Source organism: Rhipicephalus microplus, chromosome 3, assembly GCF_043290135.1.
Source record: "Rhipicephalus microplus isolate Deutch F79 chromosome 3, USDA_Rmic, whole genome shotgun sequence".
NCBI lineage: Eukaryota > Metazoa > Arthropoda > Arachnida > Ixodida > Ixodidae > Rhipicephalus > Rhipicephalus microplus.
In genome coordinates this window covers 137917955-138060842 of record NC_134702.1, presented here as the reverse complement: position 1 = coordinate 138060842, position 142888 = coordinate 137917955, and the positions used below count along the sequence as shown (strand labels likewise).

Below are 142888 nucleotides of genomic sequence, written 5' to 3'. Positions count from 1 at the left end.
CGGGTACCAAGGTGGATGTCCGCAGAAATAGCAGGAAATCTACGGAGGCGATGTGGAGTGCGTCCGTCACCATCGAGCGCTCGCAGCGCCCTCCCTCACAGTGCGCTGACCATGCAACGTTTGAACGAAAAGGCGAGTGTTTCCAACGCTTTGCTAAGACGAGATGGTAGTGGCACCTACACGTCGCCTTGCGTTCTACACCTTATCACCTCTCAGACGGGCGCGCACACCCGTCTCAGAGCCACGCGCTTCGTTTTCCAAGAAAACTGGCAGATGGCGCTCATGTCTCACGCGTGACGTGACTTGATGCGCTCATTCGCCTCCGCTGCACGCTCGAGGCACTCTAACACAGCGCATCCAGAATACCATTCACCAATTTTCTTGCGCGGAACATCAAATAAAATTTTGGTCACTCTCTCCACACGCAAGACTATCGTCTTTCGACGACATTTGCATATTAACATGCAGATACGGGGCCATTTTTTTTTTCGCGTTGCATATTCAGACGTCTTTTTGTTAGCAGCCATGATGGGCTGATCTGCTGGTACATGAATGGGTTGGCGCGAAAAACTGACAGAGGAACTGAAAACCAGTTATGGTAATTGTAATTATTAGTCGAGCAAGTGATGCGTGCAAGTATTGCGACGTTCTTGCATCACATCACATCAGTCAGTACACTTTACCCGCGCAGAGAAACACGTGTAGTGAAAGCTAGAATTAAGGAGACGGCGTGCCTATAGCACCTGGACCACACAAAATGATCACATGGAAATTAAATGTCTATTTCACGTTCATACTTCTCACTCGCTCGAGCGGCGCGTTCCTGCGTGTTTTCAATGCGCAGCATTTCTCAGCGAACTTCGGCGACTTTGAGATCTATCTATCTATCTATCTATCTATCTATCTATCTATCTATCTATCTATCTATCTATCTATCTATCTATCTATCTATCTATCTATCTATCTATCTATCTATCTATCTATCTATCTATCTTGTCGCCTACACGTTTAGCTCTCCTGGCCGTTTCGATAATGGCATCGATACCTAACTTGGTATGGCATAACACCCCTGTATTAAGAACGTATTTGACTAGTCATACCATGAAAATCATGACATGTATGTCATGAATGTCATGGTTAACATTTCATGGTCCTGCAGCTCTTGCGGTGGTTTCGTTCACATGGCATGTTGCAAAACTAGTATGGTATGGCATGATTGCATGGCAAACACAAGCGACAGACCCTAACATGAAAATCATGACATGCGTGTCATGTAACAACATGACTACATGCCACGCTGATGATGCGCTCTCGGCCGTCTCGCTAGTGTCACATGTGCCAAATTCGGTATTACGGTACGTGCATGGATGACGAAGGTATGTGACTGGTGCAAACATGATAATCATAAGATGCGTGTCATGTGAGAACATGACTACATGCCACAGTCAAGGTGCCAATGAATTTCGACGTGACCCGGTCCGCATGCGTGCCGGCGTTCATTTCGTCGCGTCACGCCGGCGTTGCGACGCCAGGTGCCGGTCCTGCCATATACTCGCAGGCGCGTGCTGCGTTGCTTTGACGCTTGCGCGTTTCAGAGCGCCCGGCGTCCCTCCGTCTCGAGGAGGCAGACGCAGTGCTGTCTGGGTAACGCATTGGTGCCAAATGCAGCATGTCGTATTTCGTGCCAGTTGCCGTCGGGCCACGACGACGGACGCTGGTCACGCCAGTCGCGCTTGGCGTCAGACTATAGTGTGCTCGCGTTTTGCAAACGTAGCGTCGCTGTGCCCAGCGTGCGCGCACGTCAACGTTACGCAGGTGTATCTTGGGCCCTTCAAGATGCACTCGGGACCGTTTCGCTAGCTCCACATATACCAAATTTGGTGTTAGGTGACGTGAATGAATGACGTAGGTATATGACTGGTGCAAACATGATAATCATGACACGCGTGTCATGTAAGAACATGACAACATATCCCGCTAATGGCGTGTTCCCGGCCGTTTCTCTAGCTCCACATATACTAAATTTGGCATCACGTGACGTGAATAGATGGTAAAAGCAAACGACACATCCAAACATGATAATCATGACACGGATGTTGTGTACGGCATAATTTAATTCCGCCTCTTAACGTTGTGGTGATTTTAAAGTGGCATATCAACCTTCCTCATTCGCGCTTCGCATATCATCGATTCTCACTGTACGTAGGATCTGCCAATTTTTTTCTCGCCCAGAAAACGAAGCATCTAAACTAATTTGCGGCAACGTGGTCTACCGGTTACGTCGGCCGTTCTGTTATCACTTAAGGCCGCTCTGCGCAGGGACACTCGGACAGGAATATTTTCAAAGCTGTCAAAAAGCTTATGTGCGATTTAAATAGATTTGGTAGTTGCATAAAGCGCTAATGATTCCTTGTTCTGTCTTCCTAGTCAAAGATCTTCGGTCATTGAGAGGTTACGCAAAATTGGACAGGCTAAAATGAGAATTTTTCATAATTATCATTACATTCAAAACTATATATGTAAGTTATTTTAGCTCTTAGAAAATAATAATAATCAATTCACTCTTCATGATCCGCTCGACTCTCGGCCGACCATCCTGAGTGTGTTGGTGCAAAAATTCCAAGGATCATTATCATCATCATCATTACTGTATTCTGAAGAAGGCACATTTGCAAGCTGGTATCTGGCGCTCGCGTGCCGTGCTACCGGCCAATCTTGCTGGCGGCCAGAGAAAATGGGGTGGACGTCGCGAAGGCCCGGACGACATTTAAGTCATCGATTCTTGGCCGATCCCCCTGAGTGGGTACGAGCCATGTCTGTGGATTCATCATCATCATCATCATCATCAATCTTGTCTCCAAGATGACACCAGTCAACCATCGTAAGGCGCCGTGATGCCAAGGTCTGCAAGAACGCGGGGCAAGACCCGCTATAGATCGCCCAAGGGTTGTCGTGATCGGTCCACCAGCACTGACGCCGAGTTACCATCGACAGCGCGTCCTGCCTCTGTTCTTCGAACGCCCAGCGAACGAGAATTGTCGAGCGCCATGAGCTTGCCGAGCACCAACCGAGCAATCGCAGCACCGGCGCAGAGGCCTGCGGACGGCGCGAGCCGGGTGCCCATGTTGCCCTCTCAGTCTAACGCCAACAGTGCTGCTCCGTCGCGATCAACGTCCGACGCAGCGAGACCCACCGGTGCCTTCCTGCTCGCAGGGTTTGTGGACAAAAATAACTGGGACGCCATACAAGAGAATACGTACGTCGTCTTGGGCCACGGACCGTACCAGCGCCGAGTTCTGATGTGTGGGATTCTTGCCTTGGCTGTGCTGCTTTTCCAGTACCTTGCGTACAGACTTACCGGAAGGAAGATTGGTCACTGGTGCAAGGCCCCCGACCAGTTGGCCTCTGTACCAGCCGACATCTGGAAGAACCTCTCCCTACCCGTTGAAGCTGACGGCAGCTACAGTAACTGTACAATGTACGACCCGCCTGAACCGGTGAGAGTTAGTATGCACCCCTCGAATCAAAGAATGTCTTACATCTGTATCGAATCGGTAACGAGGTCCACTGGTGTTTCTCGCGCTGTTATGTTCTTTTTGAGAAAGCTGCATTCACAGCTGAGAAATGTTTGATGGCTTTTAGACCGGGCCTGATCGGCTTTAGACGAAGCAGTCACGGACCTTGCGGCGTATTGCGTGCTCCCATTGCGCTACACTTCTGTTCATGTCGGCAATTTTAGTTAGTGAAGGGTTGTTTTGTGAATAACGCTGGCGACGACTCTGCTGCTGAGATTTTCTGTGCCAACTCTCCATGATGTACTAAACTTTTATAGCACCTGCTGAGGCTGATATAATTATTAATTGATATGATTGAGGTCCATATCGGTCTAAGGGGCCAGAGACGTGACACAGAAAGTGTTCAAGAGCGTTTACTGAGTCCATGTGACTAAATTACGAAAATGAAAAGGATTCCGGCTGACCCCTCGCAGTGGCATCGATTTTGTTCCAAAAGGCCAGCGACTATACTCAAGGGCGACTTTCTGTGGCAATGAAAGGAAGACTACGTAACTAAAGTGGGCGTGTGCCACTGCTGAAGAACATATATTCCCACAAATGCGTCTGTGTTATCGGCGTGGAAACCTTGAAAAAAAAAATAACGTTACTTAATTTATTTTCGACGAGATGCTGTTTATAAGTAGATGCTGCACGAGCCAAGAAGATACTAATATATTTTTTGTTTTATGAAGTGTCATTCCGCGTTCTTGCACGTCTGAGAACGTCACACGTTTTAGGTGCATATCACGGTCAAAATGGCGTATTCGCCTATAGGTGAGCGGTCATCACTCCTCAGTTAATTTAGACGACTCACCGAAGAAGAGTGTGACAAATTTCACTCACAAATTGCTGTATAAACAGACGTGGCAAATTATATGCAGTGGAATTAGTCGACCACGGCTGTCATTCGAAACGCGAGCCGAAGCGGACCACTTCGCGGAGGAGTACAGGAGCAGTAGCTCCGCCCCCGTAGGTTTCCCTTCATTGCCTCAAAAAGCTGTCCCCGAGTATAGTTGCGTATGCGACGCTATGATCCACACTTTGCGAAGTGAATCGACCCGACATCATTGCGTAACTTGAGTAATTTGAGTGGTTCTGTGCAAATTTATAACATATGCAGTCACATGCATTTATAACAAATCTCAGGGAGAAAAACGTCATATTCTGGATTTGAAAAGGAACAATATCAAAAGCAAAAGATATGTATAAGAATGAGTTGTGACATAGCGATAGGTGATATGAGTTATGACAGAATCTGGCGTATGCAGGTAAGCCAAGAAGAAAACAGGACCACCATTAATTGCCACGAGTGGAGCTACGACATCGCGAACAAGGCAGACAGCATCGTGAGTCGTTTCAACCTAGTTTGCGACCGAGAGTACCTCTACAACTTATCTGAAATAGTGCCTCTCTTTGGTTCGGGCCTCGTATCGCCGGCACTCGGCTTGGTGGCAGACCACGTGGGAAGAAGGCCGGTAATGCTTGCATGTGCGTTCACACAGCTATTCGCCACCGTCGCAAACACTTTCTCGGAGACGTACCCGCTCTTCTTGTTCACGCGATTCCTGATATTTGCAGCGACCGACGTCACCTTCATCGCCACGTTTACCTTGCTCCACGAGGTCACAGGAAACGCGCATCGCTCGACGTTCACGCTCATCGACATTGCCGTGCCACACATTTTTGTCCCACCTCTTCTGCACGTGATCTCCATTGTCAAGCCGCGATGGATGCTCGCTAACGCACTCACCATCGTAACCACAGGCCTGCTGGCGTCCTGGTGCTGGCTAGTGGAGGAATCTCCCACTTGGCTTGTCGCCACACGCTATTTGCGCCGGGCCGAGGTCACGGTACTGCTGGCGGCCAGAGAAAATGGGGTGGACGTCGCGAAGGCCCGGACGACATTTAAGGCCATCGAGGGGCAGTTGCGTAGACTGGACACGTGCGTCATGGCGGATCCGATGGAGGCCATCATTGAGACGATGAAACTGCGTCGTAGGGCGGCATCTGTTCTGCTGGCCAGGTTCGTTATGTACGCGACCTACATCAGCCTCATCATGAATGACGTGACCACAGGTATTCGCTGGGAGGCGGCATACGTCCTTTCCTCGGTTGTCTGCTATGCCTCGGCGCTCGATTGCATGCGCAGCTGCGGGATCCGAAAGACTCTCTCCGGCGTAATGGTCATGGTGAGCACGTTCGCCGTTTTCGAAGCTATGGTGATGTCCCGCGGTGAGAAGGTTCTGACGCTCTACGTGCACGCCGGGCTGAAAGTGTTCGTCTCCACTGGTTCTGGCGTGACGCTTTGTTACACGGCGGAGACCTTTCCGACGGTCGTGCGGAATGCCGGCATCTGCCTATCACACTTCGCTGGAGGAATGGGGTGCATCTTGGGTGCCGTCATCATAGGTCTTAGCGGACTGCACGTCTTCTACTTACTGTCCGCCTTCATGGTGCTGCTCAGCGCCGCGGCAATCCAATGGCTTCCGGAAGTGGTCATAGAGAAAGCGCAGTTGTCTGGCGTAGCCACCGTGCGTGAACGAAAAGCGGCGCTTGTCGCGTCACTGGAGCCCCATGGTGTAAGGTCAGCCGGTAAATACCAGTAGAGCAGAGCCCTCCAAGTTGACGCACTAAACTCATGCGGACCCAGGGCGAAAAAGTGCGGAGCTTGTTCAATTGTGCCATCTGTTTCAGTTATTAATTTTACTCGATTTAGAGACATAATGTAACCCGTGTGGTTGTGTTATCAATGTATACAAAAGACAGCAATATGTGTCATACAGCATCTATTGATTTCAAATACCCTCAAGAGAGTAAGAGCAAAATCACAAGGGCCAAGCAATCAAGGAAGGTACCATGTGCGCAAGAACGACCGATGCTGAGTAAAGTTAGTTTTATGAATTTTTTCCCTACACGCCCAGGGAACGCAATATTCGAAGGTAAACGAAGTGTTTCTTACGTACCATATACGTCCCATTAGCCAACCTTTTCATGAGCTTCCACATGTGTCTAATGCCATAAGCATGTCGCATGTGTACAGGGCTAAAAAAAGAAGATATCGCACAATAACACATTATTGCTTTAACGACGATAGTCTTTCTAAAATTTTTGGTCTGTCTATCTGTACATTTGTCTGTTTGTCCGCCCTTAACGATGCCTCAAACGGCACTAAACGGCCGACCCCATCCGCAGCGCCCACCAATATTGCTCAAGCTTCAGCGTTCATAGTTGTGAGATTGTCAATCAAAAAGCAACTATTGTGCATATATGAGGCGCCATAAGAACACGTCAATGTTTTGTATGTCTCCCTTTATACTAGAAGAGGCACACACAAGTAACTCTACGGACTGTAGCGTTTATCACGCTGAGCTGACAGTGCAACGCGATGCTGAAAAAGGTGTTTCCAACGCTTTGCTACGACGACACAGTGGTGGAACCTACCCGTCGCTTTGCGTTCTGCACTTCATCACCTCCGAGACAAGTGCGCATCTTTCTCCGCGGGCGCGCACGCCTTCGTTTTCGAAGATAACTGCCAGATGGCACTCGTGTATACGCGCCTCAATGCGCTAGTTCGCCTTCGCTAGACGCTCGAGGCGCAGCGCCTCCAGAATACCCTTCACCGATTTTATTGCGCAGAACATCAAATAAACGATTTGTTCACTCTTTCCAGACGCAAGAATATCGTCTTTCGACGACATTTGCAGTTTAACATGCTGATTCGGGGCCAATTTTTTTTCCATGTTTTATATGAAACACAATTTCTTTGGAGTCATCGCACATCAAGTGCGCATGCACCTACAATTCTGTATTTGCTGGCACTTGCGATTAATCTTACCAAACGAGATTTGCCATATCTTATGTCGTGCCGTAGCTCAGAATTATTTCCCTACGCCCTCCTTCATGGTGATAAGCTCGTTACAGTGCTTTTGGCTGCTGACTTGAAGGTCGGCTTCCACCTCAGCCGTGTTGGTGGCATTTTTATGGAGGCGAACTGCCAGAATCCCGGTTGCTGTGCAATATCATTGCGCATTCAAGAACACGAGTTGACTGGCATGCACAGTCTCTGGCATGCACAGTCTCTCACAATGTAAAATGTGCAATAACAGCGGAGCTGCGGTTGTCGTATGTTTCCCTTGCGATTTTCTGGGAAGAACTCTCGTCGCTGAATTTACGGCGTCGGCGTCGTTGATTATGAGCGAGAAATCGTCTTGTCGGTGACCGAAAAATTGAAAGATGCAAATGCAATAGTAAACATTTCTGGGTCCGAGGGAGAATCAAACCTAGACCGTTTGGATGAAAAGTAGGTGCTCTGCCACACAGCCATGCGTCTGCTTGGGAATTAATGCAGAGAAAATAACTTTTGCTTGGAAGTGCAGTGCAAATAACTTTTATGCTTTGTAAACGCACGCGTCCTGTATATGGGCTTCACGATACAACATGTAATCTCGCAGTAAAAGTGCAGGGTGCAAGCGTACATTGCCGCCGGGCGCCGAAACATGCGATTATCATAACGACATCGTGGTTTAAAGCAAGCCACTGATTACAAAAGGCGCACACGTTACTGCGCGTATTACCATTAGACCACGGGTAGAAAGGAAGTTCGAAAACAATTCATGCGCATAATAGACTTTAAGCGAGCTTGCTCGAACGTCTGGCAACAGTGAACCGGGTGTCCTGAGTCACCATCATGGCTAGGTGAAAAGTTTGCGGCGTTCTCGTGGTTTTCAAAGCGAAAACAGACACTCTTGTTCAATGTCTTCACGCTGAAGTTCGTGTTTAGGTGTTCTAATTCAGCCACTTGTGATGGTCGTGCTACGAAAAAAATGGCAGATCACACGTACTTACAGTGAGAATCGATTATATGAGAAGCACGAATGAGGAAGGTTGATATGTCACTTTAAAATCAGCACAAAGTTATGAGGTGGACGTAAGTTATGCCGTACATGACTTCCATGTCATGATTATCATGTTTGGACGTGTCGTTTACCTTCGTCGTGCGTTCGCGTCACGTAATACTAAACTTGGTATATGCGAAGCTAGCCAAACGGCCTCGAGCATATCACGATCGCGGCATGTTCTCACGTGACATGCATGTCGTGATTTTCCCGCTAGGGTCTGTCACTTATCTTTACCATGCAGTCACGTCATACCACACCAGTTTTGTAATATTGTTGCGCACATGCATGAAGACAACGAGGCGTATACGATGAACGCACTTGCCCATCGGCCACGGCTTTGAACACCTCAAATTGCTTTTGTCCAGAAACAACTAGTTATGATAAATGTAAAAATTCGAGATGTGATTGCGGCGCAGGTTACAAATCAAACTCTTAAGTTAGAATTCGATGAGAGTTTTCCCTCTAAGCCCAAATTACAATCCTATGGGGTCTTAAATAGCCGATGGCAGGATTATCTTGCACACACAGAAACGAATAATATTATAGCCACAGATGCTTCAGTAATGGATGAAAAGACAGGTGTAGGTATATACTCCCATTCGCTTGACTAGTCTTTTTCGTTAAGATTACCGGATTTCAACGCAGTTTTTGAAGCTGAACAGTTGGCAAGAGTTCTAGCGCTGCGAAAGCTACCTTTTAATGCCGATAACGCAATCATAATTCCAGATTCCCTGTCAGTATGTACGTCGATTACGGCGTCAACAAAATTGATGACCTTAAAGACGCTCCTTATGTTAGTCCCTTTTCAGCTGCAGCTACTGAAATTAGTAAGGGTACCTGGTCATTGCGGCTTAGAAGTAAATGAAATCACCGACTCTCTAGCACCAGCAGCATTGGAAGGGCCAGTACTATCAGTCCTTCCCGAAGTGGCCACTATAACTGTGACAAGATACAGAAATCTTGCGCTTAGTGCAGACGCTATGGAAGCAATATTGTCAACAGCAGAATTTACTCACTTAAGATTTCCATGGAAAACTCATTGGTGTCCTACAAGACAGTTGGAAACCATAATAACCAGATTTCAATGTCATGTCCCCCCGTTAAATTTCTATTCACATAGGGCTGGTCTGGCGATATCTCCACTATGCAACTTTCGTTCAGAATTGGAAACAATATAGCACTATATTTTATCATGTCGCCGATACAAATTGCTCAGGAAAACACTCTTAGTCCTCCCATTCGCTAACCTGGGGCTGAATGTCACTATAGAAAATATACTTTCCTTCGGTGCTTACGATCTGGGCTTCAGCCACGAGAACGTTTTCCACGCAGTTTGCAAGTACCCCAATGAAAGTAAAAGAATTCAGCTTTTAATTGCGTGATTATTATTCGTGCAAAAATTCCAACATAAACAAGAGCATTGTTTAACCATGCTGATTCCTATTCAAGGTAATGAATAATTGTCTTATCTGAACGAAAGACAAACAACTATTGCACTCCTTTCATTCTGCCTAGGGTGTCTTTTCTTTTTTCTTTCTTTTTTCCGGTGGGTGGTTTCGATATTGAAAAAAAAATCTTGCTGAATTAAGTAATCGATTCTTGGCTGATCCTCCTGAGTGGGTACGAGCCATGGCTGTGGAATCATCATCATCATCATCGAACACACTTGTCACCCAGAGTTAGAAAGAAAGAAGAGGATCAGGAGGATCTCTAACCAGTCGGCCGCTTCTGAGCTGCCCCTCAGGACCTAATAAACGGCCCCTTTCAACCTCTACCGGTCTCTTTCAAACGCAACAAGATGTAATGTGAACGAAACCATCGTATACGAGCAGCAACACCATGACATGTAAATCTTAACATTCATGACATACATGCCATAATAGTCATGTTATGGCTAGTTAGCTATGCTCGTCATACAGTCATGTTATGCCATGCTAATTTTGGTATAGATGCCATTATCGAAACAGCCAGGAGAGCTAAATGTCGTTCCTATTGGAGGCGGTGAAAGTTGCCGAAGTTAGCTAAGGAATGCTTTGCATTGAAAATGGCGCAACCGCAACTCTTTCCAACTGTCGGCCACGTAACATGAAAAAAAAAAAAAGAAAACGGTGGAAAGTTTTGAAGGCGCAACGGGGCTTTGTTGCCAGTTCACGAAGTCATCCAACTTTGCTGTCGACTCGTATACTCCTCACCATCGTTGGTAGCTACGAACAACACTGATTTGAGGTACTATAAGCATCAAATGAAACGTGATGAGCAGTATAGCTTAGCCGAAGCAGCGGTATAGAGCGCGCTCTCCAGTCATCACCCCTGACGAGCATGTACATCTATATTTGCACGCGCTCGTCAGTGGGGATGTCTGGAGAGCGCGCACTATATATACCGCTACTCAGGCGTATGTTGTCAAACTATATGTTTACAGCACTGCGCACTCGCCTGCCTGTTCGTGGCGTCCAGGACTGGATGGCGTGTAGGACGTATATGTCATAGCTAATGTTTGCCGCTGTTCGCCTTTCATTTGACGATGATAGTACCCAAGCATCCTGGCACTCCGACTCTGAGTGACGTGAGCATTAGCTGCCTCAAGCTGTAGCGTCGGTCGAGTGAGGAGTTGTGTTTAAACACGTTCAGGATGCGATGAAGAAATCGAACGAAAACGTATCGGGAGTACACGAGACGTCGCCATTCATTTGTGTGGCTATTGAACTCTGATACTCCCATTTACACATGTTCTTTTGCCAATGAAATGGACTGACGAACGAGCGTGAAGTGCTCGATGGTATATTGCCGTACTCGGCGCTTTGCGCTGCGGCATGTATATATAACGCACAATCCAGTCGACCAGTGAGAACGTAATTTTGCTCACGACTTACATGTTATGAGTTATTGTTGATGCAGTGTAAGACCGGCGAAAGTAACATCACAAATAGCGGTGCTAAGTCGATAACAACGACAGACAAGAATAACGCAGACGAAGTCTCTTCACTAGTTGTCCTGAAGTATAACATCGTTGTGCTAATGATTTCACTCACTTTATGCGCAGAAGTGCACTCGGTAGGCGTAACATCGTACACTTTAGTGTTTTGCGAGTTTTTTGTTATTCCTCATTAAAGCCATCAAATGCCATCAAAATTATTCATTATACAGTGCTTCGTGGGAAGGCATTATGTTTTTCATTATAAGGGGCAACTAAAAAGTAGACCTTGTTCGGGGTTACAGAACATGGTAATAAATTGTCTTGCATGGGATTAAAGCGACGAGAAGATAAGCGGCACCCCGTCGTGCCAATCGCACTCTTGGTGGGTATACCAAAACGCATATTAAACAAAAGTGTGCACAAACGCGTATTCGGCACAAGGTGCACCTGCTACAACGGCAGAGGCCTTTCCGACGGTCGTGCGGAATACCGGCATCTGCCTTGCACATTCCGCCAGCAGAATGGGGTGCATCTTGCGTGCCGTCATCTTAGGTCTTAGCGGACAGCACATCTTTTTCTGTCCACCTTCATGGCGCTGCTTAACGCCGTGGCAATGCAATGACTTCCGGAAGAGAATGCGCAGTTGCCTGGTGTATAGTTATCACGCGTGAAAAGCTGAGCTTCTTGCGTCGCTGAAGGCCCACGGTGTTCAAGTCATGCGGTAAACAGTGCAGAATAACTCCGTGAAAACACTCCAAATTGGCGCACCCCTGCCATATATTCACAAACTGCGAAAAATTGCGGAGCTCGTCCAATTGCACCACCTGTTTTTAATTCGTTTGCTACAGCTAGAAATATACGTTATTCGGTTGGTTGTGCTATCAATATACGTAAAAAAGAACAATGGGTGTCGTTCAGCCTCTATTGATTTCCAGGTATACTCTGTGGCTGAGAGAGACCAACTCTGGGTAAAAATAGTTTTATGGAATATTTTCTTTGGGTGATCCTCCAGGGAACGCTTGTGGGGGCAATATATAGAGGTAAACAGTGTCGCTGACGTGCCATACATTTTCAGAGGCTTCCACATGCGTAACAAATGCCGTAAGCATGTCGCATGCGTATGCAGGGATTAAGAACAGAACTAACAGTGTCGCCGTTCGTTAGAGAAAATCAAGGTTAAACTTTTAGTTTTAAGTTCGGCGCCGAAATCACCTCACGTGACGTCACGAATTTCGAAATGCATTTTTTTCCTGCTTTCGTGAAATTTCGTCAATGAATTATTCTGAAACTTTGTTAACTCTATGGGCCTGGCAGATGACAAAGTACCCCCTTGTTACCGACTCGAAACTACGCAAGACCGTCGAAATCGCAGCTGTTGACAAAACATACGTACGCGACGTGAAAATCTTTGCAATGTCGTGGTGTTTGGTGTGGAAATTTCGATGTGGCGTCTCCGCCACATTTTCTTTTCGTGCGTTTTCTCTGGGATGCTTCGGTGCGAACGGGTGCATGCACGTCGAGGCACATGAGTTTTTCATCTAGAGTTACTGTATACGCTCCTTAAAGGTAGCATATACAGTAAGTCTAGTTCTCTCGCTCACCAAGCGTCATCTCGCGGTAAGATTGGTGTTTACCTGATACAGAGGTTGCGGGTTCGATACCACCCGTGCCGGTCGCATTTCGATGGAGGCGAAATGCTAGAGGGTGCTGCGCAATACCTTTGCGCAATATCATTGCATTTGTTCTTAATTCTCATGGCGCGGCTTCACGGCATGCTCAGTCTCTCATGTAAAATCTGCAAAAAAAGAGTTGTGGACCCTACTCGCGCTCGAGCATGCTTGTCCGTTTCAGTGTTGGGCTATCGCTTATCCCACTACTATACCACGACCTAGAGTTTCTATATATGCTCCTTACAAGAGCAGATGTGCGCGTAAGTCCGTAATATTCCCGGCTAGGCGAAGCCGCGCTGTGATAGGCAACGCAGTGTGTCGCCGGTCGCAAGTCGACGCGCCTGGCGTGTCAACGACCCGCGGTGAAAAAAAAAAAGCACCCGATTTCGGGACTGTGCCACGGGAGTACAAAAGCTTTTCGTAGAGACGAAGCTCGATCCTGATGTGGGTCGTGCATCCGCGATGTATGTAGTCGTAGTAGTACCAAGGACTAAACCTCTCGTTTAGTCCTTCTCGTTTAGTTGATATGATGAATATAGGATGAAAAGATGCGAGGTGGCGGTACTTGGAGTGTTCACTAGATGAATGAACGCTTGGACAGACGCATGGACGGACAGACAGACAGATGCACGGACAGATGCATGACCGCACAGACGGACGGATGGATGGACACTTGGAAAGAAGCATGGGTGAACGGATGGACGGATGCACGAACGGACGGACGCACGGAAGGACGCACGAAGCGGCCGTCAAGCGCCGAAAGCGGTCGCAAGCCGAAGATGGCGGCGCCGACGCGTGCTTCCAGAGCGAGTTCTTCGATCGATCATTCGGCCGCAGCAGCAAGGTGTGTCCCGTCTTAATATGATGACAGAGGACTGGCACGGAAGATTCACGGATTTTTCCGATCTTATTCTCAGAGCACTCTCTTCAATAATCATTCTCTTTGTGGATATGGCGTCATTTTTTCCGTGTAGATGGGTGCTATATGAGCGACGCCAAGGCATGGAGTAAGGTCGCCAACTGGGAATGTGTAAGAACCTACTTTTCTCTTCCCTTCTCTCTTAGAACCACTCCAGTGTATATAAGGAGTTGACAGACTTGCATTTAGAAACGTGCCGAATGGGACGGGTGCTTAGAAAGGATGCCTTGAAGAAACTAATCGTGGATGTGACGGTCAATGATGCATTACTGCAACGCTGTGAGAAGACAGTGATATATATAAAAGCGTATTTTTAAGGCATACAAAGTATACGTGACCGTGCCGCTGTGGATAGCATGCCCGGCATCTGTTGTCGCGCGCCTAGAGATCATGGGTTCGACTGCCGTTCACGGAGCTTTTCAGATGCGAAGCTGCTTATGACGGAGACATGTCCTTTGTCGCACCGTAGCTGTCGTTTACGATGACGATAATGCTGATGACGATGAAGAACAAGCGCGTTCCAGACCACACACTCTCTTTCTGCCATCGAGACACCTGCAAGATACCTGCTATACGCCATGACAATGAAGCTCATGATGATGAAGAACGAGCGCGTTCCAGATCAGTCATTTTCTTTTTGCTATCATGGCACAGCTCATGCGGGGTGCCTGCTATATGCCATGACGATGACGCTCGTGATGATGAAGAACAAGCGCGTTCCAGATCAGTTATTTTCTTTCTGCTATCACGGCACAGCCCATGTGGCGTGCCTGCTATATGCCATCACGATGACGCTCATGATGATGAAGAACAAGCGCGTTCCAGATCAGTCATTTTTTTGCCATCATGGCACAGCACAAGCAGGACTCACTGTACGCCATGACGATGACGATGAAGATGATGACGGTCATGGACAACGACTGGCTTACGCAGTATGCTACAGAACAGATTTATTCAAGTATTCGTTTTTGGTTCGGAGCATCGATGACTGGAATCAATTACCTCAATACATAATCGAACATTGCGATTTACAAAGGTTCGAAAAGGCTTTGTCAGAATATTTGTAACGAAATTGCTTGTTCCTTGTTGGTTGAATATGTTCAATGTACTATATCAATATGTTCAATATGTACTATATCACTTCAAATCTTTTTTCTCTTTTTGGTGACGTCTACGAGATGTATTCGAACATGTTTCTTTCTATCCGTGACTTACGCGGGATGTGTTCTCATATAGTTTTTGCGTTTTTGTTTTGTTATTTCTATATAGTCTGCGTCTTGAGCGTACAGTGTGAAACTTGTTTCCACATATGTTCTTTGTACATGCCAGATATGTAACCCCAACTCCTGTCTTGGCCCTTGGGCTGACAGTATAAATAAATAATAAAAAATATGACTTCTCGATATGCTCTATGATCCATTTCGTGCGACTGGAAACAACAAAAAACCACCTGGAGAACGTGCACAGCACTGGTCTTTGCCAACTTCATGCTAGATCCGATACTGCAAAGCAGTAATAATAAAAGCAAAACGAAATTCACAACTCAGCAAACCACTTATGACCAATAAACACTGCATGTAGCTGTAGACTACTTTGCACTCATTTACATGCTTGAATGGGCAATGTCACGGGTCATTCCAGTGACGGAAATGTGTCACTGAAGTATTGGGGGACCGCGGAATGCAACATTTATCAGTTTAAAAAAAGACGGTGATGTGCGTCGTACAGCCGCTATTATTTCAATATATTCTGTGGACGAGAGGAACCAACGCTGAGTAAAATTAGTTCTATGCGAATTTAGTTCCCACGCTATTCTTAAGGTAACGCCATTGGAAGCAATCTAGAGAGGTAAACATTTTGTTGCTGATGTTCCGGTGTCACCCCGTTCGCTAACCTCTTCAGTGGCTTCCGCATGCGACGAGTGTGGTAAGGCTGTTCGAGGATAACGCATGCGTATGCATGGCTTAAAAAAAAACACGAAAACTCTCGCGTTGTGTGTGTGTGTGTGTGTGTGTGTGTGTGTGTGTGTTTTTAAGCGAAGCTGTTCAGCAAATCGTTCCCTGCAAGAATACCACAGAATGCTATCATCATCTTAGCGAAGTGAATGGTACCATCATATCTACGAAGTGAATGATGATGAGAGTCGAAGCTCCGGAGATAAATCTGGTAATACGCGAGTCCTCCGTACATTTTGCCCACTCGGTCACAGAAAGACGTGACACAAGCACGGTGATGGTGGGATACAGTTTATACACATAGATATAGAGAAAGGTTTGGTTGCTACGCAATGTTACCCAATCTTACACATGGTACGCAATGTTTTATTATTCTATCATATATTGGTGATGGCCGCTTCTTTAAGAGCTTTTTTTTTTTCTCGGAGCTCGAGGGGGCGGGGGGGTCTCTCGTTTTGTTATAGTCATATAGGACTTTAGGCTGAGGGCAACATTTCCTTTGTTTATAACGGCTGTGTCATTCATAAAGTAGAAAGCCAATGGATCTTGAATTAGATGTAGTATAAAGTTCGAGAAGGCAATGTCGATACAAGTTCCCCGGATAGTGGTGGGATATTTGTAGTCATATGAAATGCACCGGCGAACGTAACGGTACACTGTGTTGAGCTAGCTAGTCGCCGTTCATGACGGGCACGTTGAAGTGTTGGCGGGAACGAATGGGCTGTGTTTGCCTTCACAGTGCAGCATCGTAGTGCCCGTTTCGATTCGCTTTCGCGGGCCCTCCACTCCGGGTCGCCTTGTCGACGAGACCATGCTGTTTAGGCTTAGCGTGCCCTCAGCCGCTTTGCGAGCCCTCCGCTCCACCACCGCCTTGTCTTCTTCGTATTCGTTGCTTGTTGTTGTTGTTATTGTTGTTGTTGTTGTTGTGTCGCGGCGCACTGAGTGATGACCGTCGAAACACGGCATAACCACGCAGCGAATGATGATGCGTAGACAAAGCAGTGGGATCTTCATCGTCATCAACGCCATCACAGTGGCGTAAAGTGCGCATCAAGTGTTTGGCTCTGGCGAACGCCAGTGCCACCTCCGAATAAGCCTGGACCTTGAGGAGCTTCGCCTCTAAAGTGTCCCTCGTCTACACGCCAGTTTTATGGCCAACTCATTGTAGTGTGAATGAGCCAAGAACTAAGGCACAAACAAGCAATCAGTCAGTGATTGAGTCAACAAGAACAGCCATATGAAGAGCGTTGTCATCTCCACGCTGCAGTCAACAAGAGACAAGAATCAAGAATTGCTTCTATGCCGTGGATATCCGACTAGGAACGACATTGGCGAATGCTATATACCTCATCGTCTAATGTACGTGTCTGCAGCGTAGAGCTGGTAATGTTGTCATCGCTTCTGAGAAATTGCTTTGTTCTAACCAGCGAGTTATCCATCTGTATTTGTCACTGTGCGAAGTAAGAAAATACCGACCTGGTTTTGTGAACTCTAGTCGCTGGCACGGTCTTTCAACAACAACCGGCGTTTTTTGTGATTTCGAGGAGCATTTCCATGCAGGGACCATTATCTCCATGCTTGTAATGTGGCGAGAGCATCCCGTTGACAGTTTATACGACTATCACCACAGCGCGCTGCATTTCCCAGCAGAGCCAAGCGTTTAATACTGGAAACCATCGAGTACCGCATGGAGGACGTTGTTAACTATCGTTTTCCGCAGTGCCCCTGTACAATATATCACACCCGTACCGGGCTGGGTTTTGACAGTGAAACCACACACTGCCACCGCATGAGTGTTGCGCATGCCACAAAAAGCCTCAAATCAAAGGACACAAACATGAAATACGAAGAGTCGCAACGCCATTATAAGACAGAAGATATTGTCGAGCTTATACATATACTGAATAAGTGGAGACTCGCATGGTCTATTAACCATACAAACGGCAAATGTTAAATTTGGGCTGGTGCAAATAGTGGCCAGGCAGTTATTTTTGTTTCCGTAATGGTAATGGCAAGCTAAATGTGCCAGGGGACAAGCGATTATTAGTTAGAGAGTTACTCAAGCGATCATAACAAAAGACTTCATTTATTGAAATACCCTATCGAACCCTGCCGTTGGAGAGGTTCAACAACTGCATTAATGCGTTTGACGAGGCATGGACAATAGCCATATTTTCACGTCAGAAACATCAGCTCTCAAATATAAGTTATATTCCAATCAGTCCTAAGAAAATCAAAGCATCAGTAGCCCTAATCGTGAAGACATCGCAACAAAGAAACATATAGTGATAAAAAAGAATTGATAGTTAACAATAGTGCAAAAAATCACAGCATATCCACGGGGTGAATGATGATGAGTGGGCGAAGCTACGGAGGGAATCATCGTTAAACCGTGAGTCTTCCATGTAATTCGTCGTGTCGATCATCATTTAATGACGTGAGAAATGCTGTGAGTGTATGCCGTGCCGCTTGGGCCTCCCGCTCTCGTATACGGCAGGACCTTGGTAGCGCTGTCGCGCAGCTGCACGGCGCGCCAACAGCGAACGAATTTTATTACAACGCTCCTCCTAGCGTACGTCGCCGCACTCATTCGAACGATTGCCTTCCACTAATGACACATGCCATGTGTTACATCGTTTCTATTAAAACATCTCACATCTTTCATTATCAACGACAGGTACCGCCATCTAATTTTATGACATCTCGCATTTATTCATCAACTACAAGTACTTTCATCTATTTTTATAACATAGATGGATGGATGGATTGATGGGGCTGTACCCTTTAGATCGGGCGGCAGCTAACGCCACTTAGCCGTAATACTTAGTGAACCAACAACTATATTTATCCTTTTTCCCCTTTAAGTAGTGAAGTTGAGGGCTGGTACTTTGCAGTGAAGGGTTTAATTTTCACTCGTGCCTTGACTTTAGCCACCAATCAGGTAGCCTCCTTGTAGTTAATTCTACCCGCTTAAAGTCTATTGGAAGATCTCGCATCAACTACCGCCATCAAGTGAACACTGCAAGAACTAAACTAGAGGCAACTACAATTACAACTACAACTACAACTGCATACCTCAGAGGATGTAGTTGTCCTAAAAACATGGGACACAAAAAATGATGAGAACACAAGAACGGGCACCGGACTCGCAACACATTTTTATTGACGTCGATTCACACATTTATACACGCACATGGTCACTAAAACCACGTGTTACATACAACACGCAAGGTTTTGCCATGGATTCCTATTCAAATAAGATATTTCTTTTTGTTGCAAGGTGATAGATGAAATGCTGATACACGAGTTAGTGTTAGCAGTGTGCAAATCCTCTACTATCTCTCGAGTTGATCAATACCCCGGGCGATGATGCTAGCTTTATCGAATTGAGGGACGCACCCACACTCTCCTGCAATGTGCACCTGTGTGGCAGGGCGTCCGTGCGACAGTTGGCATCGTGTTTGGTCTATCTCAGATTGACATGCCTACCGGTTTGTCCTATGTATATTGCGTCACAAGAAAAAGGAAATTTATCCACAACCCCCATGGCGCAGTCAACAGCTTTGGAACGGCGGCTGGCGCCACATCCTGCACTTTGCTTCTCATTTCTTTCTTTTACTTTTTTTGTTTACGCACGCACATCTTTGTTGCAGCTTTTTAGGCACTGGAAAAACTATGCTCACATCAAACCAGTTCCCCACGTTTTTCAATCCATGCGATGCCCGGCCGCGGTGGTCTAGTGGCTAAGGTACTCGGCTGCTGATCCGCAGGTCGCGGGATAAAATCCCGGCTGCGGCGGCTGCATTTCCGATGGAGGCGGAGATGTAGGCCCGTGTGCTCAGATTAGGGTGCACGTTAAAGAACCCAGGGTGGCCGAAATTTCCGGAGCCCTCCACTACGGCGTCTCTCATAATCATATGTGGTTTTGGGACGTTAAACCCCACGTATCAATCAATCAAGCAATCAATCCATGCGACATCTTATGCACATGCATATGGTACTACAGCTATTTTCTTGTTATTTTACAGGTTATTGTTTATTTATTCTCCGTTGTTAACTATGAACCCACACCTACTCGCCCAAATTTCAGTGCTACTGCAAAAATAGTTCATTCTGCATTTTTCTTGATGACCTACGAGATTTCGCGGACTAAGACCTTTCATTCCACGGCACCACAGTTATAGCATGTAATGACAATGTAATCGCCATGTCGCAAAACTGGACAGAAAACACGCAGTCGGTAAACTCAAGGAAATTAAGGAGCATTTTATGTTTAATATAGAGTTGGCTGTCAATACGTAATCGGGTATCTCGTTCTGCTTTCCCTATGCCTATGGCTACGACTCCCAGAGGTCAGCGACGCTACTAGTGCCGCTTTTCGTTCTTGGACGCTTAGCGAGCTAAACGATCCCACCCGTTGCGGTCTTTCGACGTAAACTTCGGGAAGCCATTGTATCGCTGCGACGCTTAGCAGAACCATGAAGGCCGACAGGGCATAAAACACATGACTGGCATGTTGTTCGGTAAGGAGTATGACGGCAATGGCTACGACGTCGCCTAAACCACCGGTGAGATGCGCTAGGCTGATGCCGACGTTCCGTACAGCCGTCGGAAAGGTCTCTGCCGTATAGCAAAACGTGACGGCCGTTGCGCCGGACAAGGCCACTTTCAAACCTTCGTGCACAAACCGCCTCAACGTATGTTGGCCGGCGACGATCACCAGCGTTTCCAGAACGCAGAAGGCACTCAGTATGGCCAGAAGAGTGGACAAAGTCTCCTTGACGCCGTATCTCCGTATGCAAACGCCGATGGAGGCCACGTAAGCCCCGAAAGCGAAGACATGTGCCACCTCCCAGGCAATCCCAGTGGTCACGTCACTAATGGTGATGCCAATGAAGGTGGCGTCTAAAGCGAACCTCGCCAGGAGGGCGGACACTGCGCGACGTCGCGTCTTAACAGCCTCCAATACACGCTCTATTGGAGCCGCGTTTGGGGGATCCTCGTCCAACTTGTACAGCTGCTCCTTGACGACCGTAAATGTCGTCCGGGCCTTTGCTACATCAACGCCGTTTTCTTTGGCTGCCAGCAGCAACACTCTCTCGGCCCTAGCGATGTGTCGAGTGGCGATGAGCCAGGTGGGCGACTCCTCCTGCAGGTAGCACCAAACCACCAGCATGACACCACTGATTACGGGGAGCGCCTGGGCCAGCATCCAGCGCGGTTCCAGAAGAGAAAGCGCGTGCATCAGCGGAGGGACTACGGTGAGTGGTACTGCAGTGTCCAGGATAGTGAACGTCGAGCGACGCTCATTTCCTGTCACCTCGTGTATCAGGATGAATGTGTTAAGGAAGGTGACATCAGCCGCCACGAAGAGCAAGATCCGTGTGGAGACGAAGAACGTGTACGTCTGTGAGAAGCTGCATGCGACGGTGGCCAAGAGTTGGACGAACGCGCACATCAGCATCACCGGCTTCCTGCCAGCACGGTCCGATGCCAAGCCAAGCAGGGGCGCTACGAGAGCGGAACCGATGATGGGTGCGAGCGAGGACAGGTCGTACAGGTACTTCCGGTCGCAAACGAGGTCGAAACGACTCACGATGCTGTCTGCCTTGTTCGCGATGTCGTAGCCCCACTCGTGGCAGGGAACAGCGGTCCTGTTTTCTTCTTCACCTACCTGCATATAGAATGTGCCAGAAATGATATCGGAGGACGCTCAAGAGTGGAATTAAGGTGGTAGCGTTATCGTGCTCTTCACCTCTGTAGCGAAGTGCTGGTTGAGTATCTGTAACGCTGCCACGCAGAAAACTTGGGTTCGATTTGAACTCAAAGCGTCGGTTCACAGTGAAATTCCTTATGAGATCGCAGCAGTATATTATGCTATATAGCTAGTCGTCCGCATTCGCTATCGGCGGCATTCGTAACCAATAACGCGAGAAAGGAGAAAAAAATCATGCCATATCCACGGAGTACATGACGATGAGTGGGGCGAAACGTCCGCCAGTCTTTTCGTCTGTCCGTACGTCCGTGCATCTGTCCGTGCGTTCATCCGTGCATCCGTTCATCTGTCCATGCGTCCATCTGTCCGCGCGTCCGTCTCTGCGTTCGTCCTTGCGTTCGTTTATGCGTCCATCCATACATCCCTGCGTTCATCCATCCGTCCATGCATCTGTCTGTCTGTTTGTCAGTCCGTCCGTGCACCTGTCCATCGGTTCGTACATCTAGCTAACACTTTAACTATACCGCCAACTCGCACCTTTTCAACATATATTCATCATATAGTAGTACTTCAATTCAGCGGGCATTCCAAAGACTAAATGCGAGGTTGCACGGCCGGACTAGCACGCGTGCACTCTCTTATAGCCTGCGCTTCGTGTCTATAGTTTCCATCTTTCTACGCGGCTAGTTCATGGCCCTGCGACCCAACCTCACTAAATCTTGCTGAAATCAAGGAGTTTGCGCCCAGCGAGTTTAATTAATGTGTGGCAACTTTTTCTGGTCAGATAGTGCTCAAAGTGCGTCTTTTTGTTACTATTTTTTTGTAGGCATCAAATTCAAGGCTATTTTTATTGAATATTAAGTCACCGATACCCATCTTTGAAGGTTAGTTTATCAGAAACTACATTTTTATTTACGATTGACGTGCGCGGGTTTGCTCCTCAATTGAAGAGAGTGCGCGCGTGCAGCTCCTCTAGTCCGGCCGTGGAGGTGGCTACCTACTACTACTACGACGACGATGACTACTACTATACTATTACATACATCGCAAACACACTATACACGGCTTATGGAGCTTCGCCCCTAAAACGTCGAGAATCGGTCGAGATTTGATCCCAGGCCTTCTGCGTGGCAGTCTAATGCTGCACTACAATGCTCGAAACTTGTGATCTAAACTGCTACTGAAAAAACACTCTATGCAGGCATTTCGGGCAAGTATCCACGCTGGAAAACGTGATATAGCGTGATGATGATGATGACGACGAAAACATTTTAATATTCGAAGCGAACGGGGAGTGTCCATATTCCAGGACACCTATGGCAACCTCTGAGACAGCCAGGCCCCACTGAACGAGCTCCCCGCAGACCTCGGGGGCTCCGCCACGAAGGGTGTTTATCCACGGACAGAAGAGAAGCATTACAACCAAGCGTCGCAGAATGCGAATCACGCAACGATGGCGCAGCTTGAAGCTGCACGTATACTCAGTACAAAGGGCTCAGCCAAAATTCATCGTCACCAACCACAACATAAAAGCGTACATAAATGCCTTAAAGATCTCTAGCAGCTCGGTCACTTGTCCACACAGTGACGAATGATGGCACAGCAGGTGATTCCTTGCTTCGCGAAATTCATATTTTATGGCGTAGTGGGCGCTTTCTAAGTACACTTGTACCAGTTGCCCCCGGAACTATTTATGATGACTCCAGAAAAGCCGCTTTTCCAGTCAGTACTTTCGTTGAGTTGAATATAATTGAGCTGATCAAGAGCTGAAGTTAGAATATGCTGAAGGAACCATGTCAATTTATTTTATCATCATATTTTATTTTATGCCAGTTTATTTTGTCGCCAAGGCACCCATGGCTGGAGTCAATATTAGTGGCCACGGTACTAATCATTCCAGAGTACTTAGTGCCCTGTTTAACCGCCTGGAAAGGCATTCAATTAATACGTACGTCTAAAAATGTATTATTAGTAAGCATTTCTGGTAGTTTTCTCGCATGCGTACACTTTTACACTCAGCGAAAAACAAGCAAAAGAAGGTGCCGCTGAGACACACAACACCCAACTTTGTCGACAGGCTGAGCCTTGACGCCGAATTTGATTGTAACCAATGGAACGCAGGTGCGCGTTCATGCATGCGCTAACTTCGACCATTTCGTATACCATTAGTTATATAAAAAGCGGCCGCAGCCAGAGCTCCGAAAGATTCCGAGTTTCCCCGAACTAGAACCATCCTGTATAGCGTTCCAGCCATTTAGAAGGGCGTATGTTATTAGTGAAATGATCAACTTCCCCTCATGTGCGCCAGTCTAAATTGAGGATTCAAGGTCTGATTTCGTTACGATTTTGTTTCAATTTCGTTCGTAATAAATTTATGAAATCAATAGTATGTGGAGTTTTGAGCCCTGAGCTTCCGTCGTATAACATACAGTTCACAATCACGTAACTTTAATTCCAAGCGCGTTCTAATATTAGTAGCCTTATTGCAGATAGATCATTGACAATACGCGAATCTGAGATAAAGCAGGAAAGGAGTGCATGAGTGCTTCGTCTGCTAACTTCTTAGACAATAAATTCCGTATCTCCTAAATTGATGTTTCATATGGGCATGTTAATAAGCTCGTTTGCGCATGTACCGCCTCTTATCCTTTCAGTTTGTTGCTTCTTCTCCTCGCTCACCCTGTTGAGAGTTCCGGTCATCTCAACAATGAACTGGTTGGAAGCGTGCGCTTCGTCTCACCTCATTTTTCTTTTTCCTGGAACGTTTTACCGTGGTCCTTTAATAGACCATGGTTTTACGCAGGAAAAAAAAAGGGAGGGGGGAGGGTTCCTTTAAAAATGCATTCCGAAGTAGCTAATCCAGCCCTGGCACGCTGTCGCAGTAGACGACTTTAGTTGAAGTTCGAGCGCATCACCAATTTGAGAAACACAACCGCTTACCGGCACAGGCGGGTCATACATTGTGCATCTGCTGTAGCTGCCGTCAGCCTCGACGGGTACGGAAAGGTTTTTCCAGGCGGCGGCCGACAGAAACGACAAGTGCTCCGGGGCCCTGCACCAGTGATCGACCTGCCTGCCGATGAGTCTGTACGCGAGATAGTGGAAAAATGCCACTGTCACGGAGAGCATTCCACACGTCAGAACCCGGCGCTGGTACGGCCCGTGGCCCAGGACGACGTATGTATTGGCTTGAACTGCGTCCCAGGTGTCTATTGCGACGAACCCTGGCAGTAGCTCTGCACAGGAAGGGCTCACCGCACCGGAAGATGCCCGCGATGTATTGTTGTGATGGGCGTTGGACTTCAAAGCGCACATGGAGGCCTGCGTTTTCGCGTCCACTGGCGCCTTTGGTTGAGCAGCAGCCCCTTGAGGCTCCTGAAGCCCGCTTGTGGGTGTCGTTCGTTCCAGCGGGGAGACATCCTTCTGCGGTTGAGGAGTTGGTCCTTCAGATGCCTGGCTGACTGGCTTCGTGGAATTCCGGCACGCTGCCTTTCTACGGCTCTTGCTGCTGCTACTGCTGCCGGTGCGCATGGGTTCACTAGCTGTCGATCTAGGCTTAGCTGATCCATTGCGAGTGTGAGCTTTAGTGCGGATGGAGCTGGAGCCACACTTTGATTTCTCGGACGTAGGCATCACGGCGTCCAGTGTCCGTCGCGACGTTTGTCTCCTTCTACTTGGTCCGTTTGGAAGATGACGGATGTGTGCTTCCAAGGACGTCCCAGCAAAGGAAAATCGCTGCTGCAAGCAAGGCTGTTCTTCCTCTTCTTCGTATTATTTGAAGCGTGTTGCTCGTGCTAAAAACCCCAGTATTCATATTCGAGTTGTTACATTGGAAGCTAGATACTATATTTCATTGAATACAATATATTTTCAACAATAGAGGGAGTGAAACGACGCTCATCTGTGGTAAAAAAAATAAAATATGTGAACCGGTAAAGCTCGCCTGTTAAAAAATTCTTGTTTTGTGCATCACCATGGCTTCATGTTAAGTGATTGTGCATGCCTAGATGACGGTATTATGTAAGTACTTCTTAAGTCAGTAGAAAGAGCGTTAAACTTTATGACAAAGACGCCGACTTTTCTCCGTCCTTATGTAGTCGCGTGTTTGAAACTGTGAGGTATACAGAACTCAGCACAATAAGCAGCACTCATAGCTCAACGATAGCGGCGTTTATAATCATCGTTCGTTGAGAAAACTGGTCAACGAGTAAGGCGCGTCGGCATTTATACATGTACCATGGCAATATGTACTCGCTCGAAATCTGCTATTAATAATGGTAGAGATGCTTCCGAGAAAGAGATAGAGAGGTATCACTGATTTAATGCGATTCACTATCGACACTTCCTGGCATGAGCAACATTGGCGTGTGAATTGTGGTGCAGGGAAGAAAAATGGAATCATACGTTTCTGCGTAGACAATCGTCGCCTGAACAGAATCACGATGAAGGGCGTTTACTTTCTCCCACGGATAGACGGCTCGTTGAATTAACTCCACAACACGAACTTCTCCTCGTCGCGGTACCTTAAAGGGACACTAAAGTCAAATAAAAAAGTCACAGGTTGACCGCAAGGTCAAAGCAATGAATGCGATAGCAACATCTTGGATTGTGATGCTGAGAATGGCTATCAGTTCGAACGTGCAGCACGCCGCTCACGCACAAATGAGGCACAAAAACAACACACGCAGGACACGAGCTAACTAACAACGTTTACAGATCGACGATTAACGCACTGTTTAAACAAAAACGATGCGCGAAACTTAATCATAGGTAGAGATATGAGTGCGAACTAACGAGTGTCCCAGTTGTTACTTCGCTGTGCTTGAAAAGGGCGCTCTTTTCGCAAACGGCTCCTGCCCAGTGAGCGAAGTGACTTTTGTGGCCTAGGCAACTAATTCGATCCTTCCGGTAAAAGCCAAGACACACGATTCTCCCCACCGGAGGATAAGCGCGCGTGCAGGTGCCGCATGCGGGTGGCTTTTTTAGAGACAATAGTCTTTCTTGGGGATCTTCGATGCAAAAATTTTGTCTGTCTGTCTGTATTTTTGTCTGTTTGTTCTCTCCTAACGGCACCGGGTACTGTTGCGAAGGCCGGACCGATCCCGCCGAAGCCACCACTGTTGCGAAAGACGGGGACGCCAACACGGCCTCGAAGGCGCCACTGCTTTCAACTCCGCCGGGAAGGTCACCAGCCGTTTGGTAGCGTATGTATCTCAGCTCGCGACTGCTTCTGCGCCGAGCTGATAAGACGAGCGGACGAGACGACGGTGAGTTAAACAAGGTTTATGTACAGCATATATACAGAGGCGTTACAATTTCGGCACTGGGGCCGACAGAGACTCGAAGAGCCGAGCTCTCCTCTCTAACACATAGGTCAGCCTTTCGCCTAAGACCGCCGACTCACACACATGTCGGCACTCCGACATGGGGACTCCTCTCTCTCGTAGGACTGCCGATCGCGACGCGCCGCAGGGCTTCTTTTATTTACACCGGGTCCAACCAAAATGTCCAATCAGAAGCGCCGCTGGTCGTCAGCGCAGATTCTTCCAATGGGGTTGCCGCGCCATGCGTCAGACCACCAGACACGAGAACGCCGGCTCGCTGTCACGTGCGCCGCTGACTCAATGCACGTGGGCGAGAGAGGCGCCGCGCGTGTTCACGCCGTTGAGATGTTCGCGTCAGGCAGACTGCGGGCTGGCCTTGACCCAGATTGCCTTTTTCAGAGGCACGGACGTTTGACGAGGACTCGCTGGCATAACAGCACCCCCGCCGCCAGACAATGCACCGGAAAGACGAGCTGCTTCCACGGGGCTCGGATGTCAGGTGCGCTCGTTCGCCAGGTCCCTCCAGGTTCGCCTCCAGGGCCATGGGGAGAATACAGCTCCAGACTGTTCCGGGAACACATCCCATTTTTGACGACGGATCCCAGCTCCACTGGCTTGTCGCCACAACTTGCTGGCCAATTTCGCTCGTCTCTTCTGACCATCTTCGGTTTCAGCACTTGTCGATGGTTCTGCAACTTGCTAAGAACGGTTCGACAACAGACAACACACGACACAAGCAAGTGCCCTCGGTCACCCGACAGAACACCAGACAAAGTATAGTACAACATATACCTATCTACGTGTTTATCGGAATTTTGTTCCCTCTACATCAAGAGGCACATGTGGGACAAAAGACTCTTAAAATGACAACTCAATTTTTTTTCCCACGTACAACAACGTAACGAATTAGAATACCACAAAGTTGGCCCCTTGAGATCACTCTAAACGAGAGCGCTCAGCCCAGGTCGTGATGAGGTCAAAATTTTGCCCCGAATCGCCAGCGAGAAACCGAAAGGTTGAGAAGTTACTAGCTGGAACGCACTGCTCAATGCACCTGCATTAGCGTATACCTTTCCTTTATTTATTTTTTTTTTTTGATAGCGAACGTCAAAGTTGCGCTGTGGAGCAACATGCTCCACTTCAGTAACCGGCCACTTTTAGGCGACGATACCTATGCGGCACCAAGAGCGGCTCACACTTTCGACGTTGCACAGGGGAACAACGATACGGCTTGCTACGGATTGACTCCTCACCGCTTAGCTCGATATCGTGTTCGATCACCGTCGTGTCTCCGGGACGGTCCGACAACACATACCCAAACTCGGAAACAATCTTTCTCAGGTCCTCTTTCTCAGGTCCTCCTTCACTTAAGCTAGGCTCTAGGTTTATCTGCTCCCGGATTACTTTCGATCCCCCTTCGATCACCTCACTAGAACTCAAATTTTCTGCTTCCTCTTCCTCTGAAGCCTTCAACAGCTGATTTACGACCGCTTGATGTTGAACATTGGGTTTCATCAAGTTGTAAATTTTGTTCTGCCGCCTTCCTACTTGCACCTCATAATTTGTATCGCAAGGCTTCGATAATACTTTGGCGGGCTCTTCCCCATCAACCTCAAGCTTGTTCCTTTTGGATGGCTGCAGCAGCATCACCTGATTATCAACTTCAAAAGCGCGCTTCTTCCCCGATTTCTCGTAGTGCTCCTTCGACAGCACTTGTGCCGCGTTTTTCTGGCTTTCCACTAGCGCTTCAATTTGGCTTTCCACTAGCGCTTCAATCGAGAGATCCTCACGCTGCTCTCGAATGAGCGTCTCTCGATCAACTCTCGGCAGCTCGCTCCAACTTTCCGCTACAGGCGAGAGCGGTGCAACCCTCTCGCTCTGACTCAATGGCGCCATGTCGTCTCCCCCCACGCATACCGCGCCGGCCGTTTCCGCGACGGGCCGCTCGCGTGACTGCTCACATGACTCATGCGGAAAATTTCCTTTCTGGGGTTCCGTCGACCCGCCGACAAGGTCACTTGAGAGTTCACCGCATGGAACCAGATCAAGCTGCCGCGATAGCTTTCGCGCTTGCGATCGCGTGAGAGCCATGCACGCTAAGTTGGGGAAGAACGATTTGCCCTGCTCTTTGAGGAGCTGCTCCGAGTTGTTGGAGAAAAGATAAGGAAAACGATCGTTCAGCGCGGCAGACACAGCCGCTTCGGTGCGAAGCTTACCGAACGGGCCTTCAATGACAACCGTGGCGATTGGTAAGCGAACACTCTGCTCCTCGGCGACTTGCCTGATCCACGCGCATTCTCCTGTGAAGTCATCCGGAGACACCAATGAAGGATGGACAACGTCCATGGTTGCCGCTGAGTCTCTAAGTGCTCGGCACGTTTTCTCATTCACCCTAATTTCTTGGAGATACGGCTCCAACAACCGCATGTTTTTTTCTGATTCTCGGATTGTTGCGAAGGCAAATTTTTCCTGACAGTTTCTCGCGATGTGTCCTTCCTTTTTGCAGTTGTAGCAGATTAGCGGCTTCCGTTTGTTTTCCGATTCAAATGCCTGTGTGGTAGAAACCTCACTCGATCTCTCCGCTTCTGTTTGCCCTTCCCCTACACTGTCCTTCGTAAGAGACGGGTCCTTTTTGAAATTACGGTGCGGAACGGGTTTCCGTTTATCAGGTTTCCTTGAAAAGCCCTCTTTCCTTTCATCCTTTTCAACGCGCACTTCCCTGCTATGCAACTTTCGGCGAGTATAATACTCCTCAGCTAACTCAGCTGCCTTATTTAACTGTACTTCCCCAAGTCTGTCCTGCAGCCAAAGTTTGACATCATCCTCGATGCAACGGTAGAATTGCTCCAATGCAACGCATTCCACCACTTTATCGCGGTCGTCATAAACACCTTCGCCCTTGAGCCATTCAATTAAATCGGCTTTAAGACGAAACGCGAAGTCAACGTGTGACTCATTCCCCTTTTCAGCATACCGGAACCTTTGCCTGAAAGCCTCGGGTGACAACTTATAACGTCTCAAGAGCACTTCCTTAACCTCGTCATAGCTCTCAAACGCTTCCCTAGACAAGCAAGTTATCGCGTCGGACACTTCGCCGGGAAGAAGAGCTAACAGGTTCTGCGCCCAAAGAGACCGCTCCAAAGCGTTTCGCTCACAGACGTGTTCAAACTTGACGAGATACTTCGCCATGTCCTCGCCTACTACGAACGGTGGCAGTTGGTCCCGAATTCTAAAACCGCTGACCTGAATCGTCGGAGAAGCTACGCTAGGCGCCTGCGAACACTGTAGGATTGCCAATTCTAGTCGTTTCAACTCTAGGCGCTCTTGTCTCTCGGCCTCCTCGCGACGTTCGCGCCTTTCAGCTTCTTCGCGAGCTTCGCGCCTTTCAGCTTCTTCACGTTCGCGAGCTTCGCGCCTTTCAGCTTCTTCGCGAGCTTCTACTTCTCGCCTTTCAGCCTCCTCACGGCGTGCTTTAATATCCCCCCAGGCCTCCTCGACTTCCCCAGCCGACACTCCCTCATCCTTCATGATCTCAAGGATCGCTTGCTTTCGTTTCGCACGGCCCAAAGTAATGCCGAGTTCCTCACAAATTTCGATGAGTTCCTTCACTTTAAGGTTCTCCATCGTTCACACTAGCCTCTTGCTGTTTGTCCCTGTTAACAATTTACTTGCCGTACCCACTATAAGTCAACTAGCAAGACGCGCAAGCAACTTTTCACTCTCCCGTGTTTACCCCCTCCGCATTAACTTTGGTTTCAAAGCACTTCGACTTTGCTTGAAACGATCAAAGCTCACTCTAATGCTTCACACAGCCCTTCTCTAAACTACTACAACCTGAGCTAGAGCAGTCTGGTGAACTGAGGGGAAAACATCAGGCACTCACCGCATCGATGTCGCTGACGCCGGCCGATCCCGCAGCTGCCAACCACTGTTGCGAAGGCCGGACCGATCCCGCCGAAGCCACCACTGTTGCGAAAGACGGGGACGCCAACACGGCCTCGAAGGCGCCACTGCTTTCAACTCCGCCGGGAAGGTCACCAGCCGTTTGGTAGCGTATGTATCTCAGCTCGCGACTGCTTCTGCGCCGAGCTGATAAGACGAGCGGACGAGACGACGGTGAGTTAAACAAGGTTTATGTACAGCATATATACAGAGGCGTTACAATTTCGGCACTGGGGCCGACAGAGACTCGAAGAGCCGAGCTCTCCTCTAGGTCAGCCTTTCGCCTAAGACCGCCGACTCACACACATGTCACATAGGTCAGCCTTTCATAGGTCATAGGTTTCATAGGTCAGCCAACACATAGGTCAGCCTTTCGCCTAAGACCGCCGACTCACACACATGTCGGCACTCCGACATGAGGACTCCTCTCTCTCGTAGGACTGCCGATCGCGACGCGCCGCAGGGCTTCTTTTATTTACACCGGGTCCAACCAAAATGTCCAATCAGAAGCGCCGCTGGTCGTCAGCGCAGATTCTTCCAATGGGGTTGCCGCGCCATGCGTCAGACCACCAGACACGAGAACGCCGGCTCGCTGTCACGTGCGCCGCTGACTCAATGCACGTGGGCGAGAGAGGCGCCGCGCGTGTTCACGCCGTTGAGATGTTCGCGTCAGGCAGACTGCGGGCTGGCCTTGACCCAGATTGCCTTTTTCAGAGGCACGGACGTTTGACGAGGACTCGCTGGCATAACAGTACTTAAAACGGCTGACCACATCCGCAACGCCCACCAATGTTGCTCAAGACTCAGCGTTCATACTTGTGCGATTGTCAATTAAAAACAATTATTGCGCATGTTTGGGGCACCATAACAATACGTATATATGCTGCATGTGCGTCTTTTACTAGAAAAGGCATGCATGAGTAATTTTAAGGACCATAGAACTCATCAAGGTGCGCTTGCCATGCAACGCTTGCACGAAAAGGCGAGTGTTTCCAACGCTTTGCTAAGACGATACGGTGATGGAACCTACCCGTCGCCTTGCGTTCTACATCTCGTCACCTCTGAGACGGGCGCGCACACCCCTCTCAAAGCCACGCGCTTCGTTTTCCAAGAAAAGTGCCAGATGGCGCTCATGCTTCACGCGTGACGTGACTTGGCGCGCTTGTTTGCCTCCCACGGAGGAAGGAAAAGGGCCTCCGCTGCACGCTCGATGGATGGATGGATGAATCAATATGGTTGTACCCTTAGATCGGGCGGTGGCTCACGCCACCAAGCCGTAATACTTAGTGAACCAAAAACTAGATTTATTTTTTTCCCTTTAAATAGTGAGGTTGAGGACTCGTACTTTGCACTAAAGGGTTTAATTTTCACTCGTGCCTTAACTTTAGCCACCAATCAGATAACCTCCTTCTAGTTAATTCTAGCCGCTTAACGTCTATTTTGACCTCCCTGTCCCTAAACCTCAGTGCTTTGAAAAACTCTGCGCCATCATCCTGAACTATAGGGTGAAGCCCTTTACAGAACATTATCAAGTGTTCGGCAGTTTTCTCTTACTCTCCACACGCACTGCATACCGTGTCTACCCCTTCGTATTTGGCCCGATATGTCTTGGTTCGCAATACTCCAGTCCTGGCCTCAAACAGTAGAGAACTACCCCGAGTTTTATCATAGATTTTTTCCATGGCAATTTCCTGATTAAAAGTTCGATAGATCTCTAGTGCGGACTTCTTAATCATGCCAATTCTCCACACATCGGTCTCAGCTTCCTTCACCTTCTTCTAAACCAATAATTCTTTTTGGTTTGGCCCCTGCTGTTTTCTAAGTATTTACCAGTCAATTTTCTGGTTCGCTTCCTCCATTTTGTATCGACATTCTTCATGTACAAGTAGCTGAATACCTTCCTAGCCCAAGGATCCTCCCCCATTTTTCCTTAATCGCTTCACAAATTTTATATTGCTGCTAGCTTCCGAGCCCTCTACTGATGTCCATCCCATATCACCTTGTACTCCCTGATTTGGTGTATTCCTGTTAGCTCCTAAAGCAGGCCTGCCTATTCCACGTTGCTTAATTTCTAATTTTGCTTGAACTTCTGATCTCATGCACAAGACCACATTTCCGAACGTCAGACCAGGAACCATGACCCCTTTCAATATTCCTCTCACAACATCATACCTATTGTAATTCCGCAGCGCCCTGTTTTTTTATCACCGCTGCATTCCTGTCACCTTTAGTCATCACGTATATTTTGCGTTGCCTTAGGTATTCGGCCTCATTGCTTATCCATACGCCCAGATATTTGTATTTATCTGTTATTTCTAGCGTGACCTCCTGCATTCTAAGCTCACATACCTTCATTATCATTAAAAATCATGACTACTGATTTTTCCTTACTGAATCTGAAATCTTTCTCATTACCGCAAATGTCCATCAATCTCTGCAAATTTTCCTTGATGTCGGCCATTCCTTGTTGTCGGCCTTGTTGTCCGCACTATATCATCTGCGTACATCAATGCTGGTAGTGCCTGTTCAATGAGTTTTCCTTGTTTGACGATAGAGAGGTTGAAGCCCAGTCCACTTCCCTCTAATTTGGCCTCTAATCCTTGTAGGTACATCATGAATAACAAGGATGACAGAAAACACCCCTGCCTAAGCCTTCGTTTTACCTCTGCAGACTTGGATACCTGTTTTTCTCGCTTTATAACTGCCTTGTTACCTTTATATAGGTATCCTTTAAAAGATTAGTGACTCCATTTTCCACACCTAGAGTGTCCGGTATTCCCCACAAGTCCACTTGAACCACGCTATCGTACGCTCTCTTGATATCCAAAAATGCTAGCCACAGGGGCCTGTGTTCCTTTTCTGCTATTTCGATGCACTGCGTCAGTGAGAACAGATTGTCTTCCAACCTCCTGTATTTCCGAAACCCATTCTGCAGTTCCCCCAGCACCCCCTCATCCTCTATCCACGCCTGCAGTCTTTCCTTTATAATCTGCATCGCTAGCCTGTAGACCACTGATGTCACTGTTATAGGATGGTAGTTGTTTATGTCAGCTGTGTCCCCCTTTCCTTCATAGATCATGCTCATCCTGCTAAGTTTCCATCCATCGGGGACTTCACCATCGATTATTATTTTGCTCACTGCCTCTCTCAAAGCCTGCATAGACTTCGGACCGAGTGTCTTTATCAGCATAATTGGAATGTCATCTGGGCCTGTTGATGTACTACTAGGAACCCTCTTCTCAGCCCTTTCCCATTCTCGTTGTGAAAATGGAGCCATTGCACCACTTGATTCGTCCTTGTCTATTGTGGTGCATAAAGTACTTCTTTGTTGAAATTTTTCTGTCACCCTTGTTCTTATATATTCAATAGCTTTGTCCCCTTCTAGCCTAGCACCTTGAGCTGTAGTTATAAACCTCTGCTCTAGGCTCGTCTCCTTTCTTAGGGAGTTTAGATGGTTCTAAATTTTCGCAGCTGACTTTCTATCTTTTTTATGTACTTCTGCCAGCCACTGAGCTCCTTTTCTTCTAATCTTTTCATTGATTAGAAGGAATGCATCCCTTCGAAAGACTTCCCATTTAGAAAGACTTCCCATTTTCTTTCAACATCATCTGTTGGTTCACCCCGCTGCTTAGCATGTCTGTGTTCCCTAGAGGCTTCCTGACATTTTGCTATAGCTCTCTCAACTTCATCTCACCAACTCTTGGGTTTGTGTCTTCTTTTCCGGGGTGACTTGCAACGTGCCTTAGCAAGCTCTAGCTCAAACATTCTAATTAGATTCATGTATGTCCACACTGCTTTATTATCCTCAGTGATTACTTTCTCAATTTGTTTAGTAGCTATTTCTATTTGCCTTTATGAATAAAAATTTTCCTGTAGTTGCTCATTTTGTCTCCTGCCCACTTTCTCTGCTCTTCCAAAACTTAGCTTGACACGTTTTTGATCACTACCCAGACTTCTGGAGCCACCTTCATCTATGTGCATTCCCCTGAGCTTATCATACATCCTATGATGGATGTATGGCCCGGGCTTTGCCTATTTTAGATACTGGTGCCACTTTAGAATCATATCTGTCTATACCACCTGTCAAAGAGTCGTCCTGGTTGTTTTCCTCGTTACTAGGTATCCTGCACCCCGAAGGGCCCGCATGCCCTCCCAAGAAAGCTACTGCGCGTCCTGCAAGAGCCAATCCACCTCATGACCTAGCCACTCATCGAAGTGAATTCTGTCTCTTTGAAAACCACCCCACCTTTGCACCTCTCTGTTTATTCCCACCACCTCAAAGCCTTTCTCTCGACTCACCAGCCATATCTCTCGGTTTGCGTTGCCAACTGCTCTTTGCAGGTTGTCGTCACGCACAGGTACCTCTGGTATCATGCATATCACTACCTGTACCTGAGGAGAAGTGGCCCGCATGTCATCGACCCCTTTCGCCAGTGTGGTCGCTAGTGCTGCCGTATCTTCATTTAAGACATCGTTTAAACTGCCTGACGAGGTTTTCGTCTATCAGTGGTAGTTCTGAGTTTTGCGTTCGCTTGCCTCACGACTGCTTCCAGCTTGCGTCTTGGGAACGTCCCTACTGCAACCCCCTTGTCACCTCTTACCCTCTTTTTGATTGCTTCTGCGCATCGATTTAAAATATTCGAGCCCCCGACGATTATCACAAGCTGTGACTTTTCAGCTGGAGCGTCCTGCACCTGGGGGTTACTTGCACTTGTGACATCGGCTGCTTTGTCCCCTCCCAGCCCCACCACTACTTCGCTGAAGCTGGGCCTTGTGACAATTGAACCGGCTGAACCTGTTTTTTTCCAAACTTGCTTGCTCGCTCTTCTCTGCCGTTCTGGTTGTCGGTGCCCTACTGTACTCTCCGTCGGCCGCTCCTTTGTTCACCTTGGCTAGTGCTTCCTCGGCGGACTTCAGCCTTTCTCCCATTGCCCTCGTTTTTTCTTGCTCTGCCACCAACACAGTCTTCAGCTCGGTGGTTCTCAACAGCAGTTCACTCTGCTCAGCCATCGTTTTCTCCATTTTTTCCTCGACCTCATATTGCCTACACTTCGCGTCAGCCTCCTCTCCATTTGGTTCTGCACTTGGGTCCATTTTCAAACTCACCCAGCATTCTGAACACTTTACAGCCTTTTTAACCCTGTCTTTATTACACAAATTGTCCTTAAGACTTGTCTCACTCGATAATTACAAAACACGATCCCTTCCCTACAAGAAAGTGTAAGCTCTACTACAAAAATTTGCGTGTTCAATGTACAAGCACCTCCCCCATAGAGTGGCAGGATAAAAAAAAACACAAAGAAACAAACACACACACACACGCACAAACTGGTAAATACCTGGTGACTGGCCCCCGAAAAAGCTGTACAATGTAATAAGTGCTACAAAGATTTTCCATGGCATTGCGGCCTAACCTCGCTTAGGCTTGCTAATACCAAGGTGGTTACAACAAGCTAGTTTAACGTGGCAACCTTTTCTTGTCAGAAAGGGCTCAAAGTGCGTCTTTTTGTTACTATTTTTTTTTTGTGAGCATCGAATTCGAGGTTAATTTATTGGAGATTAAGCCACCGATATTCGTCTCTGTAGGTTAGTTAATCAGAAACTGTTTTTTTATTTATGATTAACGTGTGCAGGTTTTCTCCTCAATTAAAAAGAGTTCTTGTGTGCCGTTCCTTTAGTACAGCCGTGGAGGTGGCTACCTACTACTAAGACGACGACTACTGCTACTACTGCTAATACTACTACTACATACATCGCGAACGCACGACCCACGGCTCACGAAGCTTCACCCCTAAAACGAGCGCAATGTTCTCTCCAAATATTTCTTGTACTTCTTATGCACTTCTGTGATGCAGGCAGTGGTTCCAGTGACAACGATAGTGTATATGCTCTTGATTGGTCCATATACGCAAAATATCAAACGTGATTTGACTCCTGCACTGTTGTCATGCAGCCGGCCCATCGCTCTTCCTTGTCTCGCATGAATATTGTGTACGATCAACTAATCACACTTCATTTTGTGTGTTTACAACTGCCCAAGCAGCGATAACAGCGCGTAGACGAGAAGCACGAAATCCTGATAGGCTCTAACAAAGAGGATAGAGTCACTTACTGCTTACCCGCTGGTCGCCTTGAAGTGACCAGAGGGTAAGCATGCTGATCATTTTAAACCAATCAGCATGCAAGCACGACCATTCTCTCGCGTTCTCGTAGAACTATTTGGCCATTTTCCCACATCAGCACTAGGCATCAAATGGATAGACATGAAGTGGCATATCGTGCTACATTGATTCCCGATAGGTGTAAGAATTTACATTTGTGTATCAAATATAATTCCATGTATTTTCTTTCTCGTGTTGATCGGAAATTTATTTATGGAACGTAAAGCTTGGTTTGGTCTAAATTGTAGTCCTGTTGACTGAAGTGACCAGCTGCTGTTTTTGGTAAATTGTGTTTTGTGTCTGCATGGTGGCCGCTCAGTATTACATGATTGAATTGGCTGCCCAGTCTCGCCTATAGTATATTGTCTTCCACAGGTGATATTAGATTGTTTGAATTGCAGGTGAAGCTCGATGTAACCTTGAGAATGTAATCAGATGCTGTGCTTTCTACGCCGGTAGCCGGCTGTATATGTTTGCTAGCAAATCAACGGAATCAGCTGCAGGGACCAGACGTTGTCCTTGTCATTGCTTTGAGTTTTGCATATTATGTTCATACTGCCAATAAAAAAAAATTGCATAAATTTGTAGTGGTATCTAGTGGTGCTGTCGCGTTCGAGCTCCAGGTTTATAGCTTCCATAGTGAGAATTGTTCTTGAGAACGCCGACAATCAGATACTTCGTATATCAATACCTCAGGATAAGACTAATTTCCACTAATGTAAAAAAATCTCGCTACATTATAAACAATATTTTATTGTGCAAAAAAGAGGGTCAATGTACGTATGTACAATATGCAAGGCACAAAAGCTGCAGGACTGTGACATACATTGCTTGTGCTGTAACATTTCATTTAGTTCTAAAAGCACGCTATGCACGCACTAGGGTTGAGCGAGTATTGCATGAAGCTTCTGACATTCACCGACATGTTCAGGAGTCATTTGCTGCAGCTGAGCGAGGATCGCTGTGCTTCCCGCAAGACTCTGTCTGAAGGCCGGCAGGTTGGTGGAAATGCCTTGAAGCAGCTGGAGGACCTTCAACATACAATATGTAATATGTAAAAGAGATAGCATCCATTTTTTTTGCATTTACCTGCATCAGACATTAACATTTTTTTTTCAGCATGTGTAAGAGGTGCATGAAGACCAGTCTTTGTTCGTAATTAGACACGCTGCAGTCTGAAATCTCACGAACATGCAACCGGCTACCTGTTTCAACACAGGTGCAAAACTTATTACCGATCACACGGGGTCTTTTGTTAGACCCTCTCACATCTCAACAGATGGCTGACTTCAGTAAAAAACAATGAAGTGTCCTTGATATTTCATTCTGAAAGGGAGTCAAGACTGAGCAAAAGTTTCAGTGTGTCATTGTCACAACAAAAAGCAACTAACAAAGCCAAATTCTGATTCAGCGGGCGGCCTCCTTGCTACTCCACTGTTATGCAAGCCACCCAAGGTCCAGAACATTGAATCCAAAATTTAATGCGAGTACACGTCCAGCAAGGCTATCCAGCATGCACATCTTCGACCTGCTGCGGTAAATTGATCTAATAAGCCAGATGCAATAATCCCGAGTGGCCTGTGAACTAACCTCATTTATATAGTCCGCTCCTGGGGTCAGCAGAGGTACAATTCCACTAATGGCAGCAGAGATGTCAGCCAAATTATGCTGAGTCAGGAATCCTGGGAAGAATCCAAATGAAAGTATACTATACACACTCTAGTGCTCAAGCACAATCACACAAAGAAAAAGGCAAGACGACAGGACAGGCGCTATAGCAGGATTTATAGTTTCATCTGCGGTCGTTAAATGTTAAAAACGCAAGATCGTTTTAATGTGGCCAGCCACTCTTTCAATGCTTTATTCTTATTCATATGACGTAATGTAAAATTGGTGTATAGGTGAAAAATGTTTCCTGAATCCCAACCGAACACACAAAAAGCATACGAGAACAAACACCGCTGTCTGACCAAGGATCGACACATCTGTAGATAATGGAAGCACATCGGTTGGGTGAGCTTGAAAGTTGTCAACGTGCTTCGTAAAAGAATTTCACCAGTTGCGGAGTCAAGTGCTGCGCTGCATTCACAAAGGAGATCTATATCTAAAATGACATTATGAGTTGCAAAAGTTAACGCAGTGAATTCGGCTATGAAACGTTGTCTTCCTACAGTAAAAGAACTGAACGAGGACCAACAGGGTGCAACACATCAGCTCAAACTCTACAAAAAGTTTCTTTTTGATCCCTACGAACATTACTTTATGGTCCAAAAAACAATATATAAAACTAAGACTCATTACCGAAACAGTAGCACCAGCGCCTAAGCGTGTATTATTGTTTACACCGTCCCCACCCACCCAACCATCCACCTACACCCACACCTACACACACACCCCTTGCTCTTTCGCATCATAGTAGAAGGAGACATTGGTAAACAGGTTGCACGAGCTAGTTTCCCAACTGAGGCGGAGAAGGTGGCAGACTACACAGGGACGGCACACGGTGTGATTGTGTTGGAGGTGGCGTAAGGCTTCACTCAGATGCTGGGAACTCCCACAATCTGCTAGACCACTGCTCTTGCAAACTATAGTGACAGGTGTGTAGATCGAGCTTTCATGCATAGGAGCTGGGTACGTAGAAAAGCCCACACAAGACAGAGGTGCTCACAGCTGGCGGTAGCAGTAGTGCGTAATACGTCTTCGAAGGTCGCATGAGTAGCAAACAGGTAGTTCTCGACTTACAATAGGGGGAGCAGAGGTCCGCGAAGTTGGATGCTGCTCTGCAAAAACACGTCTTGACGCTTGATAATAGTCTTCAGAATTATGCCTTGTTGGTGTAGGGTGGTACTCTAAAGCAACCTGCTGAGGTGATGATATCCGGCCTGATCATGATCTGCAGAGATACTGGAGGCTCATGTTTTGATTTGCCTCCTCTCTTTGCAGTCTGCACTCGCCGTAACACTCTCGCATCCATTATGATGGCGGTTTGAGAAAATCGTCGCACAAGCATTGGTAGTAGACATTCCCTATTTGGAGCTCTGCTAGCTCCTCTCAAACTACCCAACGGACAATCAAGAGAATATCTTTACTCAGGCTGACGTCCATACTTTTAATGGTGGGGACTTTGTCCAAGTGCACGAACTTCAGTAGAATTCATTGTGTCTTCTAAGCTCAAATGCACAACACTGCTGCCTCGATTCCGAAGGAGGGCTCAGGTCTTCCTTCATCATCAGGAATCAACTAGTATACATCTTCAGCTATGCTTTATAAGTTTTAACGATTGGCCAACTTTGCCTTCATCACACATTCGCATTTATGATACTGCAAAGCTTCAATACCTCTTTGATGCAAGCAGTGGCATACCAACTCTTTCACGAGTGGGGGGGGAGCTAGCCAGTGTGTATGTATGTATGTATGTATGTATGTATGTATGTATGTATGTATGTATGTATGTATGTGTGTGTATATATATATACACATTAAGAGAGAGAGAGACATCTTCGACGCGCTAGCACTTTAATGAAATTTTTCATACACAAAGAACTTGTTCAATAGCGTAAAAAAAGGACAGCCAGATTTAGGCAGCAGGCACTGGCACAGCACGTATATGTTTGTCATGCATGATGCATGTACTAGTATTACACACGACGATTTTTATGCATTACCTCACAACTTTCCGTATGAATACAATTATGTTAATGGAAGCCTCCTCGACAGTAAATATTTTATCACTGAATGAAATTTTTAATGACTAAAACAGCTCACAAATAATTACTTGTGGAACCAAAGGCATTTTGAGTATTTCTATCTACTTACTTTAGCTTTCTACAGAGCTCGAGTACACTGCTTTATTAGTCCCCGCTTTGGAAGCTGCCCCCATTGCTCCAAGCTGCCATAAGCAAGGCTGATCAGCTTTATCGGAGATTAAAGTGGAAACCTTTCTTGGCATTTCCAGTACGGCAAAACTAAAATATTTAGAAAGATTACTCGCAATGATGTGCTCACAACAGCTTCGACAGGGCAGCGGGGATGGTAATCGAAAGAAAATGATTTTCCTGAAGCAGCAAATGCTTTGACCGGTCCATAAAAAGTTTGTTCGTTCCCATCTATAACTGCATCGGCCAGTCGCAGCAGAATAAAAACATGAACAAGTGATGTAGTATAATAGGGCCCCTGTTCAGCCCCAGCCTGCTCTGCAGTGCTACTGCACAGGGCAGAAAGTGTCTCAAAGAGCCTTCAAGAAAAATCGTCACTGATGAAATGTTATAAAATATCACTACATTGTACCTTTGCCTCGTAATACTTTCCTTTTCTCATAACAATATAATTGAGTGATTACAGTGATGGAGGAAAGTTTTGCCTTAGTTGATGTTTTCCCCAGCGTGCAGTCGACAATGATAACTGTCGAAAGTGGGGTGGGGGAGGTGCCCTTGCCTCTCCGGCGGATAGGCCTATGGATGTAAGTTGTGCATGTTTCGCCACATAGGCGTCGGCAGGATTTTTCACAGCGGGGCGCGAACCCTTGTTGCACCTGAACTTTGGTATGAGCGGAATGCTAGTATAGCTTAAGGGGGCACAAATTGTGGTGTGGCCTGAGGGGGGCAACAGCCCCTATTGCACGCCCTGCCAACACCCAAGTTTCGCCGGGTGGCTTGATTGATTGACATGTGGGGTTTAACATCTCAAAATCACCATATGATTATGAGAGACGCCGTAGTGAAGGGCTCGGGAAATTTCAACCACCTGGGGTTCTTTAACGTGCACACAAATTTGAGCACACTGGCCTATAACATTTTTGCCTCCATCGAAAATGCAGCCACCGCAGCTGGGATTCGATTTCGGGACCTGCAGGTCAACAGCTGAGTACCTCAGCCATTAGACCACTGCGGCGGGGCTCACCGGGCGGCTGAGCTCTACGCGACAGCGTTCGCTTAGCTTTTTTTTTCTTTGAAATAGTGCCTCCAACCGATGCCTTCGATTCCTGAACCAAAATTTTCCAAGTCATGAGGGCGTGTTCTTGACTCTTGAACCAAGGCAGGGCGGTCCCAGCGAGAAAGAATGTTACATTCACCAGTTCTGCCGGCATACTTTTATCTCTTTTACCTGAAAATATACGTGGTTCAGGTGCCCAGCAGTTAGGTTGTCTTGGTCTGTGGCCAGGTTGTTCCAAGACCGTGGCACTGGTTCATACAGCAGCATTGGCCATCGGCAAGCCTGCTTTGGTGACAGTCATTTTGGTGCTTTTTGGAGGGCAGACTGGCTAAACGTCTGCTTTTTCGTAAGTCTTCTGTGACTGGGTGGTCCAGGGCGTTAGACAACTTAGCACACGCCCCCGTGAACCCATCACATCCTGTTATGGATGCGATGGGTTTATTTGCAACGCAATGTAAGCATTGGAGAAAACACATGGAATGGTTGCAAACCGCCAGCCAGCAATTCCTCTTGCCACTTGTGCTTCTTCTTCCTTATTTTTTCACGCTTTTCCAGCACCACCTTACAATATCATAAACTTTTTAGAGAACGCTTTCCATCTTACTGTAGTGCAAGTGCTGTCCAGCATGCCTAACAGCTTCCGTAGAAATAAATTTTGTGCACAAAAATTCATCACCAACAATTTTAGAAGCTAGGTGCTGTGATAGGCAATTGTAGTGCTAAAACTTAAAAATAGAGCAACAAAGAATGGTGAAACTGATTTATGTAAAGTAATGCACGCTACAAATTCATTTCTTTCTCCTTTTGCAGCGATATGCAGCTGTAATGTGTACAGAATAGATTTTCTACATGTATGACAGGGCTGAATTATATGGAGGCCGTTGCGCACTTAAGTCTGGTCAAGCTGTGCTAGTATGCAGTGCAGACAGGCTTTGTACCACACAAACTAAGCTGATAAATAACAGACGGACTTGGACATGATACAGAATGCGACCAAATAAATGGAACCTCAGTATACATCCCCTGGGCTTGCTAACATTTTATATGAAGTGTTTCACCTGGCCAAGCATCACATAAAAATATCACGTATTAAAACTCTTGGTTGTTTGACACTTTCTTGTGCTGGGCCCGGCACGTACAACACTTTTCGTACCATGTGAAGAAATGATAGACCATACAAAGTTGAGTCTAATGGGCATCCAATTCTTCTATGTTCTGAATAAAAATGCTCCAGAACATATTGATATTTTGTAGCTTTTTGATACAGTTGAACTTCATTATAGAAGTCCTGTACTACGGAGCGATTCCTGTCTTGTGTATGAGCTCTCTCTTAAACGCAGGGCAGCACATGTGCATTTTATTATCAACCTAGATTTTATTGTAGACACACTGGTGTCTCTAAAACCCGTTTGTCTGTTACATCAGTGTCTCCTGTAAAGAAGTTTGACTGTACAATAGACTGTTGCTAAACAGAACTTGAAGGGACCAAGAAAGTATGTTCCATTTAAAAGGTTTTTTTTTTGCTGAGAAGTGAACAACAGTGCAGAATACACACACACAAAACCAATCTTGCCAGCAGCACTTGTTCTGTTAAAGTACCAGTTACAATTAAGAGATTTCCATTTACTGAGATTATACAGTATAAAACAGATGTGCCCCTGCAGTGATGATTAGAAAAAAGTGAGAAAAGCACAATTTGTCTTCCGGCGGCTAATTGCCTTCTGATGGCTAACTGGCACCTAATTTGTCTTCTGGCGGCTAACTCCTGGTGGCAAATTTTTTTTGGCTGACCTAGCTCATTCGGCAGAGCATTAGGCGTGTTATTTGAAGGTTATAGTTTCAGACTCTAAATGCAGCACGTTGTCTTTTCTGCCACTTTAGTTTCCTTCCATTCACGTAATACAGTAGACTCTCATTAAGTGGAACCTGAAGAGACCGGGGAAATTTGTTCCATTTAACAGGAGCTCCATTTACTGAGAAGTGAGCTGGGTTGCAGCAATCACGTACGAAACCAATCACATCCGAGCCAGCCGTTCCACTTAACCAGCAGTTCTGTTTAAGAGAGATTTCCATTTATGAAGAGTCCACTGTAACTACTAAACTGCAGTTAAAAACTATAAATATAGCTCTTTAGGCATTTATTAACTTTGCTGCCTCTAGGAATCATTAGATGGTGCCTCACAAAGAACCAAGCCATTAATCAAATCCCTTTATTTCATTCTTGTCAGACTAACTAACTTGGCATTTCTTTACAATATTCCTTTGAGGCGTACAACATAGAGGAGTGACTGACCTGAAAGACAGTGCGTGAGCCACAGGGCTTCCCTGCGCAAGTGCAGATAAGGTGCCTCCAACAGGCGACCCAGTGCAGCAACCATACCGGGCATCCTTGCTAATTCTCCGGCCAGCTCGCACCACCGGCTGCTCCAAGTAGATAGACATGCCAACAAAGAAGACAGGGCCTCCGAAAAAAACCACAAAGCATACACACAACTTTTTTTAATGTATTTCTTTGAAAGAATGAAAATACAGCCAGTTTCACTAAGAGAAAGCTGTCAAAACGGGGAAATTTTAGAAGTTTCTCCTTGACAACAACGAGGAGCTTGAAAAATAACTTTCTTTGTTAAAACAAAAATTGAATTAATAAATTTGTTAAATTAGAAGAACTATTTATTTGCTTTTGATTTAGGTATAAACCTGAATTTTGATTGGAGCAGTACATGGTATGTATTCAATGTGGACTAAAGTGACGATTTACTCAAATTTTGTTTTGTTGCTAAATTTAGAAACATCAGTGGTCTGTAAATATGTTTAATATGAAATATACATTTTGCAGAGCAATTATTTATTGCTGAGATAATGATACATAGTGCAGTATGAAAAGGCAAAAAAATGCAGACATAGAATATTCTGGCAGCCTTTCTGAAAACGTATGTGGCAAAAAAATTGCAGTAATGTTACTGGGTTCTAAGACCCTTACACAAACATCTTTTTTTTATAATAAATTGAAATTTGGTACTCAAACAAGAAACGATACACTCAGAGTAGTTTTTCAGACAAACAACACTTGGGCGACATTTTGCGAAACTATGAAGGCTCCCACGTCACCAAAAAAATTTTTTCTCCGTAAAATATTTTATCAATGCACTGTTTTTAAAGGGATACTGTAGAAAAATTATAAAAACTGACAAAACTTCGAGATTCCACACGGAAAATGCCACTTTTCTGATAAACAGAGTTTATTTCCTGTATTTTTGAATGGTTGGTTGTATTTTTAATGAATTGTGAGCACGCGGCGGCTGCTCGTGAGCGTGAGCAGTCATGTCAAACTTCCCGAGGGACATGCAGGATGCACGTGTTCTTGTCCTCCTCTTCCTTTTCTCTAGCTATCCTTCCACTCCACTCTTTACCTTTCTAAAAGCACAGGCGCTTTGTTCTAGCTAGAAGCACTGTTCGCTGCTGTGGCTGTTCGTACCGGTTCTAAGAACCGAAGTAGAAGATCAGCGAGTCGAGAGACGCGGGCGATGACTGGCATTGTTGGCTTGCCAGTTTCCGGTGAGTTTGACGTCCCCCAACATCACATTCTCTAGTTCACGACGCTGCCGCTACATGTGACAGTTTGTGAGAAATGCATTATATTCCTTATTTTCCCGTAGTTTCTGCTTGGAATGAAGGTTGTCTCTATCAATTTCAGGACACAATCTATTGGCTTGGCTGAAGTATTGGCGGCAAAAATTTTGTTCAGTATGCTTTTAATGCAAGAAAACAGCATGTCCTTTTTCTAATACATTTAAGATGGCTACTAAAATGCTTGGGTCATTTGGCGTGGAATAATTCAAATGCATGCAACACCTACAACAACCAGACGACACTGCTGGCCGAGTAACTTTATGTGTTCCCCTTTCCACTCGTGTCCGCAAACTAAAGATATATTTAGGTCTGTCTTTCAGTGATTTCTCTGCCTCTATCACGATACGATAAGCTCTACAAAGGGGGCTGCATGCAGAAGCCCCGACGGATAACTAAGACTGGTGAAAAAGGCGTTGTTACAGCAGACAAAATGTGAAACGATAGTCGATGGCCATTACATAAAAACGAGTACTGTGAGGTGACGTCACCACCGTATCTTTCTTTCATTTTTTTCAGTCTTACTCATCCAAGATCCATTCATGTTACGACCAACATCTAAAGTATTCAAGAACAGATTTCATGTTGATGAAACCTATTATTGAAACTTTAGATTTATTTATTTCCTAATATTGAAACAAAAAATGTAGAAGGCAAAACTACCATGAAGTCACTCCATTACCGATAAAGTCATATGCTCAAAAGTGAAGCTAAAAAACCAGGACGCGAGGAGATCAAGCTATTTTTCAACTAGGAAGCTGTTCTCTTACGCAGTGTGTGTGACTATTCAGAGACAAGTGCTACCTACAACAGAATTTTCTTGAGATGCTAAGCTGCAGTGAATCATCTTGTTTGCAACTGTGTGGCATAGCCTTGCTGTACAGTCCATGTCTTCGACTTGAACACTGGCACTGAAATAGAATAATGTTACCTTTTAGTACTAACCAATATGCTAAATTAATGGAAGGAATACATGGAAACAATGTTCGCTGCATACTACACAACAAAGATTGAGGAGAATGAGATAAGATGCAAATATGTTACAAAAAATTCTATTTATATGCGCTTGCTTTATATGAAAAACATTACGCATGCGTGAACAGTAAATTTTAAGTTCGAAGCGAATTCAAACCGATTAGATGTTTGGTAAAATAATTTCGAATCGAAATCAAGTATGATGTATATAATATATCATATATTATTATGAAGAACATGAGCATATTTGTCATGACCTAAATAACCTGCACGATATATGTATATGTTTTCAATTAAAACAAGGCATGTGCAAATGTCATTCTTTTTGGTTCGAAAAAAAAAAACAGCAAGCAACTTTGATTTTAACTTTCAGTAGAATGTAAGTGATAAGCTTTTAAATATGTTAAATTTACTGTACTGTGAGCATATAGGACACTATAACAAGCTTTTGAACTTGAAAAATGATGAATCGACGTCAGGGTAATACGTTCATTTAGGCTTGAAGTGGGACTTCGCAGCAGTGCTAATTTTCTCTGAAAAGATGTTTTCCCAAAAAAGCACAGCATCACTGCAGCTAAAGCATCTTTACAGCGAGTTGCATGAGGTTCGTATGTTATTTGGTCATTACGAATACTTCGAAATTTAGAATAATTTAAATTCCTTTTGAAGTGAGTTAGAATATTGTAAAATTTGTTCAAACATTCAAAATGCTTGAATATTCGCACATGACAAAAACCTTTCTAGCTTCGTTCCAGTTATCTCTGGTTTCTCCAGCAGTATAGCATATACACAGAAAAAACTCCAGAGCACTGTACAATTACTGTAAGGAGCATTCTGAGGCACTTGTAAAACAGCACTTTAATATAGCAAATGACAGAATAAAGCAAAAAAATGCCGGAATTCAAGATAGACTAAGGCAGGTCCGAACTTCAATCAGATCGGAACCTAGTGCTCATCTTTGTCAGTGTTGATTTAATTCACGTTAATCCACGATAATTTTGGTGTACGACAATCCTTGTAAGGGCAGTTTAAGAGCTATATATAAAAGTTATATCCTTAAATTAAGGGGACCAAGCACAGAAAACACTTTTCATCTGGTCTTTCAACACACCTAGCATTCTTCTATGTAAGAACCGTAAGTACAAGCACAATGAGTTCAAAGAATTTTCCTTATCTGCAGTTATCTCAGATACCATTTTCTCAGACCTTGTTGAGACCTTCCCCTGTGGTTCTTTGGATGTCTTCTGTGCTGTCAAATCAGTGTCAACAAAGTTTAGGGCTCAGTCACAGGAAGAAAGCCCAGAAAGAGTCGTTTGGGCTGTACGGCAGCGGTGAAAATGTGCTCAGCCCAAAATTTTCTGCTATAAGTGACAAAAGACCGCCATGGTGCAGAATCTACGCAGGTGCCAGCACTCAGCGTGTGCGTTCCACATGCTGACTCAGTCTCCACAGCAATTTCGTGCTGAAACATCATTGTCCTCGAGGGGACAAACTTTGGGGAGTGTGAATACCATATTTATGTTTTGAATTATATTCGAACAGTACCTAATCAAATAATGTGATTCAACTTTCGAATAGCTAGAGCTCAAAGTTTCAAATAACTTGGCAGGACAAATTTCTAAAATATGACAGAGGCTAATGGAGCAACTTAATCAGGGTCAGGTGGCTAAAACTAATGCTAGCGTCATTACAATAGGCCTTGCGTTAAAACTTACACCAATATTCTAGTCCAAAACCACCCAAATCCACTCTATGGGTTCAAAGCAAAAAATGCGAAAATGACACTGGATCTATAATGGCAGGTAGTGCACATTCTTCTACAATAACATGAGACAGGATGACGAGCTATTTGTGCTTGTAGTATTCTATTTTTTCTGTCCGTAGATTAATATGCACAGCCTACCATTGTGCTTGCTGTACAAGCTGGCAGGATAAAAAATTGGTGCTCCTAACTAGTACAAAAATATTCAGAGTAAGCCCAATTGTTCTAGCTTCAGATTTATGCCCTTAACATTAGCAACACAACACTATATAGCCACTAAGATAGTTTCATGACAAGGTTTTAGTCGGCTGTAAATTGGAATGCTTACTTGCTGTAGGCGTAAAACGTGATCCAGCCGAGCCGACCAATAAAGTCGGGCTTTGCAGAGTCCCGGTCAAACAGTGGCAGCAGCTGTTTGAGCAGGTCCCGAGCAACCAAATCTCTGAAAACCGTGTGAAGGAAGATGATAACAACAGTGAAGTTGCTTGCTCGTGTAGAAGACTTCACAGCTATTTATACCACTCATATTATCCCCAGCCCAATCCTCAACTGCCATGCTTTCCTGGTTTGCTTTTTCTGCAGCTTCTCTAAAACAAATCATAACCAACATCAGCCTGACTATGCCCACTACAGGGCAGAAGGGTCTGCCATGTTTTTTCAATTAACACGGTCTTGTGTTGCCGGGACTATGTTATCCCCACAAACTTCTTTGTCTAATTAGCCCACCTAACTTTCTGCCTCCTCCGGACTTGCTGCCTCCTTGTGGAATGCTGCTCAATGACCAGTGGTCATCCTGCCTTCTCACCACAGCCAAAGCATGGTTATTACTCCTTCCTGATTTCGACTAAAATGTCGCCAACCTACGTTTGTTCCCTGACCTGCTCTGCTCTCTTCAGTCATGCCTGTGATTGTCCTTTCCATGGCTTACTGGGTAACTTTCAATTTAAATTGAACCCTTTTTGTAAGCCTCCAGATTTTTGTTACATACGGAAGTACCTTCATGCAACTGTTTAAGACTTTTCTTGAGAGGTACTGGTAAACTGCCCTTCATGATATGAGAATACCTGCAAAATGCACTCCTTAAACAAGTATGTACCTCTAGAGCTGGGTCTCTTAACTACATCCAGTGGGTAGGAGGCCGTTGTAACAGTGTGTGACCAGCAATGGTCATTCCTATGATATATGGCTTGCAGTATGAACTCGCAAAGCCTCTGCTGCACTCCCTGTCCCATGTGATATGGCATGTTCCTTGTTCATGGCAATTATTAACCAAGTGATCTATGCTTCCACAATGCTAAATACTATTATGAAATTCTTTTGAAATGTAGCTTAATATCTTGCTAAGTGTGAAACTGCGCATGTGTGTTACTAGCAGTATGTGCTACCATATTGCACACTACTTCACAATTGAAACACTGGCTACATATGTTTTTCTCAGTTCTTTTGTGGTGTTCGTGGATGAAAAGGCAAACTTTCATGCAAGTCCTATGTTCCTAATATAAAACTTTATGAAGCTGCATGTTGCTACATAAAATGTTGCTTGGTAGGCACATTTTATGTAGCAGCACAGCAACATTTTATGTAGTAAGACAGACCGCAGCTGGGTAAAATAGAAAAAGTGCAGCTGTTTGACTTTGACAAACTAATGTGGTAGCAAGCAAAGCAGCGGGAACTTACTGGATGATGTGAGAAGGGGACTGTGCGTAAGCCTGAAGAGCAAGCACTGCCATGTCAACCACCTGAGGGTAGACGCTCTGCCAGGGCGGGTAAGGAAGAAACAGAGCTTCATGGAGATAATAGTTAATTCATGTGGTAGGCTACAAAGTACCTACACAAAAGTTTTACGCACCGCTCTTTTTTGTAGCTGCCCTTTATAAAACAGCAGACTTGCATGGTACAGAGCATTTAAGGGGAAGAAAAACAGGCTTACAGTATATTCCCACTAAGTGTCTCATATTTCGGAATACCTGTGTGGCGAAAATTTTTGCTAGCAAAGTGTCTATGCAGGGCAATTTTCACCTTTCAACACCAAAAGAAAAATGTTCCAGTTGGTCACAGATATTTTGAAATGTCAAAAGCAAACACACTCAAACCTCAATATAAAGAACCAAGATATAACAAATTATCAGTTATAACGAAGTAAGCAAGGAATGGTTCTGTCATAGGTAGAGAGCAATAAATATATTGTTACAGGGAGGATTTATGCCGCGACAGCGGGTCTATCTAGCATGCCGAGTGCACAGTATTGCAGGCCAACAGGGCAGCTCGAGAGTTCAACCCACAACAACATCGTCGTCTTCCTCCTTTATGTGTAATTTCAGTGCTTGTACCAGAGTGACGGTTCCATGCACATGTCATCATGCCAGCAGGTAAGAAACCATGTCGGTGCCTCTTAAATGGGCGAGTCACCATTGTAGGGCATAAGATGAGAAACGTGGACTACTTCTCTTCTGGGTGTATCAGCCGATGAGTTTGTTGTGGCGTAAGTCTCATAGGTGACGGGCGTCACCTGATGAAGGACTCTGTACGGCCGAACATAGTGCTATAAGGAGTTTCTCGCAAAGTCCAAAACGTTGAGATGGGAGCCACAGTAAAACAAGAGAGCCCACAGAAGAAATAGCCTTCCTATGTTGACGATCGTAAAGATACTTCTATGCTCTCTGCGACGACGGTAACTGAGCGCAGGCTACTGTGTGTGCTATGAGGGCACTGTAGATGGCATATGAACGTGCGAAACGCAGGATGGTTGGTCAGACGAAAGTAGGGTAAAGGATGACGGCCGAAGAGTAGATAAAATGGTGAGAAGCAGTATCCAAACCAAAGGTCACTGAACGAGAAATATTTAATGCCGTGGAGGCAGTCAAGAGCATCATCAATTCGAGGTAGTGGATAGACATTCTTCTTGGTGATCCGATTGAGGTGGTGATAGCCAATAAAAAAGTGCCAGCTGTTGTCCTTCTATTTAACTAAGACCACAGGGGATGCCCAAGGACTAGATGAAGGCTCTAAGACGACTTTTCTAAGAATTTTCTCGACCTCCTGCAGTATAATTAGGCGCTCAGCATAAGACACACAGTAAGCACATTTGTGAAATGAACTGGTGTCGCCAGTGTTGATACAGTGGGCTACAACGCTTGGGTAGCTCAGGGAACGGTCGTCGTTGTGAAAGATATTGCCCCCTGCATGTAATGGGTTGAGAGCAAGAGCGGCTCTCACCCTGAAAATGAAAAAAGATCACATGCGTCTTCTTCACTCGAGATCCAGCCGTGATGGACACCCTTTTTAAGAGCTGGCTACATCTTGGCTAATTAAAAGACCCTTGCACTTCTGAAGTCTCGTGACAAACTGGTGGAGCTGCTGTGTAGCCCTCACGAATGTTGGAGACCCTTCCAGGGAGTCGCCCTAGGAGTTTAGTCCCAGTTAACACCCCAGTGCATCGGGCCAGTCGCCGAATCAGGGAATTACCTCCGGAAGTAAAAAAAAAAAATGGACCCGACCACTTCAACAAATATGACAAGTGCTTCATTTCAAACAGCTTCAACCGACACAGGTATCGTGATTCACAACCACTTTGCGATGGAGAGCCACGGGTCCCGACGATGTTCCATGGCACGGAGAGCGAGGATGTCAAAGACTGGTTGGCCAATTTCGAGCGTGTAGCCCCCTTAAATCAATAGGACAACGCGGCCAAACTGGAGGACGGGGTGCGTATGTGATACCAGAATCGCGAGGAGCATCTCACGTCAGAGTGCGAGTCCCGTTGTAGGCTTCTGGAGACGTACACAAGTTCTGATCGTCAACAACGAGCGGAACGAGCAATTCAGGCCCGGGTCCAGTTGCGAAATGAAACGGTTACTACTTACGTGGAAGACATGACACGTCTCTTCCGATGAGCTGACCCACAAATGGCGGAGGATGAAAAGTTGCGCCATCTGACGCGTGGTGTTAAAGAGGAGTTTTGCCGGCCTTGTGCAGAGCTTTCCTAAGACCGTAGCGGTGTTCTTGACAGATGCTGTGACCATGGAAAAGATGCTGCAGCAACGTTCTAGCATGTATGACAGACAAATAAATAGCATGTGTGCTGCGGACATTCTCGCCACAACCGGAACCAACGACAGCCTACGAGAAGTTATTCGTTCTATGGTGCGTGAAGAGCGGCAGAAGGCCGCCATGACACCTCATCCTACGTCTGGCTCGATTGCAGCGGTTATCAGAGAGGAAATGCACCGGGAACTACGGGGCCCCTCGCCTCCTGACAGCTCTACGCAAGCTCCTACCGAATACCGCCGTGAGACGACCACCTATGCGGAAGCCTTAAAGCAGCCTGCGGCCTCTCCGCCATTGTTCGTTCCCGCTCCTCCCACCGTGTCGCTCCAGTCGACGCAGCCAATAGCGTACTATGGCGATAGGTATGTGTCCCCATCATTTGTCCGTGCTGCCCCAGTCAGCCATTATTTGGAGCAGCCAGTTCATTACATCGATGATAGGCGCACGTCCCCTCGGAAGTCAGATATGTGGCGTACACGCGACCACTGGCCTCTGTGCTTTCACTGTGATAAAGCAGATCACTTGTACCGTCAGTGCCCATACCGCCGCCTTGGGCTTCGCGGCTTCCCTGTGACTTGCTGCCACCCCGGTACAGCCAGTGACCCCGCAACATCGAAAACTACCTCACCCAGCATCTTGCACCACCGTCTGCTGGGCACCCGTCGCGTTCTCTGTTGCCGAGGCGATTGTCATCGCTGCCCCAGCGGTATTCTACCACATGGTCTCCAAGTCCCCGCTGGGAAAACTAACTGTAGGGACTCCTAGGGACAAAGTCGCTGAACATCGAAGTGCCGAAGATCTCCGACCGACTCAGAGACGTAACGATATTGCACAATACGACCGGCTTTCACTTAATATACCAGTGACGATTGATGGTTACATGGTTGATGGTTGATGCGTTAGTGGACACCGGCGCTGACTACTCAATATTGAGTGGAAAACTGGCCTCGCAGCTAAAAAAAAGTAATCACGCCGTGACGCAACTCGCAGATTTGGACGGCCGGCGGCCATGTTGTTACTCCACTGGGTGCCTGCGCTTCTAGAATTCAGATCCAAGAATACACCTTTGTCACTAGCTGCCTTGTCCTACGCAAGTGCTCCCGTGATGCTATTCTTGGAGTTGACTTTCTGTGAAAGTATGGTGCAATTATTGACCTGAAAGAGCATCGTGCCAAGTTTTCAGCCGACCGAGCAATTGATATACAGGATGACGAACGGCGTGACGACGTACTTCGTGTTTCTTCAGACAGCGTCAGGTTTCCTCCTCGAGCGAGCGTCATGGTCGACGTCACATGCTGCAATTTGGGCAATGGCATAGTAGTGGCCAAAATGAACTTAGAGCAGCTACTGAAACAAGACATTTGTGTAGCCAGAACTTTGTGGTGGCTGATCGCAGTTGCTTGTTACCAACTTTAGCAACAAGCACTGACACCTCTTCCACGGCACTTCAATTACTTTTGCCAACAAAATAGAAGAAATTAGTAATTGATGACAATTGATTGATATATGAGGTTTAAGGTCCCAAAACCACCATATGATTATGAGAGACGCCGTAGTGGAGGGCTCCGAAAGTTTCGATCACCTGGGGTTCTTTAAAGTGCGGCCAAATCTGAGCACACGGGCCTACAACATTACCGCCTGCATCGGAAATGAAGCCGCCGCAGCCGGGATACGATCCCGCGACCTGCGGGTCAGCAGCCGAGTGCCTTAGCCACTAGACCACCCCGGCGAGGCAGAAGAGATTAGCAACTGTTTCGCGTCGGAAGCCGCCGAAGCCACAGACACAGCATTCGGTCATATCGACATCAATCCTGTGCTCTCAGTAACCAGACTGCACTGTGCACGCTCTTGTTTGAATTCCAGTCCTGCTTCGCAAGTTCTTCAAAGGTACTCCAGACATCCATCATACAGCACAAGATAATCGCGTACGACGAAGCATGCCCGATCAACCAGCATTCTTACCGTATGTCGATAAAAGAACGTGAGGTGATACGTAGTATGCAAGTCCGAGAGATGCTTGAAGATAGGTGTCATCGAACCATCCAACCGCTAATGGTCGTCTCCAATTCCGATTATCCTGGTCAAAAAGAAAGACCAGACACTACGCTTTTGCATCGACTACCGGAAGCTTAACAACGTGACTTAAAAGAATGTGTACCCGCTGCCACGTATCAACGAGTCGTTGGATAGACTTCGCCATGCCCAATATTTCTCTTCTCTGGATCTGAAAAGGGGTATTGGCAAATTGAAGTAGATGAGCAAGACTCGAGAAAACAGCCTTCGTGACTCCTGACGGCCTCTACCGATTTCGAGTGCTTCCTTTTGGCTCGTGTTCAGCGCCGGCAAACTTCCAGCGAATGATGGACACTGTCCTCATAGTGCCGGAGTGGCAGACTTGTCTTGTCTACCTTGACGATGTGGTGGTGTTTTTGCCCCGTTTGAGCAGCATCATCACCGCTTGCGCAGTGTTGGGAATGCCAGCGCCGAAAGCAACCATCTGTTAAGCTGGCTGGCTTACTTCAGCCAATTGAAGCACCCTGTACATAGTTCGAACAAGTTGGCATAGACATTCTCGGCCCTTTCCCCTGTCTGCTGATGGCAACAAATGGGTGATCGTAGTGACCGACTATTTAACACACTACGCCGAGACACAGGTGTGATGGTTAAGGATGTTCGTCACTATGTTTGTTAATAGCGGACGAAAAAGAATTAACATCAACAATGGATGCGAACAAAAGAAGCGTTATATTGTACACTAGAGAACGAAGTGGCAGGTGAAAATAAAACTATATGTCCAACCCTACACGCCAAGCGTCACGCAACATGTACGAGAGTCAGACCTCTATTATGCAAAGAGCTCGCGGCTACGCTTACTCCAAGTCCAGCGCGTAGAGTTCTCAGTTCGCAAGAGGAAAACGCTGCCTCACAGCTTGGGTCCCCGTCGTCCCGACATGATGCGATCTTCGACGTGCGCGAGGGCAAAGGTGGCACGGCTAGAGCGGCTGGAACGGCTGACGGCACACGGATGCGCTACCGTGTGCAGCGCCGTTTAGTCAGACGTCGCGGCCAGCAGTCAGGGTCGCAACTCCTGAGGTTCAGGGTCAGGCCCCGGCTCACGAGGACCACGCCCGGTAGGCCTCACCCACGAACCTGCTCCCGGCCACTGCACCCAGGCAGGAGCCGTTCAGCAGGCCCCGTCCTTGCACCTTGTACAGGCTGGCCGGCGGACTCGACCCCGAATGAACACGCCGGAGCTCGACCTGGCCGACACGTACGGGTCCCACGTCCGGCTCAGAAACGCCCCCAGGAACTCGTCCTCTCGAGCGGCGCACTGCTTCGTCTGCCTTCGTGGCCTCCACGCTCGAGCTCGCTTTCGCACGTTCCTTCTTCTTCTCCTCTTCTTTTTCATTTCTTGTTATCGCCTTCGTGCCACCTGCCCTCCGCTCGTCTTCTTCAGTTTCGGTTTGACGTTCCTCGGCGCTTTTAAGTCCTTTTAGCCACAAATCGTACCTAAACACAGCACTTTTGTGTCCTTTCCTTACAACAGGCGATCGCACGATCCACGGCCTCAGAGGTAGCGCAATTTTTCATGCGCCACATCATGTTGCGTCACAGTGCACCTTCTAGCGTCATAATGAACAGAGGCACAGCATTCACGACACAGCTTATAGAAGTTTTTGAAATAAGCAACACCAGGCACCGCAAGACAGCCGCATACCATCCGCAAACGAACGGGTTTACCCAGCGGCTTAATAAGACGCTCGCAGACATGATCACAATGTAAATCGACATACAGCACAAGACATGGGAACGGATCTTGCCTTATGTGACCTTCGCGTATAACACTGCTGTGCAAGAGACCACGCGATTCACGTCATTTCGGTTTCTCTATGGCTGTGAAGTGCAGATCATGGTCGACTCCATGCTAGCGTGTCAAGACAACGATGAGTTGGCAACTGACGCCGAGGAATTCGCAGAGCATGCCGAGGAAGCTCGACAGCTTGCATGACTACCCATCGGCCAGCACCAGCAGGCGGATGCATGACGCTATAATACTCGCCACAGGGATGCAGCCTACCACCCCGGAGACTACATTTGGGTGTGGACGCCCGTTCGCCGCTGAGGCCTCAGTGAAAAGCTACTTAGCCGGTATTTCGGCCCATACAAAGTGCTACACCGCATCAGTGACGTTAACTACGAAGTGGTCCCGGACTCAACAACACCGCAGGCAGAGACAAGCACATGACCGAGCCCGGGCGTCGTTCATGTTGTGCGCATGAAACTGTTCAATGCGCGTTTGTAACTTTTTTTTTGTCATCATTAATTGGACTTCGTGTTCATTTATTTTCGTGACCTTGCTTGCTCATTGATTGACCTTTTTTCTTGTTGTCACGATCTTCATTTTCTACTTTCCATTTATCTGGAATTTCTTTCCTTTTTTTTCTTCACGCACTTATGTTATAAGATCATGGCAATGTTGTGTCTTTTTTCCCCTTTCTTTTTTTGTTTTTTTTTCCGGAAAGGGGAATAATGCCACCTGCACGTAATAGGTTGGGAGCAAGAGCGACTCTCACCCTGAAAAAGAAAAGATTACATGCGTTTTCTTTGCTCGAGATCCAGCCGTGACGGACACGCTTTTCAAGAGCTGGCTACATCTTGGCTAATTAAAAGACCCTTGCACTTCTCAAGTATCTTGACAATATCTAGTTGAAAAAACGAAACATACACGGGCACCTCAACCTGAGAAGGTAACGGGTCGCCGGATATTATTTTGCTCAAGAATGCTTTATTATGCCGGGTGATGACAGGTTTGGCCACGGTCTTGGCGTCAGAGTTGAAGCAAAAACCGGACATTCCTCTTGTGTAAAAAGTTTGGCTAAAGTGATGCTTTGAGGAAAAACTTGGGTCGACTGTGGTGAAGTTTAGAACAAAAAGTAGTGTCACGTTGTTAGCAATCACCACTATGGTATGTGGTAGTGCAATGTATTGAGTAAGGGTCAAATCAATGAGGGGAGCCACCAGAAAGTCTCCATCAGAGACTGCCTTGAAGGGCAAAATAGGCACATACATAGCAGCCTGGAGCGGTAGCCGTAGAGTCTCCACAGAATGTAGCTGAGTGCGACTTGTAGGAGTGAAATCGGAGCACAGAGGCAACTCGAGCTGCAAGATGTCGGTGGAACAATCGATGAGGGTGAAGTGAGCAGTTAGGAAATCAATGCCAAGAATGACATCGTGTGGGCACACATTGAGGACTGTGAAGAGAAAGAAAGTGTGGTGGCCAGCAACAGTAACACAAGCAGTACACATACCAAGCGCTGATGTGGAGCTTCCGTTGGCCACTTGCACTGTAGAGAACATAGCAGGTGTGAGAACTTTTTTTAGGCGAGATCCAAGCGTAGAGCTCATAATGGATACTTGGGTACCAGTGTCGATTTTAGCAGTAACGGCGAGGCCATCAAGGTGGAGCCGAAGTAAATTGCTTCTTAAATTTGTAGTCTGCTGAGGGTTTTTGGTAGGAGTCGTCAACGCAGCGCCACCTCCAGCAGCTGCACTCCTCAGTTGCTCGGGGGACGACCAGAATAGGCCAGTGATGGAGAGCAGCGGCAGTGAAGGGAGCAAGACTGGAGACCCTGATGTGATGGCGAGCGGCTAGACCAGTTTTTCTGAGTGACGACGTCAGCGTAGGACGCTTCGAAGCGTGGAGATGAACAGCGAGCTGAAGGGTCCTGAAGGTGGTCATGCGGGAAAGTGGGTTCTGAATACTGTCCGTGATCCTGTAGATGGTTATTTGGAAAGCTTGGTTGGGAATACCATCTGTTTCAGATTTTTTATTGATACGAATACAAGAATGTGACATGTGTTTAGTATACAAAAGGAGGTCCCAAAGTCAAAGACTGTATCAGGACCTCCTTTCCCGCAATGGCGGGAAAGGAGGTCTCGTGTTCGGCTCATCTCCTGCAACGGCGGGAGATGAGCCGAACACGAGAGCAAGAGAAGCACATAGGTCGATCGTCTTGCATGCACCACTCAGATCGATTTCAGTTGTGAGGTGGAAACCGAGGAGCTGAAGCTGCAGCAGTAACAAGTAGAGCGGTGTGGTGATCAGCGTTGTAGCAGGGAGTGCACATGGGCTGAGGCGTGAAGTTGCCTGTCTCGGGAACCTGGACACATAGGTTGGCAAATTGGTGCCGCAAAATGGTTTGAATGAGCGATATTGTTTCCCAGATGTGTTGCGCAAGGCGCTGATGGATAGCGGGCGCCATGGCCTTCAGCTCCTGGTGAATGATTTGTGCGATGTTGGCAGAAGGCGCAAGTGGACGGGGCGTCACAGGATCTTCGCAGGATGAAGTTGCAGTGGTGTTTGAAAGTCTCGCAAAACGGTGGGTAATTTGCCTCCTTTTAGCCTGTTCGAAGCGTCGGCATTCGGAAATGATGGAGTCGACAGTGGTGCTGTTTTTAGACATCAGTATCGCATTTACTCGCGTAATGAATGCACTTTCTTTCTGAAAAAAAATCGAAGCAAAGTTGGGGGTGCGTTTATTGTGCAGGGCAAATTTTATGAAAACTTTCTCCATATGAGAAAAAATGTGGTAACGCAAAAAGAAGAAAGTTAGGTTGCTTAGCCTTTTGCAATCGACTAACGCATCCACTGTTTGGAAACAGCTTGTTGCACTTGTAGTGAACTAGAGGAGATATAGTTGCACTTCATTCATCTTTGGTGGTTGATAGCGCTATCTTCTGCAAGCTGTCCTAACACCGCCCGCACACTCCTTAAAAGCATTTCGTGGCTTTCTTTTCTCACAATCTTTTAACCAGAACAGTGGTATCTGCTGTGATCTCTAGGTGCGCCCAGAAGCGTGCGCTACGATGCACTTTGCTAACTTCGCGGCAACTTCACACAACGACCTCGATGTCGCCATTGACAATACACCAAGCTAACATCCAAGCATCCAAAACAAACCTTCAATAACAAAATTAACGTCTCGCTGTTCACATAAGTAAAGTTTCGTATTTGCAGGAAGCTAACGTTGGTTGGCGCAGGCAGTTTCGTGATTTTCGCTCGCTGTGTACTTATTAGCTGCAATGTTTCTACAGTCGCAACTTTCATGAACCCCACTGTGGCGCGCGGATAACAAAAAAAGACAGAATATGCTGCACGCAGATACAAATAATATTATGTCGCCTGCATCGGGCGAAGGGGGAAAGGGAGTGAGCAGAGGTGGTCGAAAGGGTTGGCATAATAATAAAAAATGACAGGTATAACAGGGCAAGGAGGTGCCAGCCGTTGGTTAGCGGGATGGCAGAGGACAATTGTAGGGGGTGTGTTTAATACAAAAGAGAAAAAAATCTAAATTTTGACGAATGAAGTTACGGATGTCTGTTTATTATGCGAGTAAATACAGTATGTTGAAATCATTGTCAGCGATGCCTTTGAACACGTTGCTCACCTTGTCCACCACCGGCATGTCTTTGTCAGTCTTGTGGCACAGTGCCAGCATGTCTTGGATGTACACGATGTACATCTCCGTCGATGATTCAACACGCCCCACAAGTTGAATTCTGGCTGTCATCTGACGTGCAACTGACTGGCTGAACAACCGCGAAGCTTTCGCTTGCACACGTCCGAGCTGGTTAGTTCTTTCTCATGCATTTCATACCAGACGCGTGCCATACCCCGAGGAGAAAGAACATTTGCCAGCATAAGCGTCTCGTCCCACTGTGTTATTTGCTGACCCGTTTGAATAGGACAAGCCATTCATCGACGCCCAAGTTGTCCATGTCGCAAAACATGCCGGGGTCGAGAACATGAGAAGGAATCACTTCTGATGGAGCCGGCAGGGTCTCAGGGGCCTGGCTGCCAGTTTCAGGCATCGCATCTGGACAAAGGTGGCGTCTGATGTGGAGTTCCAGAGCTGGTTTGTTTGAATACCCCGCACCTCCACCAAAAAGATGTCATAGGGAAGATTTCTTCCATGACAGCGAGCCCAGCTGATGCCTTGTAAGCACACAATATTGTAGGCTAACACGGCAGCTGAAGAGTCAAGTCACAACCACAACGTCATCATCTTCCTCCTTTGAATGAATTTTCAGTGCTTGTACCGGAGTTACGTTTCTATACACATTAAAGTATGTTTATAACAAATTATTGGATATAACGAAGTATTTTCATGGCAGGTGTGGCTTCATTATAATGAAGTGTAAGTGTAAAAGCAAAAGAAATCAATCCCTAGAGGATTCTAAGCTTTACACTTTGGGCAAATAGCAATGTAATCTAAGAGTGAAAATAGAATTCTACGTTACATTATGGCCCGCTTTGAAAAGGTTGCTTTAGTAACAGGGAAATGCAGTTTGTACAAGTAATTAAATGAAACAAGCATACAAGCATAGTTGCCAAGTCAGACACTTGTAGACTTGTTCTTCTGCTGGACGGCCAAAAGTTCCACCAAAACACTACGCGGTAGTAATCTATCAGTGCTGTACCGTAAACATAGGCGACCACAAGTATGTATTGACAGCATGATAATTTTACAACTGACCTATTTTGTTTGGCTGTAGCTACTTTACAAACTATCCAATTTTCATGCAGCTTGCTGTAAAGGATTCAAGAAAGATGAAAGTTTATTGGCCTTTCAGTTTCTTGATCCCCAACATAAAAAAAGAAGTAAGCAATGAAAACCACCACAATCTGTGAAAGTGGGGAAAAAATTATTTGTTGAAGTCAAAACAATTTGGCATTTTAGGTGGTCATTTCAACATCTGTTATAGCGTTAGTGATTTATAATCTTTACAAGCCTTCACTAGTCACATTTGGTATGCCGCATGACCATCAGAGTTTTTAATAATGTTTTATAAAGGCAAGCCATCCCACCTTGTACAGCACTTTGCAGTTTTTTTTATTGCTTATTTCCCTTTTTTTTAAATTGCACAACAGAAAACTGGATCAGTCATTTAGCTTTCGTGCTTCCAGAATGCTATGTCACAAACTGAAATAAAATTGCATACTTTGTAACAGAAATAGGTCAATTCTAAAAGAATCGCCTTCTTTATTTGGTACAGGCAACTGGCTCACTATCCTTTACTGAAGCAGTAAAGAAGTCCTCGGTGCTAGCCACTAGAATAATTCCCATTCACACTTCTGTCATGCAAACCGTGAATTGTCCTCTTGTTTCAGAAACGTTGGTGAACACGCTTATGTCTTTAGTCCAATAAAAGGCTCAAGCAACTTTGCCTTCATATGCTTGTCGGATGTATCAGTGGTGGCTGCTACTGTGAGACCACCCATGTGAGGTCTCAACACAAACATGGCTTTACAATTAACTATGCTCTTACTGCGCTTGCACTACCAAATCTATTTATGCGTAATGTTTTTTTTTCTTTGATCTCGCTCTTTCACTTTTGCCTGAGCACATGTTTCATTAAAACAGACAATAGTATTCAGTGAACTAACCTTTAGAGCTTTGATAAAAGCATAGCTCGCTCCATGGCACCTCAGCAGGCTGCGACACTCGTCACAATCCTTGGCAATGTTGGTAAGACACCAAGCCGACTGTTCCTGCATTGTGTTGCGTAAAAGACTGCAGGTTTTCATAAAGGCATGCGGTGATATGCACGGTAATGGTGTAACACTACTGGTAAATCGACTATATTGACAGTGCTGCGGCAATTCTGTGATACAAATTTGAATAGGCAGGTAACTAAACTGTAAAGGTTGTTGACCAAGCAATGTTATACGTATCTGAATAAACAAAACCTAAGACTTTGAAGCTTTAAAACAACCCATTGGTTACTTCTCATAAAGTGGTTTGCTCTTATGGACCACCTTCTAGAAAAAAAAAAAACAACAACTCATATCACATTGACTAATGCTTCAATGAGTCTTCGAAACTTTTATATAACCTTGATAATAAAACCATAATATATAACCTTAATCCTCATAAAAGTATTAACAAAATAAGACATAATGAAGTAAATGAAACTTCTGTTCAAAAACCTCATGGGGACACATTATAATTTGAAACCTTGCTTTAAAAAGTAAGGTAGAGCTGTCGATAGATATAACCAACTAAAATCTCTAAACACGAAAATTCTCCACGAACTGCAGCCAACTGTATCACTTTCCATGGTGTTCCGGGGGCGTGCAGTGGGGCTGTTCAGAACATACATTTACAACGAACTCTCAGTAAATGGAGATCTCTTTAATGGAACTGCTGCTTAAATAGAGCATCTGTTTCTAGTACGATTGGCTTTCCAGCTGAATTCTGCACCCTGTTCATCTCTCAGCAAACATTGATTGATAGATTGATATGTGGGGTTTAACGTCCCAAAACCACCATACGATTATGAGAGATGCCGTATTGGAGGGCTCCGAAAATTTCGACCACCTGGTGTTCTTTAACGTGCACCGAAATCTGAGCACACGTGCCTACAACATTTCCGCCTCCATCAGAAGTGCAGCCACCGCAGCCGGGATTCGATCCCGCGACCTGCGGGTCAGCAGCCGAGTACCATAGCCACTAGACCACCGCGGCGGGGTGATCTCTCAGCAAACATAACACCTGTTAAACGAAGCACATTTTCCTGGTCCCTTCAGGTTCTATTTAACGAGAGCCTACTGTACCTGCATTACCATGTGTTGTGTGCCCCTGTGGATGGTAGTGCGCAAACAAAGGCCCACACTAGTGCTTACTCCCACTACTGCACTCTATCCTGCCACAGACACCCTGCCATTGCAGTTGCTATAACCATTTCTGCATGGAGCATGAATGGTCAGGTCCACTAGAGGAGCAGACGCAGCAACCATCTCTCAAATACCCATGAATTCTCCCTCCTCCATACCTGCACAAGATATGGTGTTCAGAGCACACATTCTGCATCCGAGAGGGGCAACCTGATTAAACGAGCACTAAGGGAAGCTATGAATGGATTTACATTGGTAAACTGTACTCTGAAAACCCTAATGTCGGTAAATACACCATTAGAGGCTTATCCATGAAAGAGAAAATCAACGTTGAAGTTCCATTTCACGCTGAAACCTAGATGATTGACGTGACGGATTTCAAAGTGTACTTTGAGTGTTTTCATGTCATTGGCTCAATGAAATTTGCTGAAACATGGTGTACTTAAATTTATTTATATGTTACTTAATTGTTGTTACCTAAGTACACTACTCAATTAATCACATTTAACTTACTGTAAAATAGTATGGGATAACACAACATGTACCAATCTTGAATTCGTTGTCATATTACAAGAGAAATATCGTTGCCATGCATATAACTCTTTCTACACAGCATCAACAGACACTTTCTTCAACAATTCTGGCACGATCCCTGCCCATAATTCGTACAGATACCGTTTGAGTCATATATACGAACAAGAAAACTATTGAAGCATCAACAACCTACAATCAAACTACATAAGTTCAAAGAAAAGCTCCAAGTTACGGTAGCCTACACTCGGAGGATTTGTTAGCACCAACAACACGTTCAAACTAGGGTAAACAAGTGATTCACTTCATGATACCTGTACTATTAGACAATTATATGCTAGTACGGTTTAATCTTTTTATTGCTGTAGTCATCAGAAAATTTTTATAGTTGTAAAAAAATATGTCTGCTTAGGACAGGCAGCAACCACAAGGTTGAACCATGAGAGTGAAATAACTAGAAGAATAAGGATGGGGTGAATCACATTTGGCAAGCATTCTCAAATCATGAATGGCAATCTGTCACTAACCCTCAAGACGAAGGTATATAACAGCTGCATCTTGCCAGTACTTACGAACTAAGCAGAAACCTGGAGGCTTACAAAAAGGGTTCAGCTTAAATTGAGGACGACGGAGCAAGCGATGGAAAGGAAAAGGATAGGTGTAACCTTAAGAGACGAGAAGAGAGCAAAGTGGATAAGAGAACAAACCGATGTTTGTGATATCATAGTTGAAATCAAGAAAAAAAGTGGAGATAGGCCGGGCACGTAACACGTAGGCAGTATAACCGCTCGTCATTAAGGGTAACTGACTGGATTCCTAGAGAAGGCATACGCACGAAAAGGAGACAGAAAGTTATATGGACCGATGAGAATAAAAAGTTCGCCGGTGTAACTTGGCAACAGAAAGCACAAGACCGGGTTGATTGGCAGAACATTGGAGAGGCCTTTGCCCTGAAGTGGGCGTAGACAGGCTGATGATGATGATGAATCTTTTTATGGCCACCTTCAAAGAACTGAGACAGATATATGTGGTTTTGGTACAGATACGTGTTGTAAGGCGTACACCTCTTTGATTTTGCTGCCTTTTAAGACGAAAGTTTGTGTTTGTATAATCATGCAGAAGTGTATATATGTTCATATGCAATATTGCCTCACTGCCAAATAAAATAAAAGGGTTGTAGGTTAGCCAAACTACCTGAGAAAACAGTTTTTCTACAATCACCTCATTACTTCTTAAAAATGGCAAATAAACATTTTGAATTTCAAATTACGTCTCTGCCCCCTCAGAGGACAACATACTTCAGTCTTACTAATTAGGACCTCAGAGGACAACATACTTCAGTCTTACTAATTAGAAACTATGTGCGGCCTAGTAGACGCCGTCAAGATCTATGGTGCCTCACTCACTACGGGTGCATGTGGGCTAGTTTTATAAGCTCAGATTTACTAAACTAGTGTAATATATTATATTCAACTACAAAATAAAAATTATGTATCACATATTATAAAAAAATGGGCATATTTGAGAAGACTCAACTAATCTGCTCAGTACATTTTTTTAATTGAAATGAAACATGTGCGAATTTTATTATTTTTGGTTCAACGAAAGTGTAAGCAATAGTAACAGCATTTGAGTTTCAGTAAAATGCAAGTAATAACCTCTAAAAAAAGTTATGCTTTTCAAATGCACTATACCTAAGGCATATAAGCCAGTACAACAATAGTTTTAAACTTGAAAAATGATGAATCAATAGGAAGGTAATTGTGATGATGTGGATTGTGTGGCCCGTGACGGGGCGAAGAGGGAACGGCAGTTCTGCTCTGCGGTACACCTTGGAGGCGAAGACGAGGAAAAGGAAGCGCGAGCGGGGCGTGCGGCTCGGGCAGTTGGAGCGTGACACGGTTCGAATGGCAGCTGCTGGTCGGCGGTTCGGGTCGCGACATCGCTTAACCCAAGGAGGTTTAAAAAAAACTTCTGGAGTGGAGGTCCCCTATTCACGCCTACGCAAGCGGGTGAAGCCGGGGAAACCGGTTGGCAGCCATCTTGCTCCAGGCAAGAGAGAGCGCAGACAACGTATCCAGCGCGCTTCCGTGGCGGCTTTTTCGAATGAAACGGGGCACTTAGTGTAATTAATTTCACTTGCATTTTTTTCTTCGTGTTAGATAAACAAGATCTGTACAAAGCCGTCAGTTACGATATTACACGTGAGCCGTACGCGATTACGTATTAGCGAATATGCATTACAACGGTTAGCTGCTGTAAGTGCGGATTCACTTGCAATTCTCGAAATGAGGCTCACGGTGGAAGCAACACAGGGGTATATGAGTTTTTATTCATTCAAGGCTTTATACAATTTCCAAAAGCACATACAATAAAACAGAAACAATTCACACGAAAACGGCCTGATTCCCAAAACGCAGGTTATATCAGGCAACTCTATAACAACACACTAAAATTGCAAAAAATATAGAATATACCAGCTGCTCCGCTTTGTTCAACGCTGGTTCTCATCTGTACCTTACAGATTTTTAAATATAATAGTCCTTGTCAGCTGGGTTCGTACCCCACTGCGCGAGTTCTTGCGGTTGATTTCTTTGGAAATGTGGTGAAGCCTGATTGTTATATACAGGTTGGCAATCTTTGTCGCCAAAACGTAGATGTGATTGTCGAGTGGATCGCAGTCCAACAGATGAGGCTCTAACTCAGAAAATAATGCTTGTTCAAACACCTCCGTTAACACCTCTACCATGAGGCGATCACTGTTTGCATGCAACGATTTTAGGTCCTTACATTGAACCTGTAGGGCACGAAGCCCTTTCTCCAGAGTGTGGCAGATCTTCAAGGCGTCTTTCGATGGCGCCACCAGACCACCGTTTGTTTTCACAGCTGTTAGTGGTGGCAGCTCACTAGAGAGCAGTGCAGAGCAGCATCCATCGCAAGATGTGCCACCATAGACTTTCCGTGCCACAAATCCTGCTATTTGTCGCTTCGGGCAGGCTACACATTTGTCGCTTCGGGCAGGCTATCATCGGAGATACCTGTTCCAAGATCGATGTAGCCTACCACTTTCTTCCCAACAAGCTGAACATGTTTTTTGATGGCCATGTCATCCATCATGAGTGCTGCAATCAGGGGCTTGTCCTGGCTTTTGGCTAAATTTTTGATAAAATCAAAAGCCTCAGAGGTAAAACCCGGATCGCCATTTACAGATTTGTACCACTCACGCAATGTACGTTGCGAAGGCAAAGCGTTGTTAAATTTCGACCGCACATACTCATTCGCTGCCGCAGAGTAGTAGTGCAGAGTGAGTGCGAATGCACGTAGCTCTGGGGGGTACATCTTGTTTGTTTTTTCATGGGCTCGGACAAGAAGCTGTTGAATTTCAGGCGAGAAAGTTGCTTCAAAGACCTCAAGGCCTTTTTCTGACAAAAGTTTCCTCTCTTTTAGCTCCTTGATCAAATTTTCTGATGCATCACACCGCTTGCTTAGCCTTCTTTTGGATTGCTGCAGTGTCTTAACTTTCTTCTTTAGTTGGAGAACCTCTTGTGCAGACTCCTCTGCCTTGGAACGGTACCAATCCTTCGCCGGCGAAGAAGGCTCAGATGGCATTTCAACCGCTGCCTCAGCACTGACGACAGGTGACAGCGCAGTCCGACACTTAGGGGCCTCTCGCTTTCTTTTCGCCTGCAAGAAAAAAAAAATCAGTTATGCTCCAAAGTTCAGAAGCCGGGTATAATGGTCCCACCCACTGCTTAGACTGACTAGAAATGGGATTACTACCTCGGGGATCTTTTTATAGTTTCGTTGCGGAAGTTTAGCGTGCCCGTATTTATGCACGCACAGTGAAAAAAAAAAAAAGTTGGACAAGTAAGTGTACGTGACGTGCGCTTTGTCAGAGAGTGGTGTGATTTTGAACAGCACGTAGGAAACGAGAAACTGTGCCTACACATTCAGAAATCTATAGCCGAATCTATAGTAACGAAAATGTACATTCGTGATGGTACTCACTGGTTTCTGGAGATGCGCAGGGAACGCAGAAAAAATGGTAGGAATGCTCCCTGGTCGCAGTCTGGTCGTTTGGCCCGTCTTGTCAAAGCAGTTGACTTCAAAGTGCTCCGAGCAGAGAACGTCCGCATTCTTAGGCTCCCAGCCATCCCTCCGAACAGCACGCTGCCATGCGCCACGCAGCGTCTTGTCTTTCGGAAACCTGTGGTACCACACGCACAAAATAGGTTATTCAACTTCTACTCGCCAGCTGAAAAATGCTAATGAAAGTAAGTTTTCAGCTGAAACCGCGCTTCTCGAATGAGGTAGCGCGCCGATGGAGACAAGCGATTGAAAGCGCTTTTTCCCGCGTACTTACACGAGAAAAGTGATTCCTGGCTTCTGCTTCGCACGATTAGTGCAGCCGAAGGCGACACACGAGCTCACCATAACGTCCGGAATCGTGTCAACTTCCTTTAGAACTGCACAAAATCCGCAAAGAACAAAAGAACGAGGGACAAACGCGACAACTGTTGTTCAGTGGCGCGAACGGCGGGGGCCCAAACGACCGACGGCACGTTCTTTGCCTGGAGCAACATGGCGGCCGTCGGCATCACCAGAGGGCAGGCGCTTCCACTCCAGAAGTTTTTTTTAAACCTCCTTGGCTTAACCAGGCGTCCGGCAGCCTTGCGGACCTGGTGAGCTGGCTTCCTGCTTCGGGCTGCGTCACTCAACCAGGTGTCCGGCAGCCTTGCGGACCTGGTGAGCTGGCTTCCCGCTCTGTGGCCGGCGCTGACACGGGGACCAGCAGCATAGTCTGTTCGTGGCCTGAGGTCCTGGGGCCAGAGTGGTGGCACGAGGTGGCCGCGGCTCATGTTGGCGACGGGTCGTTAACCTGCACTGCAGTGGCCTGGTGATCTACCGGCCTGCAGCACCACCATCACCACCACCACCACCTCACCATGGTCAAGGCAGCGTGACTGCACAAGGAACACCGGTGACGACCGACCTCGCCGCAGCGGCAGCAGTCATAACGGCGAGTAGGACAGTTCGTGTGCCGAGGCGCGTAGGACGTTTGGCATGTAAATAAGGAATGCTATAGTGTGTTGTGTGTGAATTGTAAGAGTTATCGGTTATGTTAAAGTCTGTGTTGTGTGTACAGAGTCACCTGACTGCCGGTTGATTTATTCCGGATCCTGGGCCTACATTACACCATAACAAACTTGGCGAGCCTGCCAGGATCCCGCCAGTAACATTTCGAACGCGGAAATCGCCAGTCAGGTGTGTGCACGCAGCACAAGACGAGAGACATGGATCTCGATAAGTTAGCGGCTGTAGCAGCTCAGTTAGGCTTGTCTGGCGCGGAACTTCGCGAATGGATTGAGCGAGAGCAAGTTAGGCAGAGAGATGAGCGCGCAGCTGAGAGAGAAGAGGCCAAAGAAGCAGCCGAGAGACAACGGTTAGCGGACGAGCGGCAACGGTTAGCAGACGAGAGGCAGCTGCAAATCCTCCAACTTAAGCTCCAGCTTCAGGAAAGTGCTCAAAATCAGCCATCTGCGGCGGCAGCACTCGCCCCATCGGCAAACCCGTCATGCCTGAATCCGCAGAAGTTACTACCGCTATTTGACGAGCGACGCGATGACCTGCACGCGTATTTGCAGAGGTTAGAACGCGTGGCTACTGGGCAAGAATGGCCAAGAGAGAAATGGGGAGTAGCCGTAAGAATGTGCTTAACTGGTGAGGCACTCACTGTCATTGGTCGAATGACTGCTGATGAGGCCCTCGACTATGATAAAGTGAAAAAAGCCCTACTTCAGCGCTTCAGATTCACAGCACAAGGATATAAAGACAAATTTCGGAAAGCCCGGCCTGAAGATGGCGAAACAGGGAATCAACTAGCAGCAAGGATCTCGAGCTATTTTGATAACTGGATTGAGATGGCTGATGTGCCCAAAACATTCGAAGGTCTTCGTGACCATGTTATAGCCGAGCAATTCTTGCGTTGCTGTAATCCGAAGCTGGCCATCTTCCTGAAAGAGAGGGAATGCAAAACCCTTACATCGCTTTCAGAGTGCACTGACTGCTTTCTCGAAGCGCAGGGAGTCAGTAACATTGGTAAAATTGCAGATGATACAAAGGAGGCAAATAAACCCGGTGCTATGTCACAGTACAAACAGCCGAGTTGCTTTCTGTGTCACCGCAAAGGACATAGCGCTCCGGATTGTCGTGCGGTTCCGAAAGAGTCTGTGAAATGCAAAACATGTGGGCGGCTTGGCCACAAAGCCACCGATTGCAAGGATCAGAGCAAAGACAAGTCGGTGTCTTGTGCCATGATAGAACAGAAAAAACAGGATTACTTCCCTATGGCCAAGTCCAAGGATGAGACATGCGCTGCTGAATACACCAAGAAGTGCGAGAACCAACCTATGTTCTTAGTCGACAACATGCCAGTGGTCGAAGGACGGGTGCTTGGACAATGCGCACGTGTCTTACGAGACACAGGGAGCAACACGACCATCGTCCGACGCGAGTTCGTGCCGGATCGATGCCTGACCGGGAAGACGGCAAGAGTTATGCTTTTGGATGGAAAGGCCAAGGAACTACCGGAAGCAAACATACAGATACACACGCCCTACTTCGTTGGTGATGTAAACGCTTTATGCATGACTAACCCTTTGTACGACCTCGTGCTCGACAATATTCCAGGAGTAAAAGGACCACAGGAGCCAGATACTACCTGGGAGTACTCTGACGCCCTGTTCCCTGAATCGACTGGTTCGAGCAAAATCCCGGTATGCTGGGAAAAGTCAACCTTGCTTTCTGCCGTCGTCCGGACGCAGGGGAAGACGGAGAGTATGATGAAGATTCCGCTAGTTGGTTCACTAGAAGTGACCCGAGTGCGGCTAACTGAGAGCCAAAAAGACGACCCAAGTCTGAGGAGTTGCTTCAGCAAGATTGGGAAGGAGTTTCACTCCAATAAAGACACGACGTACCACTTTTCTGAAGAGGCTGGTCTACTGCATAGACATTACCGCCTTTCTACGGGGAGGACCTTTAAGCAAGTAGTCGTGCCAAGGAAACTTCGACAACACATTTTTAAGGTTGCATACGAGGGCATTATGGCTGGTCACCAAGGCGTGCGACGTACCACAGACCGTATCTTTGGGGATTTTTACTGGCCAGGTATGCATGAAGAAATCAGACGGTTTGTCAAGTCGTGCGACGTCTGCCAGAGGAAAACGCTGGACAAGATCTTAGCCGCCAAGCGCCCCACGACGAAGAAAGCGGTACAATGCTTTCTCGGTCTTACGGGCTATTACAGGCAGTTCATTCCGAACTACGCAGAGATCTCCAAGCCCTTGACTGACCTTACCAAGAAAGGCCAACATCACATTGTATCGTGGGGACCGATGCAAGAAAAAGCATTCACCGTGCTGAAAGACAAGCTCGCCGCAAGTCCCATACTGCAAACACCGGATCTTTCGAAGCCTTTCGTGCTCCGTACTGATGCCTCAAGCACAAGCATCGGCGCAGTGCTTCTGCAAAACAGTGGGGACGATATTTTACATCCGGTTGCTTATGCTAGTCGCAATCTGCTGCCTAGAGAGGCCCGCTATTCCACAATAGAGCGTGAATGCTTAGCGCTCGTGTGGGCTGTTCAGAAGTTCCACATTTACTTATGCGGCAAACCCTTCATTATTCAGTGCGACCACCAGCCACTCCGGTACTTGCAGTCAGCCAAACACGTCAATAATCGAGTGTTACGATGGAGCTTACTAATGCAAGAGTACAGCTTTACCGTAGAATACATAAAAGGCTCAGACAATGTAGGAGCGGACTACTTAAGTCGCATCTGAATTGCTCTAATCTTTCTCCACTTGTGTATTTTTCATGTGTGTTTTTTTCATTACGTGCTGTGTGGATCACAACCATTCGGATTTGTGTGAACTTGTTCCCTCTTTACAAACGCGCCTGCACTTTTGCCTACTCACCGCCTGGCGTGGAGTGGAATAGTTGCTCACAACTATCTTAAGTTGGGGGTGGTGTGATGATGTGGATTGTGTGGCTCGTGACGGGGCGAAGAGGGAACGGCAGTTCTGCTCTGCGGTACGCCTTGGAGGCGAAGACGAGGAAAAGGAAGCGCAAGCGGGGCGTGCGGCTCGGGCAGTTGGAGCGTGACACGGTTCGAACGGCAGCTGCTGGTCGGCGGTTCGGGTCGCGACATCGCTTAACCAGGCGTCCGGCAGCCTTGCGGACCTGGTGAGCTGGCTTCCTGCTTTGGGCTGCGTCACTCAACCAGGTGTCCGGCAGCCTTGCGGACCTGGTGAGCTGGCTTCCCGCTCTGTGGCCGGCGCTGACACGGGGACCGGCAGCATAGTCTGTTTGTGGCCTGAGGTCCTGGGGCCAGAGTGGTGGCACGAGGTGGCCGCGGCTCATGTTGGCGACGGGTCGTTAACCTGCGCTGCAGTGGCCTGGTGATCTACCGGCCTGCAGCACCACCATCACCACCACCACCACCTCACCATGGTCAAGGCAGCGTGACTGCACAAGGAACACCGGTGACGACCGACCTCGCCGCAGCGGCAGCAGTCATAACGGCGAGTAGGACAGTTCATGAGCCGAGGCGCGTAGGACGTTTGGCATGTAAATAAGGAACGCTATAGTGTGTTGTGTGTGAATTGTAAGAGTTATCGGTTATGGTAAAGTCTGTGTTGTGTGTACAAAGTCACCTGACTGCCGGTTGATTTATTCCGGATCCTGGGCCCACATTACACCATAACAGTAATATGTTCATTCAACTTTCGTGGAAATTTGAATTTTCCTGTATAGATGTACTCACAGCCTAGCAACCATCCACTGCTGCAGAACCACTTGTACAGATAGTTACATGCAAACTAAAGTACACCTATTAGTTCATTTCAAATACTTAAAAATTTCCAATACTAACTAAATTCAAATCGAAGCAAATCTTAGTACTGTGATATTTCTTCAAATATTCTAAGTGCTGAAATTCACACAAGCCTATACTATAAATAATGTAATGTTTGCAAATATGGCACCACAAAAATCGCATTAAATCTCAAGCTATTAGAAAGGTAATGCCATTTTCTGTGCCTGTATGACACAGGTAATATTGTCATAGCCTCAAAATCATCTTAAACCCAGGGCCAGCATGTTTCTCAGGCAGCTGAGAAACATGCTGAGAAAATGCGTATTACCATACTAGCTGACCAGAAGGCCAGCAGGTCGAAGCATTAGGAAAAATTAATTGACAATGTGCAGAGACATTGAATGTGGTCAATAAGTTCTGCAGAACAAACATGTTAAATGAATATCCATACAGGAAATAAATTGTCATCTAATGCTGTTATTACAAGACATTATTTATAATGTCTGGGATTTCATTTCGTGGAAACCATGATATTATTACGAGAGATGCCGCAACGAAGGGCTTAGAAAATTTTGACCATCTCGTATTCTTTAATGTGTCCTCATAGTGCACAGTACACTAGCCTACAGTATTTCATCCTTACGAAAATGTGACTGCCGCAACTGGGATCTAACCTGAAACCCTAACTGGTACAGTGTCATGGTGGACGATCACACGAGATTGTGTTACATCAGGCGCTGCATATCTTGCCTGAAGGAAAGGGTTGGTGCCATTGAGAAATGTGATCAGATAAGGCCCAGCAGATCGCAGCACCCGGTAGGTGGCCTTGTGGTCACCACAGGCTATGTTGGTGAGGCAAGACAGAGCCTCAAGCTGGCATGAGGATTCAGTGGTGCGTAGCGTTATGGACAGGAGTTGCTCCAAGGCACCATTGGTCCTGATTGACAAAGAAAGCATAGTAGTGTTAGAAAATTTCAGTGCATTTTTGTACTTAGTAAATTGTAATGCGACCCCGATTGCAATGTGGAGGTTGACTTTTCATTGCATCCAGGAAGGAAAAAAATGAAATGAAAATAAAAGAATTGGGTGCATTACTGCACTTTTTTGGCTGCTTCATGCCTTTGGGAGCAAATGCGTACTTTACTTATGCAGCATGGTTGCCTGTGGTCGAGTACATATCTCTAAAGGACATCTATAGATGGCTCATAGCTTTGTATGTCTTGTGCTCTCATAGCAATGCTCACTTTTAGTGCATTATTACAGCATGCCTCTGAAAGCAAATGCATGCTTGACTCACAGGGCATGGTTCCCTGGAGTCAAGGGCCATGGCTCACAGCTTTGTATGCATTGTGCTCTCATGGCGAAGTGCGTGTTGAAGCCATAAGCTGCAAGCAGGTCACCTTGCTCGCTGCATTCCCTATAGAAGTGAGCTGCTAGCCTTTCTTAGTACAACATTCCCATTTGTTATCACATTCATTTAGTTCTTGCGGCAAAACTATGACTCGTTTCATGGCAAAGGTAAACGAATCATGAAAAGATGCACATGGAAAGTCTTGTCTGGCATGCGACATTAGAGGAAAGAAAATGATATATCATTTATGATTATGTAATGTGTAGTTTTCAATCAGGGCTACAAATATTGATAGCAGCAACAATCAAATACAAGTTTGCAAAAGAAAAGTCAATAGGCCTGCAGGAAGAGAGAAAAGGCAGAAGTAGGTCACGGGAACTTTTTCTTAGCAAAAGAATATAAAGAGAACAAGAAATAACGACTTTTTGTGCCTTTCCAAAAACATTAATTATTAGAGGCTATTTCATTGCTTGGAGGCAATATTTATCAAGCGTTGCAGCTCATTCAGTTGAAGAGCTAGCTTTTGAAGTAGCGACAAAACAAACTACTTACCAATCAGGCACCGCAATAGCCTTCCAACTACGTTAATCTTTGAGGCTGAATTTTTGGCAGTGGCAGATTAATTTTGACAGAAGTGGAGTACAAAGAAGCACTCGTGTACTTCAATTTATAGATTACTTCAAGGTCATCTGTAGTGTTCTTTAACGTGCACTGACACTGCACAGCAGATAGTTCTCAAGTGTTTTGTCTCTATAGAAATGCGACCGCCGCCGCCGGCAACACTGCTGCGACTCTCGGGTCGGGAGCCGGGCACCATCGTGGTAGATGCTGAAATTAACCTGGTCAGATGACACCACGAACAAAAGCAGCAACTCTAATGCAATGACACTTGTCAACAACTCATGCTAAGGTATTAGACTCAGAGTGCGAGCCATTGTCACTTGCCCTGTCACAGTGGTCTTTACTTTTTCTATTTCTATTGTTCGTGTCTTGAGCAAACTATCGACCAGTGTGCGACATCGCAGCATACCTGAGGAACCTACTGATGTAATCGCCACCCAAAGCCAGCGAGTTCTTCATCTTCCTGAGATAGAGCTTGTTGTTCCTTTGTGCCTTTATATCTTTCAGGAATGCTTCAAACTGCAAAGATGGAAGAGATAAATGTGCCTGCATCATAACACAAAATGTCATGCCAATAAAACTGGGGGGCCATTAAGCTTCCCCTTTAAGAGTTGAATGCGATAGCAATATCCTGTCACTCGTGGATATTTCAACCACATCAAGCATACGTTTTAATGTATGGCGTTACTCGAGAAGTTTAAATGGTGAATTACTACAACGCAACCGATGAAGTTGAAAGTGGCTTGTGTCAGTGAAGTTTTTGCGTATGGCTGCATTCTGCATAGCATGCCTTCAACGACGACCAATCGTGCAATTGTGAAATCTCGAACTTGCTATGCACCCATCACGTGATCTTAAGGAAATACATCCAGGAACGTGGGTGGTTTTTGTAATGGGTGGCCAGCTTTAAAGCATGAGGTCTTAACGACAATCACATCTTCTGATGCCCAATGGCAATGCACACTTGTAACCACGCAATATTACCATGGGCACTCGTTGGGTGTGCAAGGGAGGCGGCAGGAGAGGCGACTGCCCCCCCCCCCCCCCCCTGGAATTTTAGATGGTTTTCTATGCAGTAGCAATAAGGTACAGTTTGATCAGCACACTCATGACTCCTATATCCACGTGATCCGACCTTCAGTATTGCTAGCCAACTTTGCATGTTGTAAGGTCGTGTCACGAAAATTTGGTTACCTGTGGTGAGTGCCCCTCTCGCCCCTGACGATGCACCCCCCCCCCCCCCCACCGTTGTGTTGTAGAGCCTTTATACAGGACGCGTGTGTTTGTAAAGCAGGAAAATTATTTCAAACGCATTTATAAGTAGACACATGGCTGCGTCTTTCTCGATTTTTGGTCAAGCACCAGATAATGATTTTTCGCATCCCAACCAACGACGCCAACGCCAGAATTTCTGCGAAACTACTTCTTTGAAGTTATCGCGTTAAAACGTGTTTAGAAGATTTTGGATTACCTCTTCGACCGCTACGGGCTCGAACTCCTTAGCGGAAACCGATGCTCCTCGTCTGTCATCCACAAGTTTTTGCCGACGCTCCCTCTGTTCATCTGCGAGCGTAGGCGCGACGAAATATTACGTTGTGCTCCATTGTGCGTTAATAAAAAAGCGAAGCGAAAGTACGAAATGATTATTCTACTAATGTTAAAAACGCACCGGACTGCTGACTCCGTAAAGCCTGCCTTATTTCGTCGACCATGGTGTCCGTCGTGTCTGCCTACGCTAGATGGGACAGCACCGCGGCTCTCATAAATATCCGGGAACCAATGCCGCGCGAATATACTTTACGACCAGCGTTGTTATGTAACAAACGCGCAATCTATAAAAGTGTTTTAGGCATCCACAGGATCGACTATGAGGGCCGCCATTATTTTAAACTTGAAATCGACTTGACTTTGGCTGGCTTGTAAAGTATCTTTTCTAGCAATTTTGCTCGCGTGCGAGTTCACGCCACTGTAGACTGATGATTACTTCCCCTCACAGCAAAGTTTGATAACAAATTACTTTCTAAAAAAGTGACAATATCAACTAAACTATCATTTTATTAACGTTTTTGTTATTGGTGCAAATTTTCATTTATTTATATATTTTATTATTATGGGTTTAGTTACGCGCCATGCAGACGCAAGGTGTTGCTTTGCCAGAACTTGCCCGGCAAATTTGTTTGACACGACATCATTTGCATTAGAGCAACGTCTTCGCTTGCAGCCTGTTGCGATGGTAAGATATATTGCAAATGTAGTATGATGCCCTTAAATAACCCAGATTTCTGCTTCAGTGTGCGATTTTCTCTGTCTCGTGAGTGGTACGCGCTGCCCAAAGTGCTTTCGGCACTGGTTTTACTGCAAGTTCTGAGTTGTCATAACAAATTGTGATTGTTCTTCTTTCCAGTCTAAGAGGAAAGGCGTAAGCGCTGAAGAAAAGCGACAACGGATGCTACAGGTCTTCTACGAAAAGGTGAGCCGTTAGCGCACGTTTTATACCAGTTCTCTTAGGGCCACACGAAGTGTCAGTTTTGTCTGGACAACTTCAGCAATTACGAGATATTACGCGAAAACCTCAGAATTCACCGTGTTTCGACGACCGCATGCATGTATATAAATGAGATCAATGTGTAAAAATTTCTGTGTGCAGTTTAATAATAATAAATATGCCCAAGAGGGCAGATGAAGCCCGTAGCAAGGAATATAGGTGATAATAGGGGGGGGGGGGGGGATGGGGTACTGTCTACTATCTTATTGTCAATATTTATTTTCCATGAAACTCCTCTTTCCCCTGGCTACGTGCCTTAGTGAGATAAGGGCAGAGCCAATTTAGTGCTACATCGAGCATTTCGAGTCAGTATAGATCGATCAACAATCTTTTGACTCAACATTACCAGGCTTTGCTGAACACCTTTCAGCGTGTAGCTTAAACTGGGTATTTTCTTGTGCACTTTCGTGCGTGCCCTAATACCTGGACCAGCTGCCACTACTACAATATTTTATTCTGCTGTTGTTATTTTTGCAGAAAGATGTGTTTCAACTGAAAGACCTCGAGAAAATCGGCCCCAAGGAGAAGGGTGTCATAGCACAGGCGGTTAAAGACGTTGTCCAGTCCTTGGTCGACGACGGCCTCGTGGACTCGGAGAAGATTGGCACGTCAGTCTACTTCTGGTCTTTCCCCAGCAAAGCTGTCAGCACGGTGAGTGGACTTTGACATTGAGCCAGGTGCAGGTAATGTGGGGAAGAAGTTGTTCAAATTCATCTACTTGCTAAAGTGTCTCTGCATCTTGTGTGTGTTCAGAAGAGGAGGCCTAGGTAGGGGGGCTTGTGGAATTCTGGTGGACAGCTTTGTATGGCAACGAAGGCAAAGCTATTGATCGACTGTGAATCGCTAGAAAAAATACGGTCTCTTGAGAAACACAAGGCAAGATGCTACAATCAACTAAAAGATTTATTGAGAAAAACAATGCCCTTTTATAGGTAAAATAAATGCACGGCGCACTAAAAACAAACAAAATTAACCACACAATCACACACAGAAAAAAAAACCACAACAAACAAGAGATACAAACTGTGCATGCCCTCATACAGAGAAAACAACAACAACAAAAAAAGCGTTTTTTTACTTGCCCCATTAAAAGAAGCATCCTCACAATTAGAGAGCTAAACCGACAGTTTGCTAGCACAACCCCTGTCACTTTTCCTGATACTGAAGGCCTCAATGATGCCCATGTTGTATCTAGGCTGGCACGTTCATGCGGAACACTCGCAACGTGGTCTTGGGAGGCACGGCTTTCCGAGCTGGCACTGGGGAGCCAACTGGTGACCCTAGACCAGGCCCGGCAAGCTGCTGCGACCAGTGGGACTCTACAACAGGGTTCCACCCAGGATTACACCTCAGACTGTCCTATTGAAATAGTCTATTCTTCCTCTCTCAGTATGCAAGTGAACAATTGTAGTATCGTCAAACTGAGCATGGCACGGGCTTTATTCTTGCAGTGCATTGCAAGATGCGAATACGGTACCCCTTTCAATGAACTTTCATATTCGCAAAGGCGTACATTTAGGCATTGGCCCGTTTGACCGATGTAATGCCTTCCGCATCTGAAAGGAACATCGTATACAACATCGCTTTAGCAGCTGACAAACTTAATGTCTTGTTTGATACAGCACCCTTGCCTGATTTCAGTTCTTTCTTTGTTTGCTAATCTTCACACTGCAGAGATATATCTTTGCCAATTAGTTGTTGGCTGAGAATAGTACATGCACCCTATTGCTTCAGGGCTATCTTTATGAATTTACGTGATGTATTGGGCAGGTACGTGGTAATTCATAAAATGGTATTATTTTTCTAGATGAAACTTTTAGTTGCTAGTGCTCTAAAAAGTCTCGGAGTTCTTTCTAGTGTTTCACCGTCATGAACCAAAACGCCCGACTGGCAGTCATCCAAAGCTATTGACGCAAAGCATGTTCGAGTGAAATCACTTTCGCAAGAAATCTCACGTTATCATCCACTTTACCGTTAAGCTGAAGAAGAGCAGATGTAAACTTAATAATTACTGCATAATCAGGTGAAATTGGCTAAGTGGTGAGTCTCGCTTTTAGGTTTTTCTCTTTTCGACCTAAACATTTGGGATATCATTATACATAAATTCTATGGTGATCCACGGTATTTAGCATGTGGAGAAGCTTACTGTAAATATGCTTGGTTCGCCATACACTAAGCACCTATCACTGTGAATTTATAGAGAAGTCAACTTCTTGTGTGATGCTAGGTTCTGGGTCTTTGTAGTTCCAAGAATTTTCATTACAATGCACTTCTAGCGGTACCACAGTGTACATAAGCAATGTTCTGTGCCGTGTCGGTGTTTACATTTTCCGGAGAAAGTAGCTTTTTGTGTTATCGTGTTGCATAAAAGTACATAGAAAGCTTCACCTTTTTTTTTCTTGCTCATTCAGTGTCCACTATTTCCAGTATGATGACATCCTGTAAGCTCTTGACATCATATTGTAGCACATTCTGTTACGTCACGACCCGATATCAGGGCCTGTGGCATCGCAAAGAAACAAAATAAAAAGTCGTGTGCTTTGCTGCCGCCGCCTTCTTTCCTAATTCTCCTCTTCCCCTTCTACATCGCCCTGTACGCCTGCCAGTGTGTTTGAGAAACAATAAACAGTTCCTAAACGGATGTTGTAGCTCTCGATTCCTCCTGCATGCATGCTCTACAATATTGCCATGTGAAGTCTTTTGGTTCGTTGCAGTGAAAGTGCACAGTTATCATTTGTGTCAATCGTCTTTACGTGCGCCATAGTAGGCGCCTGTTATGATCACTGAGAAAGATGGTATCGCGCCTCATTCTGTTGTTGTATTGATAATGGGTGCAAGTCGGCTGACTGTGGGGGCAGAATCAGTGGGTGTGTCTGTGTAGCGGCGAGCCGCGAGTGTGTGTTTCGTGTGGCACGCCAGCGCAGCAGCTGCGTCCTTCGGACGTTACCGACGACCATCTAGAGCCTGAGTTCTACCAAAATAAAGGGGTTGCCCCAAAGTGCTTTCGAGTTCCTGCGGTACAAGTTCCAACACTACGTGACAATGTAGTCTCAGTGACAATGAACATTTCCAAAAATGTATTCATGCATTAATAGCACGTTATGTTGTATTAGATCAGCACTGGTGGCATTGTTCTGAAGTCATTAACGATGCACTGTATAGCATTGGTTACGATGCTTAGTCGAATGTAGTGCAAGTTTTTTTCTTTTTCTAAAGTTTTGTACCTGGAGTCGACTCTCGTGTTACAATTAAATACTGATATTCAACTGCTCTAAAAGGTGCATTGATGCACACAATCCTTTTATCTTTGTTTTAATTTTTTTATTTTTGTCTTCCTCTACACAATGAAAAGTCACCCCTGATATCATAATCATGGTAGTGTCATAAATGAGTAAATACCACGGTATAAATTGAAATTTCCATGTTTAAAGACCGAGTCGTGGCTCGGTGACAATTATTTAATACTTTATTCTTGAAAATTTGGGTCTCTCTGCAACAGCCTGCGTTTCTAGCTCAGTTTTTCTAACTTGGTTGATCACGAATATGGCACCTCGCCAAGGTGGTTTAGTGGTTACGGCGTTCGACTGCTGAACTAAAGATGGCAGGATCGGATCCCGGCTGCAGAGGCTGCATTTTCAATGGAGGCGGAAATGTTTGAGTCCTGTGTATTTCAATTTAGGTGCATGTAAAAGATCTCAATATGGTCAAAATTTCCAGAGCCCTTCACTACGGCATCTTTCATAACGATATCGGGATTTTGGCACAGTAAACCCTAATTATTATTATTATTATTATTATTAGAAATGTTAGCTAGACCTGGTAATATTAAGTGATTGCAATGAAAAAAAGGGGTAGTGTGCCCTGTGTTTTGATGTTTGGATATTTACGGCCTGACCTGAAACATCTGCAACTTATGCAATTTTTTTTTCAGAGGAAACGTAAAATAGATGAGCTGAAGACAAAAGTGGAGGAAGCGCAGAAGAAGCTTAAGTTTCTTGAAAATCAGCTGGCCAAGGCTCAAGTGGGAAGGGAAGACTCGGTGAGTGGTGGCATCTAGCAGGACCTCTGCGGCTCTCGATGCGGAAATTGCTGCTGGTAGTTAAAGTAGCAGCAAAAACGAGTATAAAATCAAAATGCATTAATGAAGTGCAGTTCTGCCATTGTCAAACTTTCACCATTTTCCCCCGAATGAGGCTTGGCAAGCCAGATGGAACACAATGTCATCTCTGAATGTTTGCACCAGCTTTCTACGCTGTTATTCCTCTTGAGAGAGTGTGCTTGGGTCCAGTTGATTGTTTTTCACTAAAATGAAGGATCACTGCAATATCTTCCAAATAAATGAAAGACTATGTGTGTGCATAACATGTCTTGAGAGCCTTTTCGCACCAAAGTTTACCACGTGTTAAAAGGTGTTCCGAAACCTGCCCAATATTTGCACTTCGGGACAGCCTATGTCCGAAACTTGATTCAGGCACACGATGTGCTGTGGACAATGAATGCAGCAGTGACGAGGAGTATGCTCATATAGGAACGAGAGGTGTATGCATGTAATGCTCTGTACTTTTAATGGTGGGAAAGATGCGGAGCATTCTGAAATAACAGTTGCACTGAAAAGCGGCTCTTTCTATACCATAAACGTGCTCTTTTCTATTTAGTCAGTTATTGAGATGGTTGGTTCACCAGTTTTATCATGACATGATACAATTGATAGAACTCGTGAAACCAAGCCTTAATTTTTTTTGGTAATGATGAAATTCAAATGAAAGTGTTTAAGCAACCACGTGCTATTAACAGTGTAGATTTGCCCTTTAGCTTCATATGGTTTTCTGATTCAGCCTTCTTATATGCGAAGTATCTTATGGTCGAGCTCTATTTGGTGTGCGGTGCGACCACCCGTGCTGCGCATCCCAACCCTCTTTCTCCTCTAGACATCCCTTCCCGCAGCACATACACCCCCATTGTGCATGCGCAGCCCTCCTCTCCTACACTCGTACTCGCCCCGCAACGCTGACGCAAGTAGCGTCTGCTTGCGAGTTTTTTGATTGAAAAATCAGACTGCTTGTGTTGCCTGGCCACCCTTCAAAATACGCACTGGATCTTGACTTCCAAGATAGTGCTGGTGGGAGATTGTTCCCGTGTGTTGTTGAACAATAAAAATTCGCAGCGTGCGCGTTGACTAAAAGCAGACTGTGGGTCTCTGTGACCAACTCATAGGAGTCTTCGGTCTCACACTGCCCATTAGAAGTGATTGGCATGTTCCAGTGGGAAACACTGCTTCGTCACTGCAAGCTTTGCGCCTTAGCCTTCTCTCCTGCACAACCCTGCGATGAGCGCCAACGTCAACGCCGCCATCCACTACTTCCCGTCTATACATGGTTTTCTTTAGCGGGAGATGGTGTAATTTTTTTATGTGAGGTTTCTTGCGATTCAAGGGAGCTCATAGTGCCGAGCGGAGAAGGCCCGCCAATACATTATCTTTAATGTTTACAGCAGCTTCGGCTTGTATGGCTTCAGATTTCTTCATTCTAGACAGCCTCTTATTACCTACAAAGTGCAATTCAGGTTTTTTTGAGAAACCTACTGACCTGTGGGAAGTACCTGTGCCAGATGTTCAATAAAGTAACGTTGGGTCATCTGTGTGTTCACAGCAATTAACTGTTGTACTTGTTAATAAAAACTCGCAAGACGCTGATAAATGTTTGTTAACCAAGTGCTTATACATTGACATTATAAGAACTTGGTTAACAAACATTTATCATTTATGCTTATATATTGACATTCATAGTGCACTGTCCCACATTTGTTACGCAGCGGTCTTTGTTGATTATGGACAGGACAGGACAGGACAAACAACTTTATTTGGTCCTGAGAGGCAAGGCAGCGGGCCAACTATGTAGGTCCCCACCCAGCCGTTGGCTAGTCCCATGTCGGAACAGAGAGGCCATGCCTCTCCGCTCGTTCACGGGCCCTCTGGACAGCCTGAAGCTGGACGTCTTGTCTGAGGTCTGTGATTGCCGTCGTCCAGTCTTCTTCTGTTTTAAAATCCTGTAACGCAGGGCACTGCCAGAGCATGTGACTCAAAGAGCAAAATTCACCACAATCTGGGCAAAGTGGATCAATATCCGGATGAAGCATGCTCAGAAAGCCCCTAGAGGGGTAAGACCCCGTCTGGAGCATGCGGAGCGTGCTTGCTTGTGATCTGTGGAGCTTATGATGGGAAAAAGGAAAAGTCTGTCGCTCTCCTCTGTAATGAGATGTTATCTCGTGAAAAGTAACGAGAGGATCACTGTGGACGAGCTCTCCCGAACCCACCCGAGAGACCACCCCGTCGCGGCTTGTGAAACCTCGCGCACAGTCGTGAGCTATCTCGTTTGGGTTCAGGTGACCCGGCAGTACGTCTGGTCCCATGTGAGCGGGAAACCAGACTATGTGATGAATAACATCTGAGGGGGGTTTGCTGTGGAGAATTCTGGCTGCCTCTGTGGCTATCAATCCCGATGCGAACGCCCTAACGGCCGATCGGGAATCGGTGTACACCGTGGTGCGTTTCGTGTCCAGTAATGCCAGCGCTACAGCAGCCTGTTCTGCTACATCGACCAAGGAGGTCTTCACTGAAGCTGCCGAGACAAGTTCTCCCCTGTCATTGACTACTGCCACGGAAAACCCGCTGCCGCCGGCGTGGCGCGCCGCGTCCACAAATGTCTCTGTTCCGGAGAGGTTCTTTATGAAAGCCCTAGCCCTCGCCAACCTACGACCTTTATTGTGTTGGGGATGGATGTTTCGTGGAAGAGGGTCAACAATAAAGGAATTCCTTGTTTGATAATCAAGCTGCGTAGTTTCTCCCTGATTGAAGATAGGACGGAGGCCTGCCGCATCGAGCAGTTTTCTTCCTGTTTTGAAACTCGATAACCGAATTATTTGTGCTGATCTTTGCGCTTCAATTAATTCCAAAGTGGTGTTGTGCACTCCCAACTTCATGAGTTTTTCTGTGCTAGTCGTGATTGGGACGCCGAGCACCTTTTTGACACTTTTGCGCATGAGCGTGTCCAATTTATCTCTTTCCGTTTTGGTCCAATTGAGAGCCGCCACTATGTATATGATATGGCTCATGAGGAAAGCGTGGTGGGCCCTAAGGAGGATATCCTCGCCTATGCCGCCCTTCTTGTTGGACACCCGCATAATTAATCTCAGAATGTTCTCTGTTTTTGTGGTGAGATGGGCTATAGTCTTTGCGTTGCATCCCTTAGAGTCTAATAAAAGCCCCAGAATTTTCATAGAATTGACTCTAGGAATTGTGCGACCATCCTTGGTGCAAACGCTAATGGGCACCTGATCGAGAGGGGTGAGTCCCCTAACACCTCGTCTAGCCTGTCTGTACAGCAGGAGTTCCGACTTTTCCGGCGAAAGCGCCAGTCCCGTACCTTCCAGGAAAGACTCTGTAACGTCCAGAGCCTCCTGTAGAGCTTGTTCAACCGCCGCCTCCGATCCTCCGGGACACCAGATTGTAATGTCGTCAGCATATAAAGCGTGTCCGACATTAGGAACTTTAGAAAGGCGTACCGACAGCTTGCGCATGGCTATGTTGAATAGAAGGGGGGAGATAACTGCCCCTTGGGGAGTACCCCTTCGTCCGAGTTTGAAAGGCTCCGAGACTGATTGTCCCAGTTTTATTGCCGCCGTCCGACTCTCAAGGAAAGATTCAACGAAGGAGAAGAATTTAACTCCCAGGTTCAAAGCCGATATCTCCTTAAGAATATAGTCGTGTTTGACAGTATCGAATGCTTTAGTGAGGTCCAGTGCGAGGACCCCTTTTACATCTTTGCTTGGAAAGTCAATTATTTGTGTTTTGAGGAGGAGCATGACATCTTGCGTGGAAAGTGAGGGCCTGAAACCTACCATATTATATGGAAATAGGTCATTCCTCTCGATGTAGCGCGATATCCTGTTGTGTACTGCATGTTCTGCCACTTTGCTAAGGCAAGAAGTAAGGGAGATCGGGCGGAGGTGATCTAAGCTGGGTGATTTACCTGGCTTGGGGATTAAGACCACTGTGGCCCTCTTCCAAGTTTCTGGTACGACGCCCTCCTCCCATACCCTGTTTATCTCCTTCACTAAGGCCTGAATGGCTTTATCATCCAAATTTCTTAAGAGCCGATTCGTAACTCCATCGGGACCTGGGGCAGACCTTCCGTTTAGGCTATGGAGCACTTCCCTGATCTCAGCTTCCGAGAAGGGAGCGTCCAACTCTGGGGAAGGCACACCCTCATACCGGTGGGGGACAGAAGTTGAGCTCTGGCTAAGCGGGAGGTACTTGTTGGCAAGTATCTGAAATTGGGAAGCTTCTGAGATGCCTGCCATTTTCTCCTTATTAATAAGTCGGTCTATGGCTAGTTTCTGATTGCCTTTGGATTGTCCATCATCTAGGAGGTGTTTGAAGAGGGTCCATTTGCCTCCTTTGCGCATTTTCCCGTCCGCAGCCGAGCAGGCGTCCCTCCATTGTTGTTTATGGAGTTCGGAGCAGTGCTCCTCAATATGCCGATTGAGCTCCGCAATCTTTTTCCATAGCCTGCGATTGAGCCTTTGTTTTTTCCATCTCGCGATGAGAGAGCGTTTGACGTCCAGGAGGTGCGCTAACCTTGCATCCATCCCCGGAGCATCAAATTCTGTTACTATTTCTTTGGTGGCCTTCTCGACATCCTTCTGGATTTGTACAAGAAGTTCACTGAAGGTGTCATGTACTGACTCATCTTCACCTCTGATTTGCCTAAAAAGGTCCCAGTCTGTATATTTATAGGTTCTTGGGGGTGGTGCTCTTATTTCCATCCGGAGTTCTATGATGCTGTGGTCGCTTCCTAAGTTCTCCTGTAAGTTGGACCACTCGACCACCGCATTTCTAGTGAAGCTGAGATCAGGCATCGTGTCTCTGGCGACCGAGTTTCCCAGCCTCGTGGGAAAACGCGGGTCGGAGATAAGCGTTAGGTTTAAGTCTATACTGGCTGCAACTAGATTGGCCCCTTTCTTTGTCCTCGTAACATAGCCCCAAGACGGATGGGGAGCGTTGAAATCCCCAGCTACTATTAAAGGGTGCGATCTGGCGGCAGTTGCGACCATATGAAGGAGTGAGCGGATATTATGTTTATAAGCCGAAGGAGGGCTATACAGGTTAAAAACGAATATGTTGCTTCGGATTTTGCCGTTGGGGATGATTTCAATTAATTGTGCCTCGAGACCGGATCTCTTATCCGAGTCGCAAATTTTGACTTCGTGCTGCTCAAAGGAGGTATCTTTCCTGACCAACGTGGCGATACCTCTGCCATTTGCGCCTTTTTGACTAATCGAACGGTAGCCCGAGAGAACTACCTTCTCGCTAAGTGTTTCCTGCAAGAGCAGGACGTGCGGCATTGACGCCTGTGCTTTGATGAGCTGCAGTAGAGCAGCTTTACGCCTTAAGAAACTTGCGCAATTCCACTGCCAGATAGTTATGTTTCCGGTTTGGCCCGCCATTTTGAATATTATTGAAGGAACATAGCCTGCGGCGAACTCGTAGCGTCCGAATCCTGCTGCACTATCTTGGCTTTTGCAATCGTACCAGTGTTGGTCGTCTTGAGTTTGCTAGAGTCAATCATTTTCATTTTAGATTCGAGGATTCCTACTCGACGTGTCAGGTGGGAGACACTCCCGTCCATACGTTCGATTGTGCTAGATTGAATGGCTAAGGCCTCTCTCACCTGCTTGAGCGATTCCTCAATCGCCGTTAAAGACGCGAGTACATTTTTCTCAGGGACCTGAGCGGGGGACTCGTCACTTTGCAACTTTGCATTGCCACGCTTTCCGTGATCGCGGGGGGCGAAACGGCCTTGCGCTTATTCGACCCTCCTGCTTGAACCGGTATGGGTGTGGCTACTTCACGGGGTTCACGCGAGTTGCGGAAGAGCTCGAACTCGGTCCTCAGCGTTCGTAGTGCTTCTTTAAGTTTTGCATTTTCTTTTTTAAGCATTAAAATCTCTGATTGTTCTCTTTTTTGCTCTGGTAAAATGCCCTGCGTTACCTTTTGGCCGCTTGGGATGTTCATCCTGGCCTTGTCCGCCCAAGACATTTGCTTCTGAACGCGGCCCTTGGAACCCGATCGTCCTCTCGAACGGGAGCGACTGCTGCCCTTGTCACGCCCTCTGGAGCGAGAGCGCGATTTGATGCCGGAGCGTCCTCTGGAGCGGGAGCGTCCTCTAGATGCCGATCTGCTGCGATGAGCGCTGGAGAATGATTCTTTTTCCGCCAGTCCTTCTTCGCCTCCAGCTGTGTCGGAGCCACGCCGCGCGCGCCTACGGCGGCGCCGCCGTCTTTGGCGCACGATGTAGGGCATCTGGAAGCGCTTTCTGCACTTGCGGTCCGCCGTTGGGTGCGCTCCGCCACAGATGGCACACGTGGGATCACACTGATGATCCGGTGATGGTGACTGCATGCCGCATCCGCGGCATTTCTTCTGTTCATCGCCCTTGGGGCAAACATCGGACCTGTGGCCCAAATCACCACATGCATAGCACACGTCCACTTGCCTGCGATACAAGGAACAAGGGTATCGAACACCATCACACACGACGTGCTGGGGGACCTTTTGTCCGTCAAACAACACGATCACTGTTGGTGTCTTCTTGATTCTTCGAACCCCCAGAGCGTCAGGGTTCCTCCGGTTGACGATCATCTCTGTCAGTTCTGCGTCACTGAGATCCACATTGATTCCACGGATCACTCCTTTACATGTGTTGTCAGACGCAGCCACGTAAGCCGCCAAGCCTATGACAGTCGAGCCCATACTTATCTCTTGGACCCTGGCGTAGGCGCGCGCATTCGCCTCGAACGGCGTGGCAACGACGAAAATGTTCTGGAAGGGGTTCGTGCACAGTGTGTCGTCGAACACCTGCTCTGCTGTTAGGGAAGCCGCCTTTGCGAGCGAGCGCTTGAAGATAAGAAGGTCTGTCTTCTTGACATCCATCCCTCCACGTGGCCGTATAATGGTCTTAAAGTGATCCCTGGGAAGGTTTGGGATCCTGGAAGCTTTCACAACACGTCTCAACACGTTCTGTGAGGCGGCAGTGCGGGAGCCGCCTTTACCGCTTCCTGTCGCTGACGTGGGCGCATTACCAGCGTTACAATCCGCCCGCTCGGCAAGTTTCTTCTTCTTGCTGGCTACTTCAATCCATCCCGCGCACTCCGCTTCTTCCGGATTGATGTCCATGCCTTCTACAACCGACACATTGGGGTTGGAGGCCATTCTTCAGCTCGACGACGCGTTAGGCGTCGTCGCGACGCTGTTGCAGCGCCCGAGAAACGCGTCGACGCGCGAGGCGTCTGCGTGGCGTGGGTAAAAGTCCTGGGGATGTCCAAAAATTTCACCCACCGGTAAGATGTTGGTATCTGCTGGTTCACTACAACAAACGGCGTCGAATGATGCACAGTTCTTGCTAGTTGAGGCAAAAAATCCGTGCCAGAACACTTGAACAATCGGGAGCCGACGTGTTCGCACATCCGCACTGGACGAGCGCCCCCTGGCCTCCACCTGTTGATTATGGAATATAAATTTTTGGGACTCAAGTGTGCGACTCTAGACGACTACCTCTTTTCGAGTGGTAGTGCTTCCCGACGCGACCAGACCCACCGAGCCCTCCTTACACTTATGAACCAAACGGACCTGGCCACCCGTTTATAGACGGCCTCTTTTTTTCTCTTTTCTTCTTTTTTATTATTTTTTATTTGTGTTTTTTTACTCATGCTCATCAAAGTCTTCGTCATTTTCCCCTTCCTCATCTTTCCTCTTTCTCCCATCCAATCTTTGTTTCCCCTGTTTCTCCCCTCCTCCCGAAAGAGTGAGCAGGCCTTGTGCCCCTCCAGGTGGCAGTTGCCAGCTTGCTCTCTCCCTCGTTCCTCTGTGTCCTTGTGTAGCTGTGTATGCAAATCAAATAAATAAATCAATAATAAATAATACATTGACATTACTCTACATGTGGTGCAGGGAAGGGAAGATAACCAATGTGTGTGTGCTTGGAAGGTGCGCGTGACCACATAAAATGTTTGCTTGAACAATGAAAAAAAATTTTGCCATCTGAAACTTATGTTCAGACTGCTTAACCATCAGGAGGTGTTTAGTCTAAAAGCCCATATCAAAGGCTTGAATAGTTATGAATTTAAAGGAGAGGAATGGCACAAAGGGTTTGTTTTTTTAGCACAGCCTTATCAAGCCTTGCTAAAATGTTCTATATTTGTCTTAATTGCCACATGTGGCACTGATTAACATTTTCAAGGTTACAAATACAGAGATACATAACAAATTGGGTGATCAAATGATTTTCATCGTAGCCTAGAAGATTAGAGCAATGCAAATGCAACGCTAAGGTTGTGGGTGCAGTCCCCGCTAGTGGCAAGTTGAGTCTGCATTCATTTTCGTTTCCCTTTGTTTTATTGCTATACTTTAGTGAAAAAGCAAGTAACCCCCTTTATTCTTTCCTCGGCTTCAGCAGCTTGAATAGCTGGCTTTTGTTATGCAACTGCTACAGCTGTGTGTTCTGTGTAGCCCGCTTTCAGTAATTTCTTAGATTTTGCATCAAATAATGCCTGCAAGGGTACCCGATATAACAGCTGCTAGTTCATGCTCGCTCAATTGGTGGTAACGAAAAATGGTAATTGCCAGAATATGATACCTCGGTAGGATCTCTGTGTATGTTAAAGGGGCCATGACATGATCACCCAGAAATTTGTGGTTTTCAAGGGAATAGAAGTAGGGGGTCTATTACGCCTACACAACTATGAAAAGTGGGCCGTAAAGGAACATATTACTGCAAAATAAGTCCTAAAATTCACCAGCTGAAATCCTGTCCACCGCTGGCGACCACCATTTTATCATGGCACGTGTGATGTAGTGTGCTGTGGGGAGCAGAGCGGTGATTTCGTCTTGAAGTTTTAGCTGCTGAAAATCCTCCAGTTTCATGGCTAAACTGGAGAAAGCTAAATTATCATGCTTTTGCGTGCAGTTGACTATGGAACAATATTGTTTGTCACAATGCAGATGCTTAAGCAGTTACCTAGCTCCGTGTTACGTCACGGCTTGTAAGTATTTCAGTGTTGTCTGAATCTGAGACCACTAGCGTTCTTATAGAAATATTTTATTATAAACTAGGTGTTTGACCAAATTCACTTAAGTTTTTCCCGCTCATTTGTGAAGGCACAAGAATGAACTCACGTAACATAGATTATGACCAAAGATTTGGTGTCATGGCCCCTTTAAGTACGCAGCCAAGCTTAGATAGATAAATCAGCGTTTTTTACTGATAACCACAGAAATGTTAGCCGAGTTTACCACCTGGCTTTGTATTTTAGGTGATAACTATGGCAGGTACAATGACCACATAAACATACACACTCACACATATAAATACACGAAGGAGTTATAAGCTTCTCATTCATGTCTATAAATAAGAAAACTTTCTGGTTGTTCTCCTGATCTCTGTTAAGAGCAGTCTACTTATAGCTAAGTGTAAAATACAGGCTGCTGATTAGCTAGTGTGACCTGCCTGGAAAGTATCACAACCTTCTTTCAATTTCTTTTCCGTGGTCTGGTTGTGATCCACATATGTTTACTCTAGTTCTGGTGGGTAGCGAGGTGTGGGCGAAAAGAAAGGCGTCCAATTGTCGGAAAGCAATCATTTCGTTTTACTGCTTGTAACTTGCATCATGAGGCTGCCTTTCAAATGCAAAGCATCTTATGAGCGAGATTGATCCTGTGGCATCCGCACTCCACTGTGCATGCGCCTACTTTCTCCCATACTCCCCCCTCTCTCACCTTGAAACGCCGATGCAGGCAGCGTCTGCCAGCGAGTTTCTTGGTTGAAAAAACCAACTGCTCGTGCTGCACAACCGTTCACTGGCCACACCGTATATGTAGGCACTGGATGTTGACTTCTAGGGTAGTGCCGGTGGGAGATTTCTCATGCGCATTGTCGAGCAATACAAATTTGCAGCTTGCTTGTTAACTAAAAATGGACTGTGGGCCTCTGTGTTGAATAGGAGTCGTCCGTCTCTCATTGCCCATTAGCAGCGATTGACATGTTCTAGTAAGAAACAGCAGTCCACCACTGCATGCTTTGCGCCTCCCCAGGTTTCTCTCCTGTGCAGCACCATAATGAATGGCATCGTCAATGCCGCCACCAGTGTAAGCGTTAGTGCCGGCTGTTTCGCATCTACACATGGTTCCCTTAAGCGGGAGCTGGTGTAATTTTATGTAGTAAGCGATGCATGAAATCTAATTACAGGCTCAATTTAGCTGTGCAAATAATCAACACACATGCACAAGAGAAGGCACGTAGACAACACGAGCACTAGGCATCTGCGAAGGGGACTCCAATATGTTTGCAAACATGTTCAACATGTACGCACGTGCAAATACTATGCTCCTAAGGGAACCTTTTTGTGAACTTTCTTCGCTGTTTCATTGTTTGTGCATGTGCACATCTGTAAAAGAGCACTAAATTGAAACAATGAAATAGTTTAGATATGTAAATTATACTCTGAGAAATCCAGTATTGTCAAATTCACCATCATAGCTTTATTAATGCAGCAGGAAATCAACGTCAAAGAATCATTTTGAAATTTCGGGGCAAACTCGTCACATGCGACATTGGCTCAATGAAATTTCCTAAAACTTGATATACTAATTCTAGGACACCCGCGGAGGAAAATGTATCTTCATACTTACTGAATGAGAACTACGTAGCAGCTATAGTAGATGTTGCTAAAATATGTTAGGTCATGAAGTTTGGTGCAGGAATATTAAGGAGGTGTCAACACCCATATTTTCTTATTGGGCATTTTCTTGTTTACTAGGCATCATCTCTTGGCAAGCATAGCAGTTTCGTAATTGTGAAAGAGTACTTAATAATAATGGTACAATTGTCTGTCTCTTTTTTTGTGGAATAAAACCAATTGATGACTAGTGTTCGGTCTCTCTTCGTGTCTTCTCTTGTGTATGTGCATTTGTAATTTGTTCTGCAAACAAAGATTGCCAGGTCCAGCAACTAACTAGACCACATTACCGCTTTGACTGTCCAATAACGCAGTCCGAGCGAGAGGAACTGATGTCCAAACTGAGCGAGTTGGAGCGCGACCGTGATGAGGTTGCAGCCGAGCTGGACAAGCACAAAGACTGCGACCCGGAGGTTCTGGAAGAGGTCAAGAAGCAGACACTCGTGGCGAAGGAGGCTGTCAACAGATGGACAGGTCAGTCACCGACGTACGGATGTGGCTTCGACATTATTGTGTGGGCTGTCATGCAAGGAAAAGGGCGCAATAATCTTTCCACTTACGTTGTACCACCCTCGTGCTACAAACATTGCTGGACAATGACTTTCCTTTGCCTTGCAGGTTTACCCATAACTAATGCACCACTTCTTTATTGTGATAGCAATTATATGGACACTCTCGGCTGGATTTTGCCACCGGCGTTGGCGTCGCCGTCATCCACCGTATATGTATGCGTATCTGTATATCAGAACGCAAGAAAAAAAAATAATCCAGGAAAAGACCCCGGATCGCGGAATCGAACCTGCAACATCTGAATTGTGAGTGTGAGGCAACGAAGGAGCACCTCCTTGAACGTTGAAATCGCAAGCTATTTATATCTACCACACTCCTGGTGGCGGGCATCTCAGAGGATAACTATTGTGTTTGTAGCATTGCCAACAAGAAGTTGCAATGAGTGCGCATCGCCACATTGCGCAGCGGCACGAGCTTTCATCTCCCACGCATGCTTTGCCCCATGGAGAGGAGGTAGTAGACGCTTGCTTGCGTGCCCGCATCTCGCGGTGGGGAGGATCCCATGTCTTGGCTGTCCTTGGTTTTTTACTGGAACGGTTCTGTAGTAGTTATCGGGTGCACAAAGGTCACTGTAATCGTTGCACAGTCTCCATTTGCGAAAAGAGAGCGCTTTTTAGACACAGCGAAATGACAACTGAGACGCTTATTCGCGTTCATTTGTACCTGTTAGTATGTTTGGTGTGTAATTTATGCGGGAAAAACGTGGGGCACGTTTCGATCTGCTTGCTATTTTCATGTGACCTTCCAATTCGTTGCTATCGTGTTCATTGCTTCACTTTTGCAGCAAAGCTGTGACTTTTTTTAACAAAGTGAAAACAAGATAAGTAGAAGCCACAGGATGTGGCTTCTACTCATCTTGTTCTTCTGCATGCATGTTTGTTCCTTCTGTTGGATGGCCCTATATGTAAAATGATTTTCTTACTAATTTTTACCGTACTTTTGTTTTTTTGTGTTCAGCTATTACATTGTTTCTGTATTTTTTTGTATATTACGTGAAGTTCAGTTTGCTTGATCTAAAATTATGGCAGTGTTTCAACAATAAATAAAAGTTAGCATAAATGAATGTGGATGCAAGGATGAGGCATAAAAGGAGCGGTTCCTGGTGTTATTGTCTGTCTTCATTAATGTTAATTTTGCTACACTCTAGTGCTTAAGTAATACTGAAAGATAAGCTAGTTGTTACGTATACATCATAATAACTTTTTTCTAGCACGGAGTGACACATGGACAAAGACAGGGAACGACGCCAGCGCTGCTGTTGTTCCCTCTTTTTGTCTGTGTGTCAGTCTGCACTAGAAAAAAGTTAATACATTGTACACCTGAGTGCTCTTCAGTGAAATATTTTAGCTGGCTATTATAGTATAGATATACTGGGAAAATATGGTTTATACTGAACATTCTCTGTATAATATAACTTCTTCTATTTACATGTATAAAGAGAATTGTCTGGTTAATTTTCCTACGAATATGTACAGATGGCACATGGTGCTAGATAAGCCTGGTGGTTTGTGACAGCAGTGTGGCAGTCATGTCTTCGTGTGTTGTCAAATGGATGCATTGCCATACAAATTCATACACTCAGTTTCCAGCCATGGCACAGCAGGCATCTTTGAGCAGAATACGAAAAATACCTGAGTGCTTCAAATCGGTGGATTCTGAAGGGGTACTAGAAACACATTTAATTGCTTCAGTCATGCATCTTGTACATGAATAGTGTTGCAATATATTAATTTCAGCTGAAGCCACTAGGTCGCCAGTCCTTGTGACCACTGAAACAGTTAGCTGGACGAGTTACTTGAGGTCAAGTGCCTGAAACACATGGCCCGTGTACTTTTCGGTAGCGGCCTTGCCCGCACATAACTGTTTTCGTCTCGTATTTCTTTATGACCAAAGTTTTCCCGCATTGTTAAATGTTACTTGGATTATTTTTTCACCTACTGCGATTATCAACGCTTTGTTCAGGCATGCTATGTAGGTGTGTCGAGCGCCGTTTTCGTGAAAAACCTCACGCGCAAACATGACTGTGCCATAGAACTTGTACTTTTCAGAATCCTATCCAGTTTCAGTAATTCTAGAATCGGGTGTCAGTATGTTGTTCAAATCCTGATTCCAGATTCCCTTCGGATTTGACTAACATGAAAGATATGTCAAAGATCTCGCCTTAAAAGGAAGCGTTAGCAGACTCCTTGTTCAAATCAGTCCCTCTCCCCCATTGCCCTCTACCTTTATTTTTGTCCTAGCCTATGCGGTACAAAATTTTGTGATTGCGGCCCACTAGCTGAAGTTAGTTTGGAATGCTTGATTCAGGTCAACCGGAATATTTGTGTATATATATGTGTTTGTGTGTGACGAGTTGTAGCAGGATGCACAGTTGTAGAGGCATTTACTTGGACGATCATAATTTAGATTAATCTAAATCTGTATGGATGCTGACCTTATAATGGAGATTTAAAGTGCTCTTATTAGTTCACCATGAAACTTTTTAATGAAAATAGAGGACTTTAGATCAATGGAAGCAACAATATACTAATTTTTTGTGCTCATAACCCTGTATACTCGAGTTTTCCACCGTTTCACATTGCAGCTTGACTTGATAAAGTAGAGTAATCAATAAAGGTGGCTGGACAGCCATTTTGCCGAAGTGGCACTTTCCTGTTATTACTGATGGTATAATTTTGCAAGCCTACACATACTGTAATTTGGAAGGTTGATGAGGGTCACCTCATCATGGTCACCTCACCTTTCAAGAACTGAGTGATGAACATTTTGTCAGTTAAAGGTGGAATTGTGGGACTAGAGTAGTTAAAGGTTTTAAGGGGATGTTTGTTTGAGCCTGCCGATAATTTTGGTTATGTTTGACCAGTTTAACACAATCTTAAGCAGTACTTTGAAAAGTGTCAGGAAATAAAAAAATTAATATCAGCCAAATGCAGTCTTGTTTATCTTACCAGTGAAGACATGTTAGTGCTGTGGGCTGACACGTTTCGTTGGCATGTGATAAAACATGGAAATTGTTCAAGACTTTCACAATGTTCTGTCTTATTGACTGGAACAGGACTTAATTGATTTGTTACACCAGTCATTGATTTACTGCTTGGAGTCTTGAAGGACACGACGTGCGTGCTCAATCACCATTGCAGTAAATCTTTCAGTATTCATGAGTAACTGTATTACACATTACGATGTCTGTGATCGCTGACAAATTGGCCGTTTAAAGGCTGATATAAACTATGTTCCGTAATGCGATACATCCAGATGGAGTACTTATCTATTTCGCCCAGTTACGACACGCGCAGACATGTATGTGTACTGTTTAGGTGTAATGTAATAAAAAAAAAAAAAACAGCCGATAAGAGAGATAGCACTGGGATCCAAAGTGGTCACTTGGCAACCTCGATTACAGAGGCCCGAGTAATCGTAGGGAGGGTCCCGTGTTTAGTTCCGCGTTTGCATTCCCGGTTGGATAACACGCACGGGTCACGTGGAATATGGTGGAGTTCAGTTGCAGTGGTCGTGCCACTTGATACAATTAAATGCAATATCATAACGCGCAGAAGAGAGGTTTTAAAATGTATCAATTATCAAATATCGGTCTTGCTTCCCATGCACACCACGTAGTACCTCCGAAAGAGATGGCAAAATGCGGTGTTAACAAACATTGATATGTTGTCTTTCCAGATAACATATTTTCCATCAAGTCCTGGGTAAAGAACAAGTTCTTCATCGAAGAGTCTGTGCTCAACAAACAGTTCGGCATCCCGGAAGAACTGGACTATGTTTAAACACCGCGAAGAAAAAGAAAACATACAACTTTATTATACGGCTGACGCAACAGCTGTTGCGTCAGCCGTATTACTCGACGCTCGAAATGTAAATAAAGATGTATCAGTGTGTTTCCAGTGCGTGGTTTAATGCCGGCCGGCCTTAGGCGTTATTGCAGCTATGAAACCAGCGAACTCGACTTGTAAACAATTGTTTATAGCGCGAGACCAGAACTAAAACACAGGGACAAGAAGAAGACAAACGCTAACTTTCAACTTTGTTTGTAGCTTCTAATCCATGGCTCATACCCACTCTGAGGGATTGGCCAAGAGAACATAGTCTCATATGGACGGTAACTGCACTTTTGCTTACAACAAAAAAATAAAAAAAGCCGTAGAATGAAGAAAGCATATTAAAAAAAAGGGAAACAAAGATTCAGAGAGTGAGAAAAAAAAAAAATCAACTGCTTAGCGCTCGTCTTCTTGTCCCTTCGTCGTTGTTCGGATTTCGCGCAATAAACAATCTTCATGTCACACCAACCAGCCCAAACCATGGCCCAAACTGCCATGCCTCGACTTGCAGCATTAGTTGTTGTTGTTGGTCGACACGATGCAACATTCAGAGGCGTCTTGCATAAGAAGATTTGAGAACGCACAGCCGAAGCGCGGGCGAAACAAAAGTTAGGTGGCGCAAAAGACGTCTGTTGTAAACAGCTGGTCCAACGCCTCCTCTAGAAAGATGCCTGAGGAATGGCTCGCGCTCCCAGCGGAGTTGGCCTGCCTTCAGTTTTAAACAAGCTCCGTGCGGTAGCGCTCGCGACCAACCCTATTATTACGGCGACGGGCGGTACCAGTTAAGCGTTCTTCATCTGCGGCCCATAGGGGCGCGTTAGTCGAGAGCTGTTCAAGATCTGCAACTGTGCATCACTGTTTTGGAGGCTATGCAAAGTGTTGCGTTGTTGCACCGTCCGCCACAGGTGACGCTAGCGACCGAGAACATTTTCAAGTTGAAAGAGAGAAAGGATGTGGCAGCTGTTTTTTTTCTCATGCGGCAGGCATCTTCCTAGAAGAGGCGTTGGCTGGTCCACCCCATGACATCATTTTCTATCGAGCCAATGGGAGCGCGCGCTAAAAGTTGCGTCTCGTCCAATCCGCGAACGCCACGATCGGTCCCTGGCTCTGCTCTCAGTCCGGTTTTCGACGACGCAGCGGAATGGTGTCGTAGGGTGTACGCGACTTTTGGCGTAGTTTCAGCTATGCTGCGATCGACTCCGTTTGTGTCATACTCACTCTAAAGTGATGTCTCTCTGAAGTATTTCGGCGTGTTTACACGTCTCCTGACAACCACCACCTCTACCTTTGTCTCATCATGGGTGTTCCCAAGAGAATCGTCATCACCGCAGTTCGCGACCGTTCATCTTCGGAGAAAGCTACCATCATTGCACCTCGGGATTGGCACGTCAAGTCCGAAATGGAAGTCGCCGAGCCCGTCGTCACCGCCGCTGCTCCGGTGAGGAAAAGGCAGCGGCTCGACCATCTGACGCGGGAAGAAAAGATCATGAGAAGGTGAGTGGAGATTTCTTCCGCTGTTTGCGGAAAACTTGCGGTGAGGAAATGGAATGTAGCTTGAGAATGTTTCGGGCGGACAGGAAACCGGTTAGCGACCGCTGCCTTCGGAGAGAAAGCTGACCCTTTTTATCTGATGTGCGAGCTACTTTCGCAAACGTGTTTACGTCAGACGCGTAATTCGTTGCACCTCTCGCTTTTCACGTATTCGGTTTGGTTTTCCCTAACCCTACGGCTTGCGTTCCCCGTTCTAAAGACGTATTTTATCGGCGAACGCGGTGGCTAGCCTCTACGCGCAAAATTATGCGTCTCATCGCAGTTCACAAACAGGCCTAACAAAATTGTGTTGGTCGCCACGTCGACAGGACGCGCTAGCCGCGTTGGCAGCCTTCGTGGCTTGATCTATCTCTGACGTCAAGCGACATTCGTGTTTTGTATCCGCCGTTGCCGTGGCGACGACGCCCCGGTGTTGCTTTCGTTGCGTCAGCCGCAGGAACGCTTACGCCGCCCCTTTGGGTTCCGTGAAGCGTGTGTTGTGTTCAGACGTGCCGAGTGATTTGATTGCGGGAGATCGTGCTTTGGCAATCGCGTGAGCCGCAATGCGCAACCTTAATGCCGAGGTTGCAGTAGCGCTGTGCCGCAGGTTTCCGACTTTTGTGAAGAGATGTTGTGCGGCTCCTGCGGCAATCTTAAGCAATAAAAGGGACACTCTTGCATCAACTTCATTACCACGATAAACTTCATTCCTTCCTGTCTTGGACAAATTTTGTGCATTTCTTACCTTCAGTTAATCTGGCATTACATTTGTGCAATATGATTTTATCAGGTTGCTGCATTATAACCGTATTTATAAGTACCATAACTTATTCAAGTTATTTGATCCTGCTGACAGTGTAGTGTTCACAATGAACCGAGTGATTGGTTAATATATTCGGCCAAACATTAGAGTACCGATATATACACCATTTTACCAGGCTATTGCCGTCTAATCAGATTTGTGGATACCGTAAAGTAGTATCAACTTGTTTGATCCTGCTAACAGTGTGTCTTGCACAGCACTACATGAACTCTGATGGCTTGGATAGTCGTTAAGTGCATTTTTGCCCATTGTACAACATATGCGTAATGTCATCCTCGCGTGTACTTTGTTGTTTCCCTGCATATGAGAAGGAATACTTGAGTGCTCGACGGTGCAAACGTGTCTGCTCCCAGGAAACTGAAGAACCGCGTGGCAGCACAGAGTGCCAGAGACCGGAAGAAAGCAAGGATGGATGAACTCGAGGAGCAGGTCACTCGGCTGCAGGCAGATGTGAGTGACATTTTGTTTTCTTCCAGCATGTGCACGTGTATGTCATGCTCTTTGTGATTTGAAGGACACCCTAGACGTGTTCATGGAACTGTCATACAGGCAAGACAGCCTGTGTAATTAACAGGAAGCTTTTTAGGCTGTTGGCACAGTAGTGGTGCAATGTCATTGTGCACTAACATAAGCAGATGTTTGTGGAGTTCCTTCATTAATGCATTCATGGCTATTTTTCGGAAACCATCTTCACTTACTAAAACCAAGGCATGCGAGATGAAATGCTACTTTTTGTGGCAGTAAAAATTGAACTCATGCTGCGCTCACAACCAACATTTTGAATAAATTTTACTATGTGCTTCAGTTGATACATACTGAAATTGAATATGTTAATGAGGCTGTCGCCAGGGGGTGGCACACTTAACACGTGCCCCCCTCCCCCGTGAAATAATGTTTCACCATTGCGTAGAGAGCGAAAAATGGGCCATTTTAAGAGGTTGCCCCTCCCTAAATCTAGGTGGCACCCTCCCCCCAAATTTTTCTATGTGCCTGGCTGTCGCTCAAAAAATCTCAAAAACATTACCCAAAAGGAATGCCACAACAGCTATGATATTGAAAGCACAATGTTTTCCTTTTTTTGTTTATATATTTTCTTCGTATTTCTTCAAGTAAGGCAGGCTGGTGTTTGCTGTGGTTAAAATACACTATTGATAAGTGTAAAAGGACAAAACTATAATTTGGGATGTTTTTTCTCTAGTTACCAACACCATCACATTAGATTGTAGCATTTTCCATTGTGCAACCGGAATACTGCACCAAACTGCCGCTCTGTGCAGTGACATGTGTGTGTGCGTGCTTCCCGTCTACTCCTTTACTCTTCTTCCAATCTCCCCTTTCCCTTTGCAGAGTAGCATAGCGGTTATGTTAAACTGGTTAACATCCCTGCCTTTCCTCCACTCCTTTTTCTTTTCTTCTATTAAGCAAACTGCTTGCTTGGAGGCATATGCAGTCTAATTATGCATTCCAAGATATTTTAACTCCGTTAAGCTTTCACGAGATGTCACAATAGTACTGATATTTATAGTACTAGCTTTTACCTGCTAGTTTATATGGGCAAAAAACCAGTGAAAACCAAAACTGAAAAAAAATATGGTGCACTTTCACACACCGGCAATGATATTTGAATAGTGTGCCCTCTTTATTGTCGTATTGGGTTTTTGCTGCTTTTTCTGCATTTAAACATGAACCAATGCTTCCTATCTACAGGTCCAGCTAATTTCTGTAAGCACCCTTTGTTTATTTTATTCATTCGAGGGGTTTCAGCTAGTTTCAGAACACAGCCATAAGCAAAAATCCTGCGAACTGACTTTGCTTTCTTCTCTCTCTTCTTTTTCAATCTAGAGGACGGCCCTGATTGAAGAGAACCGCCTTCTGCGCAAACGGCTGGAGGAATGCCAGAGGGAGAATCAGCAACTCGTTCAGAGGCTGGAAGCCAAGCCCAGCACCCAACCACCCAGTCCCATTTGCACAGTCACTACCACTCCATCCCTCCCTGCACCAGTCATCAAAGTCGAGGTGAGAAAATGAGTACACTTTACGCTGTAGGATTGAAAGAGAGTTCAAAAGCTTGTTCTGTTATTGGCACGTGGGAGCCTTTAATGCATGCGGTAGCCCTCCAAAATTTTTACCACAGTATGCAACTCATTGTCGTTGCCTACAAAGTTGGTGGCATTTTACAACACGTCAATCTGCAGTTTGTCGGCCCATATTATGTAATTCACAATTTTTAGGAAGTGCGAGGCAGTGCAGGCCATGTTTTTGTAGTTGTACTTATTGGATGGCACAACCAAGCTTGAGATGTATAAATTGTAAGGTTTTATAAAACACTTCCTTGTGCGGGATTACAGATTATTTTGACCACCAAGAATTTTTAAATGTGCACCTAGTTTTAAAGAGGCCCTGTAACACTGTAATGCCTGTTTTCTGGATGGAGATGTGTAAAAACGCTTATCTTCATCCAAATTAGGGGGGCATGGATACGAGTTCGATGCTGCTACACTGCTTCATCAATCATTATGAGTTCGAACATAAGATGCCGTCAAGTGAGCCAGAGCAAGTACTGGGCCTTTGCAATGTCGTGCTGTCTAGTGATCGCCTTTTCTATGATGTCATTATACATTATCCTTGTGCAAATGAAAGTGAAACTTGGTGCAAGAAAAGTGTGCGCTGTGAATCGCCAGTATATATTAGTTCGGCACTCTTTGCCCTTTACTAAATTGGAAAAAATAAAAGTACATAAAGAGGCACGTCATTGCTCATTCAAGGGCTTGTATGATGGCTGTGTTGTGTGTGGCTTTCCTAAATTTAAATTTAGGCACTGTCTAATTTTGTCCTTTTTTTTTTTCATGGACCGAATGCAGCCGTGTTCACCACCAGAGATCGAAGCTAGCAGCAGTTCCTTTGAGTATGCATCGCTCATCAGTGGACCTCTGCAGCAGGACCAGGTTCCGCTGCGAGCTCTTGCTCTCTGGATGATGCAATTCGGCTTCTGGCAGCTGATGACGAGTGCGACGACCTCTTTGCCCTGCTCCAAGAGTGCAGTCAAAACCTCCTCGGTGGCATACCCCTCAACGAGGATGTCGCTCCTCTGCCTGTGCCTCCTGCTGCTCCTGCTCCATCGGCAGCAGCAAAGCCCGGGCAGTCGCCTGTTCGAAAACGGAGTGCCTCCTCGCGAATGGTGGGGGCCTCACCAGAAGAGCTGGACTCCATCAAAGAATTGATCCACTTCGACCATGTCTACTACAAACAGGAAGATGGCAGCACCAGCGCAGGCACAGCTGATGTTGTCATGGAAGATGTCTCAACAACCGTAGCAGCAGCAGTGACAGCGTCGGCTGCCCCTTCCCCTTGCACTCAGGTTTCGACGTCGGCCCCAGTGTCCCCTGCATCGGTCGTCGAGGTCGAGGACACCGTGGTTGTCGTCGAGGACTGCCCGTCCCCACTTCCTGGAAGCCCCGATTTGGCCCCTTTCGATCTGAATTCGGTTTCTGTCAAGGGCGGTGCCGCACAGGGGTCTGTCCATCCACCGCAGGAGGCTCTGTCATTGCCACAGTCATTCAAGACAGCTGCCAGCCCGTCAGCACACAGCACGGAGACCGGCTACGAGTCTGCGATGTCCCCGCTGAGCGACTGCAGCTTCCGGGAAGACAGTCTTTTCGACGACTCTCCTCCTTGGGTGGACCCCTTGTCGGAACTGTTCCCGGCACTGGTGTGAAAACAAAAGTGGACTAATATAACAAAAAAAGACTGAATGTGCGTGGAATAACGGACAGTGAAAAGGTCGATCGTTTTCTTCTGTCGCTGTCTACGTGCACCATTTTATTTATAGACTTTCCGTGGAAAGCAAAAAGCTGTACATAGTGTAAATATAATGCAAACAAAGGTCATGTTACTGGCAGTGGTGCTGTTACTGCTGCTACTATTTTGTTGATGATCTTGTATGATAATTAAAGCTGACTTGCATATACCTGTTCCTGAATGTTGGCTGCACCTTTTTTTTTGGAAGGAAAGCTCTATCTATAAATATGGCAGTAGTTAAGGCACTCACTCCATGGCCTTTTTGTGTTGTCATTAGCCATTTCTGCTCTGGTATTCTTGTTGGGGGTCCGAGGTGGTGTCTACTGGTGTGCGTTTTCCAATAGTTGGGGCCTTGGAAAACCACAAACTGAGGATTGAGCCACTGGTCTAAGTATTGGTGTATTTGCAAAAGAGACGTTATATGGCTGTGAAAAGAGAACAATGGTTTCTTTTTACCTGATACTCGCTGGGATACACAATATCGAACTGACGACTTATTTGGCATTGCAGAAGACTTTGAAACCACTTTGAGACTTTTTCCCAATAACTGCTTCTGAATGCCCTGTTTCAACTGCTATGGTGTCACCCGTGGCTTTGATCAGGCTTTTTTGTAGATTCCAGCTCCGCAAAGATGCCGCAATGGTGGTTTCAGTATCGGGTCATAGAAAAAATATTACTCCAAAAGTTGTGCTCTGGTTTCATTGTTGAGGTGCTCAGGTCTTGTTGACGTGCAAATGTCTTGTGTCAATTAACGAGGCCAGGGCCGAAAGGGTCAAGAGGAGATGCACCTCCGAAGTCTACATTGATTAATTTCACTAACTGTAAGAAAGTTCTGCGAATGTCTCGCTGCTTTTCTGAGCCTCCAGCATGTGGGAAATTCGGTTGCACTGCTTTGTGTCATGACAATGTTTTAAATGCGAAGCATTTCTTAGCGAACTTCGGCGACTTTGGGCGTATCTATCTATCTATCTATCTATCTATCTATCTATCTATCTATCTATCTATCTATCTATCTATCTGCCTATCTACCTATCTATCAATGTATCTAGCTGCTATGACTTAGCTCTCTTGGCCGTTTCAGTAATGGTATCGATACCAAACTTGGTATGGCATTACATGACTCTATGAAGAACATATTTGACTAGTTATAACATGAAAAACATGGATGTCATGATTTACATTTCGTGGTCATGCAGCGCTTGTGGTGGTTTCGTTCACATGGCATATTGCAAAAGTGGTATGGTATGACCTTTTTGCATTACGAACACATGTGACAGACCCTAACATGAAAATCATGGCATGCATGTCATGGAACATGACTACATGCCATGCTCATTATGCACTAGCCTCCGTTTCGCTAGCATCGCATATACCAAATTTGGTATTACAGTACGTGAATGGATGACGAAGATATGCGAGTGGTGCAAACCTGATAATCATGAGATGCATGCCATGTAACTACATGATCACATGCCACGTTCCCGATGCCATGGCAGCCGTTTTGCTAGCTTCACTTATACCAAATTTCGTATTACGAGACGTGAATGGTGGATGGAGGTATGATACTGGTGCAAACATAATAAACATGAGATGCCTGTCATGTAACAACATGCTACGCTCATGATGCGCTCGCGGCCGTTTCGCTAGCTTCACATGTACAAACTCGCTATTACATGACCTGAATGGACGACATATGTAAATGACACATCCAAACATGATAATCAAGACATGCGTGTCATGTAACAACATGACTACATGCCACATTCATGATGCTCTCGCAGTCGTTTCGCTAGCTTCGTATATGCCAAATTTGGCATTACATGACGTCAATGGACGATGAAGGTATGTGACTGGTGCAAACATAATAATCATGAGATGCGTGTCTTGTGAAGCATGACTACACGCCACGGTCAAGGCACCAATACATTTCGACGTTACGCAGTGCGCGGGCCCGCCGACGTTCGTTTCATTGCGTCACGCCTGCGTTGCGACGCCATGCGCTGGTTTCGCCACATACTCGCAGGCGTGCGCCGCGCTGCGTTGCTTTGACGCATGCGCGTTTCAGCGCGTCCGGCGTCCCTTCGTCACGGAAAAAAGGGAGACGCAGTGTTGTCTGGGTAACGCATCGGCGCGAATCGCGCGCCGACAGACGCTGGTCGCGCCGGTCGCACCTGCATGGCGTTAGACTATAGATTGCTCGCGTTTTGCTTATGTAGCGTCGCTGTACCCAGTGTGCGCGCGCGTCAACGCTACGTTGGAGTATTATTGGGTCCTTTATGATGCGCTCGCGACCGTTTTACTAGCTCCACATATACCAAATTTGGTGTTATATGACGTCAATCGATGATGAAATGTATGACTGGTGCAAAAATGATAACGCTGACACGCGTGTCATGTGAGAACATGACAACATACCACGCTAATAGCGTGCTCGCGGCCTATTGGCTAGCTCCACACATACTAAATTTGGTAGCACGTGACGTGAAGAGATGATGAAGGTAAACGACACAACCAAACATGATAATCATGACACGGAAGTCATGTACGGCATCGTTTACCTCCACTTCGTAACGTTGTGCTGATTTTAAAGTGACATATCAACCTTTATTCGTACTTCGCATATCATCGACTCCCACTGTACGTGGGATCTGCCAATTTTTTGATACAATATCTTGGTATAGAGTTTGTGTTGCGCTGTTGCATAGTATTTGGGGCTTTTCATCTCAGCAGATGTTTTGAGGAACTCTGTTCACATTCCAAAGAGAAATGTATCTCTGTCGATGAAACTAACTAGGTCCTTGCATTCCACACGTCCTTAATCACCTTCCGTTCTAGCTGGTGTTCGTACAGAGAGGGTAACTGCAGTTGCTGCGCGTGCAAACGCAGTTCATTTTTTTGCAAACGCAGTTCAAAGTTTGACAACCTGGTAGCCAGAATGTTGAGACAGTTTTTTTTTTCTTTTTTAAGCTTGAATGAGCTGTACCAGATACACGTGCTGCAGGCACGTAAAATAGCCTGTGCATGACAGGAACTTGGGCTACGTTATAGTCATAGATGTGCCCACGTAAAGGGCTGCTCCCTGGCAATTTTACAATGTATATGCGCATATGTACATGCATGAGGATATACAGGTGGGGATTTGGCACCCTTTCTGAAATTTGGGGATCCTAAAGCTCGGCTTTAGGAGTGGAACGCGATAGGGATATCCTGTTCCTAGTGCATACTTAGTGCATGAAACTTTTTCGAACTTGCTATGCCCCCACCAAATTAGGCGCAGTAGTGTGTGTGCCTTTTGTAGTGGGTGACCAGGCTTTCACGAAGGTTTTCGAAGTCGTTGTGGTACGTGTTCTAACGCCTGGTGGCAATGGTTGCTTGTACCATGCATTATTATTCAATAAAAGCCTCCGCATAAAGCAATGACAGCCGCAGGGCTTGAAGAGGATACCCGCCATTATCGAAAAGTTGTGGGCCCCGACTGGCATTCCCTTTTATTGCTACGGAAATTTCGTGCCACTTCTCCACCCTGTACGTGTCAAACGCACGAGCGGCATGTAAACGAGCAACGGGGAGAGTGAACTCCTGTAAACCTTCAAAGCTCCTGTTTGATGGCGGCATGTAAAAGATTCAGCGGCGGAGACATCATCACCAGCAGAACGAGGGCTTTTCCCAATGATCTGCCACTGTGTATAACCCTTATTGTGCGAGCTCTTCCTATTACATGCTTCGAAATTCCCCAATTTCATTACGTGACCTGCCCAGGTCATTTTGAAGCGAAATTCAGTACATGGCTAGCCATTCCTTTTGTTAGCGAGCAAAGACGCAGGCATAAATTGAGATGATTTGTGGGGTTTAACGCCCCAAAACCACTATATGATTATGAGAGACGCCGTAGTGGAGGGCTCCGGAAATTTTGATCACCTGGGGCTCTTTAACGTGCACCCAAATCTGAGCACACGTGTCTACAACATTTCCGCCTCCATCGGAAATGGAGCCGCCACAGCCGGGATTCGATCCAGCGACCTGCGGGTCAGCAGCCGAGTACCTTAGCCACTAGACCACCGTGGCGGGGTGCATAAACTGAGCAAGCCTGTTAGCTTTGGTAGGTCACCAAACAATTGAAGAAGCGAACACACTGGTGGCAAACAGCCACGTACGTACGCGCCACACAAATGGAGCAAATTCCACCTGCGTAATATTTTGAGGAAATGCCCCACCCCCCCCTTAACAAACCCCCCTCCCTTACTCAATCTCAATTCCTAATTTCAAGTTTCCAAGCCGTTCTCTTTGTCTCCCTTCCAGTTTCGTTCTCCGATCATGCACCACTTCTACCCAACACTGTCAGTGGTGGATCCAGAGGAAAGGCGGTAGGGGGTGACCCCCCCCCCCCCTCCTCCAAAAGTCCGTGCAAGCACCCGCCCCTCCTTCCTCATTTTAGTGCTTGTAGTCCGCCTCCTATCGCCAATTAGGACAAATGAGTGAGACCACGCATGGTGAGCACACATTAAGAGTATTTATGCTATGAAGAGGTTTTTCTGCTAGTAAAAGCAGAGCCGTGACCAAGCTCCCTTCTCCAGTGTTAAGCTCCCTTCTCCAGGCGATCCCCCCCCCCCTCCAAAATGGTTGCCTGGATCCGCCCCTCACTGTCTGGCATGCATCGCATCAAGTCCTGCTTAACTACCGAACCTTAAAGCGCCTACATATGTGCCTGAAATGTTTTGTGAACATTTGATCTCTTTCCCCCCGCGTAACGATCGCTCCCTGAACTTAGCGCAATACACAATTTCCGGGTTCCGCGAGAAAACGCATTCATAGAGATAGTTCGAAATTCGAAAATGGTGCCTATGAAACAATATTCATGCAATATATGACGCAGTACGTATAGCCTCCGAAATGTTTGTTTCTTACTTGGAAGAGTCAAATAATAATAATAATAATAATAATAATAATAATAATAATAATAATAATAATAATAATAATAATAATATCTGGGGTTTAACGCGCCAAAACCACAATATAATTATGAGGGCTTGAGGAATTTCAACCACCTGGGGTTCTTTTACCGTGCACCTAAATTAAGTACCAAGCTGGCCCTCAAACATTTTCGCCTCCATTGAGAAGAGTTCAAGAGTTGCGTTGGCTCGTCATTGAATACACTCCCGTGCCATGCTTCTCGGAGTCTGACCGTGCTGCGACTGCGTTTCTTGTTTTTCTGGCCAATTGTAGTGCGCCGAGCTGTGAAAGAACGTGAGATGATTTCTGTGGAGATCCACATGCATTCCATTTCTCATAGCGACAGCTGCGATTGGGGGGGTCATTTCGGGAAAGCTCCTCCCACTATTAGCGTAGCCAGGCAGTGGCACAATAAACATGGGGTCCTACCGGAGTCATGGCGCACTGCGGTCGTCGCCCCGATCCTGAAGCCCCGGAAGAAAGCCATGGCACTCTCCTCGTACAGGCCAGTCTCTCTCACCTCGGCTCCCTGCAAGGTGCTGGAGAAGGTGGCCTTGGAGCGACTTGAGTGGATTGCTGGCCAACTCGAGTTCTTCCCGGAACAACTGACTGGCTTCAGGCGCCACCGGTGCACAGCTGATTCCATTTCCGACGTCGTCGCCACCCTTGAGGATGCCAAGAGCTGTGGTGACGTGGCCATGCTGCTCCTGCTGGACGTGGAGAGTGCCTTTGACAGTCTCCCACACGAGGTCGTCGAGACGTCTCTGGACCGACTTGGCGTTCACGGGTGCCTCCGCAGCTTCGTGACTGCCTTCCTGACCGGCAGGACCTTCCGGGTTCGAGTTGGCAAGGAGACCAGCAAACCCAGAGACATCACTGCAGGTGTACCACAGGGCTCCGTGCTGAGCCCCTTCCTGTTCAACCTGGCGATGGCTGGACTCCCCGCTTCTCTTCCGACAGGCACCAGGTTCGCGGCCCGCTGCTCTGTTTACGCCGACGACGTGGCACTCTGGGCCCGGGGACCGAGGCGGTCCATTCCAGCCATCAGGACGTCACTGCAGACGGCCCTGGATGCGGTGTCCGCCTACCTGAGTGGCATCGGACTCAAGGTCTCCGCAACCAAGACCGAGGCCCTGCTGATCCACCCGCTGGCCGCAGCACGACGCTACGTGAAGCAGCTGAGAGTGGGCAACCGCAACCTGCCTTGGAAGCTGACAGTGAAGTACCTGGGGCTCACCATCGACCACCGTCTCACCTGGGTCCCAGCTGCCAAGGTCGCCTGCACACAAGTACGGCGAGTCCAGGGAGCCATCAGCAAGCTGCAGCAGCGTGGACATGGCTGCTCGACCAAGCTGGCGCTTCGACTCAACCAGGCTTCAGCGTCCTCAGTCCTGCTATACGCCTTTCCACTGGTGGACCTGACGCCTGCCAGGAGACTGGACCTGGAGGGACATCACAGGAGAGCAGTGAGGGCCATCCTGGGGCTCCCCAGGTACTCCCCCGTGGCAGCGACCCTGGCCGAGGCTGGAGAGTGGCCCCTGTCTCTGCACATGCTCCAGCGTGCTCTGGGGCACGTAGACCGCCTACACCGTGCCGCCGACGGCAGAACCCTCCTGGAGCGACTTCGCAGCCAGCCGAGGTCACGGATGGGTGGTCTCTGTGCACTCTACCACCAGATGGTCCCGGACCCGCCAGTCCCGGTGGCCCCTCCACCACCCCACCACCAGCCGCCTGAGGTGCACCTGCACCTGGACGGGGTAACCAAGCGCCGAACACCTGCTGCAGCACTGCAACAGGCCGCCGTCTCCAAGCTCCAGCAGCAACTGGCAGGGCGGCTCCAGGTCTTCACCGACGGATCCGTCATGCCAGACGGTTCAGCGGCGGCCGCCTGCGTCATACCATCCCGGGCCATCAGCAGGCAGTGCCGACTGCCCTTCCCGGCGAGCTCGACGGCTGCGGAGCTGGCAGGGCTACACCTGGTGGCGGACCTGCTGGCCGAGGACGTTCCCGCTCAACCGGTCGCAGTCCTTTGTGACAGCAAGGCAGCCCTGCAGACACTGGCCAACCATCGCCATGCCGGGCTCACGGGGAGTCTCCTGGCAACCAAGTATCGGGCCCTAGCAGCAGCCGGGACGTCCGTCTCCTTCCACTGGCTGCCCTCTCACGTGGGTATAGCTGGCAACGAGGAGACGGACACGCTGGCCAAGGCAGCACATCAGCTGGGAGCCCCCATCACCCAAACCGTGGCGGTGAGAGACTACTCGCAGGCCCGTATCAAGAAGCTCCTCGCCTCAGTCCACCCAGACCAGAGGGTGGCCAATGGGCGGGGACCCAGGCGTCTTCCTGAGGCAGGCCTAACCAGGAGAGAACGAGCCAACCTGCTGCGGCTGCGAACCGTATGCGTGTGGACTGCGGCCCGACGCTACCTCAAGGGATGCAGCGCCTCCCCAGCCTGCAGCCGCTGCGGCGACCCCGAGACCCTCGAGCACCTCCTCTGTGCCTGCCCTGCCTTGGCCCAGGAACGCTCGAGGGTCACCACAGCCTACCGGAGACATGGCCTTCCTGCCACCACCCTAGAGCACCTACTGTTCCCATCTCGTCCCCATCTACCAGCACTCCGGAGCCTGGTGGAGTTCCTGGACGAGACGGGAATCGTGGCCTACCGCTGAGGATGGGGCCCTTGCCACCCCTACCTTTGCTTCTGGACTGCTGCTTCTGTTGATGACGACCGCTCCACTGCTCAATTAATCTTTCCTCTTCTTTCCACTTTTCTCCCTTTTTCCCTTCCCCGCAGGCACTGCGCCGTGCTCCCGACCGGGTTGCAGAAATTAGGTGCCTTTTCTCATCTTCTAACCACTACCACCACCACAATAAACACGTGCGCCTGACATTTTTCGTCATGGCATACATAGCACAAAATAACCGTTTCAAAAAGCAAGCCCCCCCCTCCCTTCCAGTGGGAAATTTCTGCCTGCGCCCCTGCTCACAATTAACCCTTTATTTTGCCGGTAATTTTGACTTTCCGCATGAGGGGAGGGGGCTGTGCTTGCTCGAGATTTTACAGTAATCCCTGGCCCTATTAAAATGAAGGAGGGAAAACATGGATGTAAAATTGTTCGCGAAATGTGGCGGCTGTGTTTTCGATGGAGGCGAAAAGGCATGAGGCCTGTGCACTTATAATTAGGTGCAAGTTAAAGATCCCCAGAAGTGGAAACTTCCGGATATTACCACTACGGCGTCTCTCATAATCATATCCTGGTCTCAGGATGTTAAAGACCAAACATTGTTATTATATTGGACAATACTATACGCGGCTTCAACTTATCATGCCTTGATGAACTGTAAGCAGCACTCCGAAAGAAATAATCCATTTTTAAGCCATACCTGCATTGTCACTGTTTAATGTTTGGAGCTAACTTCTATGCAAGTTTCAGGCGGTAATGGCCGCCGTAGACCCCTCATGGTACATTCCAAGAACTGTTTACTTCCCGGGGCTGCCCCCTGGAAAGCCGGAAACGAAAGGCAAGCCGTGAGAAGCACGTTATCGCGTCATTTTCATTTTGGGTTTGCTTGCGGAGCTTGTTTCCTTTAATACTTGAGCAACCGGGAGAAGAGGGGGGGGGAATGAAACGTAGCTTTTACGATAGGCAAGACGCGCGCCCATGCGTACTGCAGAGACCTTGGGAGACTCGCTCTCTGAATTTCGTGCCGACCAGTTGTGCCCCCGCGATCTCCGACGACAGCGCAGCTCTGGCCGACTGGCTCGCCCTACGCCATCTCCATCTCCTGACGCCGACAAGAGCTATCGCTGAGTGGGGCAGCGTCCTTGGACTCCTGCGACCGTGCCCATCTTTCCTATCTTCTTTGCTTACTTCTGGGTGTCGCTGTCCCTGCGCCACTCTCTCTCCTTCCCCCTATCCATATCTCTTTTACTTCTCCATATACCTTTTATTCCCTCCGTACCTCATCCCTCGTGATCTGCTGTTGAAGTGTCGCACTCTGATGCAGACAGTTACGGGGCTCACTTTTATCTTCTTTTCTCTCTTGAGAATCACATAAGAGATTTTGCTTCTATTGAGATATTTGAAACGCAACCAGTTGATTGCAATCGAATGATTCGTATTGTCCAATGATTATAGGCGCATGAACGCCGTTGGTGATGCAAGGGTTGAGCCTATACAACGCCTACCATTTTGAGGATTTGGCGAGAAATCTCAAGTATAAAATGCGCATGCAAACTGTCCTACGATGGCTAATGCCGACGCGGATCATATCATATGGGGTTTTGTTTTGTTGCACGTGTAAGGAATCGAATTAGAATGATACGCAACGCGGCATCCCTTAAATAATAAAAAGAAAACAAATGAAACACCGCCAAGCCCTGTCTACAGATGGTTAACTAGAGAAGCTGAAACCTGCGGCCTTATAGTGTTTATGACCTGGTAAGTCCCGATGATTCTGTAAAATCTTCTCAATTATTGGTAACGTCTATCGAGAAATCATAACTGGTTTTTGTCGCCCTTTTGGTGGACCATTGAGAAATAGTAGGAATGACATAATTTCTGTGGCATTATATGAGTATTCGCTGCATGACATAGGAAGGGGGAATTTTGGTTTCACCTAGCTGTACATACAACCTCGCTGAAAAGAGGCCCTTAACAATAGCTAGATCAACTGCGCACTACTACGCGGGAACATTGCCATTCTCTCAGCTGTGAGGCGAAGCTATTCCGCGTAGGAGCGCTGAAGTACTGCTGTTATTCACAATTACGATGTCAATCATTTCAAAAAACCTATCCTACCCGTGAGAACACTTGTACAGTCGTGTTGCTCTGTTTTATTATTATTGTTTTTTGCAGCTTTTCTAACCAGATGTCAGTGCTCGCAGAATGGAAGGGTATCGTTCGTATAGCAGCTCATTATGTCTGCGTGAATGGAGCACATAGTCGTCTTATTGTTCTCTTTCGCACATGCGTACCCTTTCAAGGAGGAAGCTGGCTGCTCGCAGGCTCTGACGCGGAAGACAAGGATGTAGCAGCAGCTGCATTCACCGTAGTCCATCCATCGACTCGCCACGAGATGTGGATTGAAGACATCCGTATAACTTACACGCGAACATGTGTCAGCTGCGAACACATAGCGCGGCTGTCGTTTTATCGCTGTCGTTTTCTATGCATTTCACCAGACCTTGGGAGGAAGGTAGTGCCGGGACAGACGTACGGATAATGATGGGTCGATGTGTTGCATGAGACTCTGTGACTAAGCGCGTCCGGGCACTCCATCTCCTTCCCCTCTTATAACGGCAAGAAATCTTTTTCGCTTGAACTAACAGCCGTGCCAAGTGTCTCTAGTTAGTACCATTTTCGATCGACGTGAATATGCTTGAGGCCCGTGTGCTCAAATTTAGGCGCACGTTAAGGGACGCCAGGTGGTCGAAATTTCCTCAGCTGGTCCGCTACAGCATCTCCCATAATCATATGATGGTTTTAGGACGTTTAACCCTTATCAATTAATCTATATGGGTGCTTTCGTGATCACCTCCTTAACCTTGGGTAGACCTCTGGTAGTATGGCAGAGGAGAGTTGCACAGTTATGACTGTATAGTGATGATGCCAGTAATGTGAAAATCCCATCGCGTATGTCGCCAAACCTTTTCCTCCAGACAGGTGTGCCACATACGGCCATGGTATGCACCACATTTGTTTAACTGTTTATATTACCCAGAAATGGCGTGAACAGACACTGGTAACTTAAATGTAAGAGTGTTAAGAAAAACCAAAGTCGGGTGCGTTGAACATGTGTGTACCAAAAATAAATGTTATGGTGGTCCCACTAGGAATTAAACCGAACCATTTTGCGTAGCAATCAAGTATACTTTACCGCAGAGTTACCCAAGGTCTCGAAACGTCTTTATAAGAAACACCCTATATATGCAGGCGTAATGTTGGTGAAACGTCAATTGTGGTTTCAGTCCTGCCCATCTGATTTTACAAATATTACATACATACTCCAATTATACCGGTGGATCAACGTCTGTTGTAATCGCGAGAAACGCGTCTGTGATGTTACCTGCCCTCTTGCTGTTTTTTGCGTAGAGTTGACGCTGTTATCTTGCTAAATGTGCGGTGACCAAACTGAGGTTCAGTTGTGTTCCTGCCATCAGATGCAATAAACGGCTTTCTGACATTGGCACTTGTTTTTTGTTATTTCTCTATGCACCGTCGTCTTCGTTCTAACATTGGCGGCGCAGATGGGATAAAGCGGCACAGAAGCTAAGGCCACCACTTTCGGGAAGCTGCCGGAGTTCTGTACGGGCTCGGGTAACATCAAGGTCTACTTGGAAAGTTTTGAGCTCTTTGCGAAAGCAAATGGAATGGACGCCCTAAAGGAGCTTGAAGTCTTCCTGACCATCATTGGAAAGAAGGCCTACGTGGCGCTACGTACTTACTGCTACCGAAAACAGATGCGCTACAACACCACTACGCCCTGAAGGGGTCTGTGGTCACCGAGAAATACCGCTTCTACCGACGAAACCAGGAATCAAATGAAACCAGAAATACCGCTTCTACCGACGAAACCAGGAGTCAAATGAAACCATTGCGCAGTTTCTCGTGGAATTGAAGACATGCTCCTTTGAAACTTTCTTGAAAGAAAGCGCTACGGTATTGCCTCATTGCTGGAATATGGACGGAGCAACATCATCTGGTGCCACCTACTCGCGTTGCCCGACAAAGAGGTCTCCTGGGACAGGGTGTGCAAGGTATCCACCGCCATGGAAACTACACAGAGGACAACCAGAACATGCTGTTCAGCAACGCTGGAGTTAGGAACGCTGAACGGCCCTGGCAAGGAAGTCAAGTGAAGTCTACTGCAACAAGCAAGGTACACGAAGAAAAAAAAACCTATACTCGAGAAACTGAAGTAATCTGACATAGGTGCCGTCAACGGTACACTTCTAGAAGGTGTCCATTTTCAAAAAGTGCATATTTAAGGGCTCTAAGCTTCGCCATGCCGCAAAAAAAAAGTGCAAAACGAGAATTGTTCTTGCTGTATAAGTACCGGTGACAGCGCAGAATTTGCTTACTATATGCCAAACGAACAGAGCAGGCAGTTCTGTAGGCCCGTGTGCTCAGATTTGGGTGCACGTTAAAGAACCCCAAGTGGTCGAAATTTCCGGAGCCCTCCACTACGTCTTCTCTCATAATCATAACGTGGTTTTAGAGCGTTAAACCCCACGTATCAAACAAATCAGAGCAGGCAGTTCGCCTCCCATAAAAAGTAATCATAAATGGTCACGGAGTACCGATAGAACTGGACACAGAGGCTGCCGTAACAATTACGTATGAAAAAGACTTTGCAAAAAAATTCCCTGGCCTATCGTACTACAGTGACGAAATAAAACCGAAAATTTACAGTGGCGCCCCAATCAGTCTAAAGGGTGATGCGCATGTCGACGTTAGGTGTGATAAGTCACAGCGTACCACTTGTCATTACCAAGTACGAAGGAGGTATGCGCGTGCCGGCGATTCTCGGTCATGACTGGCTCACAAAGATAAAGGTAGACTTGTCTGATGCTCTGCAGAAACTGCACGAGGTTGAGTTTAGGGTTCAATAAGTCGCTCCCTTAAAATCACAAGAAGCTGTAGAATAATTAAAACAGCAGTATGCTGACGCCCCGCCGTGGGGGTCAAGTGGCTAAGGAACTTGGCTGCTGACCCGCAGGTCGCGGGATCGAATCCCGGCAGTGGCGGCTACATTTTCGATGGCGGCGAAAATGCTGTAGGTGCGTGTGCTCAGGTTTGGGTGCACGTTAAAGAACCCCAGGTGGTCGAAATTTCTGGAGCCCTCTACAACAGCGTCTCACATAACCATATGATGGTTTTGTGACGTTGAACCTCACATATCAATCAAAGCGGTATGCTGACGTTTTCCAAGCAGGGTAAGGTGCTATATAGACAGGGGCAGCATTCGCATGAAAGATAGTACCACTTCAGTTTTCTGTAAAGCCAGGCCTGTAACGTATGCTTTGCCAGAAGTCGAGAAAGGGCTGATGGAATTAGACAAGGCTAAGGTAATTTATGCCGCACCCGGGCAACGCCGCTAGGTATTGTGCCGAAGAAAAATGACCAAGAGATAATGGGTACTACAATCAGTGTACACACGTCCATCGATGTAGATCCCTATCCCTACCTGTTCCGGAGGACATTTTTGCGTCCCTGGTGGGAGGAACCATGTACACTGCGTTATACTTGGCCAAAGCTTATTTATAGCTGAAGTGAGCATGCCGAAGAACTTTTAACGTTTAACACGCACGTGGGTCTCTTTCAATTTTGGCGGTAGCCGTTCGGCGTTGCGGGGGCACTTGCAATGTTTGAGGTGGTCAGGAATCACATTATGAAGGCATGCCTGGCACAACCTGTTACTTAAGCGGCGTGCTGATTGCTGAAAAAAAATCTAAGAGTGCTACAGTTGAACGAAGTACTAAATGCTCTGTGCAAACACGGAATGCAAGTAAATGTTGCGTTTTATTCCAAGAAAAAGTACAGTACCCGTGGACAAAATAGACTAGCATGGTCTGCACCCCACAGCGGAGATAGCGAAAGTGATCCTCGAAGCACCGAAACCTAGCCATGTTACCCAGATGAAGGCATTTTTGGGCTTAGTAAATTTCTATGCAATATTTTTGCCCAACTTCGCCGGACAGCAGAACCGCTTCAGTATGCTTCTATTCAACGGAAGCATGTTGGACTGGTCGCGTGATTGTGACGAATGTTTCACGCGGTGTAAGCATGCAGTTACCAACTGTATAAATAGGGTTGGTGCTATATGACGTAAAAGAAAAAGAAATCCAGCTGACGGGTGACGCTTCTGCTTACGGGCTGGGCACGGTCATATTGCGCATGGCGTTGAACGTCGCATCCACTTTCAGATCAATGTCGCAAGCAGTAAGAAACGGTGCCCACATCGAGAAAGAAGCACTCGCTATCATTATCGGCATAAAGAAATTTCATAAGTATCTTCACGGCTGCAGCCTCGCTGTTGTCACTGATCACTAGCCACTCACGGCAATATTTGAAGCTAAACATCACAGCAGTGTTGTGGCAGCAGAGCGAGTCTACCACTGTGCCATTTTTCTGTCAAACCACCGCTTCAACATTGTACACAAATTAGGGGCAAATATTATCAATGCTGGCGGCTTGTCGCGTCTGCCATTGTCGGAAAAATACTGACTGTGTAGACAAGATTTTTTTTTACTTTTCCCCTGTCAGAGAATTGCCCACGATTACAAAGGACGTCGCACATGAAATGTCTGAAGACTCTCTTGAGTACTGCGTGTGAAATGACATGGCCTGACTGACCGTGGTCTGTAGATGGGCAGTATCAAGGTTTCTTTGAGGGACGGTTTGAACTTGCGGTAGAAGGGGGCCTGCCTAATTTGGGAGTACCGAGTAATTATACCCCGCGTTCGTAAGAAGGAAGCACAGTCGTCTCTACATGAACAACACATAGGCATATGTAAAATGAAGGCTTTGGTGATATCAATGGTATGGTGGCCCGGCATCGATACAGCTGCCTCGAATAAACCGTAAAATGATGTCACATCTGTCAGAGTGTGTGGCCAGCAGGCCAGCCAGTGCCACTGACCCCGTGGAGGTGGTGTACTAACAGCTAAGAGCAAGTGCACCTTGACTTTGCAGAGAAAGCGAACAAGATGTTTCTGGTCACAGTGAGAATCACACTCAAAGTGGGTATAGATGTAAAAATAATGACTTCAACTACTGTGCAACAGACTTTTGACACCGTAAGGTCACTGTTTGCAAGCTACGGGTTGCCTCATCAGATGGTTAAGGACAATGGGCCACAGTTTCGGGCAAAGGCGCTTGAGGTTTTCTTGCAGGCGAATGGCGTCAAGTACACTTTTGACTCCGCCTTATCATACTCAATCGGACGGTGGAGCAGAACGAACAGTGCAAACTGTTAGTCATTGCTCAAGCAGCTGCTAGAGTATGAACGGAGCCAAAGTGCCAGATTATTGCGATGTAAAGTTGGAACTACGCCACACGCATTCATTGGTAACACACCAGTGAAGTAGTTGTTAAATAGAATGTTTCACAATAGCATATCTCTGCTCAAACCAGACATGGAAGCTATATGATCAATACCAAGTTCGAGAAGGAAGTGCGCAGTGCAAATTGGTGTAGGGCCAAGCATATTTTCTGTTGGCGATCGTGTGCTCGTGCACACTGTTCGTAGTGAACATGAAGTGGTGGCCCACAAAGGTTGTGAGCGTGCAATGTCCGGTAACGTATCTGGTTTACGTTGACAAACAAACGTGGTTTGTGCATGCCGATTTCCTTCGTTGTATACTTCTTTCAAATATGACAAACGTGTGGAAGGCTGCGGTGATGAAATGTCGTTGCCGCATGCCAGTCATGTTTTTGAAGGTGCTAATTGTTCCGTACAACCAACAGTGTCGGCACCGAAACTGCTGGCCGCCTTTTCTGTATTTAGACGTTGCACTCGGGTGACGCGTCCCCGAGATTGACTGATGTACAATCGAGTGCATAATTTTATAGACCACGGGAGCGCGTGCAGAGGTGCGTCGCTGCGCCTTCTGGCGGCTGCACGGCTCTGTCCGGGAGCGCGCACTGCGCACGCTCGCCTCATATCACCCGGCAGCCTGCCCTTTCGCTCGTTTCAACGGCGCGCATGTCGAAACGATGCGGACGGTGCAAGCTGCCACTTCTGCAGTCGCTGTGAAGACAATGAAAAAAGCCGAGCGCAAATGTGACGACAGCACATCATTTGCTGGTTTTGGCGTGCTGCACATAGTGCACGTTACTCTTAGGTGATCCGCGGCGTGATCACATTTTGAATGTCGTGTTAGGTAATCAATAAGCTCAGCCAGCAGTGTTGCCTTTCGCGCTCTCATTCGCCGAACTAACGCACGTAGTAATACTCGGTTCAAATATCATGTGTCTATGAACATGCATGAAACCACCAAACGTCCAACAGCTGCAGAAAAGAGCCGAGGAAGAAAGGTGAAAACAAACTCGGCTTATTAAAGATAAATCCTTTATTAAGGCCGCTGCGGTGGTGCAGTGGTTTCGATGCTCGGCTGCTGACCAGAAAGACGCATCTTCAAGTCTAGTCGCGCATGCCGTATTTCGATAGAGGAGAGATACTTGAAACTAGTATACTGAGTGGACGTTAAAGAACCCCTAATGAGCAAACATTCCCAAGACGTTACTTTGGTGGAGCTCTATGTCATATCTATATAATAAAATTTATTTCTCTCTCTATATCGTGGTTCTATCACGTGGAGAGCCCGCACTTATTATTGGTAGGAGTCAAGCCTCGACCCAAGAGTTTCTAGGATTCGAATTGCAGATATTCATGTGTCGTCTTCTACTACTCGAACCATAAACCCCGATTGAAGTCAACCCATTAATTGGATGCATTATAGTAGATTATGACAAGTAAGCGTTAATTAATGCGGATTGAGACGTGCAAGAGATGTCATAGGCTTTCACTTTCGAGTCTTTTCATATTTGGGAGTATCTGGGAATGTTTTTTTTCCGGAAACCAGAGAAAATCACGAAGGTTGAAAGGGGCGTCACCACTTTCAGTATTTCAATAGAACTCTACCCATGACATATGCACGGAACATTCTCGAACGCGAAGTAGTCGGGAATTGAAACTGCCTCCATTAACATCCGTCGCTCGAGCATCAGTGTGTATTCTGGTATTCTGGTCACGTTGTTTTGTAAAATACTGCAGTGAATTACAGGCGAGCACATTTCAGTTCGAAGTGCTCAAATGTTAGAGGCCCCACAAGGAAACAAAAGTTAATTCCTTAACTAACGTGGTTGCTTGGGCGAGTTGGTACGACATGATTCACATAAAAAACAGCGCCAAAAACGAGAGACAAGAAAAAGAGGGAGACAGACAGCGGCACTGAACTTACAACAAGATTTATTTGCCAGAACCGCACAATATATACTTGGGCAGCTTCTAACAAAAAAAGAAAATACAAAACAAACAATACAGAATCCACCTAACAACCACATAGTCATCTTCACAACGCACCATGAGCAGCACGTGTGCTAACGTGCCGAAGGCATCGGGACCAGTTGATACGTGAAATTTATGAGGCTTCAGAAATAGAAAGGCTGGGCAGTGCATGTGTCAGCAGGCCTTCGATTGCGCTATCATTAAAAGAAATAGATTTCCTTCGGCACGTTAGCACACGTGCTGCTCATGGTGCGTTGTGAAGATGACTATGTGGTTGTTAGGTGGATTCTGTATTGTTCGTTTTGTATTTTCTTTTTTTGTTAGAAGCTGCCCAAGTATATATTGTGCGGTTCTGGCAAATAAATCTTGTTGTAAGTTCAGTGCCGCTGTCTGTCTCCCTCTTTTTCTTGTCTCTCGTTTTTGGCGCTGTTTTTTATGTGAGTAATTCCTTAAGCTGTTAGACCAAATACCTCGCATGGCGGCACACCGCTCCTTTTGTACACATTACTCACTGCGTGGAAATGCGATTCTTTATTATAACTCTCTCAGAAAAATTGGGCACTCGGAAGGTTCACGCGTGCTTGTGACGCAGACGCAGTGGCATTTTGTCATTTTTGTCAATTCTTTGCCTTGTTTCGTGGTCTTTCGGGCTCGGTGACGATAAGAAATTATCTCGTACAGCAAATGTTGAATGGCAGCATATCGCGGCATAGCACAGCTATTAGACATCTATTGGACAGTGCCATTCTCGAAAGAGTATAAGATCGGGGGTTTCAAGGCCCCCACATTCGTCTTCAAAAATGTCGCCACGAGTACCAGCTGATGGAAGGAGACGCATCGTAGAGTTAAGCATCCAAGGGTTTTCTCAGCGGGTCATCTGCCGGCTCCTTCAAAGGTCAAGAAATGCGGTGAGTCGGGCCATCCAAGCGTACCGACAAACAGGGGGGATCAGTGACAGAGACCGTGCTGGAAGGTCAAGATGCACAGATGACGTAGTGGACAGGCTAATTATTGCCGCCGTAGTAGCTGATCCCCGTATAACAGCGAAAGGCATAAAAGATGCATTGCATCTCAACGCGTCCGTCTCGACTATCCGTAGGATGTTGGCAGAAGCAGGGCTTGCCAACTGCGTCGCGGCCGAGAAGCCCCACATCACGGACAGGCAAAGATCCATGCGACTGCAGTTTGCGCGTTCTGTGCAGACATGGGAATCAGAAGAGTGGGGAGAAGTCGGGTTCAGCGACGAATCAACGTTTTCAAGTCGCTGGGATCGGGAACGGCGAGCATGGCGTCCAATGAACTCGACAACACCACGTTCTTCAAGTGGTTCACCAGCTCGCTTCGCAAGGGCGCCTCGCTCGCGGTGTCCGCCAATGTCAAAACGCTCCGAGACGGCGATGATCTACGCCCGGTGCAGTATACAATCTAACGTCTTCAGACACGTGGTATACTTCGTCTTACAGCTCGTTTTGTCTTATAAGGCCACTCCATTTTATAATTCAACGCCTGGCCAGGACACCTCTCTTGCGAATACAAGAACATGTGGGTGCCCTTCGCCACTCAATGCCGAACCCAGCACCTATACATCATTGAAGGCGGACGCTATCGCCACTCGAAAATCACTGTGGTATTGCAGCACGCTTGACATCTTCCACATTCATCAGCGCATGTCACATTGCTGCACCATGTTTTTTCTATTGAATTAGTGGTTTGTGGTACTGTTATTCTGCTCTTTATTGCCACAGTGAAAAATATAGCGTGCCTATGTGTGCCCGCCGTAACGTCCTTTCACACTTGCTGATGCTTCGAAGGTGTCCTTCATGGGGAGAAGGAGAAGACGGGTAGGTCCAAAGCGTTTGAGGAGGCGTGAGCTTTAGTTGGCTTCGTTATAGCATGCACGTTCGTATCTCAGACACCACTTTTTATTAGTGCAGCCGGCCTGAAAAAGGCGAGGCAACAGAGCTCAACCAGATGAAAGCAATAATGTGGCAGAAACAGACACGGTACCATGGGCGACGGGGATGATTTTGAAGAACTACAAGAAGCAGTTTAGGAACAGATACGTGCGCTATTACGCGGATAGGAGAAGATATTCGTTCTGTCATAAAAAAACAAAAAAAAAAAACAGTTGAGCCTTGAAGGAAAAGAGGGCCGCCTTTTCGCTCGCCTCATGTTCCCTCTATTGTTCTTTAAGATTAAAAGGATGAAAAACTCACCCCCCCCTCCACCACACACACACACACACACACACACACACACACACACACACACACACACACACACACACACACACACACACACACACACACACACACACACACACACACACACGCACGCACGCACGCACGCACACGCACGCACGCACACGCACGCACGCACACGCACGCACGCACACGCACACGCACACGCACACGCACACGCACACACACACACACACACACACACACACACACACACACACACACACACACACACACACACACACACACACACACACACACACGGCTCCTTCCGAAACTCCTATAAATGTGTGGAATTAGTGGTAAACCTTTTCACAAGGTGACGCTGCTAGATGTGTATGCAGCTTTGAAAGTCTCACTGAGGGCGACATGTGTATAAATATAGCCAGCTCTTGAAAAGCGCGTCTGTCGCGGCTGGATCTGCAGCGAAGAAGACGCATGCGATCTTCTTTTCTTTTTCAGGGTGAGAGCTGCTCTTGCTCACAACCCATTACATGAAGGTGACATCATCCCCCTTCCAAAAAAAACAAAACATAAATAAAATAGAGGAAAAGAAAATACATAGCATTGCCTCGATGCTATAACTTAGGCACGGGAAGAAAAAAAGAAGAAAATAGGAATCCCAAATAAACGGAAAGTAGAAAGTAAAGCTCGTGACAATAAAAAAAGTCAATGAACGAGCAAGAAAGTTCACGAAATGAATGAAGAACACAAAGACCGGTGAATGATAAAAAAAAAAGAAGTTATGAACGCGCAATGAACGGTTTCATGCGCACAACATGAACGACGTCCGGGCTCGGTCGTGTGCTGGTCCGTGCCTGCGATGTTGTTGAGCCCGGGACCACTTCGTAGTTAACGTCCCTGACGTGGCGTAGCACTTTGTATGGGCCGAAATACTAGCTAAGTTGCTTTTCACTGAAGCCTCCGCGGCGAACGGGCGTCCACACCCAAACTTGGTCGCCGGGGTCGTAGACCACGTCCCTGTGGCGGGTATTACAGCGTCGTGCGTCTGCCTGCTGGTGGTGGCCGATGTGCAGTCGTGAAAGCTGTCGAGTTTCTTCAGCATGCTCTGCGAATCCTCGGTGTCAGTGGTTAACTAACTCATCGTTGTCTTGATATGGTAGCATGAAGTCGAGCATGGTCTTCACTTAGCGGCCGTAAAAAGCCGAAATAGCGTGAATCACGTGGTCTCTTGCACGGCGGTGTTATACGTGAAGGTCACGTAAGGCAAAATCCAGTCCCATGACTTGTGCTATACGTCGATGTACATTGTGATCATGTCTGGGAGCGTCTTATTCAGCCGCTCGGTAAGCCCGTTCGTTTGCAGATGGTACGCGGTGGTCTTTTGATGCCTGGTGTTGCTTAGTTCAAAAACTTCTTCCATAAGCTGTGCCGTGAATGCTGTGTCTCTGTCTGTTATGACGCAAGAAGGTGCACCATGATGCAACACGATGTGGCGCATGAGAAATTGCGCTACCTCAGAGGCCGTGTGTCGTGGGATCACCTGTGTCTCCGCGCAGCTGGATCAAATAATCGGTCGCTACGATCACCCTTTTTTTGCCGTCAGAATACAGGGGAAATGGGCCGAGAATGTCCATGCCAACTTGTTCGAACGGCGTAAAGTGTGCTTCAAATGGCTGAACTAAGTCAGCCGGCTTAACAGATGTTTGCTTTCGGCACTGGCGTTTCCGACAGCCTTTGGCGTACTGTTTGACGTAAGTCGAAAGTCTAGGCCAATAGTACTTCTCGCTCACTCTGGCAAGTGTACGTGAGTCGCCTACGTGGCCAGACGTGGGTTCATCATGGCAAGCAAAAAGGGCATCGTCTCGTATGTCCCGAGGAGCCACCGGAAGGTAGGCACGGTCGTTCGAACGGGCGTTATTCTTGTATAGCACGCCGTCTCGCAGGCAAAACGACGTCAACGAGCGGGAGAAATGACGTGGTATGGTTGTGTTGTGGCCTTCCAAGTGATCAATGATTGGTCGAATTTCTTCGTCGTCACGCTGTCTCTGCTCAGGTCCGACAAGCTAATAGCTCCCAGGAACCCTTCATCGTGCTCTGCTCTCTGACAGACGAGACGACAGGGTGTGCGCGACAGTGTGTCAGCGTCTTCATGCTTACGGCCGGACTTATAAACGGTGGTGACGTCAAGTTCCTGCAGGCGCAAGATCCACCGTGCTAGTCGTTCCGAAAGGTCTCACATGTTTGCTGACCAACAGAGGGCATGGTGGTCTGTCACTATCTTGAAGGGACGACCATAAAGGTACGGGCGAAACTTGGTTATTGCCCACACTACTGCGAGGCACTCTTTCTCCGTAGTGGAATAATTCGCCTCGGCACAGGATAGGGAGCGGCTGGTGTAAGCTACGACTATTTAGATGCCATCTTGACGCTAAACGAGCACTGCACCGAGACCAACGTTGCTGGCGTCAGTATGCACCTCCATGTCAGCATCATCGTCGCAATGAGCGAGAACGGGCGCTGATTGCATGCGCTGTCACAGTTCAGCAAACGCTGCTTGTTCCTCGTTTTCCCACACAAACAGTGTGTCGTCCCTCGTGAGCCGAGTCAGGGGTTCCGCTATCCGAGAAAAGCCGTCAATGAACATGCGATAGTAGGCACACAAGCCAAGAAAGCGCCGGAGGGCCTTTTTGTCGACAGGAGCTGGAAATTCGGACACAGCAGTAAGTTTGTCTGGATCGGGACGGACTCCTTTGGTGCTAACTACACGTCCAAGAAAATTGAGTTCCTCATAACAGAAGTGGCACTTCTGTGACTTCAGTGTGAGGTTCACTGATCGAATAGTCTCCAGCCCACTGCGCAAGCGGTGAAGGTGCTGCTTGAACGTGGCAGAAAAGACCACCACATGGTCAAGGTAGACAAGACGAGTCTGCCACTTCAGCCCTGTGAGGACAGTGTCCATCATTCGCTGGAAGGTTGCTGGCGCTGAACACAAGCCAAAAGGAAGCACCCGAAATTGATAGAGACCGTTTGGAGTCACGAAGGCTGTTTCCTGGTGGTCTGAATCATCTACCACAATTTGCCAAGACCCACTTTTGAGATCAAAAAAAGAGAAATATTGGGCATGGCGAAGTCTATCCAATGAGTCGTCGATACGCGGCAGTGGGTACACGTTCCTTTGCTGCCGGCAGTCGACGCAAAAGCGTAGTTCTCTCTTTTTGACCAGGACAACCGGAGATGACGATGGGCTGTTGATGGCTCGATGACACCATCTTCAAGCATCTCTCGGACTTGCGTACGAATCGCTTGGCATTCTTTTATCGACACGCCGTAAGGATAAGGTACGGGCGTGCGTCGTCGTACGTGATTATTCTGTTCTGTGTTATTCTGTGCGCCTTAGAAGATTTTGCGAAGCAGGACCGGAATTCAGACAAGAGCGTACGCAGTGCAGTCTCATTACTAGTGGACAGCGCAGGATTAATGTCGACATTACCAAATACCGTGTCTGTGGCGTTAGTGGCCTCCGACACGGAACAGTTGACAATTTATTCTATTTATATGGCAAAAGCAATCGAAGTGCCACGGAAGAGGTGTCGGTGCTCATTGCTAAAGTTGGTAACAAGCAACTGCGATCGGCCACCACGAAGTTGTATGACACTTCTGGCTACACATGTCTTGTTTCAGTAGGGGCTCTAATTTCGTTTCGGCCACTGCTATGGAATCGCCCAGATTGCAGCATGTGACGTTGACCATGACGCTTGCTCGAGGAGGAAGCGAGACGCTGTCTGTAAAAACTCGAAGTACGTCGAGACACTGTTCGTCACCCTGTACATCAATTGCTTGGCCGGCTGAAAACATGACACGACACTCTTGCAGGTCAATAATAGCGCCATACTACTGACGAAAGTCAACTGCAAGCATAACGTCACGGGAGCACTCGTGTAGAACAAGGCAGCTGTGGACGAATGTATATCCTTGCATCTGAACTCTAGTAGTGCAGGCGCCCAGCGGAGTAATAACATGGCCACCAGCGCGCGAATCTGCGAGTTGTGCTATGGCGTGATTATTTTTATAGCTGCGAGGCCATTTTCCCACTCAATATTGAGTAGTAGGCGCCGGTGTCCACTAACGCGTCAACCGCGTAACCATCAATCGTCACTGGTAAATTAAGAGAAAGGCGGTCGTATTCTGCAGTATCGTTACGTCTCAGAGTCTGTCGGAGGTCTTTGGCACTTCGACGTTCAGTGGCCCCGCCCCCAGAAGTCACTGCAGCTAGTTTTCACGGCAGGGACTTGGAGACCGTGCGGTAGAATACCGCTGGGGCAGCGATGAAAATCGCCTTGGCGACAGTGAAAGTGACTGGCGCCCAGCGGACGGTGGTGCAGGGCGCTGGGTGAGGTAGCTTTCGATGTCGCGGGGTCGCTGCACACCCCGGAGTGGTGTCGAGTACGCAGAGAAGCCGCGAAGCCCCAAGGCAGTGGTATGGGCACTGTCGGTACAAGTGATCTGCTTCACCGCAGTGAAAGCACAGAGGCCAGCTGTCGGGTGAACGCCAAATATCTGATTTCCGAGGGAACTTGCGCTTATCATCCATGTAACTAACTGGCTGCTCCAAATAATGGCTCACTGGGGCGGCACGGACAAATGTTGGCGACGCATATAGTACTCTGTTGGCTGCGCCGACTGGAGCGACACGGTGGGAAGAGCGCGAACGAACAATGGCGGAGAGGCTGCAGGCCGCTTTAAGGCTTCCGCATGAGTGCTCGTCTCACGGTAGTATTCAGTGGGGGCTGGCGCGGAGCTTTCAGGAGGCGAGGGGCCCCGTAGTGCCTGGTGCAGCTCCTCTCTGATAACCGCTGCAATTGAGCCAGACGTGGGATCGGGTGTCACGCCGGGCTTCTGCAGCTCTTCGCGCACCACGGAACGAATTAGTTCTCGTAGGCTGTCGTTGGTTCCAGCTGTGGCGAGAATGCCCGCAGCGCACATGCCATTCCTTTGTCTGGCATACATGATGGAACGTTGCTGTAGCATCTTTTCTGTGGTCACAGCATCTGTCAAGAACTCCGCAACAGTCTTAGGAGGGCTCCGCACGAGGCCAGCAAAGAGCTTCTCTTTAACACCACGCGTCAGATGGTGCAACTTCTTATCCTCCGCCATTCGTGGGTCAGCTCGTCAGAAGAGGCGTGTCATGTCTTCCTCGTAAGTGGTAACCGTTTTATTTCACAACTGGACCCAAGCCTGAATCGCTCGTTCCGCTCGTTCTTGACGATCAGTACTTGTGTAGGTCTCCAGAAGCCTATGATGGAATTCGTGCTACGACATCAGGTGCTCCTTGCGATTCTGGTACCACGTACGTGCCCCGTCCTCCAGATAGAAGTAGACACGTCCCAGTTTGGCCACGTCGTCCCATTGGTTTAAGGCGATTACGCGCTCGAAATCAGCCAATTAGTCTTCGACGTCTTCGTGCTCCGTGCCCCGGAACGTCGTCGAGACCCGGGGCACGGAGCACGTATATTGTTTCCGGATCGCGGTTTTCGTGTTGGTTGAAGCTTTTTGAACCCAAGCATTCGTCATAACTGTTGAAGTGGTGGGATCTGTGTCGTTGACTTCCGGAGGCAACCACCAGAGTCGGTGGCTGGTCCGATGCACTGGGGTGTTAACTGGGACCAGACTCACAGGGCGACTCCCTGGAGGGGTCTGCAACATCCGTGAGGGCTACCCAGCACCTCTACTAGTTTGTCACGAGACTTCAGAAGTGCAAGGCGCTTTTAATTAGCCATGATGTAGCCAGCTCCTAAAGAGTGTTTCCATCGTGGCTGGATCTCGAGTGAAAAAGACGCATGTGATCTTCTTTTCTGTTTCACGGTGAAAGCCGCTCTTGCTCTCAACCCATTACATGCAGGTGCCAATACCGATGAGAACAAGTCCGGCGCCATTATAAATCGTTGTAGGCCGAAACAGCTGCATATTTACTGTAATCACGGATGATAAATAGCAACAATAATACATGGGTACAAATAAACTTCACAGACGGTGTACCTTCATACTGTAGCAAAGATCTGACAGCCAAAAAATTCACCCTGATCTTCATCCACAATATAACAGTTGCAGGAAGAGTTAATAAACACCTAACTACCGTGGTGTTTTGACTCTTGTCATTTCTTGTTATATACGATGAACAGCTGAATTTATTTTATATAGCAGTAGACCATTACCATAGGCAACATATCACAGGTAATACAGTGATCACAATGTGGGAAAAGTAAATAGTTAGATACTGAACGCTGTCTTCTACTATCGAAGCAACAACTAGGACTGCTGCGGGAAGCATTATTACCATCGTGACTTGCAGCTGGACGCCCTTCGGGTCTCCAGAGTGCACGTTGACCCTCTCTGAACCCTGTGGTGCGCGTGTCTCCCGTCGTCATGTTCGGCCCGTTCATGGAGGACAACGATGAGCCTTTAGACGGCGTGATCATAGGCGCCCTCGGCTTTACCGTGGGGACCCTGGTTGCCGCCTTCATGGACTCCATACGTGGACCGCTGGACGGAGTGAGCAGTACGAGGCCCAAGTACGAGAAGGGCACCGCCTCCAAGTACGACGAGGCACTCGAGTGTCTTGTTTCCAGGACCTCCAAAGACGGGCCTTTCGTCGTCGTCAAAGAAGAGGCATCGCAGGTATACGTGAGCATTTGTTTTGATGTATTTAGTACCTCAATAGGATGAATTGATGACAAATTTATTGTTTCGCCGGAGGAGTAAGAGGATGGAGGTTGCTCAGGTGGGTTTAAAACCTAGCGTTCCTTTCTCTTTTGTTTACGTCATGTGATTTCATCGTTATAATATGTGGATTGTCTCCTAGCACGTTTTGCTATATGCCATCGAATTCCATTTCTGACCTGTTTCGCTCGGCTGTCGTGAACGATGTATTAATTTTATTTCATTTAGGGCGTTTTGGTCAGCGCTAGTGGAGGCAACAGGGTGCAGCCAAGATGTGCGAAATCCTGATAGGCTAAACTTTTATTATGGACAGTGAGTGAGTAACCACTTTATTCACCAAAGGGGGGAGCAAGGGGAGGCTCAGCAGGATATGTACGCTGCCAGGTCCTGCTTCATGATGTGTACGCAGCTCTTGCCAGGACCCGTGTCTGGACGTCTTGGTCTGTACTGAAAAGAAGCGCCACCCATCGCTCCTCGGTGAGGGGTGGCGAGACGATGTCGGTGGGTGGCATGTCCTCCGACCAAGCCCACAGAATGTGGTTGAGCGAGGCAACGCCTCCACATAGACAGCATCGTGAATTGATAGCGCCCTGATAGCGAATGTACGAGTGCAAAAGAGGGCACGGAAAGGTGCGGGTCTGCGCGGCACCAAGAGATCTGAGACCTCTCGGGAAGGCTATCATGAGGGGGCGGATATGAGTACCGTTTAAGGCGATAGTGATGGACGATGTCGTGGTAGGTGACCAGGCGCTCCGGCACCAGGGCGTCTGACTCAGAGGAACCCACCCCTCGGTTGACACATCCTCGATCGTGTTGGTGAGCCGAATCGTTGCAGGAGTGGCTTGATTGGGTGGGGACCTAGGCCAGTGCAATGTGGCGTGGTTTGTCCCATAGTAAGAGCGGGCGAAGGAGCCGCAGTGTTGTAGGCGAAACCAGGCCTCGGGCGAATTTCGATATGGCGGGCTTAGAACTGCTAAGTACTACACCGGCTTTGGTGAAGATGGCAGCCAAGGCGATGACCACCCGATCCGCCTCGACGGTGTAGGTTGTGCACACGGTGCTGGTTATTACTGTTGTCTTCCTGTGCGGCAGTGAGGAGGGCGATACAGAGACGATGGCAAAGATGATGCCGGGTGAGGTGCTACGAGCCGTGTCCACGAAAGCAACGGCTAAGTGGTTGGCATAAGCTTGTTTCGAAGCATGATCATTCGTGCTTGGCGGCGGGCGTCATGGCGGCCTGCGAGCATGTTCTTGGGTAGCGGCTTGACGCAATAGACCGCCCGAAGGGCGTGCGGTAGTAATGCCAGGTGTGGTGGATGAGCAGAGTTGTCTTGGCCGGTGGAACAGAGGATTCAACGACTAGTCAGCGAACGACAAAGTCGTTGCACTTGAGAAGTGCGGTGGTCTTTAATAAACTCGTCGATAATGTTGTGTACACCGAGGCGGCAAAGGCGCTTCGTTGACGCGTTGGGGCGAAGACTGAGGGCAGTTTTGTAGGCCTGATGGATGAGCACGTCACTCTTGTCGCGTTCAAATTTGAGAAAGTGAGTGTAAGGTAGGCCATAGGTGAGACGGGTAATGACGAAAGCGTCAATCATGCGGAGTAGATCGCTTTCGTGCATATCCTCTCGCCGCGCTCGAACACGAGCTAGCATACACGCAGTCTGCTGAATAGAAAGCAAGGGCTGGTCAATAGTGTGAGTGTTGCAATGGTTGAACTGCAAGGCCAACCCCAGAAAGCGGAGGTGCGAGACGACGGGAATGGGATTGAAGTTGGCGTAAGCCATGATGATGGGTAAGTTGTCTTGTGGTGGCGGCGGTCAGGGGGCCGTGGGAGGAGAAGGGCTGATTTGGTCACCGAGCAGGTGAGACCAGTCGCGTATAAGTGGCATTGATTACGCGCTTTTCGGATAAATAATGAATGACGAGGTGAAAGCCTCTGTAGGGAGGGTAGCGAAGCTGAGAAAGATCCCATTATTTTGTCCCCGAACTCGTAGTGGCTCATGAGCCGTTTAAAACCTTCTTTGTTCTGGAAATGTGGTGAGCATACACCGTAACTATATAACAACATTTTTGCCACGTGTCTGAGGGTTATAAGTGATGAGGTAGAACATTCAATAAGCTGAGGCAGCAAAAGTAAAAATTTTTCAGCGCGCTACCAGGAAACGGAAGACGACGTAGACAGAACTACTGAAGACATCACAAGCTTCAACCAATAAGTGTTTATTTTACAAAATCATGTCCCGTTGCGGTGGTATAGTGGCTAAAGTACTTGGCTACTGATTCGCAGGTCGCGGGATCGGATCCCGACTGCCGCGGCTGCATTTTCGACGGAGGTGAAAATGCTGTAGGCCTGTGCGCTCAGATTTGGGAACATGTTAAAGACACCCAGGGGGTCGAAATTTCCGGAGCCCTTCACTATGGCGTCTGTCATAATTATATGGTGGTTTTGAGACGTTAAAACCCACAAATAAATAAACCAATTTTACAGAATCTTGACTAAATATACACACCGAGAAGGAGACGTCTATGATAATAGCCTATTGTTAAGCATTGTCTCTCACATCTTTGTCTCACTTCCACGCCAACAAGGCAAGACCCTAAGGAGCTTCATCCTTGAAACAGGGTCACTTGTTTGCATAAAACTAAGTGGTCAACTTGACGTGGCCCACCTTTTCTATGAATGCAGATCATAATAAACCAGCTGGGCGTGCGGATCGCTTACGGAGCCTTCAAGCGGACGCTCAACGCAAGGAGCACCAAGTCCGAGGAATCGTCGCTCATAGCTCAACTGTCTGAGCTGTTGGGCGGCGTGCAGCGTACCTTCGCGGCTTACTGCTTCCAGTGCTGCGAACACGAGGCGCCTAATGTGGCTGGGCGAGTCACGTCAGGTCGCTTCCGCGGTAATGCCGTTCTCAGAGACGTCGAGCCCTTCTGGACGGCCTTCATCTGCCCGGTGGGGAGCTCCATGCGGCCCATGAACGCATGTGCGATTTGAATAACGCTGTGTTTCTATGTACATTTGTCGTGACCAAACTTGGTGTAGTATATTTGCGTTAATAATATAATTGTTCATATATAGCATATCAACGGACATGGGCGTGAAACATAGCTGTACATTGCTCGTGTAAGCCTTGAAGGGTCCTTAAACCACCCCGAGGCCATATGCGAAACACCCGTTTCTCGGCTTCACTATCCATCCTACAAGCACTATCTCCTCCTCGCCACTCATATTTCCAAAAACAAAAACAAAAACAACACGTGGAGTGTCAACACTAAGTGTTGAGCCATTAAGGATTTCTCGATTTTTGACTACATGCTGCTAACTCTGCTTGCGCATTCACAAACGCAGAAAACGAAGATAAGCAAATTTATCACGCACGATAGTAATGCAATGCAAGTCGGAAAGTGCATGCCACAGAACGGTAAAGCAGATCACGAACCATTTTACAACATGTATTTTATTCATTGATACATGTTGACCAATTAAAAGTTGATTGACTGATTGACCAATTAAAAACCTATTTCATTCAGACGCCACGTGAGCGAACCGCTTACGTCACGATTTGGGCCACGAGAGTGGGAAACGCCTGAAAGAGAATGAAATGTTAGATATTTTGTATTTTCAGAGGCTGTTTATAGGGGCTCTTGAAGGGTCAAAATATTTTGAATGGCATTGGGCACAACGTGAACGTGAAGGAAACGGTTTGCAGCACCCCTTTGTTGCGTTAGAGCACTTCCGAGTAGTTAAAAGGACACTAAAGGCAACTATCAAGTCGACGTTGCTTGTTGATTGTTGAAATAGTGGTACAGAAACCTCTTAGTGTTACTTTCGTGCCAAGGAAGGGCCTGTCTTGAAGTAAAATCACGTTTGAGAGGTCCGCATTGGGCTAGCGCACTTCAAATTACCCGCCTCATAAAGCCGACCAACCGGACCTACTCACGTCACTGTTGCCATGTACAACGTTGCCCGGCTTTACTGCGTCAGTAGCAGCAGACCCAAAGCAGCGGAAACCAAAGCAGCAAGAGCCGCCATTGATCGATTTCCCGCCATTGACTTCGAGATTTCAGACGTCTTGCAGGCGCCCCACTAGATGACACAACATGTTCCGTGTAGCCACGCGAAAAGTGAATTTTCGAACCACTCGCGCCATTCCGCATAGTAACGTCCAGCGGTTCTTTTCTCCATGAGTCAAACAGAAACGAACAAGCAGATATTTATTGCGTCTCTTGATGCACGAAAGGTTCTGAATTTAGTGCAGCTAGATTGATTACTAGTGATTAATTGTAGGCGGTCCATCTGATGTCATCGGAATCATTTTGAAAATGTCCTACTGCAGCGCATGTGTTCTTGTGCAATTACCTTAATTTTTCGGCAAGCAGGGCACTGTTGTTGATAATATTGTCGTTTTAGATGTCCTACATTTAGCTTTCACTCTGACGTTAATTGTTATTTGACTTTAGTGTGCCTTTGAAAGCGGACAGAAACTGATCGTGCTACAGTTTGATTGCATGTATACTAGTGCTACCTGAAATAATGGAAGTAGGCAGAACGCTTTCACTATGCCGGATCATTGACGAAAGAGGAAATCATTATCATGCCATACAGATAAAATAGATGACGTTTGTTTTTTGAATATGCCTAAATATATGCGTGGCACTGAGTACGAAGTGTTAATTGTTCTCTGCAGCACCTTCTGACGTCGATGTGCAGAATAAAGTCGAGTTGCCGTGAAACTTCACTTCCCCCCCCTCCCCCCCCCCCCCCCAATCATGCGACGCAGATTGCGCTTTTGCGCACTTCCCTACTGGACACAGTCACGGAAATACTTCAGCTAGATGGCAGACCACCTTTCACGGGGTGTGGAAATGTACGCGAATTTAACGTCACTTCATTTCGCGACAAAGGTGTTAGTCTATGAGCACCGCATTCGCAAGCAGACAGTTTGAAAAAAAACAAAAACAAAAAAACGTCTGACTACATTCACTTTGGGTTTCATGGAAATTTCGGCAATGTAGAATCACAAAACTAGATTTTGATGACGGTATTCAACTTTTCAGTGCAAATTTCTACTGTAGTGTTCGTGCCCCGCGCAGTGCATGGTCTATAGTGACTAAGCTATACTCGGCTGCTGACCCGCAGGTCACGGGATCGAATCCCGGTTGCGGCGGCTGCATTTTCGATGGAGGCGAAAATGCTAGGCCCGTGTGCTCAGATTTAGGTGCACGTTAAAAAACCCCAGGTGGTCAAAATCTCTGGAGCTCTCCACTACGTCTCTCATAATCATATGGTGGTTTTGGGACGTTGAACCAAACATATCAATTACTGTAGTGTTTGCAATCGGAAAATAAATAATTGTATGTTTCAAGCTGATACAGTTGTGAAAGTTAACGTAATTTGCTAAATGCACTGTTCTGAGTGAAAAAAAAAACTTGATATATAAAATAAAAACACAGTACTAACTGACCTGCACTGTTTCTCAATTCTGCTTACGGAATTCGAAGAGCCGCAGTATACCTCCTGGTCCATTTCTCTTTTTTTGAAAATTTGTGCAGTGACGGGCATGCGCAAGCCGGCAACTTGGCGAAGGAAGAAGTCTGCTCTGCTAATTGCGCTCGCAACACTCGCGTTATATGTGCTGTTTCACCGCGTTGGGGCTATAGAGAGGAGCTCCGCTTTAATAGCGTGACAGTGAGCTCTAAGTGGCTCACGAATGGATGGTGTTCTCAATTTCTTTACGCGCAGCACTCTACTAGAAGTATCCACGTGAAGTCATTCAGATTAAATAAGTGGTCATTCAGATTAAGGAGCACCACAACCAATGCACTGGGAAGTCGAAGCACGGCGAAATTTCTTATTTGGAATGACCATTGTAACATCGTAAAAACCACTTTGTCTTTCTTGCACCTGTGCCTTTCGATTATGGGTTTTAAAATGAGTAGCTGTACGCCCCGCCGCGGTGGTCTAGTGGCTAAGGTACTCGGCTGCTAACCCGCAGGTCGCGGGATCGAATCCTGGGTGCGGCAGCTGCATTTCTGATGGAGGCGGAAATGTTGTAGGCCCGTGTGCTCAGATTTGGGTGCACGTTAAAGAACCCCAGGTGGTCAAAATTTCCGGAGCCCTCCACTACGGCGTCTCTCATAATCATATGGCGGTTTTGGGACGTTAAACCCCACAAATCATCCAATCAATCAATCAATCAATCAATCAATCAAAATGAGTAGCGGTACGGTTTACACCACGCCTAAATACTTTGCCGATTCAGTTACATAGTGTCGCGTGGACGTGACGTTGACGAAGGCAGCAGTCGGCGTGTTTAATAAGAAATTTTTATGTGGGTGAAAGTGTGGCCGGAAAATTGAAGTACGAGGAATTCGCGCTGTCACAGCTCGGGTGAACTCGCCCGTCAGTCGACCCACTTGGACTCGCTCAGGCTCAGATCGAGCCATGAGTCTGATTGAGCACAGGTGAGCCATACATTTCGGTGTGTTAGAGTCTGAGTAATTTTCGTGAATGGGAATAGAAGTGAGTCTAATGCGCAAAATACATTTTTTTCAGTTAGTCTGAGTCAGTTCTACTTTTATTGGCCGACCTATGCTCACTGTACGCTGATAGCGGCGCCGGCAGTCGATCAACTGATCATGGCTGGAACGTGCCTTCTTTTATACATCACACATCGAACTTTCCAGCGTTATTGCTGGCACTCGTGTGAGCTCTGGAGTAAACAACTTTTCGCGTTCTGTGCGTAATCTTGACAAATCACCCTCAAACCAACCGCGAAGCTTCCCCAACGGCGAGACGTGGCCTGCGCTAAGCTAACAGTTCCTATGGTTGAAACCCGGATACGATGAAAACGAAACAAGAACCGCGTGCGGCAGATTCCCAATTCTTGCTAATTCAAGCGCGTGAAATTGTGATTGATGCCTTGCTGATTCAGGTACACTGTACATGCGGCGGCAAAATTATAGAAAAGCCAAATAAGTCACAACGCGCGATGCCGACCTCGATAAGATAGAGCTGCATCGCTGCGCTACGCCGCCTGACGTTGAGCGTCTTGGTGTCAAGACATCGCAGTGCGCGTGCGCATCTTTTCATGCCTGCAGTCCTGTTTTTTTACTCGCTCGCAACGTACTGGGCCCCGGAAACCGAGCGCCAGTTTTGGTTTGAAGGAACATGCGCGCTTATAGCGTTTGCCTGGCGTCCTAAGATCTTGGTGAATGAAGGAAGGTTGATTTTTATAAGTGTTCACATATAAGGAAACTTCAAATACGGCGAGGCGCAGATACTGGTCAACCTGTGTTTGTAGCGCTTCGTTCCGCACACTCTTGCAACTCACTCAGCGATATTACAAGTTGAGTCACGTTTAGTTATCTCACCTTGTTGGCGTGTAAATCCTTATGAACACGGAAAAGATAGGACATTCGATATTGTGTGTAGCAAACGGAAACTGCAGTAGGCCATCTCGAGCAATTCAACCATGCTTTAGACAAGAATGAATAAATCGGGGCATCACATGTTTTATGCAGTGGTGTGGTGTGTGAACCCAGGTGTTTCCAGTTCTACGCGAGCGTGCTTGAGGTTCCATTGTGACAACGGGCAAGCAAATGTATTTGAGTGTAATATTTAGGGCAGGGTATTCACTTTTGCTTGAGTACATGAGTAAACCTTGTCCTCTCCATGGCGACAAGGTCACTAGACTAATTCATCATGAGCCTGTCTACTGTCGAAAAAAAAAGAGAAAGCGTTTATTGAAAGGCTTAAATGCGCGTTGTTCTTCACCTTTCACGTTTATCATGTAGTTGAAACGATGTATAACAATTATAGGCTGCTCCCTCTTCATGAGAATTCCTGTAGCCAAGTTCGAAACTCAAACGAAACTGCAGCTAGCAACTGCAAAACGTGTGTCGAAAGCAAAGAAAGCTTGATTTCGATTTTACAGGTATTACAAGCGCATATTTGATCATGTGTGCAGTGAAGTTTTAGTCAAACAGTGTGCACTAAACATTGTAAAAACAAATGCTGTGCGTGCGAATATAGACCTCTTGTCAGCGTGTAAACTTTTGAAGCATTGAAGTCACCCATCGGAAATGTAACATCTGTAACGTCATGCACTTTTATGTTGATTCACTGCACCACTGCTACGCCAAAATGAAAGACGTAAAGTGGAGTACGTTTGAACTTCGCCTTCAAGAGTAGATCGCGATAGCGTAATTAGTCCTCGTGTACGTCACGTTATTTCTGACCTGCTAGCCTGCTTCGGTCCGTGGTGCATGCCTAAATCGTGGCGTAAGAAAACCGATGATTGTGACCGTGACGTAGGTCATTTAGGGTACAATTGAATGCCTACTACAAGCATAGCTGTTTAGTGCCCACTGCGCCATAGTTATTTATTTTGCGAATAGGCGAGGGTTCCAGTATACGCTCTCATAGGGCAGCACACACACTTAAGGCTGGTGCACATCGGTGACTAGCCGCGGTCGCGTGACCATTTGCGACTGGTCGCAAACGGTCGCAAAGCGACTACTTTGACTAGTCGCTTCCTGACTGATTTTTCAGTCGCGTGACTGTGGTCACAAAGCTGCTGGAACCAGTCAGCGATGCTCATTTTTTGTTGTTTGTTTTTTCATTGCGCTGGTGAGAATGGATAAAAACGCGAAATGCGGCGCGCTTGGTTTGCTCCGCTCACTCAGCTGGCGGTGATCAGCTGATCGGCGCCGGTCTCTAGAGTTCTCTTTGATAACGAGATCCGGACGTGACTCTCTGCTATTGCGACTTCCGGTCAGTCGCATGCAGCCTCTGCCGGTGTGAACATCAGTCGCTTTTTGGTCACCAGTCGCAAATGGTCGCGCGACCGCTGCTAGTCGCCTGTGTGCACCAGCCTTTACGCTGCTGTTCACTTGGTCGACGGTTCTGCTGCTAATGAGAGGTAAATTTGGCCAAGAGCTTTGTAATGGGTTGGATTTTAAAACACCCCTCTTTCTTCAGTTCACATTTTTTCATGCCTGGCGCGATTATAAGTTTGTGCTACGCAATATAGGATGCATTAAAGAGACTTCTTAAACTTCTTAATATTGATATATTGTTTCCTTCTGCAAAGAAGTTTGACCAAATCTCGTTAGTCTGTGATAGGACACTTGTTTGACACGCAAGCGGCCTGGGTTCAATCTTCACTTTGACAGAGAAATTTTTATTATTTATTTTGATGACATTTTTAAAAATTTTTGGGTCATGGACAAAATGATTTTTTACTAAAAACCAGTGACGCCCACGCCTCTCCTACAGAATCTCATATGTTAAGATTATCGAGCTTACTTGTCCCACGTCATGAGCGAAACCTGTGATTAACTTGGGTGCCGGGGCAAAAAGTAATAGTATTGAATGTAGCGGTGGACACTTTTGTAAAGGCTTCTATGTCAAGTCCAGTTCTTTTTCTCCTTACAGTTACGGCGTTTTTCGAGGCGGCCCGATTTCGAAAGTACGCTTTGTCAGTGCTTATTTCAAGTCTCGTTTCGTCATCAGATTTTCAGCACGTTCTCTTTTCTTGGAGCAGGACATGGTGGGAAACAAGACGCACAGAAGTAGTAATGACCAGACTACGATTCAGAATCCCAAATCTTAATTTATTCATACACAGAGTGGGTCCGATCTCGTTCTTCCTCTTTTTGCAATGAGACGTGAGCTATAAAACACCTCTGGCTAAACTGCCGACGTTTTTCCTCACACAGAAAACAAACTACGAAATGTATTGCGGCAACATGACCTATCAGCTATACGTTGACCATTCTGTTATCATTTGGGGCCTCTGCACTGAGACACTCCGAGAGGAATATATCCAAGGTTGTTGAAAAGTTCATGAGCGACTCAAGTAGATTTATTATTTGAATTATGTCATCGCAGTGAAACAATCTTTGGTCAATTGGAGGTTATGCAAAATTATGTTATCATCTGGTAGGATTCGTCATAATTAACGCTTCATTATAATCGCATCTGAACCCTCTATTAGCCCTTAAAAATGATAGAACTACTGAATCCAGACTACAGGATCCACCTGAATATTGGCTGATCCCCTTGAGTGGGTAGGTGCCAATCTACGAAGGATCATCATTACCATCAGATTCAGCGGAGATCTGAAGCAGCTGTAGAGGCAATGAATCGTCTGTATACTGCATCAAGAGGGAGATATGTGCATGCACGACGACACCTGTGCTTTGAAACAAACGATAGCGGAATGGTTTTGGGAGACAGCCGCTTTGAAGGTGGTCTGGCATTGCGTAATGACGTGCAGCTGTTGCGTGTGGTGGAGGCATGAAGTGCGTCCGCTATCACGTCGTACTGAAGCTAGACGCCTTAGCCAACATGCATCCAAGTGCCCAACTATAGAAATGTTAGAGATTTATCCACTGTGTCTGCCACGTGGGACTAAATCATGACATCATGTCGAAGAAAATAAAATAAAAGTCAAATGTTTACGCTAAAGCGCGTCATATGTGTGATCCTCGAAGAAGCGTGGCTGTTTGCTTTGGTGGTCCAGCAAACTACTCGTCTGGCAAGAGCCCTGTGCTGCAACCATGATCTTATTTTAAAGGTGTGGGCAGGATTGTGACCCCCTTATTGGTATGCACGCGCTCATGCTTTCTTGTGCACGTTTATGTAAACTATAATGTTGTTACGTAAAAATGACACGGCCGTAAAAATGACACGTAACGGGGAACGGAGCGGGTGAGACCGCGCCAAAAGAAGCGGCGACGCACGCGGTCGTACGTCCGAGATACACCCAGATGACCAGCAGTTGGTTCATCGTGAAGCTCGTGCAGCACGGTTGAACGCAAATTTTTCGGCACGACAAGAAGGAGCTCAGGGCCATCTGGCTGGAGGCTACGACGGCACAGCGTGCCATTCAGGAGGACGTACATGCGAAGTGACGTGTCGTTCGGAGCAGATTCGAGACGGTCAATAAGTTGTCGCAGAGAAGCATCACGACGTTGTTCATCACCAATCTGAAGAAACTGGGACATTGACATGACGCTGAGGCTAGGCTCGATGTCTGGTTCGTCGGGCTGATCAACAGGGTAGCGGGATAAACAATCGGCGTCCAGAAGGAGACGTCCAGACTTATAAGCAACCGAGTAGGAGTACTCCTGTAGGCGTAATGCCAAATGACCAAGTCGTCCAATGGGGTCCTTCAGAGAAGAAAGCCAACAGAGCGCGTGATGATCTGTGATGACACGGAAAGGGCGGCCATACAAGTAGGGACGGAATTTTGAAACCGCCCAAGCAAGAGCGAGACATTCCCGTTCTGTTATAGAATAATTGCGTTCAGACAGACAGCAGACGGCTTGCGTACGCGATTACACGGTCGTTGCCCCGCTGAATTTGCGCCAAAACTGCACCAATTCTGTGATCACTCGCGTCTGTTCTCACTTCTGTAGGAGCATCGGGGTCGAAATGTGCAAGAATAGGAGGTGTCGTTAGAGCGGTGATTAGCTGAGAGAAGGCATCAGCTTGAGGAGGGCCCCAAGAAAATGGGACGTCTTGTTTGAGAAGGTCGGTGAGTGGCCGTGCGAGTGCCGCAAAGTTTTTAACGAACCGGCGAAAGTAGGAGCAGAGGCCCACAAAACTGCGAACATCATGGACAGAGCGTGGGACTGGGAAGTTTGTTACAGCGCGTACTTTCGCCGGGTCTGGCCGTACGCCGGCAGCGTCAACAAGGTGACCCAATACGGTAATCTGACGAAGACCGAAGTGGCACTTGGAGGAATTGAGCTGCAGGCCGGCCCGTCGAAATATGGATAGAATGGTCGAAAGACGTTCAAGGTGGGTTGCAAAGGTAGGTGAGAAAATGATCACGTAGTCCAGATAACACAAATATGCCGACCATTTAAATCCTTGTAGGAGCGTGTCCATCATTCTCTCGAAGGTCGCTGGAGCGTTGCAGAGCCCGAATGGCATGACCTTGAGTTAGTAAAGACCGTCAGGGGTAACGAAGGCGGTCTTTTCTCGGTCCATGTCATCTACAGCAATCTGCCAGTAGCCAGATCGGAGGTCGAGAGATGAAAAGAAGGTGGCGCCATGGAGGCAATCAAGGGCTTCGTCAATGCGTGGTAGAGGGTACACGTACGTCTTTTTTGGTAATTTTGATGAGGTGGCGATAATCAACGCAGAAACGCCATGAGCCGTCTTTCTTTTTTACTAATACCACGGAAGATGCCCAAGGGCTCATTGATGGTTCGATTATGTTTTTCGCAAGCATTTTGACCACTTCTTTCTGAATCACTTCTCGCTTGGACGCTGACACGCGGTACGGCCGACGGTGAATGGGCGCAGAGTCACCAGTGTTCATTAGGTGAGTGACGATTTTAGTCTGGCCCAAGGGACGATCGTCGGTGTGGAAAATGTCCTTTCCACAGAGATCTGGTAGTAGATTTTTTAATGATTCGTATATGTGCATCGCGTTATTTTTTCGCCCAGCTTGCGAGATAGCTTTGTATTTATTTGACTATACCGTCAATTATTTCTGAAAGTGGCTGCGGAGAGGACGACCTCTTCATGTGCGCGCCTCAGGCGGAAGCAGAGGCGCGCGCATGAAGGCTTCGTAGACCTCCCTGGCAGCAGTCATAGAAGAAACGATGACCTGCGCGGTGATATTCACGGGAACTTGCCGCGACATGATGACTCGCTGGACCAACGCCGCTAGCTTCCTTCACATTGCGAAAGGCTCCTCCAGAGTTTTTTCAGTTATGCTTGCTATGGACGACTGCACCGTCTGCATGCAACCGTTATTGAGGACGGTGCTACGCACTACTTCGACGTGGCCAATGTGACGAGCTTTTGGCATTGGTCACACACTCCTGGTTGATCGTTTTCCTGTGCTAGCAATGTGTACCTGTAGAGTACATAGGTACATATACAAATATGCAAATGCGGAGCACCACGTGGTGCCGTGAAATTGCAGCATAAACGCAGGAACCAAGCGAAAAGACCTGCAGGATGTGAATAAAGTTATTCACTGACTCACTCCCCACACTCTTCTAAGAGGAACACATTGAAAGTGCTTCCATTATTCAACCCGGAGGTAGTTTCATATTCTCGGAGGAGCAAGGCTACTTGGATGAATCGTGGATTTCATGGCACATTTGTTTCGGCCGTGGGCAATGTCAATGTTTTAAGTGCGGAACACTCCAGGACGTCGGGCTGCCGTATACTCTAATTTGCTGTCGTCATTACTCGGCATAATGCTCCATGTGTAGTATATGAAGCACGCTCAGGTGCCAATGAGAAGTCCCCTTCCTCTCGTTCTTCGAGCTGCTTGATGATCATCATTTATTAACTGCGTAGCTGCATTGGCTGGTAGGCGCTGAATCCTTAAAAGACCCCCCCCCCCCACCCTTTTTGTTTTGTGCTCAAAATGCCCCCCAAAAATTTAGATAGGACAAAGCGCACTGCACAGTGCGCTCTGTCCTATCTCATTTTTTTTTCTGAAACATTCCGAGCACACACACAAAAAAGTGTTTTCCTTTAGAAATCTCTTATAATCATCAGAAAGAAAAAAAACTGACAAGTGCGCTTGCCGTAACGCAGGAAGTACCACGCGCAAAAAATAGAAAAAAAAGGAAAGCAAGCGTGGGCTAGAAAGACAGAGAAAGAGAGAAAAATGGGCAGAAAGGTTGAAAAAGCTAGAAAGGAAGGGAGATAAAAACAAATAGAAATAAACAGAAAAAAAGAAAAAAACGCAAGGGGAAAAAAGAAAAAGAGTGGAGGAAAAAAAACACCGTCGAAGCACTCCATGCAGATTGCTAACCAGTGAACCTGAAACATGCGGCCACAGGCGCTCGCAGAACTCACAAACGAAGCCTAAGTGCCACTCGAGAAACTCCTGTCGAAAGCAGGTGTTGGCCTTGGTGCATGCGTTCCTGCCAGTGCCACGTTGGCGCTACTCTGCTAGTAACACCGTTTCCTCGGCTCGCCATTGTCGCTCACACTCTGCTCTGAATGATGGATCCTCGGTGCACATTTGGTGCTTGCGTTTTACGGCCCGGACCTGTTCTTGTACCAGGACTGCTGCATCAGCCCAGCGAACGTTCTCTCACGGCCTAGCTATCGGTGCTTTGATTGGAAAGTTGTTTGCCGTTTGGGCCTTCGTATGACCGTGCCTTCCCCATGTTTAAGTTGTCCACGTCCTCTCCGTGTGCAGAAGTTAAAACTTCTGCACGCGGTCGCGCTGGCATGGCTGCAAGAGAATGAACGACAGCGCTTCCAATGGTGTGAGAGCATGGGTCCGTCCGTCCGCGCGACCATCTATGCCCCCATGCATGTGTCCATCTGTCTGTCCATGCGTCCATCCGCGAGTCCATCCATTCGTCTGTCCGTCCGTTCGTTCGTTCGTCCGTCCGTCCGCCCGTGCGTTCATGCATCCGTCTATTGGTCTGCTAATCCATCCGTCCGTCCGTGCGTCCTTTTAGTGAACACTCCAAGTACCGTCATCTCGAATCCTCTGTGGCACATACCCACTCTAAAGCGGGTATGTGCCACCGGTAACTACCTACTACTACTAGATACATCGGAGGAAGTACAAACCCACGCCTTAAGGAGCTTCGCCCCTAAAAGAAGCGAGATGGTGGTACTTGAAGGGTTCACTAGATGGACGGTCGGACGCACGG

At 46.9% G+C, this 142888-nt stretch overlaps 8 protein-coding genes across 9 annotated transcripts; 5 read left to right on the top strand and 3 right to left on the bottom strand.

Moving 5' to 3' along the window:
• Positions 1–4346: 4346 nt before the first annotated feature.
• Positions 4347–8425, top strand: LOC119187515 (solute carrier family 22 member 16). Its single transcript, XM_075890317.1, has one exon. It carries the CDS (start codon positions 4766–4768, stop codon positions 6158–6160), a length of 1395 nt encoding a protein of 464 aa, XP_075746432.1. The 5' UTR covers positions 4347–4765; the 3' UTR covers positions 6161–8425.
• A 10564-nt stretch (positions 8426–18989) lies between these two features.
• LOC119187627 (solute carrier family 22 member 7) lies at positions 18990–25262 on the bottom strand. Its single transcript, XM_037435746.2, has 3 exons — positions 24570–25262; positions 20391–21587; positions 18990–19007 (listed from the first exon to the last, which is right to left on the bottom strand). Exons 1-3 carry the CDS (start codon positions 25260–25262, stop codon positions 18990–18992), a joined length of 1908 nt encoding a protein of 635 aa, XP_037291643.2.
• Positions 25263–37789: 12527 nt separating this feature from the next.
• Positions 37790–76351, bottom strand: LOC119170890 (transmembrane and coiled-coil domain-containing protein 6). 2 transcript variants are annotated; one of them, XR_012894385.1, is made up of 11 exons: positions 76125–76351; positions 75927–76018; positions 74865–74974; positions 73234–73420; positions 61848–61952; positions 50030–50106; positions 48681–48794; positions 46424–46526; positions 44282–44409; positions 38647–38738; positions 37790–38087 (listed from the first exon to the last, which is right to left on the bottom strand). XR_012894385.1 is itself a non-coding variant. In XM_037422171.2 (11 exons), exons 1-11 carry the CDS (start codon positions 76165–76167, stop codon positions 37935–37937), a joined length of 1245 nt encoding a protein of 414 aa, XP_037278068.2. In that variant the 5' UTR covers positions 76168–76351; the 3' UTR covers positions 37790–37934. The 2 variants fall into 2 exon arrangements, 1 of the variants encoding a protein (XP_037278068.2); XM_037422171.2 differs by having other exon boundaries at positions 44282–44450.
• Positions 66606–68206, bottom strand: LOC119186228 (THAP domain-containing protein 1-like). Its single transcript, XM_075887630.1, has 4 exons — positions 68116–68206; positions 67972–68074; positions 67617–67815; positions 66606–67292 (listed from the first exon to the last, which is right to left on the bottom strand). The coding sequence occupies exons 1-4, from the start codon at positions 68204–68206 to the stop codon at positions 66606–66608; spliced, it is 1080 nt and encodes a 359-aa protein (XP_075743745.1).
• A 155-nt stretch (positions 76352–76506) lies between the features above and the next one.
• LOC119170902 (meiotic nuclear division protein 1 homolog) lies at positions 76507–96259 on the top strand. The gene is made up of 6 exons (XM_037422173.2): positions 76507–76688; positions 76860–76925; positions 77478–77651; positions 80932–81039; positions 92105–92264; positions 96039–96259. Exons 1-6 carry the CDS (start codon positions 76566–76568, stop codon positions 96140–96142), a joined length of 735 nt encoding a protein of 244 aa, XP_037278070.2. The 5' UTR covers positions 76507–76565; the 3' UTR covers positions 96143–96259.
• Positions 96260–97292: 1033 nt separating this feature from the next.
• On the top strand, positions 97293–102525 carry Xbp1 (X box binding protein 1). Its single transcript, XM_037422174.2, has 4 exons — positions 97293–97687; positions 98900–98996; positions 100389–100562; positions 101408–102525. The coding sequence occupies exons 1-4, from the start codon at positions 97491–97493 to the stop codon at positions 101765–101767; spliced, it is 828 nt and encodes a 275-aa protein (XP_037278071.2). The 5' UTR covers positions 97293–97490; the 3' UTR covers positions 101768–102525.
• A 5254-nt stretch (positions 102526–107779) lies between these two features.
• On the top strand, positions 107780–113784 carry LOC142802971 (uncharacterized). The gene is made up of 3 exons (XM_075888061.1): positions 107780–109385; positions 109470–109690; positions 113590–113784. The coding sequence occupies exons 1-3, from the start codon at positions 107780–107782 to the stop codon at positions 113782–113784; spliced, it is 2022 nt and encodes a 673-aa protein (XP_075744176.1).
• Positions 113785–127936: 14152 nt separating this feature from the next.
• Positions 127937–131228, top strand: LOC142802970 (uncharacterized). Its single transcript, XM_075888060.1, has 2 exons — positions 127937–128188; positions 130920–131228. The coding sequence occupies exons 1-2, from the start codon at positions 127937–127939 to the stop codon at positions 131226–131228; spliced, it is 561 nt and encodes a 186-aa protein (XP_075744175.1).
• Positions 131229–142888: the final 11660 nt, after the last annotated feature.

What these genes read in the sequence shown, in the direction of transcription:
- LOC142802970 (XM_075888060.1), top strand. Translation starts at nt 127,937, where the DNA reads ATGTTCGGCCCGTTCATGGAGGACAACGATGAGCCTTTAGACGGCGTG. An exon ending in TCAAAGAAGAGGCATCGCAG is followed by an intron (nt 128,189 to 130,919) that starts GTATACGTGAGC and finishes CTATGAATGCAG; the next exon opens with ATCATAATAAACCAGCTGGG.
- LOC119170890 (XM_037422171.2), bottom strand. Translation starts at nt 76,167, where the DNA reads ATGGTCGACGAAATAAGGCAGGCTTTACGGAGTCAGCAGTCCG. An exon ending in TTTACGGAGTCAGCAGTCCG is followed by an intron (nt 76,019 to 76,124) that starts GTGCGTTTTTAA and finishes CTACGCTCGCAG; the next exon opens with ATGAACAGAGGGAGCGTCGG. An exon ending in TACATCAGTAGGTTCCTCAG is followed by an intron (nt 73,421 to 74,864) that starts GTATGCTGCGAT and finishes TTTGTCAATCAG; the next exon opens with GACCAATGGTGCCTTGGAGC.
- LOC142802971 (XM_075888061.1), top strand. Translation starts at nt 107,780, where the DNA reads ATGGCACTCTCCTCGTACAGGCCAGTCTCTCTCACCTCGGCTCCCTGC. An exon ending in CCATGCCGGGCTCACGGGGA is followed by an intron (nt 109,386 to 109,469) that starts GTCTCCTGGCAA and finishes ACGTGGGTATAG; the next exon opens with CTGGCAACGAGGAGACGGAC. An exon ending in ACCTGCTGCGGCTGCGAACC is followed by an intron (nt 109,691 to 113,589) that starts GTATGCGTGTGG and finishes ACTTTCGGGAAG; the next exon opens with CTGCCGGAGTTCTGTACGGG.
- LOC119187627 (XM_037435746.2), bottom strand. Translation starts at nt 25,262, where the DNA reads ATGCCTACGTCCGAGAAATCAAAGTGTGGCTCCAGCTCCATCCGCACT. An exon ending in TGTATGACCCGCCTGTGCCG is followed by an intron (nt 21,588 to 24,569) that starts GTAAGCGGTTGT and finishes TTCTATATGCAG; the next exon opens with GTAGGTGAAGAAGAAAACAG.
- LOC119186228 (XM_075887630.1), bottom strand. Translation starts at nt 68,206, where the DNA reads ATGCCGACGGCCGCCATGTTGCTCCAGGCAAAGAACGTGCCGTCGGTC. An exon ending in CCAGGAATCACTTTTCTCGT is followed by an intron (nt 67,816 to 67,971) that starts GTAAGTACGCGG and finishes GTGGTACCACAG; the next exon opens with GTTTCCGAAAGACAAGACGC. An exon ending in CTGCGCATCTCCAGAAACCA is followed by an intron (nt 67,293 to 67,616) that starts GTGAGTACCATC and finishes TTTTTCTTGCAG; the next exon opens with GCGAAAAGAAAGCGAGAGGC.
- Xbp1 (XM_037422174.2), top strand. Translation starts at nt 97,491, where the DNA reads ATGGGTGTTCCCAAGAGAATCGTCATCACCGCAGTTCGCGACCGTTCA. An exon ending in GAAGAAAAGATCATGAGAAG is followed by an intron (nt 97,688 to 98,899) that starts GTGAGTGGAGAT and finishes GTCTGCTCCCAG; the next exon opens with GAAACTGAAGAACCGCGTGG. An exon ending in TCACTCGGCTGCAGGCAGAT is followed by an intron (nt 98,997 to 100,388) that starts GTGAGTGACATT and finishes TTTTCAATCTAG; the next exon opens with AGGACGGCCCTGATTGAAGA.
- LOC119170902 (XM_037422173.2), top strand. Translation starts at nt 76,566, where the DNA reads ATGGGTTTAGTTACGCGCCATGCAGACGCAAGGTGTTGCTTTGCCAGA. An exon ending in GCTTGCAGCCTGTTGCGATG is followed by an intron (nt 76,689 to 76,859) that starts GTAAGATATATT and finishes TCTTCTTTCCAG; the next exon opens with TCTAAGAGGAAAGGCGTAAG. An exon ending in AAGTGGGAAGGGAAGACTCG is followed by an intron (nt 81,040 to 92,104) that starts GTGAGTGGTGGC and finishes CCAATAACGCAG; the next exon opens with TCCGAGCGAGAGGAACTGAT.
- LOC119187515 (XM_075890317.1), top strand. Translation starts at nt 4,766, where the DNA reads ATGAGTTGTGACATAGCGATAGGTGATATGAGTTATGACAGAATCTGG.